At 24.9% G+C, this 123,756-nt stretch overlaps 10 protein-coding genes across 14 annotated transcripts; 3 read left to right on the top strand and 7 right to left on the bottom strand.

Annotated features, from left to right (window-relative positions):
* Positions 1–17,032: 17,032 nt before the first annotated feature.
* On the bottom strand, positions 17,033–20,336 carry LOC134833682 (vacuolar protein sorting-associated protein 26B-like). Its single transcript, XM_063848095.1, has 7 exons — positions 20,103–20,336; positions 19,663–19,806; positions 19,533–19,599; positions 19,139–19,469; positions 18,972–19,078; positions 18,394–18,912; positions 17,033–17,564 (listed from the first exon to the last, which is right to left on the bottom strand). Exons 1-7 carry the CDS (start codon positions 20,103–20,105, stop codon positions 17,317–17,319), a joined length of 1,419 nt encoding a protein of 472 aa, XP_063704165.1. The 5' UTR covers positions 20,106–20,336; the 3' UTR covers positions 17,033–17,316.
* A 2,020-nt stretch (positions 20,337–22,356) lies between these two features.
* LOC134836116 (calcium/calmodulin-dependent protein kinase type II alpha chain) lies at positions 22,357–95,697 on the top strand. Of its 5 annotated transcripts, XM_063851326.1 has the most exons (16): positions 22,357–22,503; positions 36,105–36,388; positions 53,009–53,103; positions 54,011–54,070; positions 69,881–69,935; positions 70,152–70,572; positions 71,827–71,949; positions 72,007–72,090; positions 72,205–72,247; positions 72,628–72,720; positions 80,770–80,823; positions 85,170–85,652; positions 91,897–91,972; positions 93,566–93,660; positions 93,973–94,090; positions 95,593–95,697. In XM_063851326.1, the coding sequence occupies exons 2-16, from the start codon at positions 36,324–36,326 to the stop codon at positions 95,690–95,692; spliced, it is 1,965 nt and encodes a 654-aa protein (XP_063707396.1). In that variant the 5' UTR covers positions 22,357–22,503; positions 36,105–36,323; the 3' UTR covers positions 95,693–95,697. The 5 variants fall into 5 exon arrangements, with proteins under 5 accessions (XP_063707396.1, XP_063707397.1, XP_063707398.1 ...); XM_063851327.1 differs by lacking the exon at positions 22,357–22,503 and having other exon boundaries at positions 35,958–36,388; positions 80,773–80,823; XM_063851330.1 differs by lacking the exons at positions 22,357–22,503; positions 85,170–85,652 and adding an exon at positions 90,644–90,700 and having other exon boundaries at positions 35,969–36,388; positions 80,773–80,823.
* LOC134834846 (uncharacterized) lies at positions 33,270–34,245 on the bottom strand. The gene is made up of 2 exons (XM_063849638.1): positions 34,090–34,245; positions 33,270–34,026 (listed from the first exon to the last, which is right to left on the bottom strand). Exons 1-2 carry the CDS (start codon positions 34,184–34,186, stop codon positions 33,500–33,502), a joined length of 624 nt encoding a protein of 207 aa, XP_063705708.1. The 5' UTR covers positions 34,187–34,245; the 3' UTR covers positions 33,270–33,499.
* LOC134836118 (uncharacterized) lies at positions 66,565–68,188 on the bottom strand. The gene is made up of 2 exons (XM_063851331.1): positions 67,377–68,188; positions 66,565–66,756 (listed from the first exon to the last, which is right to left on the bottom strand). The coding sequence occupies exons 1-2, from the start codon at positions 68,154–68,156 to the stop codon at positions 66,730–66,732; spliced, it is 807 nt and encodes a 268-aa protein (XP_063707401.1). The 5' UTR covers positions 68,157–68,188; the 3' UTR covers positions 66,565–66,729.
* Positions 95,698–101,080: 5,383 nt separating the features above from the next.
* Positions 101,081–102,354, bottom strand: LOC134835504 (fatty-acid amide hydrolase 2-A-like). Its single transcript, XM_063850382.1, has 3 exons — positions 102,187–102,354; positions 101,195–102,108; positions 101,081–101,138 (listed from the first exon to the last, which is right to left on the bottom strand). Exons 1-3 carry the CDS (start codon positions 102,352–102,354, stop codon positions 101,081–101,083), a joined length of 1,140 nt encoding a protein of 379 aa, XP_063706452.1.
* Positions 102,355–106,867: 4,513 nt separating this feature from the next.
* Positions 106,868–108,697, bottom strand: LOC134835503 (pickpocket protein 28-like). Its single transcript, XM_063850381.1, has 2 exons — positions 108,516–108,697; positions 106,868–108,458 (listed from the first exon to the last, which is right to left on the bottom strand). Exons 1-2 carry the CDS (start codon positions 108,695–108,697, stop codon positions 106,868–106,870), a joined length of 1,773 nt encoding a protein of 590 aa, XP_063706451.1.
* A 363-nt stretch (positions 108,698–109,060) lies between these two features.
* On the bottom strand, positions 109,061–110,942 carry LOC134834308 (cytochrome P450 4C1-like). The gene is made up of 4 exons (XM_063848930.1): positions 110,319–110,942; positions 110,148–110,217; positions 109,463–110,097; positions 109,061–109,405 (listed from the first exon to the last, which is right to left on the bottom strand). Exons 1-4 carry the CDS (start codon positions 110,875–110,877, stop codon positions 109,152–109,154), a joined length of 1,518 nt encoding a protein of 505 aa, XP_063705000.1. The 5' UTR covers positions 110,878–110,942; the 3' UTR covers positions 109,061–109,151.
* Positions 110,943–111,328: 386 nt separating this feature from the next.
* On the bottom strand, positions 111,329–113,194 carry LOC134835502 (cytochrome P450 4C1-like). Its single transcript, XM_063850380.1, has 4 exons — positions 112,636–113,194; positions 112,436–112,505; positions 111,770–112,386; positions 111,329–111,713 (listed from the first exon to the last, which is right to left on the bottom strand). The coding sequence occupies exons 1-4, from the start codon at positions 113,192–113,194 to the stop codon at positions 111,436–111,438; spliced, it is 1,524 nt and encodes a 507-aa protein (XP_063706450.1). The 3' UTR covers positions 111,329–111,435.
* A 344-nt stretch (positions 113,195–113,538) lies between these two features.
* LOC134835501 (cytochrome P450 4C1-like) lies at positions 113,539–115,298 on the top strand. The gene is made up of 4 exons (XM_063850379.1): positions 113,539–114,097; positions 114,185–114,254; positions 114,313–114,929; positions 114,985–115,298. Exons 1-4 carry the CDS (start codon positions 113,539–113,541, stop codon positions 115,239–115,241), a joined length of 1,503 nt encoding a protein of 500 aa, XP_063706449.1. The 3' UTR covers positions 115,242–115,298.
* A 4,293-nt stretch (positions 115,299–119,591) lies between these two features.
* On the top strand, positions 119,592–120,257 carry LOC134835500 (GDNF-inducible zinc finger protein 1-like). Its single transcript, XM_063850378.1, has one exon. It carries the CDS (start codon positions 119,592–119,594, stop codon positions 120,255–120,257), a length of 666 nt encoding a protein of 221 aa, XP_063706448.1.
* The last annotated feature ends 3,499 nt before the right edge of the window (positions 120,258–123,756 follow it).

Below are 123,756 nucleotides of genomic sequence, written 5' to 3'. Positions count from 1 at the left end.
ACTACAAAAGACTTTTTAAAAGATTTTTGAGGTTAAACTTGAGTTAATGCGTTACAAAGCCTCGATATATGGATTTTTAGTCTAATTTTTTTTATATGGATATCAATAATTTTGAGATATTTATTAATTTTTTCTCATCAACTTAACAAATTGATAGATTTTTGTCGTTAAGCTTTTTATAAAGGACTCATTTGAAACTTTTTAGACTTAATTTAGTCTTCTGTCTTTTTAGTTTTCTTTTGTTTTTTGCCTTGTTTCTTCTTTTTATTCTTTTGAGCTTCCAGTTTTTGCCTCTCGAGCTCTTTTTGCTTTTCTAACTCCTTTTGTTTCTCTTCTTGCAAGATCTTTTGCTTCTTATATTCCTCTTTAAAGTCGACATAAGCATAAGGAACACCTCCAGAAGTTATCACCGAATAATTACTTTTATCTTTTAACTTCTTATTAGCCCAAACTCCCATCCGATTAAACTCCTTTTCAGCACAAACAATTCTAAAAAAATTATTAATTTCGAATCTTAAACAAGTCCATCCCGTAAAATTATTCGCCGGGTTGACAGAATATCGAAAATATTGCGTTACAATTTTCTCACTGCATGGCGCTGTTCTGATTGTCGAATGATCCAAAGCGCGTCGATAAATGCATGGTAATTGAGGATTTGCCCCATAATTCATGATGAACGTGTGATGCCCATTTTCAAATTTGTATCTCTCATTCAAGGTCGTTGTCACAACTTGAACGTAGTTTGCATCATTTTTATCGAGATAATTCAATGGATCGGTTTCGCCAAAGATTTCGCCAGATTTTGAAAATTCTGGATTCAGTGCATAAATTTCGCCAATTTTACCTTCGTGATCTTGAGCGATGTAACCGCCAACCATTCCAGCAAGTTGTGTTCCTTTTCGGTAGCCAACCAGAGTCATTTGCTCGTATTTCATTTTGTATTTATCGTGGAGGGTTTTGACGAAGACGAGAACCATTTCAGCAGCTCTTTCTGTGTGTTTAAAGGGAATTTCGTACCAAGCTTCGGTATCGTACCAAATTACGATGCAAACGTTGGTTTCATGGTGAGTGAGGAATTCTAAAGAAAAAAAATAATTTTTATGAAAATTTGTTTTGAAATTGAAAACTTACCCTCAGCTGTGTGTTTTCTCCATAAATCGTAGTCATACTCATTTTGAGCTATCAAAAAAACTATCGGAAGTGAAGTGTTGATCTTATCTTCAAGAACTGTCGCTTTGTGTTCAAAATCTTTTGTTTCCTTGTCAAAACTTGAAAAATTAAAAAAAATATTTTAAAAAAATTAATTAAATGAGATTAATTAAAAAACAAAAAAAAAAATAATAATAAAAAAAAAATAAAAAAATACAAAAAAAAAATTATAAAAATAATTTTAAAAAATTAAAAAGAATTAAAAATTAACAAAAAATTTAAAAATAAGAATTAAATTTAAAGAAATTAACTAAAAAAAATAATTAAAGAATTTAATTTAAAAATATTAATAAAAATTTAAAAAAAAATAAAAAGTGAAAAAAAATGTAAAAATAAAACTCACCTATTAGAACAACGAAAGACAATCGATTCCTCAATAGGAACAGATTTTTTAGCCAAATATTCGAGCCCAAGTTCTATCGCCTCTTGTACTTTAGCTTTAAGATTCTCAACTGCTGCTTCTGCAGTGTCTTCCATAATCATATCGATCTCTACTGTACATTGTACTTTAACTAAAGTAAAAATTAAGGAAAAAATAATTAACAAAAATTTCGCCATTTTCGAAAAATGACACTCAAGTCAAGATCGAAGCTTAAAAGAAACTAAAAATGAGATAAAAATTGCTAAATTTTATATTGATAAATATTTTTTTGCAAAATAATGTTTTAACAAGTGTTTAGTATTAGATGATATTTTTTTTGTTTTTCTTTTTTTCTTTGAAAAAAAAATGTTTTTAATTTTTTTAAATGTCAATCAAAGAATTATTTTGACAATTGTTTTTTTTATTAATCAAAATAGATCAATTTAATTTATTAATTGAAAAACCGATCAATAAAAAAAATCTTGAAGTCTTTGTTTTAATTTGAAAATGTATACAAAATTTGTAACGCAATAACTCATGGTTTATTTCATGAATCTCGGTCTAGTTTTTTGTATTTTGTCAAGCTAACTTTCAAGAAGGTTTTTGATTAAAATAAAGTAGGTACTTTTAAAGAAATTTTAACAGAAATTTTAATTGAAATAAAAAAAATTCTTCGAAATGCGATAAAAATTAAAAAAATTTAAATTAAATTTGGAAAAAGGCTTAAAAATTTCGAATAAAAATTTTTAAATTTTTTTTTTCTCACTTATTTAAATTAAATTAATTTGATAATAATTTGGTAATAAATTAATTTGATAATAATATTTGGTAATAAATAATAAAATTTAATTATCAAATAATAATTAAATTAATTTTTATAGGTATATTTTAATTTTAATATTTTATTTTAATTTTTTTTTAAATTAATTTTTTATTTTTTTTTATAATTTTTTTTCAATAAGTAGTATAAGCTCAAAATTAATTATTTTTGACAATTTTTTATTTCTTTCACTTCAAAGTAAAAATTAATATTTTTTATTCAAAATTCAAAAGTTGATTTTTTTTATTTTTCTTCTACTTAAATTGACAAAAATAATTAATTTTGAGCTTATACTATTTATTGAAATATTAATAAAAAATTATAAAAAAATAATAAAAAAAATAATTTAAAAAAATAATTAAAAAAAATAATTAAAAAAAATAAATAAATAAATTTAAAATTAACTATTTGAATTAAAAATATATAAAAATTAATTTAATTATTATTATTTTAATTAAATTTTATTATTTATTTTTAAATTAATTATTGAATTAATTATCTTTTTATGTAAAACCGAAAATGTCGAAAAAAAATCTTGAAAATATTTGTAGATAAAAATTTCTCTCGCACAACTTCTCATGCGGATAAACAAGAATTTTGAACAATTTTCGTTGTGTGTGTCATCGTAATTATAATAACAATGATAGAATCCTTCGCTCGTCTTCTCTCGTTTCTCTATAGCTTCATTTATTTACATTCTTTACCCAAGTGGATTGATGTTGTTCTTCGGTGTCGACAATCTTCTTTGTTTGTTACGGGATTTGTGTGTAGAATGGAAATATTAACTCAATTTGATACAATTACGATATGCAAATTTTTTTCTTTTCTGCTATCCCTTTTTTTTGTTGCTGCTGCCTTGTTTTGTGCTTTGTGCAAGTGAGATTTACCTTCTAAATGGCCACTTAAGCTAAACGGTGTGCTATTTATATTTATTTCAAGAGCCTATTAAAAATGCACTGGGGACCGCATGCCAGGCGTCTCCACGTGATGTGTCCCACGTGTCTCTCTAATCCACATGAAACACGGATAAAATCGAAATCGAAGCGATTTTCATTCGAAAAGTCAATCGCCATCATAGAGAAACCCCTGATTATTACATATTTATGAGGAGGAAAATCGGTGAATGAGTTGTAAATAACTTTGTTGTATCTTGTTTCGAAACACAATCTCCAGAAAATTGTCGTCTTTCGAGAGTGTGAGTCTACATGACACGAATATTAATAAAATGTGAGACGATAAGACACATATCCGCATATCTTGCGTGCCATGCCAAGTAACGATGTGTCGAGTAGACAATTTCGGATGAATGGAAGATGCAAGTCGCAACACGTCCTTGAGACAAGATAGAGGCATGTCAAAGGTCATATTTTATTGTGTTTGCATAGTTTTGCATGACGGACAATTGTCGTTAGGCTTTTAATTGAAGTGCAACGTGTCAATTTCTCTTAAGCCTTGTGTGATGACGACGACGACGACGAGGGGAAATATGAGATGATAATGTCATTAATTACGGAAATTTCTTCTTTTATCTTTATTTTTGCAGTTTGAGAAGTGTTTTAATGATATTTACCGAGAAAAGTGTTAAACTTATTCAAATCCTGAAAATAAAAGAAAAATTAAAATATTAAATTTTTTTTTTTTGATAATTTGGAAGAAAAAATGAGAAATATTTAGCTTTAGGTAATTAATTATAAAATCTAAAAAAAATTAATTAATTAAATTTATTTATTTTAAAATTTAATTAATTATTAATATTTATTATTATTAAATTAAATATTTTAAATTAAAATGAATATTAAACATTCAATTATTAAATTTATAAATTTATTAAATTTTTCCATTAATTAATTAGGGATTTAAATAAATAAAATTAAAATTGATTGAAATAAAATAAATAAAATATTAAAACCATTATAAAATTTGTTGGGAAAAATTAATATAAAATAATAAATACAGAAATAAAATAATATAGAATCATTTTATAATTATTTATTTAAATAAATTATTTTATTTTTAATTATTTTATAAAAATTTTCAAAAAACTACAATTTAAAAATAAAATAATTTAATTATTTAATTCAAATTTTAATTTTTCTATTTTTTTATTTATTCATTTTTTTTCAAAATTTTACGAAAATAAAAAAAATTAATTTAATTAAAATCTGAATATAATTTAATTAATATTTTAATTTAATTTATTTTAATTATTATAATTTAATTAATATTTATTTTAAAATAAATTAAATTGTTAATAATAAATTTAAAAAAAATATAAACATTATTTATAATTAATTAACATAAGAATAATAATAATATTTTTAAATAAAAAAAAATAAAACAATTTTTTTTGTTTGCCAAATAAATTTAAAAGGTTCAAAAAATTAATGAAAAATTAAATTAATTAAAATTAAAATAATAAATTTTTATTTTTTATTTTAAAATAAAACCAAATAAAATAAAATAAATAAGAAATAATCTGTCGATTTAAGCAAAAAAAAAAAAAAACATTTTCCTTTACAAAAACTCAAAAATTGTGAAAAAAAATCTTTTCATCATCCACATGGGAATCCATTTCACAAAATTCCGTTAATTGCCGTCTTTTGTATTTATGTTAATTCAAGGCTGAAATTTCTTAATTGTTAGTCTCACAAAATAATTGGACAAAAACCGCCTAATTGGCTTGAGACTAACAAACTTTCCAAAGCAAAAAGTGACAGATCCCAATTTTTTTGCTGCTCAGATCAACATTCATCGAAATTAATTCCGATTCCAAACAGCAAATACCTCAAACTATTATAATTCAATTAAACATCCTCTCGCAAATATCTTCTCTATTATAATATTATTATTTACCGTCACAGAATAATTCTCTGTGTGTCATTAAAACACCGCTATTACCCGTTTTTGTTATGCTAATGTATTTGTCCGAAACAAATAGTCTGCGAATTGCGAATGAACCACGTGCCAATAACCGCGCATGTCCTGAATTTTTCCCCTCAGCAAGGTCGTTGGGGAAATTTTTTGCATGTCTTTCATGAAATTCCATCGTAGAGCGGAATGCAAATTGTCACACGAAGGAGCTCGTAATTTTAGCACACATTTAGAGGATGGTGCTCTCTAATAATATGAATTTAATTTATGATTAAAGTTATTATTGCATTATTGCAAATGCAGTCGGAGTGTTTGAAAATTAATATAAACTTGGGAAATGAATAGGCAATGTGTTACAATGTTACGAATGTGGGTTTAGTCATCGACACATGCATTCTAATGATGGTCGGTATGCCAAAAGGGATTTTCGGTACGAAGCTGAATTCGGAAATTGCTCACTTCATTCAGTCATTCGTTTCCAGAGAGTAAGTAGATTTAGGTTTAAGTTAACAAATGTATACAAGTGTAATTTGTTTGCTTGATAAACATTTCACGCAGCATCGGCATTAATAGTAGCAAGAAGTAGTACCGATTCTGGGTAATGTGTTTGGCATTTGTGGACCAATTGTGGCGACAATGGTGATGAATGTCGATGAAGTGTTACATTATATTATTTAGTAATGGATCTGTTATGGATCGTTGGTTTGAGGATAGATAAAATTTAATTCTTGGAATTGAAGTTTGAGGTCGTTGAGGTCTGAAATAGAAATCTCAAAGGATTGAAAGGAGCTTTAGAAGAAATGTTTGAAGATATGAAGAGCTCAAGGTAAGTTCTTGAGTTAAAATGAATCTTCACTGATTTTAAAAATAAAACAATGCTATATTTAGTTTTTTCTTCAAAACTGTGTCAAAGCCAATTTTGTCAAATTTTGCTCCAAATGGATAAAAATTTGCCAGAGGGCTCTAATTTATCATTTTTAATCATTTTGTAACTCAAAACTGCCAAAAAATTGAAACTGAAAAAATTTTTTTTCTTTGACATAGTTTTGTTTTGAAAACTAAATCAAGAGCAAAAAAACTGTGTCAAAAACTGTGTCAAAGCCAATTTTGTCAAATTTTGCTCCAAATGGATAAAAATTTGCCAGAGAGCTCTAATTTATCATTTTTAATCATTTTTAATCATTTTGAAAACTAAATCAAGAGCAAAAAAACTGTGTCAAAAACTCAAAACTGCTCTATATCATTTTTAATCATTTTGTAACTCAAAACTGCCAAAAAATTGAAACTGAAAAAAATTTTTTTCTTTGACATAGTTTTGTTTTGAAAACTAAATCAAGAGCAAAAAAACTGTGTCAAAGCCAATTTTGTCAAATTTTGCTCCAAATGGATAAAAATTTGCCAGAGAGCTCTAATTTATCATTTTTAATCATTTTGTAACTCAAAACTGCCAAAAAATTGAAACTGAAAAAATTTTTTTTCTTTGACATAGTTTTGTTTTGAAAACTAAATCAAGAGCAAAAAAACTGTGTCAAAAACTGTGTCAAAGCCAATTTTGTCAAATTTTGCTCCAAATGGATAAAAATTTGCCAGAGGGCTCTAATTTATCATTTTTAATCATTTTGTAACTCAAAACTGCCAAAAAATTGAAACTGAAAAAATTTTTTTTCTTTGACATAGTTTTGTTTTGAAAACTAAATCAAGAGCAAAAAAACTGTGTCAAAAACTGTGTCAAAGCCAATTTTGTCAAATTTTGCTCCAAATGGATAAAAATTTGCCAGAGGGCTCTAATTTATCATTTTTAATCATTTTGTAACTCAAAACTGCCAAAAAATTGAAACTGAAAAAATTTTTTTTCTTTGACATAGTTTTGTTTTGAAAACTAAATCAAGAGCAAAAAAACTGTGTCAAAAACTGTGTCAAAGCCAATTTTGTCAAATTTTGCTCCAAATGGATAAAAATTTGCCAGAGGGCTCTAATTTATCATTTTTAATCATTTTATAACTCAAAACTGCCAAAAAATTGAAACCGAAAAAAATTTTTTTCTTTGACATAGTTTTGTTTTGAAAACTAAATCAAGAGCAAAAAAACTGTGTCAAAAACTGTGTCAAAGCCAATTTTGTCAAATTTTGCTCCAAATGGATAAAAATTTGCCAGAGGGCTCTAATTTATCATTTTTAATCATTTTATAACTCAAAACTGCCAAAAAATTGAAACTGAAAAAATTTTTTTTCTTTGACATAGTTTTGTTTTAAAAACTAAATCAAGAGCAAAAAAACTGTGTCAAAAACTGTGTCAAAGCCAATTTTGTCAAATTTTGCTCCAAATGGATAAAAATTTGCCAGAGGGCTCTAATTTATCATTTTTAATCATTTTATAACTCAAAACTGCCAAAAAATTGAAACTGAAAAAATTTTTTTTCTTTGACATAGTTTTGTTTTGAAAACTAAATCAAGAGCAAAAAAACTGTGTCAAAAACTGTGTCAAAGCCAATTTTGTCAAATTTTGCTCCAAATGGATAAAAATTTGCCAGAGGGCTCTAATTTATCATTTTTAATCATTTTATTACTCAAAACGTTCAATGGCTTAAATTATATTCAGCTCAATTTGAGACCCCAAGAGTTGAAATTAAGACCTATGAAAGTATAATTAAAGCCCTCAAAAGTCAAATATGAAACTTCAAGTGCTTGGTTTGAAAGTTTAAAATTTTCGAGGGCTTTTATTACCTTTCAAAGGTCTTAATTTCAACACTTGAGGTCTCAATTCAAGGTCACAAGAAATGAAAAGAACCTATGGTTTTATTTCATGAAGTCTTATGTACTAAAATCAAATGTCAAATGGGTTAAGTTACCTTTTGGAGGTCTTAAGTCAATTTTTGTGGTCTTAAATTAACCTTAAAGATTTAAGAGATAGAGTTCACAAATTGGAATCAACTTCAAGTTTAAGAAGATTAATTAGACTCTTACAACATTAGACTTAAAATCTTCAAGATTTGAATTTAAGACCTCAAAAATTTACTTAAGACCTCCTAAAATCATTTTAAGTCATTTGACGTTTGATTTCAGAGCTTAAGACCTCATGAAATAAACTAAAGGTTCTCTTCATTTCACGAAGTCCTTAATATAAATCTTAAGGGATCAAAATTCAACCATGTTACATAGGATCTTAAAATGAGACCTCAAAAGTTGACATTAAGACCTTTGAAAGTTAATAAAAGCCCCCAAACATTATGATTTTTTCGAACCAAGTACTTGAAGACTCATATTTAACTTTTGAGGGCTTTAATTATCTTTAAGAGGTCTTAATTTCAACTCTTGAGGTCTCAAATTGAACTTCCTTAATCTCATATGTAACATGACTTGTATTTTAATCCCTAATGAGATATATTAAAGATTTAGTGAAAAATATTAAACCTTAAGTTTTGTTTCATGAGGTCTTAAATAAAGTTCTAATAAGATTAGAGCCATGTGAATTTTCATTCAATTCGTGTAATTATTTAAAAAAATTGCGAAAAAATTGTTACTTGAAACCTTTTAGAAATGTATGGAAAAAAAATCCTCGAAAAGAGTTTCTTAAGTGCAATATCAATAAGATATGCAACTTTTAATGGATTTCCACAATTTCCAGTATTAAACTTGATAGTTGAGAAAAAAAATGTTAAAACTTCCATTGTTTCTCTATTGGTGTGACAATTTTCATAAAAGTAGCGTGAAATAACATCAATTATAAGTTTACGATGAACAATTTGTGTGTTCTTATCGACCCATTAAGTTTTAAAACCTCTTTCTCTCTGCCTCACGCCACACGAGACGATAAGAGACGACGTTAAATATTTATTGCTCTCACTATCGAATATCCCCCGTATTCGGTGTCAACACGGTGTTTGAAATGTCTCGCTCGAAAGAATTTGCATGTGGTATGTGAAAGAGAAACTTTTACACTTTATAGTCAGTCGATGATGCTGATGATGATGATGATTCGATATCACTCCGATTTACAAAAAGGTCAATGAAAAGCAATAATTTAATTGAAAGGTGTAAAATGGAAACCGCATGACTGTGCGCTTCTATGATCAAAAGTCAATTTCAATTAAAATGAACATCATGCGAGGATATGATCTTTTATCACATGTAGAAAATTTTTGACTCAATTTGAAGTAAAACTATATTCTTCTGCGTGGGAAAATCGATAAAATTTGCCGCCAATTTGTCTGTTCTGTTATGCTTTTATCGTCACATGTTCCGTCATATACAGTTATTAAACAGAGCAATAGTAAAAAAAACTGTAGTTCATTGTCATGGGATTTCGCAGTATTTTATGCTTCGATATTTTTATTAATGTTCCATTTTTCAAAAATTTTGTTCCATTTTCCATTTTTTTAAATTTTTATTAAACCTTAAACTTTAAAACATTTTTTTTCGTCTAAAAAATATGTTTAATTGATACAAAACATAATTTTCGAATTTTAAATGAAAAAAATGTTAAAATTTAAATTGTTTCATTTTCCATAGGTCACGTGGTTTAATTTATTTTATTCATTAATTAGAAATATTGGATTAAAAATTCATTGAAGCCTTAAGAACCAAACGTAATTTGATTTTTTTTCAATTTAAGTTTCATTTTCCTGTCATTTAAATTATTATTTCATTTTCCATTCCATTTTCAATTGTTGAAATTTTTCAAATATTGAACAAAAAATCAATTAAAATTTGTTAAAAATTTATTTAATTTAACAATTTTAATTAATTTAATCAAAAATCATTAAAAAATTTTTGTTCCGTTTTCAGTTTCATTTTCAAGTTTTTTAATAGACAGACTTACAATCTATCAAAAAGTCATAATTTTTGTTCGAAACATCAACAATTGAAGATGAAATGAAGATCTTTCGTTCACATCTCCTTTTTCTTTCATCTCCAAACTTTTCTTATTTATTGTTATTAGTTCTCTTATACGTTCATTTTGGCATAAAATCGACTTCGTTTCTTTTGCTGACGATGGCGACGACTAACGATGCTCTTGACCTTGGTAATTATTCGATTGTTAAGTCACTTTTCATTTCCGTTTCTCATTGTTATTTCATCTGGGAGTGAAAGATTATTTTATTTTATTTCCATTTCATCATTTATTCAAGGCACAATCGTTTACTTATTAATTGGATTTCCCTAAAAAAAACGTATTCCTTGGTTTTTTTCCTTCGACGTGCCCAATTAATATCTCGCGGAGATTGAATTTATGCATCAGTGCTCGAATTACCTGGCAAATTCCACACCACTTAACAATTAATTTCGAAGGAAAAAAAAGTTGAATCGCGAAGAGTTTGTGAAAAGTTCGAGGAAAATAATAATAACAGAACAAAAGTATATTTGCTTGCATTTCAAATGGTTGGCACACATAAATACATTTCCCGAGGAATAATTATTCGCTCATCAACGAGAGTTGAGTCACCTAATGAACTGAAAAACTTTCCCATCGTGTCTATTCAAATTCAAATACTCGGAATTCCATTACTTTACACATAGCACTTTTGTCGTTGCTTTCAATCTGCATAAAATTTCACTCAACACAGGCCCGTGTAGAAGGAAAACTTTTTTTTTCTTTGTGCGAGAGAAATATTTTCTATGCATTTAAAGTAAGAAGAGGCATGAAGAGAAATCAAGTAAACCAACCATTAAATTAAAACAATCACAATCAATCTCAGGAAGTTTTTGAATTGCAAAATACATAAGCTGCTACGGCTTTTAATAAGTAAGTGCCAATGTATCTATGTCGGAATGGAGCAAATGACGGAATGATAGAAAGCCAGCAACAGCAGACAAACTTAGTTTTTCCTCAACTATGTAAATGTATAAACAAAGTTTGCGAGTGTCTCTCTCTCTCTCCTCTTTCTGTGTAAAATAGTGTAAAGCTCGATGTTTTTTTGTTGTGTTTTGTTCCAGATAACTTGCAAGAAATTTATGCACCTGCATCTTTTTAACTCAATTGTAAAAAGTTTATGTTTCGAAATTAAAAATTTTTCGCGAGAGTGAATTTAAAACAAATTTTAAAAAATTTTTTTTTTCTTTTTTAGGTTAACCACGAAAATTAAGAAACGAAAGAAAATCTACGAAGACTATAGGAAGGATTTTTAAAATTATTAAGAGTCAGCTTTAAGTTATGGAACACAATCTTCAGGTATGAATTAAAATCTGAACAGGATGACAACATTATTATTAGACAAATTGTCGAAACATCGAGAAAAAAATAAGAAGTCCCATGGCTGAGAGATAAAAACAAGATATATTTGAAACAAAAATGCAACATTTTTTTATTTAAAAGATACTTAGCGTTAAATCATAAGCATAAATTATTTCATTTAAATTATTAAAAAAGAAGCTTGTAAAAAAAATAAGAGAACTGTTGCCGTGAACCAACTTAGGATTACAGGTACGCACAAAAAGGAAAATTCTTAAAGAATCTATCGAACAATTAATCAAAAATTAAAAACGGAAAAACGAAAAGCCTAAAAATATTTAAATGACAATATAAACTAATCCCGTAAAATGGTCTGTCAAACGTAAATGAACCTTAACATCGAGAAAATCGTCGAAAGTCAAAGATATCATGGTCCAACGAACCACTCACTACCTTGAAATTTTGATATATGTACAAAGGAATGACACTTGGATAACATGTTCAAGGTACAACCGAAAAAAACTAACAAACGAAGCGGTTCTAATTTTGTACTCAATGCTAAACAACAAGTCGATAAAGAATATCAAAATCAAGTTATAACTTTTAAAAGTCTTCACGCTGGACAAGTAATAGAATTAATGTTATGAAAACTTTTACTAAAAGCTCATTAAGCATATCAGGACGTTGAGATAAAAGTGTCATGGCTTACATGATGTTAAGCTTAAAGAGATCGAAGACCGTATCAATCCTGAGCTTTAAAAAAGGCTTAAAGTTTCAAAATAAGCTCATCTGTATGAACCTGAATAAGCCTCAATCCATTTAAACTGAAGACTTTAAATATTTTGAATAATTAAAAGTCGTCATCGAACTTAAATACAGGAAAATTTTGAATCTACAGTCCTCGAGTTGCGAAACACAAGTTCTTCACAATTTCCTTTTACGCAGAAATGCATCGTATAAATCAAATACATACTATGCTCAAAGAAACTTTTTTTCTTTCTCGAAGGAAAAATTCCGGTCCAAAAACATCTTTGCCACACAAACGTACATCGCGTAACGATACCGACGACAAAATCACTGATGAAGAAGATAAAAGCAAGCAACAAGGAATCCTATCTAAATATTTGAACAAATTTAAAATGCCACAACTCTTTACAAAGTAGGCACATTGCTTCGTCGTCGTCGTCTCTCTAAGCTTCGCATTAATTAGTGGCCTAACCAATCTTAATTTGGAAATTTGATATTCACAAAAGTTTGTCTGTGCTACCGGTAAATGTTGAATCATTTACAGCGAAACGAGCGCAAACAAGCATTTGGATCTAAATACAAATGAGGTGATTTGTGTAGTTTTTTTTTTGTATTTGGCAGTGAATTAAATTTGTTCGCAGCATTTCGAGCGCCATTTGAGTGGAAACAACAGCTGCAAAGTCTGCTTAAAAATACATTTAAATTAGCAATGCAATTCCGGCTGATGAATGAACACAACAAAAGCATCAGCGGAAGTCGCTTTTGTTCCAATTTTTTTATGATTTTCAATTAAAACTGACTATCAATAATATTTTTTTTTCTCTGCAAACAATAAATTTTGGCAACGAGTGAAAATCTCCAAGTTCATTCTAACTATCGAAAAAAAATGGATCGTTCGTAACTTGACCTTGTCACGATTGAATTTATGAGAAATTAATGGGAAAAATGTGGAATTCAGATTTCAATTTATGGCGTTCGACACCTGACATTTTGCAAAGCATGCCGGTAGTAGAGAGAGGAGGCAAGGAGTATAGGCAAATTTAATTTTCTTGTCATCATCATTTTGAAATTAAATTTCAAACGCACCTGTTGGCTGGAAATCAATGCGGTGCAATTACAAAATTAAATTGCTGCTTCAAATGTGTCTCATGAGAATAAGAAAAGATGCAGAAGGTATAATTTTTTGTCAATTTAATTGTGTAATAATTAGTTTTGGTAAAAAATTTACATTTTTAAATTTAATTTAAGCTAATTATAGAAAAAACAATTTGAACCACGATTTTTTTTGCAAATTTAAACTTAAATTAAAAAAAAAAAATAAAAAAAAATTAAAAATTAATAAAAAAAAATTAAAAAAATAAATTTAATAAAAAAATTAAATGAAAAAATATTTAAATTATCAAAAAAATAAAACTAAATAAATTTAATAAAAAAAAATTAAAATAAAAAAAAAATAAAATTAAATAAAAAAAAAATTAAATGAAAAAAAATTGAATAAAAAAAATAAATTTTTTTCAGAAAATTTCATTAAGTAAAAAAGATAAAAAAAAATAAAATTTAAAAAATATTTAAATTAACAAAAAAAAACTAAAATTAAATAAAAATAATTAAAATAAATAAATTTAACAAAAAAAAAAATTAATAATATAATATTAATAAAAAAATTTAAATTAAAAAAATTGAAAAAAAAACTAAATAAAAATAATTAAAATAAATAAATTTAATAAAAATTAAAATAAAAAAAATTAAATTAACAAAAAAAAACTAAAATTAAATAAAAATAATTAAAATAAATAAATTTAATTTAAAAAAATATAATTAATAAAAAAAAAATTAAATGGAAAAAATAATTTTATTTTTAATTTAATTAATTCTTCAATTCAAAATGAAAAATATTTTTTTATGCGAAAAACTTTTTTCAAAAAGAGCAAAATTTTGAAAAATTTCTTAAATTTCAAAGAAAAACCGATTAAAAAATTCTCAGTAATCTTCAATGAAAATCCATCAATTCAAATGGAACATTTTTACCTAACAGCAAACGATAGTCGAAAACCATGTCAATCTGTAAATTTTAATTTACATTTCTGTTTCAATCCCGCCGTTTAACCAAATGAAGGATGACTGATGTTTTGCAACACGTTTCAACACTTTTCACTGGAACGAAATCCATAACAAAGCAAAACTTTCCAATTTTTTTTTTTTCTCAAATGTAATTACAAAATCTGACAAGAGGATGCCACGCTCAACAACCTTTTAATTGAAAAATTGTCAATTTTTTACACAGCGAGAGGTACAAGTTTCTCTTAACTAACTACCCCAGACCAATAACAACATTTAATAAAAATAAATTTTACTGGCGCGTCGATACTCACGTAGATAACACCAATCATGGCCAGCAAGTGCATAACCAATATTATCCCGATTATCTCTGGGTGTATTAAAAAAAAGTTTTTTTTTTGTACGAAAAATTTCCGCTGCAAACATTTTTCAATAGACTACGGGATAATAGTTTTTCTCCAATTTGGCGTTCTGCACAGATAAATTGCCAATAAATACGAATAATAAAAAAAGTAGCGTTAAATTAAATAAATTTTTATGCCGCATTACAGGGAATAAATCGGATCTTGCATTTTTTTTTGTATTTTTGCGCGGCAAGTTCTATTTTTGTGCCACGAAATTAATGTTGCTTCAGGAAATGAGAAAATTTTAAAAGTTTCTTTTTTTTAAATAAAATGTGAGGCGTGTTTAAAACAATTTTCAAAGAGAATTTTTTTTTCACTTTTTTTATGTCTCAACATTTTATTGTTTCTCGCTGAAGCAATTTTGCCTTTTTTGACAGTCATTCACTTTTATTGCGACAAATTTATTTGCTCAATGAACCAATGATGATATTTGATGCAAAAATAGCTTTAAAATATTATTGCCGTTTTTATTTTTGTTTCGTCGTCTATTGAATGATATGATCGTTCAAAGGTAAGTGAGCGAATAAATTATGGTGAAAAGTTCAAAAAAAGCACTCGGATGCGATTAATCTTTTGTGATATAATCTATTCAAAAAGGCACAAAAGGCTTTTATATCGGAAGATTTTTTTTTACTTTTTTTTATATTTTGAGATTTTGAATACGTAATGGGATGTTGGTGAATTAATACACGAAATTATTAAATAATAACGTTAAAAAATTGAAATATTTTTTTTAAATTTTAAAAAATTCAGTTGATTAAAAATTAAAAAAAAAAAAATTAAAACAATTTTATTTAAAGAAAAATATCCAGAAAATTTATATTTTTTTTAATATTTTGTGAAAAATAATTTTATTATAAATTTTTATCAAATTCACCAACAGAAGCCAAAATAAATATTTTTTAATTAAAAAAATATCAAAAAAATATTTCTGGAGCTTTAAATAATTTTAAAAATATGTACATTAAAATAAATTTAATTAATCAAATTAAAAAAAAAATGTTAAAATTTAAATTAATTAATCTAATTTATTTTTAAAAAATTTGATTAATTTAATTTTTAAAATTTAATTTAATTAAATTAATTTTAATTATTTTTTTAAATTAACATTTTTAAAATTATTCAAATCTCTATTAATTAAATTTTAATTTTAATTGATTAAATCGAGTAAAATTAAATTAATTTAATTAATTAAAAAGTATTTATTAATTTTAATTTTATTTAATTAAAAAAAATTAAAAATTTTAAATTAAATTAAATGAATTTAATTAATTAAAAAAATTAATTTAATTTAATTAATTTAGCTAAATATAATTTTAATTTTATATTAATCAAATTAAATTAATAAAATTTTTAATTTAAAAAAATATATATTAAATTAATATTGATGACAAAAAATTCATGAAAATCAACTTCATATTATTAATAATTATTTTTTATTTGTTCATTTATTTTACGGATCAATTTATACAATTTTGTTACTTTTTGTGAATTTTATCTTCTTCATTTTTTATTTACTTTCATATAATTATAATAATAATAACATTACTTTTTTCGTATAGGTATTTTTTTTTTTGACAAATATAATTTTTATCTACACATTTTTTCTTTCTTTTTGACTAAATTTCGAGTTAATTTAAATTAAAACCAAAAAATAAGAATTTATTTTCCCAAAAATATTGCTTTGCCTAAAAAATTTTTTTTTTTTTTAAATTAAAATTATGGAATTATTTTTTTGTAAGGCGTTTGATTGATTTTTCATTTTAAAACGAATTGAACTTAATTTATTTAATAATGGATTTACTGTATTTTCATCTCATGAGACTTTTTTTTATAGATAGATAAAGACGAAGAATAAAGAAGTTTCTTTATAAGAATTTATTTTTTTCTTTAATTTATCTAATTTTTTGTGTTTTCTATCAATAATAATAATAATGATGAAAAATATAATGAAATATATAGAATATATAATATAATAAAGGTTAGTATACAAAATTACTATTTTACAATTTTTTTATATTTAATATTTTTTTTTTAATTTTATGTTCATGTCCAAATGCATGTTGAATTGTTTTCTTTTTTTTGCCTTCTATCAAACTTGTTATTTTATATTTTTAGTGAGTTTTATCCTAATTCTGACTTGATACATCTCGTATTTATTTTAATTTTATTTTTTTTAATAAAATTTTTTTTATATCTTTTTTTTTAATTTTCATTTTTGGATGAATCTTTAGAATATTTTAGGCAAAAAATGAAAATTTTTTAAATAAAAAAATAATTTTAAAAAACTTTAAAGCGAAACTTTAACAAAAAATGACAAAAATAATTTTTAAAAATTCAAAAAATTAAATTTTTATCAAATTTTAGTTATTTTCAGTCAATTTTTGTTAAAATATATCCTTAAAAAATTTTTTAAAATTAAATTTTAAATCATCTTCACTGTCAAAATTATTCTGCAGACTCAAGTCCCAAATTTTTGCTGTATCAAAATACATTTATAACTTTTCTAAATATTTTTTCAGTTCTCAAGCACTTTTCATTCACTGTCACTTTTTTTTATATTTTCCGTTTCATGCATTTTTTACACTTTTTTCCGATTGTTAATATATTTTTTTTTATTTTTTGTTTAATTGCGTTGTTGTCAGTTATGTGTGTTTTTGTGTTGTAGGAAACTATTATTAGTCTTGTGATTCGGGATCTGAGTCTAGTGTCAATGGCGGTGCCGAGTTAATGGGTTGTTCCGTGTCTTCTGGCGGCGTTTCGAGGTCTGGATTGAGATGACTTGTGTTGAGGGGCGTTGTTGGTTTGGGAGCTGTCGTTGCAAAGAGCTTTGGCGAGTCCTCTTCGGGCCCATTGGAGACATTTGGTGCGCCATCGCCTGCCTCACGTTCCACAGAGCTGCTATTTTGGAGCACGGGATTCGATTCTACGGAGAAAAAAAAAGTTTTATTAATGAAATTTTAAGAATTGGAGAAGTATGAGTTGAAAAAATTATCTCACATTATTTTAGAAAAATAATTTTAAAAAAATATTAATTTTCAACTTTTTAGTAAATTTGATCATTTTTCATTATTTTAAAAAATTTAAAATTTTTTAAATAAAAATTTAATATTTTTCTTTAAATTTAATATTTTTTTGTGATTAAAATTTAATTCTTAAGTAGTTTTCAAATTAAAAACTTTTTAATAATATTTTTAAAAAATAAAAATTTTCAAAATTAAAGACAAAAAAATCAATGTTCATGAGTAAAATATCTTAAAAATTATTTTTAAAAAATTAAAAAATATTTTAATTTAAAATTAATTAAAAATTCCATTAAAATTTACGATTTTAGAGAAATTAAATAAAATTTGAAAAAAAAAATAAATTAATTAATTAATCTAAAATTTTACATAAAAAAAATAGTTTAAATTTGAAAGAATTTTATTTTTTAGTTGAAAAATTTAATTCTTTAAATAATTAATAATTTTCTTTTAAATTTTAAACTGTATAAAAAAATGTAAAATTTAGTATAAGAAATTTTTAATTTTTTTTTTAATTATATTTTTTTTTTTTTTAAATTTTTTTTTTTTAATTTTTTTTTTTAATAGAAAAATAAAAAAAAATAATTAAAATATTAATTTTTTTAAAAAATCATTAAAAAAATTTTCAAATTATTAATTCAAAAAAAATGATAATTTAAAAAAATTGAACTGTGAAACATTTTTTCAAAAAAAAAAAAAAAAAAAAAATCCCAAAAAAAATCAAAAACTCACCTTGTTGCGGGCTCTCCTCTGTAAACAGCCCAACTGTCGGATCAAACGCTCCCGTTGGCGACGACAAATTGCTAGCTGCGCCCGTTACCTGCTTGTGTGCCGCTTCCATTGCCGCCTTTTCCGCATCCGTTTTCGGAATCAAATTGCCGTCTTGCCCCACGAGATTCGAGGGAGCTGCCAAACTGCGATTTCCATTGGCGCCGCCCGCTGCTCCTCCGCTGCCGGGCACTTGATTGACCGACGACGACGTTTGACTCGTTGTGAGCGATTTGCGCGCCTTATCGGACTTGCGCCACAAAATTATCTCCTGCTGCTTGAAGTAACGCCGATCTTCCGTGTCCATGAGCACGAGATTCAGAAAGTATCGCACACTGAATTTCTTGTTGATGTCGCGCATGGTTGGCGTCAAGTCGTAACCGGCGAGAAAAACGCGAATTGGGATGCTTTCGCCTTTGACCGGAGCGCCATCCATAATTTCGTACTTTGCTATTGTCTCGTTTTCCGTGAAAACGTGCGGACCTAAAAGGAGATTTCATGAAAAATGGTCGGAAAATGCGAAAAAATGGGAAAAATCTTACCCGAACCTGTCGTTTCTCGCTTAATAATCGCAATTTCCATGTGTTTTATCTTGATACGAACCAATAGGAAGTAAATTTTTCCTACTATCACATCTTTTAAATGATATCTGGAACAAAAATTAACATTAAAATCCCTCATTTCGCATGAAAAACCTCAAAAAACTCACTTTGATTTATTGTATTCAAATTCTATGTGTAAACAGTCTTCAATGCCAACTTCCATCTTAATTGGACTATTCATCTCCGGATAGCTACACAGCGTGTGCACCGCAATATCGACTTCTTTGATGATATCGCTGAGCCTTTTGCCGATCGTCACACGCAAAAAGTACCTTAGACGCACATTGGAGCCCACATAAACCTCGTACGGCTTCTCAACATTCGCAAATTCGAAGGGATAACTCGTATTTTGCAACAAATCCCCGGGTCTCGCGAGTTCCTTCAAAAATGCCACAAACTCATGATGATTCCCGCGATCATAATACAGCTCTATTTGACCTAAAATCCCACAAAAAAACATTAAAACCCGAAAAAATCACTTTTTTACGAAGAAATTCTCACCGATAAGCTCAATTTTGATTCCCTGATGTTCCATTTTGCTGCCCGGCTTTTTCAGAGTCACATTTACCTACAAAGAAAAATTAAAATTTATGCAAATTACGTAACTTGCAATATGTTGCGGGGCACAAACCTTCCCGGAGACAGCTTCGCCATCGTAATAAAGGAGATATTTCTCTTTTTTGCCGTCGTCAGTCTTGACTTCGGCCAATTTACGGTTTTCTGCGCCATCGAAAATGATGTCAACCTCCGCCGATTGTCCGAATCCGAGGAAATTCTACGAAAAAAATTGTCAAAAATTGCCAAATTAATCATCAATTCAGTCGCAAGTGGTTTTTTTTTCGGAATGCAGACTTATCAGTCGTTCGTATGAGTGTTGTGTGTAGCACCAAAAAAAAAAGTTCTATGGAAATCTGCCCCACATACTTTTTTTTTGCATGCTGATAATTTTTGAGACTCATTTTTCAAAAAAAAAAACTTTTTTTGTTGAATTCGATTTTTCGGGTTTCATGCGATATTTGAGAATTTTTGGTTAAATGATGCAAAAATCCGTGAAATGACGACAACACATACCATTTTAATGCTGGTCCTTCAAAAAAAGTTGGAATCAAATAAAAAAAAGATGTTTCGGTTACGTCGCCAATTGGGGCTTAATTAGTCGAAATTTCAACACAAACGGGTGATGGTCGTTTTCCTCTAGACTTGCTCTCGTGTTTTGGCAGAAAAAATGGGCATTTCTGCGTTAATTGGCAGCTCAAATTAACTTTAAATTGGATTGAAATGAACTTTTGTTTTTGCTGTTCGACGTGTCCCGGTGCGTATTGCGGCGAGAATTATGCCCAATGTGAATTTAAAATTTTTTGAGGGAAATTCAGTCACGAGCCTCTTTGAATTAGTGTGAGGCATTTCCGGAAATTTTGTATCCGGGTCAGCGCCGCCATTACGGAAGTGCGGGTTTTTATCACTTTCGTTCGTCTCAAATTTAAAAATTATTTAAATTAATTTTTTTGTAAATTTTAGCGGAGATTATTTATTTAATTTATTAATTAATTCAATAAAAAATAGTATTTAATTTTAAAGATTTTTTTTTTAATTTTTGAACCATGAAAATTTGCTTGAAATAGGTTAAAATTGAAAAAAATACTTTGAGGAGTACTAAATTGTGAAATTTGTATTTTTTTCTCATAAAATTTTCAAAAAACGCTTTTCTTTTTGATTTTTGAAAAATATACAAAAATTAAATAAATTAAAGAAATTTTTTTCAAAAGTACTGAAATGCTCTTTGTGTTTAAAAAAATTCTAAATATTCTAATAAATAATTATGAATAAAAATTAAGAGGAGTATTAATTTGTGAAATTTGTATATTTTTTTTAAATTATTTCTTTAATATCGATTCAAAAAAAATCAATCAAAATCAATATCCTTAGTTAATTAAAGTTTTTTTTTTAATTTTTGAATAAATTTTAATTTAACCTTAAAAAATTTCATATTTTTTGGAAAATTTAATGAAAAATTTTTGAGGAGTATTAAAATGCGATTTTTTTTTTTTTGAAAATATGTGAATTATTTCAATTTAAATTAATTTTTTGCCAAAAAAAAAATTTTATTAAAAAATCATTTTTGTCACGAAATAAACTTTGTTCGTCGTGCTTCAAAATGATAATTTTTTTAAATTTTTTTTAATAATTTAAAGAAATTCAATATTCAAAAGAATATTCTAAAAATTCTAAAAATGAATCTTGATTATCAAAGATATTAAACTACTTTAATGAATTTTATAAAATTAGGGGTACAAAAATGTGAAATTTAATTAATTTATTTTTTTTTTTAATTTTAAAATACCTAATTTAATTTTAATTTAAAAAAATTAATTTAAATTTTTAAAAAAAAAATTAATATTAAATTAAAAAAAAATAATTAAAAAAAATTACAAAAAATTTTACAAAAAAAATAAAAAATTTTTGAAGAATTGAAAATGTGAAATTTTTGACCTATTTTTTTGAAATATTAATTTTTTTTTAAATTGAATAAAAAAAAATTCCAAAAAAATCTAAAAAATCATTGATTTTCAAAAAAATTTAAAAAAATTAATAAATCTCGAAGTTTTAAGAAAATTTTTTGAGGAGTATAAAAATGTGAAATTTTTGTTTTTCTATTAATTTAAAATAAAAAAAAAAAAAAAAAAATTTTAAAATTTAAAAAAATAATTCGACCTTTCCTTTTAAATTTTTATTTTTTATTTTAATTTTAGCTAAAAAAAAAATCAAAGAAAATAATTCAAATTAAATCCTTTTCAAACCTTAAAAATATTTTTAATTTCTTAAAAAAATTAAAAATCACTGTGAGGAGTACAAAAATGTAAAATTTGTAAAATGTGTTTTTTTTTAAATTTTTCTTCAACAAAAATTCCTTTTTTTAACAAAAAAAAATCATTCAATGCACAAATCATCATTCTAACTTGCAAAAAAGTGGGTCAAACATCACACACATAAACACACGCGTCACGCATCAAAGTCTTTCTCTCTCTCCTTTTCTGTCAATATTGATGCACATTTATTGCACTTTGCGTACCGTTCGCTCTGTGTTTGGCAAAACCACTTCCGTTTACCATATTTCACGAAAGACCGAAAGAAATTTCACCATTTGGAAAAACTCACCACTTGCCGCACACAATAAAACTCCGTTGATGCCGCTGCCGCCGCTACACGTGTCGTTCAGACCATTTTCCGCCCTCTTCGTCGCACAACTGTACTACAAGCAACATTTCCATTTCACAAAATCCTCAGTTATCGAGTTGCGCTTACTGGTTAAAGACGAAAAGTCGTAAAATTCCTTGGAGTCAAAAGAGAAAAAAAATATTTTGTCTGTAAAATACTGGCAGAGAATGCATCACGTGCAAATTTAGTGCAAATTATTGTCAAGTTGTGTCACTAAAAGTCGTTTTTCGGTGATATTTTCCGGAAATTCGCAGAGGTTTGTGCGAAAAATTCACTTTTTTTTCCTGAATTTCCCCGTGTACCGTACACGATAATTGAATTGATGAAAAAATTCCTTTGCTTTTTCCACGTACGAGACGCACATACAGACATACAGAGCTCCGGTACGGAAGTTTTTCCGAGTATGGCTTTTGATAGACATGCGCACTGAGGACATGTGATTAAAAATGACAGAACTTTGTGTGTCTGTATGAACGTTTCCTTCGACGATGAAAATATTTTGTGTTACAAATTTCAAAAATTGACAATTTTACTGAAAAAAATTTCGAATTTCATCAATTTTTGAGGAAATTTCGCAATTTTTCCGCAAAAAAGTGACAAATTTCAAAAAAAAAATTTTAAAAATTAAAATTCAACAACAACTTTTCACCTGATGGCACACAAGGGAAGTAGCAGCGCACAGCAACAACAACAAACCGGATTAATGGTGAGCAATTTTCGTTTTTCATCCAATTTATTTCACGTGAAATGTGATATTTTGCTCGAATAATCGCAAAAGTGAAAATTTTGTGGTAACCTAAAAAAAAAAAGAAAAATTGTGTTAGTGAAATTTTCATAAAATGTAACAAAATATAGAGCATTTTTATGACATATGCGATAAAATATGTCCCACAAAATTTTTTTTTGTCCATTTTTGTGACAAATGAGTCCCCGGAGACCCATGTCCCAAAAAAAAACGGATGGAAGAGTCCAATTAGTTACATACGGAATGGGAGAAAAAATAAAAATTTTGATGAAATGAGACAAAAGAGGAAAAAATGATATGCAACAAAGTGAATTTTTGTGCATTTAACATACACACATACACAGAAAATGTACTTTTTACGCCATTTTTCCTATTTAACTCCTCGCGGAGTAGCGGTACATGTGTGTTTGTGTTGGTTTGTCCTAATAACTTTGGGTTTTATGTGTTTGTTAATCATTTAAAAAAATCTAAAAATAAAAAAAAATAATTTAAAACAATTAATATATTTTTTTTTAATTTAAAAAATTTAAATATTAAAAAAAAATTAATTTTTATTTAAAAAATTGCAAAAAAAAATTAAATTTCACCTGATTTTCTTCAAAAAAAAAAATTTTTTTTAGCCCTTCCAGCTATAGTCATGCACATGCGCGTTTTCATCCTTTTTGCTACAGAAACGTCTAATTTTCCGTACAAGACCAAAAATCAACTGCTGATACCTAAAAAAAAACATACAAGTAGCTATATGACAAAAAAAAAATATAAAAAGCAGGCAGAAGCAGCAGTAACATAGGTCAAAATAAAATATTCAACAACCACGTTCGCTGTCTCTTCTCTGTGTGTGTTTCTCATAGTAGTAATTTTTTTTTTGCAACTTGCTGTTGACTGTTGTTTCTCGTTTTCTTCTTTTTCCTCCGCCAGAGCATACTGCGGATTTTTTTAAAATTATTTTTTTTATATGTGCAGCAAAGCATGTTTGTTTGGGGTTTGTTAAATTACTGCTCAAGCAAGAAATTTATTTTAGGTATATTCGTCGACATTTTGCAGCTTCAGGTGATGCAGATGCTCTGAGAAGTATGAGGCGTCTCCATTGAAGTTATTTTTTTTTAATTTTTTCCAAAATTTTTTATGAGCTCGAATTATTAAGTTTTGTGAAGACTATTTGGATATAAAAATTTACTATCCGGAGCCTTGAAATTTTTTTGAGGTTAGAATTTTAAAGATTCTTTAAAACATTAAAGTTCGTTTCAAACCTTGATCTGATTTTCAATCTGATAGAATTGAAAATATTTGAAACCTATGTAATAGAAATATAAATTGAAATTGTGGTTCTTGGAATAATTTGATTGCTTGTCTGCTTTGAGAAACATTTTACTTCTGTAGAAATTTTAAAATATTACTTTAATATATTTGATACCTTTTTCTCGTATATTATTTCTGTTAAAAGGAAAATATTTGTCCTGAACTTGTAAATAGTATCAATAAAATTGATTGAATTTGGTTTTGAAATGCATTCCAAAATTTTTGAACGATCAGCAGCTCCGGATAGTCAATGTTGGTATCCTAATGGTCCTTAACAGATTTTTAAAATAATTTTAGGTTAAATATTAAAATTGTTGATTTTGAATGAATTTATCTTTGAATTTAGTTTACAGCAGCAAAAATATTTAAATTTATTCAAAAAAATTTACAAAAAAATATTTTTTTTTACAAATTTTAATGGTTTTTATATGATCTTAAATTCTAACCTCAATTTTTTTTACAATCGGAAATATGAAGATTATTTAAAAAAAATATTCTTATTTTTTTTTATTTCAATAGTTTTGCTAAACTTATTAATTTTTGAGCTTGAAAAAAATTAAACAAAATTTTGTATTAGTTTTTCACAAATTTTGCTAAGATCAATAAAGCTTAATAATTTTGTAAAAAAAAAATATTAATTTTTGAACATACGAAAAATTTCGCAAAAAAAATTTTTTTTCACAAATTTTATAAATTAATTTCAATAGATATGATTTGTAATTCTAACCTAAAATTTTTTAATAAATATTTTTTTTAAATTTAGTTTTGCCAAAAATATTAATTTTAAATCGATTTTAAAATATATAATTTTTCGTTTTCAAGAAATCGTTTAAATTATAATTTAAAATAAAAAATTATAAAAAGAAATTTTTAAATTTAAAAAAAAAAATAATTTCTTTAAATTTTTGGTTTCTCTGAAAAATTTTTTTTTTTATTTTTTTAAAAAAATATTTTTTTCAATTTTATTAATTTTTTTTTATTTTTTTAAGAAATTTTAAAATCCATTAACAATTTTTATTTTTAAATAATTTTTTATTTTTTTAATTGAAATAAATTTTATTTTATAAAATTAGAAAAAAATAAAATTTTTATTTAAAAAAAATTTAAAATTATTTAAAAATAAAAAAAAAATAAATTTAAAAAAATAATTCTTTTTTTTTAATAAAAATAATTTTTATCTTTTTTCATGAAAAAAATAATCAACAAAAGCTTCTTCATTAAAATTTATCTAGCGAAAATTGCCTCTAACCTCGCAAGAAGAAAAACAATTTTAATCCAATAAAAAAAAATTTCACAGAAAAAACATGCATTTAATTACGTTTTAAAATGAAACGGGGATGAATGTAATAAAACACTCACGTAAACTACGCGCATTATTAAATTAATTTTGTTTGCTCCACAATATTATTATTTTATGTATTTCCAGTTTTCCTTAACTTTACGCTGTGGATATAATTTTATTTTATTAAAAAACTTTCGTTGTGAACAACTTCGTCTCACATGATTCCCGCAACTCTTTTTTTTTGTCTGTATGGATGCATTTTCCTGGATACCGAAAATAAATAATTATCATTAAAAAGTTTACAGCAAAAAAAAATACTACGCTCTCCATTTTGTGTGATTTACTCTCCGTAGTGACTAAAAATCGCGCTCTACATGCAAAAAACTCTCAAAAAATCGTACGAATCGTAGCTTTATGCATACTCGCTGTGCTTACTTACCTAAAAATTATTTAGCTAAATATTTCTAGGGTTTAGTAAGCAACGCGCGCACATGCCACAAAGCTGTATTCGTTACAATGTCGCGGCAAATCGTGTCTTATTTCGGATTTTGCAGAAGCACCAAAGTAAATAAAGAAATTCTTTAAATGAGGAAAAAAAATCCGTGAAGAGAGAGATAATTTGGCACGGGGAAAAGACACAAAAAGCGCAAAAAATTGTAAATTAAAGGTGTCAGACGTGTTTAAAAGCATTAATGTGATTAATCTAATACATAATAATAATGTGAATACGACAGCGACGACGACGACGACGATGACGATGAGGTATGCGAGACAGAACAGAGGCGTATATTGTATCCAATGAATGAGAAAAAAATTATAAAAAATGTGTACAGCAATGAATGAACTTTTTTTCTGCTGTTTTTGTTTATATTTATACAAAAGTGTGGGTAAACAAAAAATTAAACGTTAGATAAAGTGAGAGTGATAATGCTGTTGACTCTGCTGTTTTTTAGTTACCGAAAAAAAATGTCATTACACATGTCATTGATTTTGCGTCGAGTTTTTGAAGGGTTCTTTATTTGACAACGGCGATAAGCAACAAAGTTGATCCGCAAAAATTTTATCAACATGACAAATTTTAGCGGGAACTAAATAAAAAAAATTCAGAGCTAAAATATCAAACATGGGAAAAAAGTTGCACGCCATTAAATTTTCACGCCGATTTGAGCAAGACTAGATTTTTAGTGCATTTTGGAGAAAAAAAAGTGATTTTTTTAATGAAAAAAGTGTCAGTCTGGAAGAAAAGTTTTTAAAAAATATTATTAAATATTAATTAAAACTATCAGAAATTTGGGAAAAATTCTAAAAAAAATTTTTTTTAATTTAAATATATTTAAATAAAATTAAAAAAAAAATTAAAAACAAGTTAAAAGTAAAAAAAAAAATAAAAAAAACCGAAAGATAACGTTTTCATAAAAAATTAAAAAATTATAATAATTTTTATAAAATTTTTAAAAAAGTTTAAGCAAAATTTTAATTTTTTTTTATTTTTCAGGAATTTAAATTTTTATTTTTTAAACAAATTCAATTAAAATTTTTAATTTAAAAAAAAATAATTTTAATAAATTAATTTAAAAATTAATTAAATATTTTAATTATTTCAAAAAATTTAAAACTTTTCTAATTAAAAAGTTAATATTATTTAAAAAAAAATTTATGTAATTTTTCCAATTTTTTAAGGAATTTTAAATTTAAATATTCGCTGCAATATTAAATTTTAATTATTTTTTTTTTCATTTATAGATGAATGTTTTTTTTATTTTTTAAATTTTTTAAATAATTTTAATTTTGCATTTTATTATAAAATTTATTTTTTTTTTTTTTTTTAAAATTTTATAATTTAAATTGATTTTTTTTGTTATTAAAATTTTATTTTTTTTTAAATTGATTAAAATTAAAATTTTTTAAAAATTATAATTTAAATTATTTTTATTTTATTTTTTTTTGAAAAATAAATTAAATTTCCTGAAAAATAAAAAAATCATAAAATTTTACTTAAACTAATTTTTAATAATTTTAAAATTTTATGAAAATTATTAAAATTTCTTACAATTTTATAAAAACTCATGATTTTTGAAAATATCACAATAAAATATTAAAAACTTTTAAAAATTCATCATTAACGAAAAGCGCTCAAGTAAATTTTCGCCACAAACCAACTTCACTTTTTTCTACATTTATCAAACTCTCAGTACCGACTATTTTTTTTATCATTACAATCCATTAATAACCTGCTTATCTCATATTTATGTTGTGCCTGTTCAATTTGGCATGTGACATTATTCAATTTGGATTTATCGACCAACCAACCGACCGAAACAAGTTCGAACTCAACAAAAAAAAATACTCTATTGGAGACAGTTATTAAGTAATTGTCGTGTCTGTTTAAACAGGTGAGCTCCATACATTGATGCGACCAGAATTTCAGATAAATATTAAAACTCGTTTATTTTTAAATCTCTTGTTCTTACGTCACATTTTCTGCAGAGATATGACCTAATCTGTATTATTTGTGTGGATGGCAAAAAAATGATTCATCGCGGAACTTTCGATAAAATTCTCGTCAAAGGTCAATTTTTTTTTCGTGATTGATGCACAATTGATTACCAAAACCATCATAAACTAGAAAACGAAAAAAAAAACCGATCGAGAGCAATTAGTTGGATTGTTTGCCGAAAAGTTGTTGTTGTTGTTGTTGCAACGACGACGACGAAACCAGTTCTTTTGCAATTATCTTGCATGCACATAGCGACTTGCATTGCTGTGTCATGTCTCGTAGTTCATATATCGTAGCAAAACAAGCGTTAAACATAATAAATATCAACATAATGAGAAAAATGCGTTTACGTTGCCCGACACTACACAAAAATGCAGCATGCAGTTTCTTGCAAGTTTGCTCCATTAATCATCATAATTGAGTGACCATTAATAATAACGATTTTTTGAATTATTAGCATGGAATTATTTTGTTGCAATGTAATTTTTTGGCTAAATAATTTCAAAGTTGATGAACCAGTTTTCATTTTTTTTTTCATTCGAACCAATTTTCGAATCAATCATATTTTTATTTCCTAAATTGCACCAATAAAATTTTAAATCTCTATTATTAAATAAAAGTCATTATTTCTACGTTAAAAAATGCCAAAGAGCGTGTGTGTGCGGATATTTTTTGATCGATCCAATTTGGAAAACTCATTCGATTTATTTCTTGATGCCTTTTGTGTGTGAGTTCAATTCTCTGTTAGCTCTTTTTTTTATCAACGAGAAGAGGTTTTTGTGGTTAGTGGCAAATATTTAATTCCAATTGGTAAGCGCTTTTTATGACATTTGGTGGTTGAAAAATTTTAATTGTTATTGATGCGAAGCCTGAGGCTTGGAAATTATGAAAACAAAAATGTTAAAGGTTTTAATTTCACGTTGTGTGAAAAAGAATATGTTGAAATTGAGATGGAAGCCTTAAATGATTTCAATGTACTTTTAAATAACTATTGAGTTTATTAAGTTTTTAATACTTATACGGAAAAAATAGTTTAAATTCGTTCAATTCAAGTTAAACCCTCAAAGCTTAACATTAAGCTGTAAGAGTTTAATGTTAAACTCTGAGAGTTTAATTTTGAATTGAACGAATTTAATTTTTTTCCGTATACTTAGATGACATTAGGTTCACTGAAGACTTGGATTTGGTCGAGCTTGAGATACAGTTCATACTATGCTTGTCTTTTGAGAAGCTTTACAAAGGTCTGTCTCTCATTTGTATCTTAAGCTCGACCAAATCCAAGTCTTTGGCCTATAATGTCATCTAAGTTAGTTAGAAAGTATTAAAGACTTCAACAAAGCTCCATGGTTTTTTTAATCATTTATTATTGCTTCTTGTTATTCAGCGTGAAGCACGAAGTTATTGAATTCGTCAATAAAAATTATCAAAAAAATCCAATTAAAAATTGATAATTCATCACATTTAGGCCTTTTTTGTCACGAAAAATTATTTTTTATAAATTGAAAATTTAAATTTGAATCAAATAGGAAAGTTTACAGACAATTTTTCAGTGAAAATATTGTATTTCAGAAATTGCAAATTAAAACTAAAAATGTCAATAGACAACTTTGTTGTTAGTTCAGAATTTTAAAATTTATTAATTTAACTGAATTTTTTCCTAAATAATTATCACAAAACCGAAAAAATTCAAAAAATCTCATGAGATTTTTTTCGTTTTCAAAAAATTAAAATTATCTATGTTAGTCAAAAAATCAATTAAATTTTAATTCAAATACATATAGGGCGATAATACACGAAAACGATCACTTTCTTCGATGCATCTTAATTTGACCAATTTCTTAAATTTTTCAATAGGAAAGTTTACGACCTCTTCTGTCAAATCATTGTACTCCGTCAGATGATCGCAAAGTAATCCAAATGGGTTGTCAATGTGATATTTATGTTGTTACTATTTAAAGTCAGTCAATCTCAAACCATCAAAAAATCTCTTAACTGCCCATGTCTGAATCAGGTTATGTGAAGAGTTAGAAGTCTTGGAAACTAAACGATTTGTTTTGACAGAAGATGTTTAAAGAGTCAGAGTTTGAAGTATCGTCTTCTGAAGTTCTCGATCTTCAATTTGAGATCCAAAATTGATCTAAGGACTTTTATCCCAAAGGAAGATTTTAAAGAAAATTAGACCCATTAACTTCCTCATGAGGATTCTTTTGATGATAAGGTTAGAAAAAATTTTGACTTTTACGGAAAACTTTTTAACTCATTAGAGTTTAACTTGAGTCTTGAGGCAAAAAATCTTAAATGAGTTTCATAAAGTGTTTGAGCTCCAAAGAAGAATCTGTTTGCTAATGTGATATGGCGTTTGATCTCTGAAGTGGTATCTCCATCAACATGTATCAATGCTCCTAAGTATATGAATTTCTTTGCTTCTATTTTCAATTCATTTTTTGTAACCTGAAAATATCATTAGAAAAATTATTATTTGTACAAAAAAGTAACTACTTACTCACAAGAGTTTCCTATGTTTACTCTCTTCATTGCTCCTTTGTAAAAATTCAATTTCAAATATAATCCTTTTGAGTGACTTTTCTCAAATGTTGACCATTAACTCCCTTTTTAACGATCAACTTTTTTTTCTTCCTTCGTTTCTTTGACGGAAACACAAATAACTATAAAAATAATAACGATGATGATGATGATGAAAAAACTTTCATCCTTCAAATAATGATTTCTTTTTTGTTATGTGATGATCCTTATAAATTTTCCGTGTGCTTTTCCTTTATATTTCGTCCATTTATAGTTCACTTTAATCGGACAAATTTTATTGATTTCTTGTGTGTGTGTGTGTCTTTTCCTTTCTTCCTTCCTCACTACAATTACTTTGCAGCGGAAAAAAAGAGTGGAAAGAATATTTAACCAGAGCATACATAATTGAAGATAACAGACAACCTTTTTAGCTGTTTTCACAAAGCAAAACAGAGGGGGTTGGGTACAACTTTATTGATTTGAACAGAAATTTTTAATGGACTTTCCTTGTGCGCTACCGCGCAAAAAAGTAATAAAAATTACATAAATATTATGACATGCATTTTGTTGTCGTCGTCGTCGTTACTCTGAAAAAAATTTAAGACTTGTGGGAATATTCGATCGATTGATTGATTGGAGCAAGATTAAATGCTAAGAATGTCAAAAAAAAATCTTGTTTGAAAAATATAAAATGTTTCACATTAAAAATTCATTTAATTGTGCAAGTGCATGTCGTAAAAAAAACAACAAGAGCGAGCGAGTAATTAACTCAAAGCATGGCACCTCTCTTGTTCGCGTTGTTTTGTTCTGTACATAAATCAGTTTTATTATCGCAGAGTCGCGACGTTGTCGTTGCAGTACTTCTCTACAAGAAACGCAAGGTAAATATTTACACTTTTACTGCGTTTGAAATTGGAAAAAAAATTATGGAAAAAATGTCTATCCGTTTAAAATTCTATATAATTTTTTTTAAATTTAAATTAATTTTTTTAAATTATTTTAAATATTTTAATTTATTTTTAATTATTTATTTTATTTTATTTAGAAATTAAATTTAATTATTTTATAAAAATATTTTTAAAAATTATTTATTTTTTTTAATTATTATTTTTTTTTTAAATTTTTTAAATTTTTTTTATTATTATTTTATTTTATTTAAAATTAAATTTAATTATTTTAAAAATTTTTAAAAATTATTTTCAAATTAATTTTTTTAAAAATTTTTTAAATTATTAAAAATTATTTAAAAATTAAATTTTTTAAAAATTATTAATTGAAAAATTAATTTAAAAATTTAAAAATTTAAAATTAAAAAAATTATAAATTATATTTATTTTTTTTAATTATTTAAAATTAAATTAAATTTTTATTATTCAAAAATTAAATATATTTTTTATTTAAAAATTATTTCAAAGCACTTTAAAAAATTTTTATTTACTTTTCTTTAATAAAAAAAAAATTAATAGAAATTTAAAAAATATTAAGTTTTTTAATAAAAAAATATTTTTTTTTGGAAAAAAAATTTCAAAAATACACTCAAATCATAAATTGCAGCAAAAATTTTCAAATCTCTTGCTTTTTTCGCATGTGTAATAATGCACCAAAGATGGAAGCAAGAGATTAATTTGTACGGACAAGTAAGGCACCAACACTTTTAAACAGGTCCCGCATGAAACCATAAAGTTAAAAAAAATGTTATAAAAAATGCATACAATAAATGTCCAACTTTTCTGATTGGATTTGAACCAAAGTCGAAACTATTCTCAGAAAAAAAAAGTTTCGATCAATAAAATGGTCAATTTAGGTAATAATAATCATCATGTGAGTTGTAGTGCTGCACTTTTAAATGTAAACTTCTGTGTACTTTGTATTGGTATTAATTTCCCATGAGATCTCTCCATTGGATCGTTTTTCAACAAAATACACACAAAGAGCAAAAAAAGTCTATGGAATAAATCAAATTTATTTTATATTGCCAATAAAAAGCATTTTAAGTGCAGACAATGATATATTTTTAATGGCAGTGATTACGATCAACGTGCATAACTTTATGACGTGAACTCGACATAATCAGTGAGCTTTTGATTCTGAGCTTTAAAATTACTTTTGGTGAATGAAAATTGAATTTTTATGCGAGAAATTGTATTTGTGAGGTTCAGAAATTGATGAAAATATTGAAAGCGTCCTGATTCTAACCTCAAATTCAAACCTAACCTCAATTTTAAGATTTTGAGAGAGACTTTTAGCTTGGATTGTTAAAATATTTGAGAGTTTAGAGAAAATAATACAAAAAATACGATCTAAATTCTAACCTCAAACTTAACTTAACCTCAATTTTTGTCATTTTTTGAAGCTTTTGAACTCAAATTGTAAATTTTTGTTATTGAAGTCTTAAAATTATCAAATTTAGATTTAAAAGTTGAAAATCAATCAAAACGCGTCTAAATTCTAACCTCAAATTTGAACTTAACCTCAATTTTCATATTTTTTGTGAAGCTTTTTGCTCTTCATTGTGAAAATTTTTCCAATTTTTTTGTTATACAAGTCTTAAATTCATTAATTTTAAATTTGAAAGTTAAAAAAGATCACGACGCGTCATAATTCTAACCTCAAAATAAAACCTAACCTCAATTTCTGTCATTTTATGAAGATTTTTCCAAAAAATCAAAAATCATTTAAAAATTTTTGTGAAAAATCTTCATAAAATTTGAATTTCTTAAGTTTTTAACCTAAAAAGCTTGAAATATCTTAAATTTTCTTGTCAATTCCTCTTTTTAATCATATTTTCTCTCATTTTTAGTCATAACTTGTACAAAAGTTCTCTCAACTTTACTTAAAAACTAATAATTTTAAATAATTTCCTTAAAAAAAAAATCTCGAGTTCAAATATTTTCTCTGAAAAAATCTCATAAATCCGACTCCAATACTCCCAATTGGGCTCGCGGAACATCTTTTCCTTCATTTTCTGGCGAAATCTCATCACTTTTGTGCTTCGCCAGGTAATTCTGGATCTGCATCTGCCTGCGTTTCGTACCCAAAATGCGATCTTTCGTCTTTGTCCAAATCGTTCGTTTCTGCGTCAAGCTATGAATTCCCGGAATCTCCTTCTGACGCGTCACTTTCGGCATTTCCGAGACAAAAACAATCGTACCACGATCGCCGCCACGCCGAAATCGCTGAACATTCTCGGGCGTATCGATGGGCGCACTCAGCGGTTGATAAATTCGCGGCAAATCAATGTCAGTCCATTTCTGAATCTCCTCCTCGCTACCGGATTTGGACCAAGTTGTTGCCTGACTCGAATTGGAACTCAAAATTGCTGCGATGCGAGTTGATGATGTCGAGGACGGCGGGTTTTCGGTAGTTGTGCTCGATGGAATGTAGAAGCTGCTTTGTTGCGGGATGCCCAGTTTGGAGATTTCTTGTTGAGGAACTGAAAAAAAGGAAGAAAAATTGATTTTTTTGAGGGTTTGAGAATTGCTGGTGAGATATTTACCTCCTTTTTCGACGTCAAAGTCGCTTTTTGCGGTGCGACAACACATTCGGTCCACGAGTTGATGACAACAGTCAGTCACACTGAAGGAATTTCCCATTTTTTTCGCTTAAAATGAGCAAAAATCCATAAAAAGCTGCTTTTGGGTCACAACAAAGACGATCGACAACAATGAACTGGGCTGCCAATGCGTGATGAGTCGAGTTGCCAATTATTGATGGGCTAAATTTTGTACAAGAAATGGAGCTAAGTTTGAATTTTGTGTTGAAAATCAAAAATTTTGGTCAGAGACGTAAGTTTTTGGAGGAAAAAAATTTTTTTGATCCAAAATTTCCTGAAATTGACTCGTTTATGAGATGAAAAATGGTGAAAATTCTTTCCTGAAATCATTTTTTTTTAAATTTTTTAAAATTTTTTTTTTTAAAAATTTTTTTGAAATTTTTTTAAAATTTAAAAAAAAAAATTTTTCTGAAAGAGAAAATGAACTCAAAGAAAAATTTCCAAAATCCAATTTTTTTAATATTTTTTAGAATAAAAAATTTTTAAATTTGTTCTCAATCAAAAATTTGGCAAAATGATTTTTTGTAAGCCAAAAATCTAAGAAAAATTACCTTCTTTTGTCTTTCTAATCCAAATTCTGAGATGAAAAATGATGAAAATTCCTTCCTGAAACCATTTTTTTTAATTTTAAAGAAAAAATTTTTTTTTTTTAAATTTTTTCCTGAAAGAGAAAATCATCGAAAATATTATTTTTAGAAGAAAAACATACAAAAAATATTTTTTTTTATTAAAAAAAAATTCTAAAATCCAAATTTTTTAATATTTTCAGAAGAAAAAAATTTAAAATTCCTCTATAAAAGACAAAATTTACCAAAAAAAATTTTTTCAAGCTAAAAATCCAAGAAAAATTACCTTTTTAATCCTTTTTGAGCAAAAATTCTTCCAAAAATTTTGTCAATTTTGTTGCACCGTTCTCGCTCACTCCCAAAAATTATTTTTAATTGTCTCTCATCTGTTACCACTACTCGTGTACTGCATCCGAGCGCCTCAGTAGTGCGTTGACTATCGCCGTCTCCGGTTCAATAATAAAATTTGTTTATTGAACGGCCATGTGTTTGTGAATTAATTGTCCAAAATAAAAAAAAATCATTTATTAGAAATTTTATGTCTCAAGATTAAATGCGAAAAAAAAACATTTTATTAAAAACTGAAGAAAAAAAAATCATCAAAAAAAAATTTTTTAGTGAAAAAAACGAAGAAACCTTGCTAAGAAAAGTAATAAATACCATAAAACGCGCATTTCTATAAATAACATTTTTCGGTGTGTGTGAAAAATTACTTTTTTTTTCTCCTCTCTAAACACGAGAATCTGTCTACAAGTGGCGCGGCGTCGACTGAACCGTGTCTGTGTGTGTACAATAACAAATGTGAGATAACATGTTGTTGTTAGTGCTTTCTACCTTTATTATTTCCTTCTAGCTGTCCCGCTAAATGGCGACGCGCGAGTGCTGAATGCAGTAAAAAAGTGCATAAATTTTCTGTATAAATAGGATGATAAAATATGATCGCCCATTAAAAAATATTTGTGTGCCATTGTTTTATCCGACGTTCTTTCGCTATAAATATACGAGCAAAATATCACACGCGACACAAAAAATAAGAAAAAAAAAATTTTTTTTTACATAAAAAACTTACGTTTTTTTTTTAAATCTATTTTTAGTGCTGTCGAGATGAAGATTGTTATCAGAAATTCTTAATTAATTGAATGGATTAAAAATTAAAAAAAAATAAAATATTGAGAGAACAAAGAAATTACCTTCAAGGTGAAAAAGTCACGAAAAACGAATGCAGAAAAATTGTGTGAAAAGTTGTTGTTCATCGCAGAAAAATGATATAATTGAATCTGAAAAAGAAAAAAAAATAAATAAATAATAAAATTAAATAATTTTTTAAATTTATAATTTTTTGTTAAATTAAATTAAAAAATTATTTAATAAAAATTTAAATATTTTTTTCAGAAAATAATTTAAATAAATAATAAAAAAAAACAAAACAAGTGAAAAAGAGATCACATGATTTAACAAAAAAAAAATAAATAAATAAAAATAAAAATTGTGTCAAAAAAAATAAATAATAGAAATAGAAAAATATTTGAAAGGCAGAAAAAATAAAAGTGCGCCAAAAATTCTTCAACAGTGTTCAATTCAAACTTAAAAATTTTCCTAATCTGCAATACAATGGCTGCACAGGCAGCTTGTACTCGTTTTTCTGACAACTACGAAATTAAAGAGGAGCTCGGCAAGTAAGTATTGTGATTTTTTTTTAATTTTTAAGATATTAAATAATTTTTTACTTTTAAAAAATGACAGATTTTTTCGATTAAATATTAATTTTTTTAAAAATAAAATTAAATAATAATTAAAAAATATTTAATTAATTTAAATTTTTTAATTAATTTTTTTTTATTCATTTATTTATTTTATTTATTTATTTAAAAAAAAATTAAAATTAATAAATAAATTAGTAGATTAATATTAATAATTTTAAAAATTAATTTTAATTTTAATAAATTAATTTTAATAATTAAATTAAATATTTTAATTTTTTTTTAATTTAAAAAAATTTTTTTTGAAAAAAATTAAATTAATAAATTAATTTTAAATTAATTTAAATAATTTTTAGCATTTTTAAAACCAAGTTTTTGATAAGTTAAAAAAAATAATTAAAATAAAAAAAATTGTTAGATACCTATTAATTTTTTAAAATTATTAAAATTTAATTTAAAAAAACATTAAAATTTTTGAAACCAAAATTTTGATAAATTTTAAAAAATTAAATATAATAAAAAAAAATCATTAGATAATTTTTTAACATTATTAAAAATAATTTAAATAATTTCTTTAAAGTTTTAAAAACCGTAATTTTTATTAAAAAAAAAATATTAAATTTAAAATAATTTTTTTCAAAATTAATTGCATTAAAATTTTATTATTTAATTAAATATTTTTTTAAAAAATTCATTTAATTTTAAAAACTTTTGAAATCTGTCATTTTTTTTGAAAAAAAAAAAATCTTATCAAGACGTCTCCATGTTCAATCAAAAAAGTGTACGGAAATTGAAAGTATGCGATCTCAAAAAATATTATAATAACTCTACAACAGCGCAAACCTCGTGACTGCGAGTCTATTTTTAATTTTTGGTCAATCTAAAAATATGTACAAAATTCATTCTGTCCACATAAATATCGCATACGTTGCCGGCATACACAGCGCGCAAAAGTGCAAAAGTGTTTCAATTTCAAAATAAATTGAAGAATTGAAGGTTCCCATCAAATATTTTTTGTCTGTTTTTTTTTATTTACATTGAAATGTGTATCAAATGACGCAATAATTAAAATAGTAGATTTTTATGTGTTTTTTTTTTCGCTCAATTATTTATAGAAAGGAAATATTTATGTCGTGTGTCGTTACTTGGACGTCATTCATCGACATTTGTTAGAAAAATAAAAAAAACTGAAGAATTCATCGACATCATCATCAACAAAAACGACTTTTTACAAGGTTTGATGACTTTTCTCAAGGTGCGCGCGCTGCTACTCACACGAGATTTCTATAAATAATTAAAGTATAAATATAGAAGACTTGGAAAAATATTTTTGAGTGCTTAATAAGGTTGCGTTTGCCACACTTTTTGCGTGTGTGATAAATTAAGTCAAAAATTAAAAGTGACAAGATTTTCTCTCACTCGACTCGCGATACGGTGATAAATAGAACAAATGATGATGATACGCAATTTTCATGCATTATTTATGAAATTTTCCTTCTTCGTGAGAGATTTTGTCTTGTTTCTCGTTCGTATTTAAAACATTCGTAATTTTGTGGCTTACCAAGTGTGTGGTTAGAAAAGATCTTCAGACGTGAAATGTGATAATTTAAAGATAAATTTTCAGAAATTGTCAAGAAATATTTAGTCGGAGGCGTGGTTTTTAAAGAAAATTAGTAAAAATTATGAAATTTTCATTTAAAATGCATTTTTGAATATTTAAATGACAAAAATAATTTTTTTTAAATATCTAAAAATATTTGAAAATTTTAAAATCATAAATTTTTTTTAATTTAATTTAAATTTTTAAAATTTAATAACAAAAATAAATTTGTTTGATTAAAATAATTTAAAAATTTTTGAAAAAATTAAATCTTTTAGTGAAATAAAAATTTTAATTTATTATAAATATATATATAAATTAAAATTCAAAAAATTTTTTTGTCAAAATTATTATTATTATTTTTTTTTTGATGAAAAAGATAAAAAAAATCACTCCAAATTAGTGAAAAATATTTAAATATATTTTTTAAAATTTTTTTCAATTAATATATTTTTTGAATTAACTAAATATTTCGAAAAAATAATTTAACAATAAAGATAAATAAATTAATAATAAAAATTTAATTAAAAGAATTTAACAATTTTGAAAAAAAATATTTTTTTTAGTAAAATAAAAAATTTAATTTATTATGAATAGATATAAAAATTTAAAACTTAAACTTTTTTTTGTCAAATTTTTTTTTTTATGTTGAAATGAATAATTATATATTTTTTAAAACTTTTTTGTAAAATTTGAATCTAAAAAATCACTCAAAATTAGTTAAAAATTATTTTTTAATTATTTTTTGATCTAAAGTTGATCTTAAATGTCAATACAAATGGCGCGAAATTCATATCTGTCAAAATATTTAATTTACAGGGTTGCCAATAAATAAATAAATTTTTATTATTTTTTGCTCAAAATAAATATTTAAGTAATAAAAATTAAAAATAAATAAAATATAATTTAAAAAAATACTTTTAGATAAAAATAATTAATAATAAAGCTTCAACTAATAGAAAATTTAATAAAAATGAACTTACCCTTTTTAAAAATTGATTAATAAACAAATTTTTGACAGTCATCAATTCCAAAAAATTGAATGTCATTTGAGCAAAAACATTTCAATTTAACCACAAAATCAATCCTTTTATCAAAAATCGCGATTTTTTCCATATCACTGCAAACATTTACAAATATTCAAACAATAAGTCGGCACATATACGTGAAAAAGCAGGACAATCCACTATACGGTACACACACATTATTGATTTTTCACCATACAGCAACATCGACCGACATCGTCTTTCTCCTTCTCTCTCTCCCTCTAACAAGCAACGCGCCACGAGACAAAAGAAAAATCTGTGTTTGGTGCTGTTACCTGTTGAATTTACCGTAGTTGAGATAATTTTATGAGAATTTTAACAAAAATAATTTAAAATTTTGATAAAATTTATATTTTTCTTGAAATTTTGCTGAAAAATTATTTAAAAAAAAATCAAAAATTAATTAAATTTTTTTTAAATAAATTTTTACTAAAATAAAAAATTTTGTACCGAAAAAAATTTTAACGGTACGGAGTTACGGTATTCACTTCATGATAGAAAAAAATGCAAAAAATGACAAAATTTCAAAACTTTTTGTGGTCTCAAACTTTTTGTCGAGTTGTCGATGATTTATTAACTCAAAATTTTATTTATTTTATTATTATGACGATTATGTGTCTCTTGCATACCATAGCAGCAGTTGTATTGCGGTACGGGAACCTTCGTACAGTTCGTGCAAAAAAAAAACACGAAAATGTACGAAAAACGATAAAAGGTGCGCAGTACGACAACGAGCAACGTGTATTCGCCATATTTTCACAATTTACATTGATGATGAGTGCAAAAGAAAAGAAGTCGGGTTCCGAACAAAAAAAAAGACACAAAAATCTTTCTGTTTGCTCATAATTCAATTGATAGAAACTTTTAAAACTTTTTTTTTTTCGAAGAAATGACAAACGCTTTTAGCGTCTCCATTATTGAGTTACAACAAAGTCTCTTTACGGCAACTTTAAATTTAATAAAATAAAATAAAAATGATGCACTTTTCCTCGTCGTCGTACTTACATCATGCATTACTTAACAGATGATGTCCCACTTTGTTAAAAGTACGACATGAGGAAAAGTTTTTAAAAATTCAAAAGATTAATTTAATTTTTGAATGGAAAATCTGACAAAGTATCTAATGCAACTTTCTCACATGGATTTAATATTCATGGAATTTTCGTCGAAGGTTATTTTAAAATAAATTTAACTTTTACGGTTGGTTAAATTATTTAAAATTTTCCATTTATTGAACTTTAATAGCTTTAAAATTTATTTAGGTCAACTATTTTTTTTTTTTTTTTGATAAAATTTATTCGAAATTTTTTTTATTTAATTTTTTTAATTTGTTAGTTTTTTTTATTAATTAATTAAAAATAAATGTTTGAAAAATATTTAAAAAAAAAAGTAAAAAATAAATAATTTTTTTTGAATTAAAATAAAATAATAATAATAATTAAAAATAAATTAATTTATTTTTATCATTATTATGTTTAATGATATAGATAATGATTCTTATAGAATATTTTTTTAAATAAAATAAAAATTATTTAAATTAATGAAAAAAAAATTTTTTTAAATAATTTAAAATTTTTTTTTTCAGAAAAAAATTCTTGCTGAAATTAACAAATTTTGATTTAAAAAAAATTAATTTAATCAAAAATAAATAAAATTAACTAAAAATTAATATTTTTGAAAAAATTTGAAATAATTGTCTATATAATTTTTTTCTATGGGCAACCCGTGATACATTTTTTAAATAAATTTATAAAATATTTATAAAATCTATAAAAAAATTCATAAAATAATTTGTTTTAAAAATTTTTTAAAAATTATTAAAAAAATATTAAAAAATTTTTATTAATTATTAATATTTTTTTGTATTTTTGGCAACCCTTCATGTCATATTAAATTTTAAAAAATAAAATAAAATAAAAAATAAATTTATATTAAAATTTGAAAATTATTTTTAATTTTTTTTTTCTAAAAATAAAAAAAATATTAAAATATTATTTATTAAATTTTATTATAAATTTTATTAATTTTTTTCAATTCGAATATCAGAAAGGCATGAAAATTTTTCATATATTGCTCGAGCCTAATCAAACAGAAAATATCCAGTCAATATCCGTCAATGCATCCGCACAAAAGGAATTTGATTTGTTTTTTACTCGATTTTTAATACATCTCGGGATCGACGAAAACAAAGTTATTTCGTTATTATGTTTGATATTAAACGATATTTATCCAAAAGGAAAGCAAAGAAAAAAATTATTGGATTAGCTACGACCGACGAAACGAATGGAAAAGATACCAATTCCTTGATAGGAAAACAAATAAAATAAAATGAGACCTTTTTTTGTGCTGCTAGGCTGCTGCCGCCGCTGCTGGCTTTGTTTGTTATAGTCGTGTATCTCTCGTTAATCTCGCATTATTACGTAACTAGGGTCGGATCGAATTTGCTCGCAACAAATAAAAGTAGTTTGTAAAAGCGGAGAAGAAGAGGCGAGTCGTCAAGGAAATAAATGATATTAGAATTTTTTTTCTTCTTGTTTTTTTTTTTCGTGCAGTTTATGGCAACAACATGCAAAGTGAAGCGAATGGAGGAAAAATATATTCATTTTCAGATAATAATATGATTTCCCATGTTGTTACATACATGATATACGAATCCGAGAAGGAAACAAGAAAATGATGATTTCCCTTATCAATACATATTTTATTTACATTTTTACCGCATTTCCAGGAATTTAGTTTGCTAAAAATAAATGTCTGTCATGGATGTTATCGGATGTTATTGAAGTTTGATAAATGATGAAAAACATGTAGGCAATAAAAATTTTATTTAAATAAAAATATTCTACAATTTTTTTTAATAAATAAAAAAATAAAAAATAAATAAAAAAAAAAATAATAAATAATAATTAAATTAATTTAAATTATTTTTTATAAAATTATTTTTTTTATTTAATTTTTTTAAAATAAATTGATTAAATTATTTTATTTGTTTTTACTATTTATTTTAATAATTATTAATAATTAAATAGAAATTAATTAATTTGTTAAAAAATTTATTTCAATTATTTTAATTTTAAAACGTGCTTAGTTGAAATACATATATATTTAATTAATAATTAATTTAAAAGATTTAATTTCAATTTTTATATAAAATACATATGAAATTAGAATATTAAAAAAATTATTAAAATTTGTTATTTAAATTTATACATTTAAATTTAACTATTTAAATTATTTTTTAAAAAATATATAAATATCAACTATTTTTATTTGTAATATTTTTTTAAAAATTTATTCATTAAAAATAATTAAAAATTGAAAAAAATAATATTAAAAAATGTATTTTATGAAGTTTTCAACTAAAAAAAATTAAAAAATAAACAAACTATAAAGTATCAAACAAGTAAAATCCGATGAGAGTTAAAATAAACAAACTATAAAGCATGAAACAAGTTCTTTATGAGAGGGAGAATCATATCATAAAAATTCTCGTTGAGCTTTTACCAAACTGACCAAATAATAATTTTTTATTAAATAAAAAAAAAAAAAAATTAAAATTCTATCAAAAAATTTTTTTAAAATATAAAAATAATTTTAATAAATTTAAATTAAATAAAAAAAAATAATTAATTGAAATAAAATTAATAATAAATAAATTAAAATAAATATTAAAATTAATTCTACTTAATTTTTTTTACAGAAAAATATTAAAATAAAAAAATACGCTCAAGTCGCTCACTCGATTAAAGCTTTTTTTATCAACTTCATTTTTGTTTTCGTTGTTTTTTTTTTTGCCGTTAAGCTTTCACGCGTGTGAAAAAAGATGCAAAGTAGGGAAGGAGGGTTCTCTCTTTTGTTTTATTTCCACGCCACTCTTGCTATACACAAACTGTTGCTTGCCATTGCCGGGTCTTATCTCTAAAACGGCATACGCTGCAACATTGTTTGGCGGCACATAAAAGTCACATAAAAACCGCCATTTATCTCATTACACAAGCCAGCGTTGCGTGCGCAAAAGCCTAATTCTCATTATGCAAGGACAAATAAGCAGAATTTATTGTAAACTGATGATGTTGATGATGATGACTAAGTCAATACGAGACATACATAACACGAAGCTCGAAGTCGGCTCAACAAACAAACAAAGTCATGCAAATGAAAATAAATGTGCGAGGATTATTTTGCTGTTTTTTCTGTAGAAAAAGTAATTCTAATACTACCGCGCGAGCTGACGAGTGACAGAAATTTGTTATTTTTCGGGTGAAATTAACTTTTTTTTTGCTATCCTTGCTTTTAATGAATTCATTTCCCTTTTGAGCGTGCCTGCATGTTGGACACCGTGATGATGTCGGAAATTTGTTTTTACATGTTTCGTAATGAAGTTTTAATACAATTGACAGAAAACTCTTGTTTTGTGTGTTTGTAATTTAGTTTAACAGAACAATGGAGAAAAGGAGGTTAAGGACACGTGACATGAGGTTATCAATGGATCATATCAAGATCTTGTTAATTTTATTAAATAGTTGACTTTATTGACATTTTCTGACAATTTTATAGATTTTTAGTTTTAAAGACATGTTTCCATCAACAAATGTAAAAAAAAAAATTATTTTATTTTCCTCAATTTTTATACATATATTACTAAAATTCAAAATTTGGCGCCAAAAATAAGATTGCTTTGAAAACAAATATTTTTAAGAAAAATTTTTATAATATGATGAATTTTTAGTAATATACCTAAATAAAAAATCTACTTTATTCTAAAATTATTGAAAAATAATCAAATTATTTCAAGATATTACAAAACTTAAAATTTTGGCGCCAAAATGAAAGTTGCTTTATAAAACAAACAATTTTAAGGAATATTTTTATAATATGATGAATTTTTAGTAATATATACTCAAAAAATCTTATTTTATTCCAAAATTATAAACAAATAATCAAATTATTTCAAATATTTCTTTAAATTATTTGTGATCTAATTTTTGGCGCGAAAATAAAATATGGCGCCATTTTTTAAATTTTAATAATATTCAACAAAAATATTATTTTGGGTTTTTAGTTTCAGCATAATGACTTCAAATATTTTTTGAATCTAAATTGTCGTCAAAATCATAAAATTATAAAAGTAAAAAAAACTTAAAATTTGAAAATTTACTAAAAAATAAGTTTTCTATCAAAATATTTAAAAATAAAATTAAATTAAATTAATTAAGTATTATAATATAATTAATTAAAAAAAATAAAAGTAAAAATTATTCGAAAATTCATAAAAATTTGAAAAAAAATGCAAACTTTACAAATCTTTACAAAAAAAAAATAAATATTTAAAAAATCGTAAAATACGAAATTTTGAACCTAAATAATTTTTTAAAATATTTAAAAAAAAAATCCAATACAAAAATTAAACAAAAAAAGTGATAATAGCTCAATTGTCTTAAATTATAGTGAAAATTACACCCAACCTCTAAAAATTCTTGCAAAAAAAATCAATAATCAACACATTTTGCTTTGAAATACTGAAAAACAACAAAAATTCTCAAACGAGACTGAATAAAACAAATTTTCGTGAGTTATCTCCATCATCAATATGACACCTTCCCATCCTTCATGTCTCTCGTCGTCACTCGCAAAGTAAGTCAATGTTGCTCCACAATAAAAATAATGAAAAAGCCCAAAAAAGAAAAAAAAAATGCCTTGATGTATAATTTTTCCATTTAACCTAATCTACATAGTACCACCTTTCGCTGGTACTGAATCCTCATTATGATTATTGTTATTAGAGCGTATGTGAGTTACGATGATGAACAGCCGTTTAGGTGCTTATTTCACTTTTATTCCGACACATTGTGTTTGCTTAGGATGTCAAAGTCCATTTTTGTCGTTTGGCGCGTAAAATGCCGAGCAAAAGGTTCAAACCCCGAAAACTGAGGGGATAATGAGACGCAGCCACAGAGTCGAAATTGTAACAATAATAATCATTCTGTGCGGCAAAATGGCACGTACCTTATTTTATTGCTGGGGTTATTTCGACTCTTTTTTCGTGCACGAAACTCTACACTTTAAATTATCGGCGTGTTACTGTTTTTTATGAGGGTTAAAAGGAAAATATTGTAACAACATTGTTTATGAAAGCAGCCTTGACATCACTTGAAACTTTTACACACGTGAAGTGCTTGCCTCAAGGTGCAACGACGGAATTTTCGTGAGTGATGACATTAAATGACAATTCCCCATTTAATTAACTGCCTATTACTTTATGCAAATTACGTTGGGTGAAAATTTTCGTGTAGAGAGGGAAATTTTCCGTAATTTTCACGCATTTTGACCTGCATTAAGGTGTTGTTGCTTTTGATGCGGCATTCAATGCTAAAGGTGATGCAGTACTTTTTTCGCAAGATTTATGAGGTTAATTTCTTTTTATGGCAATTTACTGCACAAATACCGAGCATTTTGAGGAATTTGCGGTTAAAATGTGTTTTATGGGATTTTGAGTGTCTGTAACGATTTATTGAGTCCATTAAATTTTTTGATAAAAATATATTTAAAAAAAAATTTAAAAGTTAAATAAATATTTAAAAAATAAAAAAAAAATATTTACCAAATATTTTTGAATTATAAAAAAAATAAATTTTTTTAAAATTTATAAAAACATAAGGCCATTAAATTTGATTATTTCACTTTATGTCGCCCCCCCTCCGATTTTGCCGAAAAAATTCAGGGGGAAAAATAAAAATAATAATTCAAGGAAGCTTTTTGACATTTTTTTTAAACTTTTTGATTAAAATTATTTTAAATTATTTTTTTTTTCATATATTTCTTTAAAAATGATTATCTATCAAAAAAAAAAATTTTTAAAAAAAATTTGACCAAAAATTATTTTTGAAATTTTTTAAAGTTTTACTAAAAAATAAAATATTTAAAAGTAAAAATTATTTTAATGTGTTTTAAACGATTAACGTTCAAAAATTAGTAAAAATAATTATTTTTTTTTAATTTTTTTTCTCATTTTCATAGAAAATTGTTAAAAATATATTTTTTTGCTACAAAATTGTCTAAATTTTTCTAAAAAAAATATAAATAAAAATTTGAGAGTTTAATTAAATATTTTTTCAAAATTATTGGAAATTTAATTTAAAAAATTAATTCTATATTTAATTAATTTGATAATTTTTATTAAACATTTATTTAAAAAAATTTTTTTATTCTTATTAAAATTGTAATAAAAAAAATTATTTGCATAAAATTTAAACTTTTAATCTTTTAAAATTATGAAAAATTAATTGAAAAAAAATTAAATAAAATTTAAAAAAATTAAATAAAATTAAAAATAACTAAATTAAAGAAATTTAATTTAAAAAAAATAAAATTTAAATTTTCTTAATTCGCAGCTTTATGAGAAATATAAAAAAAATAATAGTAAAATAAAAAAAAAATTAAAAATAAGTAAGAAATTAAATATATAAATAAATAAAAATTAAATTAATTAAAAATTAAAATAAAATTAATTAAAAAAATAAATTAAATTTAATAAAAATTCAAAAATAATATTTAAAAATAAATTTTTATAAAAATTCACCAAAAAAGGCGATTTCACATAGTATCTCCCATCACCTAAATCTCAATGCAACAAACACAAACATGTGCGAACGACACCAAAGCACCTCTAATAAACACAAAATGCATCACACAACACATTGTTGGCTCGTATTATAATATAATAAAAGCCACATAACTTTTAACTTTCTTCTGTATTTTACGAGCTGGATGTGTCTTAACACTGCTGCTCTTGTTATTCTAACAAACTGCTATTTATTGCGTTTTTCTACCTATTTTCATCTTTTGTACGAGAAAAAAAATGGAATCGTCCCAGGTACTATTTAGATTTTTTTTTTATTTTGGCAACCTTGACTTCTGTGGGATTATTCCTATACTTAATGCTCTTTTTGTTGTCGAGATAAATAATTTTTTGTTGTTTAATTAAAATGTCGTCCATTTTTCCCGATAACGAAAAAAAAAATAATTTTATTGATGTTCGATGTATTTTTCTGGTCCTGTACATTTCCCTAATCCTATTAAACGTTTTTTTTTTGCCAATTTATTTTTAAATAATAATAATAGGATTATTTGTTACTTTATCAAAGTGTGGCTTAGTTTTTTTGTCGTTAACCGGATTGACCTGGAAATGACGAAAAAAAAAATGTTTAGAATTTTTTTAATGATCGAAAAAATTAAAAGTTTCGCACTGAAAGACGACGACGTCGACGAAACGACGACTCCACGCATATGCAAATAAAAATAACTCTGCAATGCGATATCAAGTCGTATCTATTTCAGTGCAACGTACGTTCGTAGTCGTTGTCGCTTTCGTGAAAAAAAAGAACCTGTTACTTTTTGGAGTTTACAAACTTTGCATGCTTTACACTTTTCTTTTGGCGCGCTACGACGATGACGGAGGAAAAATATTTTATGTTCGCTCTGCATGCAATAAAACTTTATTTTTTGTGTCTTGCCTACGACTCGGTGCTAAAATTTATTTATTATTTATTTATATCCATGAGACATCCATAAGAGACATAAATTCCGTGCTGTACGAAAAAAAAAATATTTTATGTTAAAATAGTCGCAAAAAAAAAATAATCAAATACGGTCGTGATGAAAAATTCATAAAAAAATGATGTTTGTCACTCAAATCAATTTTTTTTGCAGCTCCTTTTCATATTTATGGAAATTGCAAATTCAAATTATTCAAATTCAGGCAATGATCAACGAGTTTCATGAAAAAAAAAAAAAAAATATTTTACGAAAAAAAATCTGTCCCTTTTAATCATCGTCATCATCTAATTGCAGTTTCATCACTCAGTTTCAGTGACGAGAACGATTTGCGTGATAGCGAAGGAAGTTGGAAAAAAATGGGAAAAACTTGTCATCATCATTATTTCTTCTTTGACTGAATGACTTTGAATTGTTGCAATTATTTTCCGTTTTTTTTTTGCCATTTCATGACATTTTATGCGTGCAAGAAAAAAATTTTTAAAGAATTTTTTTTAGAGGATGGTTTGAATTTTTTTTTATTCTTTTAAATTGTTTTTTTTAGATAAAGATAGAAAAAGATAAAAAAATACTTTTATATAAATAAAAAAATAAGTTTGAATTAGCGAAAAAGGCGAGTTTCAAATTTTTAACTATCATTCTTTTTTGAATTGACATTTACGAATTTAATTTCATTATAATTAATTTTTTATTTTTTTTTGAAAAATTTATGAAAAATTATTTTTTAAGCTTTATGAAATTAAGAATAATTATTTTTAAATTAATTTTTTAAAAAATAATAAAAAAAACAGGCTTTCTTAGATTTTTCATTTAAATTTAAAAAAATTTATGGTTTTGTGTTAAATTTTGGAAAAAAATTCAAATTTGATCAATTTTTCATAAAAAAAAAAAAATATTAAAAAAATTAATTTAAAATTTTTTACGGTTACTTTTTGAATTATTTTTCTGTTAAAATAAAACGTTTATTTAAAAAGCAACCGTTAAAAATTTAAAATTAATTTTTTTTAATATATATTTTTTTATTTTTATGAAAAATTAATCAAATTTTATTTTTTTTTTAAATTTAGAAAAAAAAATAAATTTTAAATTTAAATGAAAAATCTAAAAGAGTAAAAAAAAGTGTCTTGTTTTTCTTTAAAATAAAATTAAATTCGTAAATGTCAATTCAAAAAAAAAATGACAGTTAGAAAATTTGAAATTCGCCTTTTTGCTAATTCAAACTTATTTTTTTTTCACAAAATGAAACTTTTTTCCTACTTGTATCAACCTTAAGACATTTTCCATCATTTTTTTTTATTTTAAAAAAAAATTTTACAGAAAAAAGTGTTTATCATCTCTAAATTGTCCTATGATGGTTTTGACTACGAAAAAAAAACTTTTTGACTGTCTCCCACACAAAAATAAAAGAAAAAGTTGAAAAAAAACTTACACGTGACCCATGTGTAAAAAATTCCTCAAAAGTTATTTTTATGATATTTATTATTACGTTAGCATACTTTTTTTTTCGTTCAACATTCGTCGTTGTTGTTGTTGTTCTAAATGAAAATTTTTCAAATATTTTACATATTTATTTATTCTTGAGGCGATTTTCATCATCAACAACAACGTTTGTATACATTTTAAATGAAAATATTTAGCTTTACTTTCGTTCAGAGCCGAAGAATATTTTTTTTTTGTTCGAAGAAATCCCCTTTTCATTAACAATTCGGAACAATTCGATTCTTGGAAAGACGGAAAATCCTTCAAGTATGAGTAACTCGTGTCGTGAATTTCGAAGAGCGAAAAAATAAATTATAAATTCAAATTAATACTGTTTTTTTAAAAAGTTTCCATGTTTACACAAGCAAGTTGAACTGATGAAATTTTGTGGAGTGACAGGTGATTTGTATTTATTTCGACAATTTTATGTACCTCTATGACGAGTAATCGGATTAAGGTAATATACATCAATATCATGGTACAATAATGGATATTGTGTTGAAACCAATTCAATTCGATAGGATCTGAGCAGTTGAGATGATTCAACAATCTGATACAAAATAGATGAGAAGCTTATGAATCATCAATGGGAGTTTACGTTGATGCTTCAAAAGAGATTTAAACAGAATTTCGAAAATTTGTAATTTCAAATTACGAGTTTCGAAAATGATTTTCGAATTTTTTCGAAGTTATCAGCAAGATTTTTTAAGATTATTTGCGACTTTCAAAAGTTATTGGCGACTTTCATGCTTTCGAATGTTCGAAAGTCGCCAATAACCTTTAAAAGTTCGAAAGTCGCAGATAATCTTAGATTTTCGAAAATGATCCTTAAGATCCTTTTAATTAGTTCAATTTGGAGGCTTTCGAACTTTCTATTGGCGACTTTCAAATTTTTCGAAATTGAACAAATTTGTAAATAACTTCGAAAAGAAATTGGACAAATTTAAGAGTCGTAAATAACTTCGAAAAGATCTGAAGTCGCCAAAAGCTTTGAAAAATTTGAAAGTCGCCTATAACTTCGAAAAGTTTGAAAGTCGCCTATAACTTCGAAAGCTTTGAAATTCGAAATTGATGATTCTCGAAGATTGTCGAAGATTATCAAACTCTTCAAGGTTATTGACGTTTTTCGATCTCTCTGATCATAAAAATAATTGAAATCCATTAACATCGTTCCTCATTACTCGTAAAGCTCATTTTAAAGCCCTAAATGATGATTTAAGGCTTTTCGCCGTGCCAAATTCCCTTTCATACATGTCAATTTCCTTTTAAGAAATTTTTCTTCCACATATTCACGTAATATCAAGGCAATAACAATCTACGAAAAAAAAAATATTAATAAAACTCTTGTCATCTCATCTAAATACACTTCTCGTTCAGCCTTATTGTTATCATTACGTACTTATATCCTGCATTAACGTTGATGCTACTTCCAATCTTTTGTGTGTGGCGACAATCATGCGATGCGACGATGATACGACTTTTCAACACACGCCTCGAAGGTTGTTCCGAAGCAAAATCAATAATTGAATACTAATTTCCTAACATGTCGCAAACGAATTTTCATCTATATGCGACGACAACGACGAGACAAGAGAGACCGGCAGCATATTCAGTTAGAACAATAACGCTCTATTTTATTATTTATTCAATTAAGAGGCTTAATATCGGAGTTTCAAAGCGATCGATTGTTCGGTACATTTAAAAGCGTTCGCGATAATAATTCACGACAAACGGTAAATTATTGATATCGCTGTAGCGCGCGCCAAAAGGAAAGTCATAAATTGAGGTTAATTGATGAACAAAGTAAATATTGATGATGTTGCTATAATATTTATAACGATATCGATAACGTTCGTTGTTTGCATAAAAAAATATCCGGGAAAAGTTTTAGCATGATTTTTTTTTGTCGTTCTTTGTCGGAGTTTGCTTGAAATGCCTCGAGGACATGAAAATATTAATTATGACTCGAGTTGATGAAGATTTTTGTTTGAAAAAAGGGTTTTAAGCTTGGGTATTACTTGTGTTAAAATAGAGCCCAGCGATTTAAGAGAAGGTTAAATTTTTTCTTCTAAAGCCTTAAATTTATATCCTGAGGTCTTAAAGTTACTTTGAGACCCTTAAAGTTTTCTTTCAGACCTTGTAACGTTTCTTTAAAACCTTAAAAAGTTAACCTTAAAAGGTTTCAAGGCGATTTAAGAGAAGGTTAAATTTGTTCTTCTAAAACCTTAAATTTATATCCTGAGGTCTTAAAGTTACTTTGAGACCCCTTAAAGTTTTCTTTGAGACCTTGTAACGTTTCTTTAAAACCTTAAAAAGGTTAACTTCTAAAACCTTAAATTTATATCCTGAGGTCTTAAAACTTTGAGTTTTCTTTGAGACCTTGTAACGTTTCTTTAAAACCTTAAAAAGTTAACCTAAAAAGGTCTCAAAGCAATTAAAGAGAAGGTTATTTTTTTTCTTCTAAAACCTTAATTTATATCCTGAGGTCTTAAGGTTACTTTGAGACCCTTAAAGTTTTCTTTCAGACCTTCTAAGAGAAGGTTAAATTTTTTCTTCTAAAACCTTAAATTTATATCCTGAGGTCTTAAAGTTACTTTGAGACCCCTTAAATTTTTCTTTCAGACCTTGTAACGTTTCTTTAAAACCTTAAAAAGTTAACCTTAAAAGGTCTCAAAGAAAACTTAATGAGGTCTTAAATTAACTTCAAGAATTCTCAAAGTAACTTTTAACCTCTTTTTATTAATTTTAAGGATACTCTATGAGGTCTTAACAGGGTCTTAAAGTTGTATTAAAACACTTTAAGGTCAAATTTTACTTTTCTGAGTTTCTTCTGAATTAAAAAGCTTAAACTTGACTCCTAAAGATCTAAAAATTGCTCAATTTCAAGTAAACGGAAAGCTAATTCGCCTTATCTACCTCCGTTAATCGAACTTTTACCCCTTTTTAGCCTCACCTCACATTCGACAAAAATCTTAATGAATATTCGTTTAATAAAATAACAATTAGGATGATAAGATTAAGAAGCGAAATAGCTCGCAGTAGAATTGATCGATTTTTTCCTTCCAATAAATAACGGCACCCTCACTTTCCTCACTTGGGTGATGATGACGATAATAAATGTTGCCCCGCATTCAAAAATTCCTTCGACAAACGACTTTTGTATAAATATTTCAAGTGGATTTTGTTTTCTCTCTTTCTGTGTTGGCATGGCACAAATATTGCAGATTATAATCTTTTTCTTTTTCATTTGCTTATTTACTGTGCGAGGAGACGACGACATAAGGAAAAATTGTCTCCCTTTCTCTCTCTCGTTCTATGGAGCAAAATAAAGCATAAAAAAACTTTTCACATAAGTATAGATTTTATTGGCTCTAATTCCAGGCCAAGACACACACTTACACAATATTGTTTGAAAATCTGCCGTAATGGCTTTGGATTATTATTGTTTGGTTTAAGTGGAAAAGTATTGGGAGATTTCGAGAGAGGGGTTTTGCCAGAGCAATTTGCAAGTGTAGAGATAAAAATCGTAAAAATTTGTGCTTGGACTATTAAGTTTTACGATTTTTCCCAATTTATCCCCAAGAACAAAATCCATCCAGGAAATTTTCTTTTATTAAGTTAATTGAGTTGAAATTCAACCCAAAAATACGAAATTTACGCTTCATATAAAAAAATAGCTCTCTTCCGTTTTGCTTTTGCAAAATCAATCGTTTGTCAATTACCTCGCACATTGACTTCCAGCTGTGAGTGATAGCCAATCAATGGTTGTTACTAACTAAACCACGTGATTGTATTAAAGGCTATTACGAGTAATTAAGCAACTACCTGTTAGTTAACGCGTTGATGGAGACGCCTTGTTGTGCACTAATAAATAAAGTAATAAATTCTAACCAATTTTTTTTTTCTTTTTCTTTTTAGGGGAGCATTTTCAGTTGTCAAAAGATGCGTACAAAAGTCAACCAGTCTGGAATTTGCAGCCAAAATTATCAACACAAAGAAATTAACGTCTAGAGGTGAGTTTTTTTTTGTACCGCTGTTACTATGCAAAAAGTCATCAAAAAGTGAGATTGAATTTACTTAGCAATTGATGAGCTTCCAAAAGTAAAGAAATCGTCAAGGACAACCGAGTAAATTCAATCTTCTTTAATCTGTGAAACCGTAACGAAATTTTCGTAAATAGAGGTACAGGGAGTTCGATTTATGATTTTCGAAATATGACTGTAGTTTTGAGTTTTCAGTTTTTTTTCAAAACACGTTTTAAAATCTTATCCGAATGCACATTTTGAAAATTTTCTCCAATGCACATTCTGAATAATTTTCCCGAGGCATATTTTAAAATTTGATCCCAATGCACATTCTGAAAATTTTTCCCAAGGCACTTTTTAAAATCTGATCCCAAGGCACATTCTGAAAATTCGACCAATGTACATTCTTAAAATTTTTCCCAAGGCACATTTTAAAAAATTGCCCCAATGCAAATTCGATTTTTTTTGTTTCTTTCTAATTTTATGTCTCTTAGATAAATTGGCTTACAATTCATGAATTTTTTGATCTAATAATACCTGAAAAATTTTGAAAAATATTTTATTCTAACCCAAACAGAACTCCCTGTACTTGTATTTTCGGCATACTTACCAACAAAACGTCAAGGAAATTAAAAAAGTTTTGAGCCCTTTTCACAAACAAATTTCTCCTTTTTATATTACTTCGTCTTACCACTGTCCTTGTTGTCTTCTCGTCTTGCTTTTTTTTATACCTACAGACATACTTTTTTTTATGATTATTATGTTTCGTCCATTCATCGATCATCTTGTGTTTTGACATATCTCACCCACATTTTATTGATTTGGGAGGAGGGATATTGTTTACACAAACAAATATTTATTAACAAACAACTTTTACCCCTTTTTCCTTTTGCAGATTTTCAAAAGTTAGAACGCGAGGCTAGAATTTGTAGGAAATTACAGCACCCCAATATCGGTAAGTTCAACCAACTTATTTGTCAAAGAAACAAAAAAAATTCAAGTGAGTGTTTTATATTTATCGAGTTTGTTCAGAGAAGTGGATTTGCAGTACTTTCTACTGCTTCGAAAAAGTGAATGAATCGAGAAAAATATTAAATAAAACAATAAAAATTTTATTTATTAACGTACAGCTGAGTAAATAAACAAAAAATGTAATAAAATTGTAGTATCGAGTAAAGTAGTCTCGGTTGAGAGTGAAGCAAATGCTTAATAAAAAATATTTTTTTATATTTATTAATAAATATAAAGTAAGCAATTATAATCTTCTTTATAGTTATCCGATCACGTATTTTTATTATTATTAAATTTGTAATTTTTATTGAGTTTTTTTTGTCATTATTTGACAGAAGATTAAAATTTTATACGCTAGATGTTTTTAATGTTCAAGTTTTAAAAAAATTCTTAAAATTTTAAATTTTTTTCTTATTTTTTACATTTTAGTGCTTAAAAAATCACTTCAAATTAATGATGAAAAATAATTGTAAAAAATTACATTTTTTTTATATCCAAGAGGTTAATAAAACTCGCATCACATTTGATCAAATTAAATGAAGCGTGAAACATAAAAAGGTGCATCCATAATTTTTAATTGATGCATTTGACGTGCTCTCGTGAATTTTAAACTAATGTAAATTAAATTATGTATTTTTCAACATTAATTGATGTTCCGTTCGTTTGATTTGCAATTGACAGAAATTAATTGATATTTTGTTGTTGATTGCATTTCAATGACATTCATGGAATTTATTCACCTTGTGTAAGTTTAAATGTAATAATAACAATAATAAAACGAAATAAAAAAAAGCAAAGACGAGACTCGACGAGAAGATTTGTCGTCTATTAACGTACTTTTAGTACTTTTGGCAACGATTCAACAAATAAATGCACACCTCGCTCTTTTGCTTTCGCTCACTCGACTTTTGTGTGTTTGTTTGGTTGGTATGTTGCCCGATGCAAGTAACAATGGCATTGTCTCAATATAATAATATTTATTTACACTTGACTCAATTTTCGACAATCGACATATTTTGTTGTAATTTGCAGAAATTTTTGGTTTTGCTTAGAAGGAATGTCTGCCAAAACGAAGTCTGTAAATTCAAGGATGAATTTGGTTGAAGCCAAGTTTTTCCAAAGTCAATTTAGGATTTCAATTCTGCTGACAAGAATTTCGGGGAAAAATGAAGAAGAAAATATTATTTATTGATTCTGGCGAGAAAGTGGTTTCAACCAACTTGCAACGAAATAATAGGCCCTGTGAACTAAAAAGAGGTAAATTTACTTTCTTCGAGGAGAAAATTTTTAAGCAAAGTTATTTAAGAACCAATACGTAAGATTTTAAACAAACCTTTCACTTTCGCAAGCGGTTTGAGTCGTTTTGAGCCAACTTAGTTTTGTTCATCAATTTCTTCTTATTAAGAGGGGTTTGAGTTATAAATGATCAGAAATGATGTATGAAGTATCTGCATAAAAATTTTTCAGCTATCGAGGACACAGGCGGTTTGTTCGATTTGAGCCGTTTTGAGCCAATCGAAAGCTTAAAAATTTTTATAAAGATCACTTATACTTCATTTCTCCTTCAAACCACTTAAATTTGATGAAAAAACTAAGTTGGCTTAAAACGACTCAAACCGCTTGTGAAAATTTTGCGCAAAAACGTCTGCTGAATGGGCCCCACAAATCCTCTGTGTGGCATAAAGGATTGAATTATTTTAACAAAATGACTGTGATATTAAAGACTATGATAGTTTGGAGATTTTTAAAGTTAAGGCAAAACAATATGTGATAAACGAAATAAGTATATGAAAAAGTGATATTAAACGAACTAGCCAAAAAACCGTCGCAATATCATCGTAAATGATGGAAAGAAATACAACAACAACAACAAAGATGTAAGCTTTCGATAACATGTCAAATGAAATTCAAGACGATTTTTTCACTTCGTTAAAAAGGAAAACATCTCAAAAGAAAATCTGATAGTATCTTGTCAACACATCTGATAAGATTTCGAAAGATTCACAATGATTTTACGAGGAATGATGAAACTTTACAAAAAGCTTTAAATCTACATGATCTTTAATCTGAATGGAAATTACTTCATGACAAAAATTTTTACATCGTCCTATAGAATTGAATTCAGAGAATGAGAATCATATACTGAAGTGGCACGGCTGACACAATGATGCCATTGCTGAAACCCAAAGCTAAAACTATCCCGATAAGTATGTGAACCAAATCAATGAACGATTAATAAAAAAATAACTATTTAAAAAAAATGAGTTACCAAACTCCGTACTCGAGATGTTGACTGATCAGATTTTTACATTTTCATGCAGTTAATCACTCTTAATACTACCAATAACTTTTTAACTTATGAAATTTTCTAAAAATATTAAATTAAAATTAATCCTTTAAAAATTCAAGTCACTGAATTAACAATTTTAAAATTACCTCTTGAACCGATAGATTCACCCAATTTTAACCCACAGTGCACTCGTCGTCATATAAAGTGCAAACAACAAAATTTCACATTAAAATTTCATATTTAAACGGGCCCGGCAATTCACGACGCCGAAACGCAAGTATCTATTTTGGTGTCGACCTTTTTTTGTACCATTATTATTATTATTATTCTATTAAAAATGTATCGTGAATTTGAACGGCGGCGGCGGCGATGGCGATGGGGTAATGAATAGACAACAACTCAATGGTGCAAAGAACCCGCGCGCCATGAAACAAAGCATGAACACAAAAAAAAACGAAAATAAGGAATAATGATGTGACAATAAAAAAAATAATAATGTTTTGATGCCAAAAATAAAATGTTTTCGGCATGAATGTGTATGCGTACAAATAATAATAATAATAATAATGATGAACAATTTTTCGTGGGTTTCTTTTCACACACAAACTCATTTCAATATACATAGCGTAACTATTAAACAATGATATACGGAAGCATTTTCACGCGTGCGACGTTGACGACGATTGATAGTGAGTGATGTAATTTTCATGTGTGAGTGTGAGAAAGTAATGGAAAGACAACTGAAATTTGTTGGATTTCAAATTATTGCGTTGTCGGTCATTTTTCTCTGTCACACACAGCGAAAATTGCACGAAGTAAAAATGGAATAGTCTGAATTGGACGTGAATGTAGCTTAAATGTGGCAACTTGTAAATGATTATTATAATAAATTTGTACGTTTTAATTTTCCCTTCGCCCATTTTCGTCGTCGTTAGGTTGCTACCGCCTCGCTTGTTTGTCTCTAAATAAAACAAAAATTCAGTCAATACCAAATTAAAAGCAAGAAAGTCGATACCTTAATTGGACATAATCCTCTTTAATCGGATTTTTTCTTGCTACAGGATATAAAAAAGTAAATTCGCAATGAAAAAAATATTATTAATTAGTGAAAGGAAGCTTTAAATAAATAATGAATGAGAGAATGTTTAATCTCATGGGATTGCGGTTACATTTTGTTTTATGGAAAACCACACGTTTTTTTAAAAGCTTTTTTTTTGCTTTTGGGTTTCTTAATTAAACTGTCGCCTTAAAAAGTTTTTTTTTTTAATTTTTTTTTAATGAATAAAAAAATCCAAACATATCGAAGGTTAAAAAAATTATTTACCTTGAAAATATTTCTCCCAAAGTTTTCCTTTGACTTACAAACTTCCAAGAACTTTTGGCAATACCGAGAATCTCGATAACAAATATTTTAATCTTTTGTAGGGAATTGATAAATAGAACATTTATTTGCTCAGGGCAACGAATACGTATTTATTATTGTTTCACGAACTCAATCAATTTTAATAAACAAGAAAATTTCTGGGAAAATGTTGAAAATGTGATCAACAAATAGCGTCCTTTGTCGTTTTTTTAATTCTATGGGATAAAAAAAAGAAAAAAAAAATCAATTTTGAGTACTTTTTTATGTTTTGAAAATAAATTCGTGAGCCAGATAATATTTTGTTCATCATCATCCATCTGACATTAAATTCAGTTACAGAAGTGAAGCGTGTGACACATTTTTTAATCCTTTTAGTTTTAACTTTTTTGTTAAAAAAAATTAAAAAAAAATTTTTTTTTGCTCTTCATTGTCTGTCTGAATGAATTTTATTGAAAAAAAATAAATAAATAAATTATAAAAAGTATTTAAAAAATTAAATTTTAAATTAAATTTTAATCAAATAAAAATAATTAATTTAATTAAAAATTTAAAAAAAATAATTAAAATAAAAAAATTATTTAATTAAATTCATTTTTTATTTTAATAAATTTTTTTTTTAAATAAAAAAAATTAAAAAATAATAAAATTTAAAAATAATTATTAATTTTATAAATTTAAAAAATTTTAAAATTAAATTTAATTTATTTTAAAAAAAAAAATTAAAAGCGATTTTTAAAATTAATTATTTTTTTTTAATATATTATTTTTGTCTGTCTGAATGAATTTTATTTTAAAAAAAATAAAAATTAAATTAAAAATTAGATTAAAAAAAAAATTATAAATTGAATTATAAAGCGATTTTCAAATTTTTTAACGGTAATTTTTTTGAATTGACATTTACGATTTTTTTTTATTATTCACAGAATTAAATGTTTAATATAAAATTTTTAATTCAATTTTACTCAAATATTTATTTAAATTTTTTTTGAATTAATTTAATAAATTAATAAAATTAAATTAAATAAAATCAATAAATAAATTTTTAAATTAAATAATTAATTTTTAAAATTAAAAAAAAATGCGCTTAAATAATTCATTTAGTGACAAATTTTAACATTACATCAGTTTCGCATAAAATGTGTTACAACAAATATTTTCTGCATTTGAAAGAGCAAAAAAAGTCCCATTTCCATCAAATAATCGCTCTGTCATGCATATCAACTGACTAAATACTCTCTTTCTCTCTCGCATGAGCGTACAAAATATTTTATTATTTATTGTAATTGAAATGAAATTGAAACGTGACACAGTCGTTATTTACAGAATTATTTCAATGCGTCAGTTTTTTGCATCCATACAAAAAAAAACTACAAGTAATCAATAAATTTTTAATGGACTTACTATCAACATTGCAGCTGTTTTTATGACACTTTGTAACGATATCGAAACTCATTTTCATCCGAGAAAACCCTTTTTTGCTCATATCAAGTCGTCATGCGAAATTCAAGAGACACAACATCCATCAACGTGGCAGCAAGACGCGCCTCCGAGCGAAAGATGAGAAGAAGAAGAAGAAAATTGACGTAAAATGTGGTAAATGTCAGTTTGGTAGATGAACGGGAGGCAATCTACTCCTCATGCATATTTCATGCTTGAAATGTTGTGTATGTTCACATCATCATCAATAATGTAATAAAAATGAGAACATGTTATTGATCGTGTCTTGTGTTCTAACGATGCGCTCGAAAAGAAACCCCGTAAAATTTTTGAAGAGTCATTGTCTTATAATAATAAAATAATAACATGTTAAGAAGACCAAGAGACATGATAATCAATTTTTTTTCTGTTGGTTTAGAGAGAGAGAAGGAGATATGATGAGCACTGTTGAGTTGGGAGATAAGAAAATTGCTGAAATTTACAGCGGTTCGAGCTGAAATTTTGCCACGCAATCATAAATTTTCGTATAATGTGTCTTGGCGCGAATTTTTATTGGTTTTTTATGGCACATATGGTTGAATTTTTACATTACATTGACTTGAAGTTTTCCGAAAAATTCTGAAAAAAAATATTTAATAATTTTTTTTTTAATTAAAAATAATAAAAAATTAAAATTAAATTAAAATTAAATAAATTTTAATAAACAAATTTTAAATGAATTTTAATTTATTTTAATTTAATTTTAATTTTTTTTTATTTTTTTTTTAATTTTTAAAAAAAAAATTATTAAATATTTTTTTTAAATTAATATTAAATTAAAATAAAAATTAATTTTTTAAATTAAATTAAAATTAAATTAAAATTTAAATTATAATTTAAATTAAAATTAAACTAAATTAAATAAAAATTAAAATTAAATTAAATTAAAATTTAAATTTAAATTAAATTTAAATTAAAATTAAATTAAATTAAATAAAAATTAAATTATAATTAAATAAAATAAAATTAAAATTAAATAGTCGATTAAATAAAAAAATTAAAAAATAGATTTTTTTATTTCTAATTTTTTTAAATGAAGATTAGACATAAGTTATGAATTTTTCATTAAAAATAATTAATAAATAAAATAAAATAAATTCAATAAAAAATTAAAGAAATTAATTAAAAATGAAATTTAAAATTGAATTATATAAAAGTTTAAAAATAAAAAAAAATCATTCAAAAAAAATTTTTTTATTATTTGTTGAATTTTTATCCTGATCGATAATTATCGTTAATTATCTTGAAAAATTAGAATTTTATAAAAAAAAATTAATAAAACTAAAATTTCTTTAATTCTAATTTATGAAGGAATTTACGGAAAAAATCAAAATAATTATAAAATAATTAAAAATAAAATAATTATTAAAAAATTCTTGATAAATCTCATAAAATTTTGCCTTTACCTGCCAACTTGAAGGTCGAAGAAAAAAAATCTTAAAAATACCCATCAGACGCCCTCAACTGTTGCTTATTATACCCAAAAATTATCTCTAATCTCCGTGGGATCGGATTTTATTGTATTTTAATCCCGTTATTTTAATGTCATTGAGTTTAATTTGACGAAAAAAAAAGAGACAGTATCTTGTTAACTGTCGTTGTCCGTCAAAAAGTCCTTTTTTTCACGTACAAATCCACACAAAACACGCACGAAATAGCACAAAAGTATCAAATGATAAACCGAAAAAAGGTCAATATTATCGTTAAAGAATTTTTATTTGTCTGGCGGTGACAGATTTCAAGCGAAATAAATTTAATTACTTTTTTCCTCCCGTCGAAAGTGTGTGAGCTGTGAGGCAAAAAGATACGAGGAGTGGATAAGACACTTTTTGTGTGATCAAAAGGCGGCGTCTCCACATTCAACAAGCGAAGCCTGGCAAGATAAAGTTATTAAACAAATTTCCTGTTTTTGATTAGAAATTCATTACTTTTGGCGAGCACACGAGCACGCACGTACGCACAAAAGGGCAATGAATGTGTTTGACATGACGGCGCGCGCGTTGTTATGAAAAGATAACACGGTCCCGTTCCCGCTGCCAATAACCATATTTTTTTTTATTTTTTTTGTGAAAAGAGATGATGATGGTGCACATCATAGCGAAAAATATGAGGCATGAAGGGGTAACAGATGTGTCGAACGATGTAAGGACGATGAGTGCGGTGAACGCAGACATTTGTTTGGAAAACGTGATGAGGTCAATTTTCAAGTCGACGCCATTTCTCACGCGTTTCATTTGGTTTTTGTGAGACATTTTAGTGGAAAATTTGAAGTTTTTCTCATTTGGTTGAATTTTACTCAAAAACTTCGATTGATGTCTACAAAAAAATAAGTTTAAAAAAAATAAATTAGCAGAAAGCGATTTTCAAATTTTTAACGGTCATTTTTTGAATTGACATTTATCGACATTTACAAATTTCATATTTATTTTTTTTATTTAATTCTTATGAAATATTTTTTTCAAAATATCTTGAAGAAATTTTAATTAATAATAATAATTTCTTTTATAAATCTTATTTAAAATTTAATTTTAGTTTTTGATTTATAAATTTTTTAAAAAAAATTTAATTATTTTAAATTTAATTAAAAATTCAAACAAATTTTTAAAAATAAAACCAATTTTTTTATTAATTTTTTTTAAATTTTTTTTTTAGAAAATTATTAAAAAATATTTTAATAATTATTACTTAATTAATAATTTTTTTTAATAATTATTTAAAAAAATAAATAAAAACTATAAAATTTAATAATTATTAAAAAAATAATTAAATTAAAAAAAAATTAAAAAAAATTGAAAAAAAAATTAAAATTTAAAAAATATTTGTAAATTATTTAAAAATAAATTTTAAAAGTTCATGATAAACTTATGATTTTTTTAAATTTTTATTTATTTTAATTTTTTTTTATTTTTAAATTTTCATAAAATTTTTAAAAAATAACTCTTAAATAAGAATTTATTTAAAATTAATTTTTTTAATAAATAAATTAAATTAAATTTTTTAAATAGACAAAAACTTTTAAACTTACTCTTCAACAAGTCGAAACGCGCTCAAATTTCAAATCCCACAAAAACTTTAAAATTTCTTCGTAATGTTGTTAAAAAGGGTTCTTATTTATGAATAATGGCAAATCACTACAAGTGAATTCGCTTTTATTAGCATTTTCCTCTTACACAAAATAATTTTAGGGAATTCAACACAAAAGACGACAACGACGAGAAAAGGCAAGAAAAATTATCCCAAAAGTTTTGTGCCAGCTTTTAATTAACTGAGACAGCGCACCTCTTCGTACTTTCCTTCTCTCTTCATCATTTTCGGTTTGCAGTCTCATCTGGTTCCATTACTGCGATTTCCCTCGTTCCTCCGGAGAAAAAATAATCAAAATTTAATTCCACGATGATTATTAAAATTTTCCATTAATTTTCACGGAAATTTTTGTCCTGAATTTCAATAGCTGAGCAAACACAGCAAATTAGCATAATTGGATCTATCTCATTATTTCATTGTCTTTATTTTATTGCTGTTTGTCGCGACTGACACAGATTCGAGCCAAAATTTGAAAACAAAAAAAAAACTTTTACAATAAAATTATTATTTTTGTGCATCTGAGCTACAAAAAAAAAAGAGAAATAAAGTGGCAAGTTCCAAATTTAATGCACAATTAAACGTCTGGTCTCGATGGCACCTTACTTAATTTATGAATAAATTTGACATTTTCTCTCGACGACGACGACGACGCATCAACTTCGCACGAGTCACGTTTTTCATAAATATTTCACGAAGTTGCAAAAAAAAATTCGAGATGAAACGAGGCACAAAAATAGCATTTTAAGAAGTTTATCGTGTAGTTTTTCGGCTGAATCTTCATGCATGTAATAATTTCATTATATTCAGAAGTTTCGAGAGAGAGAGAAAGAGAAAACTTTTCCGCATCACTTTTGATTGTTTGTTAACTATTTGGGAGGAAATTTTATTAGTTGTTCGTGAGTTTTATTTCAGAAAATGCATTTGGGAAAAAAAAAATTACTTTTTTGAGGGAAATTATGTTAAGAATATGAAATTAGTTACAGATTTTTTTTTTTAATTTTAACCAACATTTTTGGATTTGAAGAAGAATTTAAAGAAAACCACAACATCTGTGCTAAAATGTTTGTGTCTTCATCAAATTCTCTTCATGGACAGGATCGGTTAGTTTGTGGCACAAATGGTATGTTTTAAGTTTAAAAAGTTTTTTTTTTTAAATAATTTAAATGTGAAGTTATGGTTTTAACTCAAGAGCTTAAAGGTGTTAAATTTAAATTTTTAAGAGACCTTTATTGATGATTTTTGAAAAAAACTGTTTGAACAGAGACCTTTGTTGAGCATTTTTTGACTTGAAATGTTTTAACAGAGACCTCTGTTGAGCTTTTTTGACTTAAAATGTTTTAACAGGGACCTCTGTTGAGCATTTTTGTCTTGAAATGTTTTAACAGCGACCTCTATTGAGCATTTTTGACTTAAAATGTTTTAACAGCGACCTCTGTTGAGTATTTTTGACTTGAAATGTTTTAACTGGGACCCCTATTGAGCATTTTTGACTTGAAATGTTTTAACAGCGACCTCTGTTGAGTATTTTTGACTTGAAATGTTTTAACAGGGACCTCTATTGAGCATTTTTGTCTTGAAATGTTTTAACAGCGACCTCTAATTAGCATTTTTGACTCAAAATGTTTTAACAGCGACCTCTATTGAGCATTTTTGACTCAAAATGTTTTAACAGAGACCCCTATTGAGCATTTTTGACTTAAAATGTTTTAACAGAGACCTCTGTTGAGTATTTTTGACTTGAAATTTTTTAACAGAGACCCCTATTGAGCATTTTTGACTTAAAATGTTTTAACAGAGACCCCTATTGAGCATTTTTGACTTAAAATGTTTTAACAGCGACCTCTATTGAGCATTTTTGATTCAAAATGTTTGAACAGCGACCTCCTCTGTTTTAACAGAGACCTCTATTGAGTATTTTTGAGTTAAAAAGTTTAACAGAGACCTCTATTGAGTATTTTAAACCCCATGAGAGGTTGAAAAAAATTCAAATTGACTCATGAAAGCAATTTTAACCATCATATAAACTTTCAATTTACGAGAAAAACATTTTTTTTGTATAAAAAAACGAAGCAAATGTATTCACTTTCAAGTGTTCCTTTATGATGTTGATGATAAATAGCAAAGAAACCACAACTACAGCAGTAATTAGTCACAATTTCTCTTCTTCGTTACCTCATCTATTAAAAAAAAAGTAAAAAAAAGTTCAAAGGGAAACTTCTTTGTTAAATTCACGTCATTTTGCATTTTTATTGCCGCACAAAAGCCATTAAATGTCATATCGATGCCTAACTCGCAACAATCACATGCATTTTTTATCCTTTTTTATTCTTCGTAATTAAGTAAAGTGCCACTGAAATGAGCATAACTCTCGCATGTTGTGCTCGTATTAACATTTTTACTCTTTTTTTTATTTTATTTTATTTTATCTCTATCTATCAGTCAGTCTGCCTCATTATTTCGAATGAGTATTGTAGCACGTAATATGCGATAAAAATGAAAGGATTTTCCAACTTACACGATACGCTCTTTCATGCACGAACAAACAGCTCGAGGATAGAAAAATGTGTCGATTCGCTCTGTGTGTGTCGAAGAAGAGCCCTCAGGGGATCGACGAACACGAAAGACGAAGAAGAAGAACAACAAATAAATACATAAAAAAAGGAAAATAATTTGTTTGAGTAAATCAGTCTGAAAAAATTCGTTTAGTGCCTTTTTTTTCTCTTTTTGACTTGATTGAATGAAAATGTAATTGTCGAGCTCCCAAATGGCTCGTTTTTTACAAAATAATAATAGTAATAATTTTTTGAAAATTTATCAGCGCGTGGTGCGAATGATAAGAAATGATTGAATCAATTAATCTGATGACGAGCGATAATGAAGAAATTGTTGTCGTCATTGTGGAAAAAAGTTTCGATATGAAAAAAAATCGAGATAAGATAAGAAAAAAATTGAAAAGGTTTCTTTTTCATCCTTTTTCTTATCTTGAACCGTTTTTTTTGTAAATACTTTGATGAACAATTGAATTATTTATCCACGATTTGATGATAAAAAAAAAGTTTTTCTGAGAAAATGTTAATATTGTTGAATTTTGATTTTAATGACTTTTGGGAAAAGGATTTGCTCAAAATATAAAATAAATGAAGAATATTTTGATTAATTTTTAATAAAAAAAAATATTACCTATTTAATAAAAATAATTAAGAAAAAAATAAATTTAAATAAAAATAAAATATTAAATAATAAAATATTAAATAATAAAATAATAAATTAAAAATTAAATTATAAAAATTTAAAAATAATATAAAATAATTCTATTAATTTATAGAATGATATTTTATTAAAAATAATTTTAAAAAAATTGATAATAATTTAATTTAAATTTTTTTTGTTTAATTATTTTTTAATAAAATAAAAAAAAAATATTAAAAATTATTTTAATGAAATTTTTTAAATTCTAGTAAATTTTGATAATGATTTTTAAAAAATAAATAAAAAATAATTTTTTTTATTATATTTTATTAAATTAAAATTTTAATTATTTATTTAAAAATTTATTTAATATTTTTAAAATTTTATTTAATTTATTAGAATAATAAAAAAAATATTAAATAATGAATTAATAATAAATTAAATAATATTTTAAAAATATAAATTATTAAATAATTTTACTAAATTTACTAAAGTAAAAAAAATAATTATTGAATTATTTCATTAATTAATTCAATTATTTAAAAAATAATAAATTAAATAAATCCAAATTTATTATTATTTTTTTTTTGTTATTTGAATTAAATAAAAATAATTAAAAATTTGATTTAATAAAAATAATATTTTTTTTTTATTATTTTATCAAAATTAATTAAAATTGGTAAATTTTCTCGCAAATTCATGTAATTAATTATACCAAAATTTATTCGTTGATAAATGATACAAAAGAAAAAAAACGAAACCAACCAACTTTTCGTGCACGCTTTCCTGCCTGCTCTTCAAAAAACAAACTTCTAATAATTTAATAACAATAATTGTGTAAAAAAAGCCAAACAGGTGTTGATTTTCCGTGCTTTTTATTCCAAAAATAGCTGTTCACCAACAAGACATGCAATTGTTATTGTCATTTCGTCGGTCGCTTGCTCGCTTCTTGTTGTATTTTCCTCCTTTTTTTCGTCGAACAATTACTTGATTCATAAATATATCGAGTTGTATCGATTAAGTCGATTGTATTGTTGTAGAAATTCCACAAACAATTACATTTATTATTTTAATAATAAATAAAAAAAGCGGTACAAAAATAGAATGGTGAAATTGAAGTCAGGTCGGCAAGGCATCAGGTGTGAGGTTAGGCGAGGTGTGTTCGATCAATATCCGATAAAAATAGAAAATTGGATTGGCATTAAACAACGATGCAATCGTGTGGAATCTAAAAAAAAAATTGTTGATAAAAAAATACTTTAAAAAGCTTTTGAAATAGCAAATTTTAAACCACGTGACCTATTTTACGAATTTTAATCAAAATTAGATGAAAAAGTTAAACAATTTTGTAGAAATTTTATAAATTTTGTTTAAAATGAATATTTAACACAAACAATTTCGAAATTGAAATAGTTTTTATCCAATTTCGATGAAAATTCGTAATAATTGGTCACGTGGTTTGAAATTTGAAAATGTATTTTGTAATAAAATAGGATGTTTAAGGGTTAAAAAGTTTTAAATGTGTTATGAGAAGCAATTTTAAATGAAAATTTGAATTAAAATTCGTATTTGGATTGAAATTAGAAAAGGTCACGTGGTTAAATAATTCAAAAATTACTTTAAAATATTAATTTAAAACTCTTTAATGAATTGAAAAGTTTAAAATATGATTAGAAATGCAAATAAAAAAAATTTTAATAAGAGAAAAATTGAAAATTTTGTGTTAAGATAGAAATTTATAAAGTCACGTGATCAAAAAGTCACGTGGTTAAAATTTAAAAAAAGCGGTTTTATGTAATTTTTTTCACTAAAAAGGTTTTTCTTCGCATTTGATTGACAAAAACTCACCGTCAAGTCGGAAACATCATCCTTGCGATCGATTTCTTCGTAGCCCTTGAACGTCAGCGCATAGCTATTAAGTACCCGTGCAAACGGATAATTAATTTTGAATGATATTTCGACGCGTGACAGCTCATTATCCGTCTGATCGATGAAATATTTGGCATCCAAACTGCTATCCGGACAAATGTTCCGTTTCGCATGTTCCAGCAGCGACTCATAAACCGGTTCCTCTTCATCGCAGTAATCCGCAACGGTATGTTTCGTCAAAATCGAGCCATTTTCCGAGCTTTTTACGTAAACCTTGCAATGTCCCAATGGCGTGACTTCAAAACAGTCCGAAAGTGCGTTCGAGTCGACATTTTTTCGCATTTCGCTCAGCCTGTAACGACTTTCGGGCAGCAGCAAGTACGCAACAGTGCGCGCAAAATTCGTGTCAGTGTCAGCTGCCGCATAGATTTTCATACATTGTCCTTCCGCGCCCAATTTCAAGCCATACAACGACGACGGCGACGACGGATAATTAACATTATTGCTTCCATTTGTGCGCCACAACACGTTCGCGAATTTGACTAACAAATTGTATTGATTTTCGGGCGGTTGTCTTGCAGCAAGAACGGCAATTTTCACGTCGAATGTCACGTTAGGGCGTTCGTTGTGTCGCTGTTCCTCGTAGCGCCACACACTGTAATGATGTGATTTTAGTTTTGTCGCTGTCGTAAGCAGTGCGATTAGTGATGAGAGGACAAAAAAGTGTGCAACAAAGGTTTTTCGCACGAATTGGGTCATGACTGTACTTGTAATAATAATTCGCACAAAATTCCGACAATGGAAGGTAAAGTGTTTGAATTGCACTTGAAATGCAATAACGTACTGAAAATTGATTGTGACACAAAAAACATGACTTGTCTTTGCTTTTGAAGCAATTTTTGTTTGTTCTCTTCAAAGAATAAAAGAGAGCATGGAGTGAGTGAAAAAACTTAAAAAAAGAGCAATTTTAAATTAAAGAGTGTCAAATTATAGCAAACAAAATAAAAAACAAAAAAAAATAAATTTTAAAAGTTGTCGTGAAATAAATTATTTGAGCGTATTTCTAAATATTTTATGATTTTCTAATTTTTTCCTAAATTTATTTTAATTAATTTAAAATTTTTAATAAATTATTTATTAATTTTAATTTAATAAATTTTTTAATTATTTTTTTAAATTAAATAAAAAATTTTTAATATAAAATTTATTAAAAAAATATTTAATATATTTTTTAAATAAAATAATTTAATATTTTAAATAAAATTTAATTAAAATATAATATAAATTTTTCTTTAAGAAATGAATATTTTATAAAATTTAATTAATTAAATAATTAAATAAATAATAAATTAATTTAAATTAAATTAAAAATTATTTAATTTACTTAAAAAGCAATTTTAAATTTTTTTAATTCAAATTTACAAAATAAAAAAAAATTAAAAAAATTTTTTTTTTTAATTTAGTTATTTGAAATAAATAATTTTGACAAAATTTAAATTTTTTTTTTTAAATATTTTTAATTTTTTTTAAATTATTTTAAATTATTAATTATAAATTTTTTTTAATTTAAAATTTATTTTAATTAATTTAGATTTTATAAATTATTTATTAATTTTAATTTAATAAAATTTTCAATTATTTTTATAAATTTAAAAAAAATTTAATTAAAAAAAAAAATATTTAAAAAATTTATAAAAATATAATATTTTATATTATTTAATTAAATTTAAAATAATTTTTTATAATTAAAAAAAATATGAATTAAATTTTTAATAAAAAAATTAATGAAATTTAAATTTCTTTAAATATTAAATTAATTTTTTTTTTAAATAAATAATTCTAAAATCAAAAAAAAAAATTAAACAAAAATTTATTTTTTTTTTCTTTAAGAAATATTATTTAAAATTAAATTATTTTATTAAGTTAAATTTTAATTAATTTTAAATAATTAAAAAATATTCTAATTAATTTTTTAAATTAATTCATTTTAAATTATGAATTATTATGATTATTTTGAAATTAAATTAATATTTTTAAATTTAAAAAAAATAAAATTATAAATTAAAAATTATTTTTAATTTTATTAAAAAAATTAAAACAAAAAGTTATTTATTTTTTGTTTTTTAAGAAATTTTTAGTTTTATATTAATTAATAAAAAAAAATAAAAAAATATTTTTTTTTAAATAAAAATTAGGAAAAATAAATTTTTTATTAATTTATTTTTTTTCAAATTAAATAAATTTTTTAAAGAAAATTTATTTTAAAATTCTCAGACTGACGTTAAAACTTCAAAAAACAAATTAAATAAAAAAAATCTTGAAATGCAGTAAAAAAAAGTAGCAACATCAGCTAATTATATATTTTTGTGTGTCACTAATGAACAACTCGACGAATATAACGAATGAAATGTTTGAGAGCTCTGCTCATTAAAAAAAATAAAGTTTCATCAAATTAAACTTTTTTCTCTCTTTTTTCATTGCAGTACGACTACATGACAGTATACAAGAAGAAAATTATCACTACCTCGTATTCGACTTGTAAGTACTTTGTTTTCCCAATTTTATCGATTTTTTGTAAAAATTAATTTTTTTCGTATCGAGAAAAAAATCTAAGGTTTGTTGCGATGTTTTTTTATTACTACTTTTCTCTTTTTTTCCATTTCTCTTTTTGTCAAAAAAAAATTTTCTTAAAAAAAAAATCTGCATCCATGCCTAAAAAATGCGCAAAATCACACGCCAAACAAAAATATACAGAGTAACCGGCGGCGAGCTCTTCGAAGACATTGTCGCGCGTGAATTTTACTCGGAAGCCGATGCGTCACACTGCATTCAACAGATACTCGAGTCTGTGCACCACTGTCACTCCAATGGCGTGGTGCATCGAGACTTGAAACCGGAAAACTTGCTGTTGGCCAGTAAAGTTAAGGGTGCTGCTGTCAAATTGGCCGATTTTGGCTTAGCTATTGAGGTACAAGGTGATCAGCAAGCATGGTTTGGCTTTGCTGGCACTCCAGGCTACTTGTCGCCGGAAGTGTTGAAAAAGGAGCCGTATGGCAAGGCCGTCGACATTTGGGCATGTGGCGTTATTCTGTATATCCTACTTGTCGGTTATCCACCCTTTTGGGACGAAGACCAACACAGATTGTACGCACAAATCAAGGCGGGCACCTATGACGTAAGTAACATTTTTTTTTTTTGGATCGTTGTCGCTTCCCGATGCTTTTCGGTTTTTCCGCTTTTTGTCAATGCATCGGCGACCATTGACAAAAAGTCGAAAAACTATAAAATTTTTTCCTCATAAATATAAATTTCTATTAAGCAATGGAATGCTCGCTTGTCTCGAAAAAGCTTTTTGCTTTTTTTCTCTTCTTCTCCCTACTTTTTTTCTTCCATTTTTTTATACCAAAAATCAATTATTTTTTTTCTTCGAAATTTTCAACCAAATATTTTTTTACAATTTTTACGAATATTTTAAAATTTAATTCAATTTATCTTTGATTAAAAAATTTTGAAATTAAAATTAATTTAAAAAAAAGTTAAAATTGAACATTTTTTAAAAACAATTTTAAAATTTTAGGACTAAATTTAAACTGATTTAATTTAATTTAAACTGATTAAAACTAATTTAAACTAATTAAATTATAAAAAAATAATTTTCGATAAAATTAAATAAAAATAAAAACTTAAAAAAATAATTTAAAAAAAAATTAAAAATTCATTAAAATTTGTGCTTGGTTTGAATTAATTGAAATATTTTATAAATTTTCAATGAAATATTTTTTTTGAATTATTTTAAATTTAATAATATTAATTTTTTTATTTATTATTTTAATTGAATTAAAATTTAAAATATTTTAATTTAAAAAAAGATTTAAAAATAATAAAAATATATTTTTTTAAATGATAAAAAAAATTAATTTGTAAAAAATAAAATAATAAAAATTAATTTAATTTTTTTTTTAAATTTTGAATTAAATATTTTTTTTTTAATTTATTTTAATTTTATCTTTTATTAATTAAAATTGGAAAAATAATAAAATTTTATAATAATTTAAAAATTAATATTTTTTTAAAGAAAGAAAAAAAATTTAGTTTCAAAATATCAAGAAAAAAAAAAAAAATAAAATAAAATAATGACAGCGGTAAGCCTTATTAATTCTAAAAAAATCATAAATTTTTAGCTTGGTTTGAATTAATTAAAATAAATTTAAAAAAATTTTTTGTTATGTCGAAGTCCTTGACTTAAACTGTCAAAATAACTCCTTAAATTAATTCAACTCAAGTTTCAATATTTTTTTCTTTTCTCTGAGAGAAAACTAAACAAGAGAGTATTCTATTGCAAATCCCTCCCCCTCTCTCATATCCCCCCCGTAGTAGAAAAAGTGTTCCGGGATGTATCAAAAAAACTTCTTTTTCTCTCCGTAATTAGTATCCATCACCTGAATGGGACACCGTTACTCCTGAGGCTAAAAATCTGATCAATCAAATGTTAACTGTTAATCCGTATAAGAGAATCACAGCGTCTGATGCCTTGAAGCATCCATGGATTTGTGTAAGTAACTTCTTCTTTTTTCCGTAAACGAAGAAACTAATTAGGCATCTTTTGCAGCAAAGAGAACGTGTTGCTTCGGTCGTACACAGACAAGAAACCGTGGACTGCCTCAAGAAATTCAATGCACGTCGTAAGCTTAAGGTACGTGTTTCGATTTTTTTTTTGTTCATTTTTGCTCATATATGAAGTTGTATCTATTTAATGGGGCTACAATTCAATTAATTTCCATTTTTCTCTCTTTTTTTGCGCATTTAGGGTGCTATTTTAACAACGATGCTGGCAACAAGAAATTTCTCAAGTAAGTTTGACCTTTTTTTTTCCTTTCTCACTCTCTCGATGTCTGCCAAAAACAGACAAATTTCTGAGTAAATCTCGAGATTTCCATCTCTTTCGGATTTATTTACGTCTGTTGAGGAAAAAAAGGAAATAAGATGGACATAGATGAAAATTGACATGAGTTGTGTGAATGAAAAAAGTGCCTTTTTGTTTATTGTAAAAAAAAAGTATAAATTTCAGTGAATAACTTACCCATCAGATAAATAGCATGAGAACAACGGAGCATGTCAATGATCACCTGTGCCCTGCCTTTGTTCAATGTTAACTGTCTAATTTTCTCCTGTCGAACATAAATTCCTCCCTTTTTGCATCTCTACATGTAAACTTTTTATCTCCCGCCAGGTAAAAGTATGATAGCTAAAAAGGGTGACGGATCTCAAGTTAAAGAGTCAACCGATTCTAGCACAACAATTGAGGACGATGATGTTTGTAAAGGTGAGTGTCCTTCCATAATAATTTTTTTCCGGCATTTTTCTTCTTTTAATTTTTTTTAACGGCTTCTACTTTATTACTTGAAATAATAATAATAATAAATATATCATCACGAACGCATCCGTCCATAAATCACAAAATAATTTACAATAAATAACAAGCGTTAAATAAATAAAAAAAAATCTTCCGTTACGAAAAAAAAAAATTATTTCATATATATCAATTCAATCTCTTGCTGTATTTTATTATACTTTTTTTCCATTTCAATATATTTCACTTTTTATTAAATAAAAAAAAATCTATCTATTTATATATTTATAAATATATTTAATAAAACTTTTTTTTATTTATTTTTAAATTTATGATGAAAACCCTTCATTTTCACATTTCCCTTCAAAAATCATCAATTTTTTTCTTATGATTTATTTTCCTCTTCATCCTTCCAAATCATCAAAAATTCATCATTCCATTTTTAATTTTATTTTAAATTATTTATTTATTTTATAAATCACGTAAAATATGCACAAAAAATCATCAAATCGCATCTTTCTTCACAAAAGCTTTTTATATTACGTGTCGTGACAAATTATCATTTATTTTTTTTTTAATGGAATTCACATGTGAAAGTTACTTGCACAATTTTTCAAAAAAAATTTTTTCTTTAATTTATTTGTTATTTATTATGTTTTAGAGAATTTTTTAAATTTCATGAATGGATGACGTTGAATGCTCTTCTTACTGTGTGTGTGTTTGTGTGACGTCCTGTTTTGTCATTTTTTATAAATTATATAGAAATTGTCATGTTCATTATAATTTAGTAATATTATTAAATTATTATTGTGTTCGTCGAAAAGTTTATAATTTTTTAAAAGTTTTAGTTCCTAAAAAAAATATATTAAATTATTAGCTGCACGAATGTCAAGTTTTATAAAATACTTAAAAAAATTAACATTGCGAGTGTATTAGTAAAATTTTTTCATTATAAAGAAAATTCATCGATTTTTTTATAAATTAATTTTTATGAAAATAATTTTGACAGTTTAAAAAATAAACATATAAAATAATTCAGAAATATATAAAAAAAAAAATTTCTTGATAAATAAATTGACATTTAATTTTTGTAATAAAATTTAAAAAAATAATTTAATTTTTAATTAATTAGTAAATTAATTATTTTTTAATAAAATAAACATTTTATTTTATATTTGAATAAATTTCAAATTAAAATAAATAATAAAAAATTAAATTTTTAATTAAAATAATATTTAATGTTAAAATTATTTTTTTTTAAATTAAAGTTTACATTATTTTTTTTACATTTTACAATTAAATTAGAAAAAAATATTTAACATTTAAATTTATTTTAATTAAAAATTTATTTTTTTAAAATTTTTTAAATTTAATTTAATTTTTAATTAATTCAATACATGGTTAATTAATTATTTATTTTTTAATAAAAAAATATTATATTTAATATTTAAATAATTTTTCATTAAAATAAATTTAAATGTTGAAATTAACTTTTTTTTTTAAATTAAATTTACGTTAATTTTTTTTACATTTTAAAATTTAATTTAAAAAATTAATAATTTTAATTTATTTTAATTAAAAATTTAATTTTATTTTAAAAATTATTTAAATATAAAATAAAAAAAATTATTATTAAAATTTAAAATATATATTAAAATATTATTAAGTTAATTCTATATAATAAAATATTTATTAAAAATTATTTTAATATTTTCATAATAATTTTAAAAAAATATATTAAAGAAAAATTCAAAGTTTAATATATTCATCAAAAAAAAATATAAATTTTATTAAAAAAAGAAAATTAAATGTCAAAAATTTCCCGCTGTCAAAATTATAACAAAAACTTACCTGTAAGAAATTTTCTAAAAAAAATATCCTGAAAGCCGCAAAACAATTATTACACCATGTTACTTCTCCTCGTTTCATCTTGTCGCATAAAATGTAACACATAAAAAAATAACACGAAACTTAATTTACTTTTTTTTCTTCTTCTACTGCGCGTTACTTTGTCTGCATCTTCCACAAGGAGAGTTTATTTTTTTTTTGTGTCATTATGTTGCGAAGAAAAAAACGACACTTTGTCTAGCTAATATTATTACATAACACAAGAAAAGTAATATTATTTTTGAAAAGAAAAAAAAAATATTTAAGGTGACAAAATATCACATCCAAGTTATTTGGCATTCTGAGTTAGTAGTCATGAACATTTAGATTTTTTGGGTTTATCTTTTAACATTTTATTAGCATTTCTCTTGCTGATGCTCACAACTATGCTATGATAAAAAGATACGCAAGACAAGTAAAATATAATTGTTGTTCCCTTTGTTATTATATAAGGTTTTTACACCATTTCCACACACATTCAAAGACACAAACTCACACAAACATAGTTTGCGTAAATTTAGATTTGACTAGAGGAGGAATGTTTGTATGTTTTCTGTGGAATGTTACTTTAAATGCAGGTACACGTCCTCGCACAGTTTGTTTGTGCCCTGAATAACAAATTACCATTCATGCAGAACGTTTCAAAAAAAAAAAATGAAAAATAACGAAAGTTAAGGGTTTTAGTTTGGAGTGTGGTTTTTTTTGTGAAAATTGATAAAAAAAAAAGTTAGATAATTGAATCTTATGGTCTTACGTAAAAAATGGAGTGAGATGTGGAAAATATGATTGTGTATTAATTGATCAAAATAAGCTCATTATACTTAATAATATTTCCATATGTTACAATTGTGTATACAAAAGCCGCCACCTGTCACAAAATATAATCCATTTTAATTATTATGGAGCCTTTTACAAATGATATAATTATGATATACAAAACACTTGGTAGACTAGCACGTTTTCACAAACGCAGTGAATTCCAATTGGCTATCAGGCATAAAGTATACATTAAATATTAACCGAGTAATGATAGATGATTATGTAAGCTAATTTCATGTATTAATGCGCTTTTGTATCCGGTTTATGGAACAATATCACGTGTCCTTTGGTTCAAAAAGGGGATGAGTTTTACTCGTTTTTGATAATTGGGTTAAAACTGATGTCATATGGTTAACATATGGTCGAATTTTGTGTAAGTTTATATCACAAAACTTTTTTTTAAAATTTAATTTTAACTTTTATCAAATTTTGTTTAATTAAAAAAATTAATACTTTTGATTTTAAAAGCTTTACAGATTTATCAAGGACCTTCAAGGTCAAGAAAGGAAGGAAGAATTTATTTAATTCATTTATATATCAAGGAAGGATTCAAATCGAGCTCATTTAGAAATTTTTAAGTTTCTAAAAATCAAGCAAGAACCCTATAAGAGTTGAATTAAAACTTAAAAGTGACAAAAACCAACTTAATGAGTCATTTAGTCAAGGACCGAAGCAAAACATGGGACAAGGCAAAGATCAAATCTTATTTTCACGAACCAATTACTTTCAACAATAGACAAGATTTTGTATCGATGGCTTTTTCACCCCAAACACTATGTATATGAGACTTGCCAAGGGCTTTCGCATGTTGTGCGTTGAATAAAATTTTTGTCGAACAAGATCCCAGCCATTCCTGCCAGATATTGCCATCGTTTGAATTTGCTGAATATGCTTACTTTACGTGATCCTCAAATTATGTTTTGCTGTTATTTTGTCCATTGATCGTAATATTGACTCTGTCGCTATATCCAGCCAATTTTCCTATCGTATGCGATGGAAAGCGTTCATGAGGTTGGTGAACTCGTCATCGCACACTCGTTACTCAATACATATCACCGTTCATGCGTTAATTAATAATTTAAAACAGTTTAAGTTAGTTCCTTCAAAGACCTTCAGTCATTGGAACAACATTTTTGTTATTAATTAAAATTGTAAATTTATTTCTGCTCAAAACGTGTCTTTCAAGAATCTATCAAAACGCAGACTTACAAGTCCATAGAATTCAATAGATTTCTTATCTGTTTTGGAGAAATTTGTTCTTTACAATCCTCAGGACTTATTTTCATAAAGTTTTTTTTTTAATTTTTTAATCAAATTAATATTTCCAAAACCCTTAATTTTGGTTTGAATTTTCAAGATCATTTCAAGGTCATCTGAAAAAATTTGCAAAGAAAATTCAACTTATCTTACCTTCAACTAAAAAATTACTTTCAAATCCTTGGGGTAAAATTTCTTACCTTTTTTGAACCACAGGGCACCATTTCAACTGATACAAGAAGACATTGTTTATGTATAATTTAGTAAATTATGTGATGAATATGTAGGTCAGTTGCACTTAAATTGTCCATTGATGTGTTCCGTTACATTCTATCATCAACTTTCAACGTTTCACTTAGTCCTTAGTCTCCTGTAAAATAAATTATTAGATGTAAAAGTTATCGATCTGTTTTTGATTTCTTCATTATATAAAATGTATAATATAATAATATACACAAAGTCGTAACAAAGTAAAACTTTTTGAAAGAATAGTTTCTGTTTTGATTACTTTCCCAACCCATCCTTGCAGTAACTCGAGAAAATGTTAACCAGACGTGCTTCATTATTCCGAAGCAATATAAATTTTTGATAGAATATTAAATTTAATGTAAATTTTATCATAAATAATAATTAATATTGTTATTATATAATACATTATACATGTGCTTATGTAATGTACATAATGATAATAAGAGAGCAGGATAGGTAAAAGTTGTGGTAAATGCAATTAATTTCCATCGTTACACAAATTTTGATGTAATTAAAAAAGTTTTTTGTTCGCTCGTTTCTAATGGAGACATTCATATTTAAACTTTAAACAATTCCTCTCTGTTTTTGATCGGTTATTAAAAAAAATACCACTTGACCTCCTTCGTTATCCACTCGTTGCTTATTATTTAGTATTCTTTAAAAAAAAATAAAAAGTTTTTCCTTGTTAGTTACAGATAAAATAATTGTCAATTCATTTCCATTCGTATTATTTGTAGCGAAAAGGATGCAAAGTAAATATTTGTTTTGCGTTCCTTGCGATCCAATCAACTTCTTCTTCATCAAAGCAAATATATTCAAATATAAACACAAATAGGAGCAAGACTTTAAATTGAAACAAAATTAAAGAGTGACCTCATTTATTTAGCATTATGTTATTATTACATAACATTAGAGGGTTTTCTCTCTCATTTTCTCGTTCATCATCAACACCACAAACCTAAAATAAAATAATAATAATAAAAGAAAAAAGTTATATATTCATGATAATAATAATAATAACAACTGAAGAAAGTACTAAAGAGGAATTAACATAACAATGAAATGCATTTACATTGCATCCATCGTTGTTCCCTCATTTGCATTTTGTTTATTTTAAGTTTTCATGTGCTTTTATAAGCTTGTTACTATACTATTACGGAGCTTGTTGTTATTATTATTGTTGTCGAACATTTTTTTTTTAGCTTAGTACTTTATTTTTATTGCCTATACTATACTTTGAGTTTGTATAAAAAATGAGTTACAACCATTGAATGGCGTGATTATGTCACAATTATGTTTATGCTTTGCTTGTGGAGACGCCTGGTTAACATTTAATATTTTCTTATAACATATATTATAATGAAAAATATTAATTTATACATAAAATATATGTTAATAATTATTACAATTTTTATTTTTTATTATAAAATAATAAAATTATATTAAATATAATTAATTAAATATAAATCACAATTAAGTTTTTTTTAAATTAGTTAATTTAATTTAATATTTTTTCGAATTTTATTAATAATTATTAATTTTTTCTTTTAAAATTTTAATATATTTAATAAATTAAAACATTTTTTTTTAAAATAAATAAAATTATTTTTTTTTATTAATAAAATTTTATTTTATTCTTATTATAATTTATTATTAAAAAATAAATTAAATTTGAAAAAAAATTAAATTATTTTTTTTTTATTTTTTATTATTTTTTAAAAAAATAAATTTTTAAAAAAAAAATAAAAAAAAATAAATTAATAAATAATTAATTAATATAAATTTATAAATTTTATTATATTAATAATAATTTGTAAAAAATAAATTAAATTAAAAAAAAATAATTAATTATTATTAATTAAATTTTAAAATACTTTAAAATTTGAAAAAAAATTAACATTCATTTTTTTAATCAATATATTTTTTTTAATTTAAAACTTTTTTTATTATTTTATTTAAATAAAAAAAATAATATTTTAAAAAAAATAAATTTGTAAAAAATTTAATATTTTTTATTAAACTAAATAAAAATATAAAAAAAACTTTTATATCGAATCAATTTAAAAATTACTTTTCTGTGTCCCCTTTTGTATTATTTCTGTTACACTAAAAAGGATGAAAGTGTCACATGTATGTGTGTGATGAGCAAAACATACATTATTTGTTATATGCTTCACTGTTATCTCTAAACACAATCATTTATATAGTTATATATACGAAGTAGAGATGCTTTTTCTCTTATATTTTTTGTGATGATGTGCAACAACTGGATTGAATTAAAGTAATTTCCTCTACTTTTTTTTTTGTTATTAAAGTTTTTCGTTTAATAAATTTTCATTATATTATAAAATAAAGTGTGCTTTTATATACTTTGCAATATAATTAGGAACTATTAATTAGCAGGAAATGGCACACGTAATTAATTGCTTGCATTCATTCGCATCATTTTACCCCATCTGCGCCGTCACAAACATCTATTACACACAAACCATCCTTCTACTTCTACTCTATTCTCTATACATTCTTACCTGCGGAAATTTTATTACTTTTTTTTCTGTATTTAATTTTTACGAGACAATAGAAATTTATTAAATTATATTGAATAGGGGATAAATCGTGCATCTAATAATTAAATATTTTAAAAAAATATATATATTTTTAATTAAAAATAAATAATTATTGTTTATTTATTAAAATAATTATTTTTAATTAAATAAAATAATTTTTTTATTAAATATAATTAATTAATTATAAATAAATTAATTAATAATTAATAAAATAAAATTTTAAAAAATATTAATTATTATAATTATTAATTTTTTTAATTTAAAATTTTATTTTCAATTAAAAAAATAATTAAATTAATAAAAAAATTAAAAATTACTGAAAATCAAAAAAAAAAATAAATAAATAAAAATAAAAATTTTTTTTTATTTATTTATAATTTCGCTTCATCCATAAATTTTTATTTAAACTTCTCTCCTTTTCTATCTCATTCGCATTAAAAAAAATATTTTTTTTTATTTATTTATTTTTTTTTAAAATAATTAATTTACCTACAAAAAATCACAGAATTCATGCACTAAACTCCTTGCTATCCTATCAACTCAAACCACAACTCGAATGAATGTCTTTTGAATAAAAGTAGAACTCAATCAACTTCTTGTCTCCTTTTCTAATAAATTATTTAAAAAAAAAAGTAAGAAACGTAGCAATCACCATCACCAACCAATCAACCAACCAGTCGACACCAATTTTGCGCATTTTTATGATTTCTCTATTCAAATCACCTCCGTAACATTATTTTATTATATTTTTTTTTCTTTATATCAAGAATCAATAAAAAAAATTCAATTCCAATAATATTTATTTAAAATTGAAAATAAATATGAATAATAAAGTACGAATATAAAAAAATATTTATAATGGAAAATCTTGTAAGATTTCCTTTAATTTTTTTTTCTCTTTTATTATATTGAGGAAATATGTCACGAAATCAATTTTCGTTTATTATTTGATTTTTTATCGAAAAAAAAAAATTTTTTTTTTGTAATTTATCAATATTGGCAAAATTCATTCATAAATTGTTTCCTCTCTTCTTCATATCTCTTTTTCTATATATCAATCGTCCTATTCTGCTACTTGATCTACTCGATGTGTCTACAACTCGTCTATTACCTACTTCTACTAAAAAAAAAAACAAAATTATCCAATTAATCAATGACAACCAAAAATTTTTCAAAAATTAATTGCCCGCACCCCAAAAAAAAAATTACAAAACACAAAATCTCGAAATAAACGTTAACATAGAAGGCAAAGGAGTTGTTGATCGGAGTTCAACTGTAATTGCTAAAGATCCGGAAGGTAAACACTTTTATAATAAATAACAATCTTTTCTATATAAAATGAATTATTTTCTGTTCATGTAAAAAAAATATGTTTTTTTTTCGCATTCCGAGAAATTTTTGCAGAAAATAATTCATGAAAAAAAAATCTCTTTTGAGTCCAGTCCCCCCAACTTTTTCTGAACCCCTGAACTTTCAAACCCCCCACATTTAATAAAAACCCTAAATAAACACAAACTTTTTTTTTTTATTAAACACATTTTTTTTATCCCCGTGTAATTTTTTGTAAAATTTTTTTCGTACATCCCGCACACAAGACACTGAAAAAATACACAAAAAAACACAGAAAAAAATTAAATTGCTTGAAATTTTCGTAGAAATCGCTCCAAATGTTTACAAATTTTTTTTACATACATACAATAAAAAAACAAGCTTTGTCCATTTCAACAAAACAAAATAAAAATTTAGGCTTTTTTTGCTTTAGAAAATTTTTAATTATTTTTTTTTTTTCATTTTTTTTATTTTTTTGATGCACAAACATCTGTTTTGCGATAAATAATTTATTTTTCACAAAAAAACTGATTTTGTGCGAAAAATAAAAACAGATGTCATATCGGATGCAAAATTTCTGCAAAAATAAATACAAAATTTATTAATTTTCGTGTAAACAACATTTTATTTACTCACTGCGATGGAAAATTATTACAAAATTATAATTTCAAAATTTATTCACAACAACAACAAATCCTTGAGAAAAAACAATTTTTTCCATTAACAAAAACATAAATTTATACCTACCTTACATCATTATTATTATACATTTAGACAACACAATAAATTCGTGCCTGCCATTTTCCTGCTTCAAATCATGTACATAAGAAAAATTTTAACGAAAAATAGGAAACAAGCGTAAAATAAAAATATAAGAAAAAAATAAATTGTGAAACAAATCATCCTAAATCCGACAAAATATACATCGCACACACATCATCATCATCATCGACTCTCGCGCCGCGCTCGACATCATGAAGAGGCATTTATTACGGCTCATTACTTGATGATGTTTGTATGAACATATCTATATATATTAAATTTGTTATACAAGATCATGTAGAAGGAAAAAAGTTCGACGTTCTTCTTCTTTTTATTTTTTTTTTAAGTTAAAGTGACTTTTCAATATAAAAATTTGTTTTTTTTTTATATGAAAGGTGAATAAAAAATATATAAAAATGAATAAAAATTATTAAAAATATACAAAAAAATGTATTATTGTTTTACAATTATTACAAACAAAAAAATTTAATGAAAATAAGTTTTAAAGTATTTTTTGGCAGATAAAAATTAATTTTCAAAAATTTAATTTATTTAAATTAATTAAAAATTTAAATTGAATACATTTAATTTATATTAAACAAATAAATTTAAAATTATAAAAAAAATATTAAATAAATTATTATGAAATTAATTTAATTTTTATTTGATAAATTCATTTTTTTTTTAATTTTTTATATTTCAAAAATAAAATAAAATTATTTTTTTAATTAAAAGAAATTTTTAAATTCAGATAATAATATTTAAATTTTTTATTAAAATTCGAAATTAATAAAATTATTTTTTATTTAATATTTTTTTTACAAAACACAAAAAATTTTTCAAATCAAATCAATTTATAAATAAATTATTGTTCAAAAAAATTAAATTTATTTTTAAAAAATTTATTTTTATTTTTTAATTAATTATAATGAAAATTAATGATTAGTTAGCTAAAAAAAATTCACTAAAATATTTAAAAAAAAAATAATTAATTAAATACTTTTATTTTTTTTTTAAATATTTTAATGAAAAAAAAATTTTAATTAACTAATCATAAAATTTTCATTAAATATTTTTTTTAATTTAATATTTTTGAAAAAAAAATTATTTTTAATTTTTTGTTAATAAATAATTAATTTTTAATAATTTATTGATTTAAAAAAATTGATTTGAAAAACTAAATTTAATAAAAAAAATTAAAACATTAAAAAAATGCAAAAATTATTTTTTTTAATTAAAATTTAAATTAAATTATTAAAAAAAAAATTCTACTGTCAAAAATATTTTATCAACTTATTTAAAAAAAAAAAAAAAAAAATGTAAATAATGTCTTGTAAATTTTAATGTTAAATGTTCAATTCTCGAATTCAAAAGCACCTCTTTAACATATAGATTTATTTTTATTTTTCATTAAAAACGAATCAAAAATTCGTTATTTTTATCCTTATCATGCGAAAAATTGTCTGATTTACTGATTGCTCATGTGAAAAATAACGTGATATCATATTAGTTCCCATTTATATTTTCTATTTGACTGATTTTTCATACATTTTTATGTGTAACTGGAATGTGTAACTCATCATCGCCACAACAACAACATGTCAAATGTGTGTTTTTGTACGCAAAACTAATCATATGCTTCATTTTTTCTTCCCTACATTTTTTTTTTGCTCAGTTGTCAGTAAAATACATTTATATAAACTCGCATTCGGACAAAAACAAAACATTCTGTCATCCAGAATGTCAAAAAGAGACGAGTTTGTAATCGACATGAAGTCTCGTAAGGAGCACGTTTATGAGCCGTGTGTCGGTTTTTTTTAATATTTATTATTTTTTCGTTATAAATACATTTGAAAAGGATAGAGAGCGAGAGAGAAGGATGAAAAATATGTCACACAATAATAATCATGGGTCCTTGAAAAAAAAAGACAAAGAATGTGCTTTCATGTGGAAGAAAAAAAATTACATGTTGGTGGTCTGGATCATGTAACATTTTTCTCATCAAATTTTTTTTTTTTAGAGATGATTAAAATTTTTTTCGTAATATTTTTTTAATGTTTATTTTTTACTTGTCTGGCAGCTTTTTACCGTTTTGATTCCGTGCCCGAATTTTATATTTAACTAAAACTCAAATTAACAGAACACGTTCGTACGTCAAGTGAGTGAATGAGTTTTATTTTATAGAATTTTAGAGGAAACAAAAGAAAAATAGGCGTTGAGTGTTAGAAATAATTAATAAATTGATTAGAAACTTTAGAAAATAAATTAAAAAAGTTATGAGTTAACATATCAATGGGTGAAAGGTTCATTTTTCGCTCATTAAATAAAATACCTGTCAATCATGTGTTATTTACATATTTACTAAATTTTAAGGTATCTAACAAAAGTAAAATTAAATTAAAGTTCATAGAAAATTTTTGATAAATATTTTTTTTTGTAAATTATTATTAAAGTTTATTATTTTTTAATTAATAAAAAAATAATTTAAAAAAATTATTTTAATTAATATTATTTATTAAAATTAATTATTTTATTTTTTTTTATTTTAATTATTTTAAATATTAATTATTTTAATTAAATTATATTAATTATTATTTAATATTTTAATTAATTTAATTTATAATAATTATTTTAATTTAATTTTAATAATAATTTATATTAATAATTATTTAATTTATTGGAAAAAATAAAAATTAATTTAATATTATTTATCATAAGTAATGATAAAATTTTAGTTTTCAACGAAAAAATTTAAAAATTAAAAAATTTAATGGAAATTTTAATTTTGTTGGAGTTAAAAAAAATTTAAAATTACTTTATTTATCAAAATAAATAAAAAATTAAATTAAATTAAAAAAAAATAATTTTAAATTTAAAATAAAATTAATCAAATTAATTAGTTTAAAACATAAATAAAAATATTTTTTTAAATAAAAAAAATATTAATAAATTAATGATAATTATTTTTTATTTTAGCAAATTTATAAAAAATAAAAATTAATTCAAAAACTAATAACAAAAATAAATTAAATATTTTTGATAAATAATTAAAAATAAAATAAAAATTAAATTTTGCACAAAAATTAATTTTAAATTAAATTATTTATAAATTAAATTAAATTATAATTAAATTAAATTAAACAATAATTTGAAAAATTAAAATTTAAATAAATTTTTTTAATCCATCAAAAATTTTCTATGAATTTTTATATAGGTAAAAAAAAATATTTTTATTAAAAATTGGTTTTATTATTTTTTTTTAATTTCACGATTTAAAAAAAAATCAAAAATAACTGGTTGCTGTATATAATTTGTGTGTCTGCTGTTGCTGCTGCTGCTGTTGCTCCAAAAAACAAACAAAAATTTTTAACAAAAAAATTTCTCTTTGCACCTTCATCACTTTTCTTCGATTTCTTTCCACACGAAAAAAAAACACAAAATGTCGATGTCGCTGAACGATGCTTTCTTGGCTGCTTTTCTCTCTGTTCCTGTCCCGCCTGTGTCTACCGTGTCATGAAACATTTTGTCGTGCGTCGGCCGAAACTTTTGCAGCTCAAACGAACACAACGGCAATTCCAAATAACTCGACGCCCCCGATGTCGCCCATGGGACCCAATAATGGGGGCGGGGGCGGCAGCGGCACCGGAACATCAAGCGTTACGGGAGCACTCTCCATGTTATCGGCAGCTGCTGCCTTAACTGCTAGCAAAATGAGCACGCAACTTCATGCCGCTGCCGCAGCAGCTGCAGCCTCATCGCCAACATCGTCATCCAGTCCCACAAATAATAATACCAATAACAATAATAATAACAACAACAACAACAATAACATAGGTAGCAATGCGAATAACAGTAATTCTAGTACTAGTTTGAACATTAGTAGTAGTGTGTCGTCGATACTAGCGAATGCATTTAGCAGTAAATCACAAAACACAATTGTCAATACAGGCATCGTCACAACCACAAATACCGTTACGTCGCAACCGACACAGCAACAGCAGCAAACTGGGGCCTCGTTGTTACAGAGTGTTCAAGGTTAGAGAAAAAAAATGTTTTTTTCTTTTGTTTTATTTTTTTACTTTTTTTTTTGTTTGTTGAGTTCCTAATTAAAAAAAATAATTAATTAAAAAATTGATGCTGCGAGCGTGTGTTTGAGTGTAATTTTTTTTTTACAACTAATGTTCGTTGTTTGTTCTGCGTTAAATGCATTTTAATTAAAAAAAATGTATTTTTTTTTGTATAGGGCTGAAAAATGTTTCATTTTTAATTAATATTTTACTTGAATTAGCAAAAATGCGATTTTCAAATTTTTTAACGGTCATTTTTTGAATTGACATTTAATTTTTAAAAAAAATTTCTTAAATAAATTTTATTAAATTAAATTAATAATTTAAAATTAAATTACATTTTTTAAATTTATTATTTAAAGTAAAAATTAAAACTTAAAAAAAATAAAAAAAAAATAAATTTTAAAATAAAAAAAATAATTTTTTAAATTTAATTTTTTTTTAAATAATTTAATGAAAATTAATAAAAATTAAATTAATTTGATTATTTAAAATTTAATTAATCAAATTATTTTAATATAATTTTGAATTATTTAAAAAATAATTAATAAAATTTTAAAAGATTAAATTAATTTAATTTTTAAATAATTCAAAATTATATTAAATTAATTATTTAATTCAATTTTATTAAGTTAAATTAAATTATTTAATTAATTTTAATTCAAATAAAATTAATTTGATTTTAAATTAATAATTAATTAATTTAAATAAAATTAAATTAAATTAAAAATTAATTTATTTAATTTTAAATTATTAATCAATTAAAAACATACATTTGATTAATTATTTATTATTAAAAAATTACAAAAATTAAATAAAATTAAAAAAAAATAAAAAATTGAAGCATTTCAGTATCACCCTAAAATCCCATAAATAATTTTAATTTTTCGTTAATAAATAATATTTTTAAAAATATATGAATTATTTTTCATCAATAAACGTTACTAATTAACCGAACAATAAAATAAAATAAATAATAAATTTAATACACAATAAAATTAAATGTTAATTGAAGCAAAATTTGGTAGGTACGAAAAATAACCGAAAATCCAATATACAAAAATAAACTTTGACCCAAATACGAGAACATAATTCAATTTATTTAATCCTGCAAAGCTTAACAATTTTTACGTGCAACGCATCGAGCTCATATTTTATATTAAAAAAAAAATATAAAAAAATTATTATTTATTAGAATTAAATGGCTAGACACGAAAAATTAAATCCCGATAAAAAAAATTAAAGTTCATCAATTTTTTTTTATTTTTATTTTTTTTTTACTTTTTTTTCATTTCAAATGATTTTGTAATTATTCACGATTATTTCGACTGACAATACGACATTCGTCACTCGTGCGAAATCATGCAAACGATAATAAATGATATAAAAGACAAAAGTTACGAGGCATTCCGCAAGGCAATTGGCTCGGTAGATCATGATTTTGGTACGAGTCTCGTAAGCAGTTTCATTGAAAATTCGCCAAAAACCAACGAGAATAAAATGACCATCAAGAAAAACTCGACGCAAAGTTTTCCGAGTGTCGAGAGTTTGCATACTGGTAAGAAAAAAAAATTTAAATATTTTTTTTAAAAAAATATCAGTATTGCTAGATTTTTTTTAAATTTTATTAAAAAAAATAATAAAATGTTGGTTTTTTGAATTTTAAGCTCAAAAAAATGCAAAAAAAAAATTTCCCTCGAAAGCTTTAAAGGTCCTTAAATATTTGCCCACAAAACCCATCAACCAAAAAAATATTATTATTTGCGTAATTCGAACACTGGTGTTTGTCCTGTTTGTTTGTTTGTTTATCTACAACTGCAAACTATCCCCATATATCCGTACATTGTGTACGTGTAATTGTGTCAAATTGAAATCAAAATAAACACAAATATTGTCATCATGTCACAAAATAATTTATATATTAAACCAATCAAACAGAAAAGCACCACAAAAATATCATTTTTCTCTTCATATTTTTTTATGAAAAAACTTAAAAAAAATAAAAATTAAAAAAATACAGAGGATTCTGATGCTGGACCAGTCTACAAGCAAATTGAAGATTGGGCTGATTTTAGTGAACTACAACCGGATGGTGAGTTTTTTCAAGTTTATCTCTAAATAAAAAAGAAAAAAGTAAAGTCCAGTTTGTAGTTTTTGTGGCTAGTCCATGCTTTTGAAAAAAAAAATAAAATATTTGTAAGCACCTTTTTAGTAAAAAAAAATTATCCTCTATTTATCTCTGTATGAGTAATTTTAATGGGCCTTAAATTTTGACACATTTATTATTCATGACGAAAAACTTCGAAACAAAAAAAAAATATTAAAAATTTAATAAAATTTAAATAAAATTAAATTTTAATTAAAAACCACGTGGTTTAAAATTTTTAAATTTATTTCTGAGTCGTCATTTTATACAAAATAAGTTCATTTGATGAATGTTGGCTGCTTTTACTAAACTTCATCCTAAAAATTTGGAAATTTAAAAAAAAATTGAAGCTATGATGTAAAAAATGTAAATTATAACCACGTGGTTAAAGTTTTAATTATATTTTTATGAGTTGTCATTTTAATCAAAGCAAATCTATTTATTGATTTTTTTGTTATTTTTGCAAAATTTAATATGTTGAAAATTAAAAAAAAATGGAAAATCGAAGTTATGTTGTGAAATATACAAAAAATAACCACGTGGTTAACAATTTTCTAATTAATTATATTTATATCAGAATTATGCTTCATATGATAAAAAAATAATATGTTGTTATTTAGAAGCAAAAGTTTTGATTTGACAAAATAAAAATTTATGCCTAAAGAAAATTTTTGAATATTTAAAAAAAATTGACCACGTGGTTTAAAATTTTTTAAAGTTAATTTTTGAGCCATCATTTTATACAAAATAAGTTCATTTAATGAATTTTGGCTGGTTTTACTAAACTTCATCCTAAAATTTGGAAAAATTTTAAAAAAATTGAAGCTATAGTGAACAAATTTAAATTGTAACCACGTGGTTAACAATTTCTTTATTTGTGTCTATTATATCAAAAAAAAATATATTTAATGGGTTTTATATCCAAATAATTTTTAAAAAATAATTCCCTTGAATTTTTTTTATCACATTTTTTTGAAAAATCAAATTTTGTTTCCAAATATACAATGATAGGTCACGTGGTTAGATTCAAAATTATAATTTTTTAAACTATTTGAAGGGATATAAAATTCCAAAGTTCAAAAAATAAGGTCTAAAAAATTCACAGAATCACTCTAAAAAACTAAATGAAATACGAGATTTATTAAACATTAAAATAAAATAAAAATTATATCATTAAATTACTTTAAAACAAAAGTCATGTCGACTAAAAACATACAAAACTTTAAATAAAATAAAATATCTCGATTTTCTACATGAAAAAATAATCCAACAATGGGTTACTCTCTGGTCAACATGAAAAAAAATATAATAAAAAAAAACTTTTTGAACATGTATAACATAAACATAAAGTTTTCTCATATTATTCGTAATATACATATATTTTACCCAGAAAAGTTAATGGCATATCCATTATCAAGTTATATTTTACACCTGTACTTTTTTTTCCATAAACGTACAAAATACTTGTTCAACATTTTTCTGGTCAGTCAGTTTTTTACTCATTTTTTAAAGGTTGGAAAACTCTTTAAATGGCAAAAAAAATCTCGAATAACATAATAATAATAATTTAAACATTTATATAATATTTATGAAGGAAATAAGACGCGTAAAATCTTTTTTTTTATCATAAGCCTAAGCACTTGTTTGAGTATAAAATTGCTGCCATGAAAGCAGATTTCTCGGAAAAAGTACTTTTTATTATATATGTTGTACAAAGTATACTTGAAACTTGTGTAAATTTATGACGAGATAACGCGAATCATCATCTTTATCAACAATTGTGGCAAATATGTTTTCACAAAAAAAAAAAAAAATCTTAAGACAAATACAAGTGTGCAATTTTCTTTCTTTGTAATTGAAAGACAAAAAAAAATGAAGAAAAAATTTTTTCACAAGCCGAAACATGATAAAGATAAAATTATGTATATTTTATAAAAGAAAAAAATTTAACGGTAATTTTATAAACAATTTAAGGAAAATGAGAAATGTTTTCTTTGCTTGACAACCAAGTAAAAAAAATATATATTTTTCTCAAGATGACAAGTAATTTCATAAACCTTGAGAAAATACATTTTTTTTTTTTTATATATTTTATAAAAAAATAAATAGAATAAAATATCACATTTAAAAAAAAATATATAAAAGTTGACATAAAGTTGAGAATTTATTATTATCGCAGTCGTTGCGTGAAATTAGAGTTAATTGGTGTTAAATATAAAATAAATATTAAAGTTACTTTTTTTTATATAAATTATTATTATTTTGTATCATTTTACTTCCATTTATTATTTTTTCCGTGTCAAGATGTTACGAAAAAGATAAAGAAGAAGCGATTCATTAATTATTACAAACATTATTTTTTTTTTTATTAATATTAAAGGAAATATGACTCTCTGTTCTTTGTCAGAGTCTCCTATATAATTTTTCTTTGCTATATATTCACTAATTGATTACGCCTTACATATCAAAGGAAAAATTACGTCGTCGTTAGCGATAAGAAAATGCTAATTTATAATGTACTTTGATCTCTAACTTACGTTTTATATAAGAAATTTAACACAAACACATTTTTTTTACACAAACAACACACAACAAACGTCTTATTCTAAAAGGAAGTTGTCTCGAAATCCCCCCTTGCACTAAAAAAAATTAAATTAATAAAAAAAAAACATATTTTTTTAATAAAAAAAAAATTATTTTAATACACAATCCAAATAAATATTTTTTTTTTAACTTTTATGTATATTATATTATATATAAAAAAAATGTCTTGCGTAAAAAAAAATATCACACAAAAAAAAATACAAAATTAGACATAAGGATTGTCTGTCCGCCATCTAAGCAATGTTCAACAAACTCACAAAACTCAGGTATGTATTAAACAGACAATGCGAACATATATAATTATATACAAAATATATATATATATATAATATATTAAAATAACATGAATGATAAAGTAATACCTAAACAAATACAAACGAACCCGCACCCAAAAAAAAAATTACGGCGATTCCCAAATGAATCCCAATTATCTGTCACGTGAATGCCGTAAAAAATATAATGACACCTTTTGATGATATTTCTTATATTATTTAATACAAAGTTGTGTTATGTGTAAAAATAAATATAATAATTAGATATACCGCAATGTATGTCGTCCCTATTGTTAAATAAAAAAAAATAAAAAAAAATATTTTTTTTTTTTGTAAAATAAAAATTATTTAATTTTTGTGTATTTTTTTTAAATTTTTTTTTTAACATAAATCATTTTTTTTTTGATTGAATCCTTGAATGTGAGTGTTTTTGCATGAAATTTTTTAACATATATATTTTTTTGCATGAATTTTTTTTTTAATGAATGTTGTCTTTTTTTGCATGCCACTTGCTTGTTAACTTTAAGAAGAAAGAACATTATCTTCCGCGAGAGTGTTAAAAATCACAATAAAAACGAGTTAACGACTTCCCAGCGTAGCGAAAAACGACTTTTAAAGTCAATTACGGGAAATAGAACAATAATAATGTGCACATTAACAATGAAAAAGTGTATGTTTTAACGCTTTAGAGAGTGCTCTAGTTAGCTATTATACAGTGCTTGCTTCCCTCTCTCTCTCGTGAGTTTTAGAAAAACGAAAGAAAGAAAAAGGAAGACTATAACTTGTTAAGTTTTATTATATTATATTATATAAAAAAAAGCAGAAATAATGAAAAAGTAGAATAGATGGATGCAATTATTTAATTAAGTTATATAAAATAAAATAAAATTATGTTTATATAATATAATAGAGTAACTTTAGCACAAAATACAAATGCAATAATTACTAGGTTTTTAATTATCCGGTCAGTTTACTTCAAAAAAATAAAAAACAAGACAGAATGTCCTTTGTTATATATATTTTTTTGTTTTGAAGTTAAAAAAAAAAGTAAAAATGTATTTTGCTACATACAAGTATACAAGTTATATAAATAAAATAGAATTATATATTGTCCACTAATTGAAATTTTATTGAGACAATAATTTTTAATTGTTTTCTTTTTATTTTTTCTTTTCTTCTTTCTGACACAGCACGCCGCCAGGAGATCATAAAAATGACTGAAAACGTGATTGAGGCAATCAATAATGGGGACTTTGATGCATACACGTAAGTTGTTGTCTTTTTTTCTTTTATTATATATTTAAAAATTTAGTTTAGAAAAAATAATAAATTTAATTATTTTTTTATTAATTTAAAATTTATTAAATTATAAAATTATTATTATTATCTATTCAATTAAAAAAAAAATTAAAAATCTTAATTAACTTTAAAAAAATTACATTAATCTTGCTTATGAAAAGAAAAAAATATAATTTTATTTAAATAAATTTAATTAATTTAAATTTAAATTTTTAAATAATTTTTATTTATTCTACTCAAATTTAAATTTTAAAATAAATTTATTAAAAATAATTGAAATTATTTTCAGAAATTATAAGAATAAAAAATAATAATTAATATGAATTTAAATTAATTAAAATATTTATTTTCTAAAATTATGGAAAATTATGGAGTTAAACTTTAATGATTCAAATAATTTGAAAATTTTATTATTTATTAAAATTTATTATTTATTTTATTATTTATTATTATTTATTTTATTATTTATTTTATTATTTATTATTATTTATTAATAATTAATTTTAAATTAATTAAAAATAATAAGGTTTCTAATTTCTAAATAAATTTATTAATTTTTACAAAATTTTGAATAAATATTATAATTTTAATAAAAACAATAGCAAACATTTATATTAAAATATTAAAAAAAAATAAAATTATTAAATTTTTAAATTAATTAATTATTGAAAATTATAAATAATTAAAAAATATTATAAATAAATTATGTTTAATATTTAAAAAATTATTTTTTAAAAATTAATTATTTAATATAAAAATTAAAAAAAAATAATTTTCAAACTTGTATATAAAAGTATCAATTTTAAAGAAATAATTTTATTTTTCTAATCATTTTCAAATGTAATATTAATATTAAATTAATTAATATTACTATGAATATTAAAAGATTATTTCTATACTTTTTAACATTATTTTAGTCTAAAAACCTACTGATAGTTAAAATATAATTTTATATAATATAAGTGCAAAATTTAAAAAAAAATACTTAAAAAATTTTCTTTAGTAAATAATTAATATTAAAATAATTCATTAATATTATTAATTAAACACAATCTTATTTAATTTAAAAAAAATAATTAAAAAAAAAATATGTTTAAAAATATATTTATTTTTACCATGAACTTGTTTTCAAACGCAAAATCAAATAAAAAATAAAACAAAAGAAAACTCCCCGTATCTATAACTTTTTTTTCCAACTCCCACAACAACTGAAAAAAAAAGTTATCTCATTATAAATTTTTAAAGTGATATAAATTTAAAACTACGATAAAAATGCATTTTATCCATTGGAGACACGATATCAATCTTTATTGATGCAATATTTATTTTAGAACGAAGAAAAAAAGTTTTAACAGGATGGTTTTTTTTTGTTAAATAAAACAGCTGTAATAGTAATAGATATTTTTCGTTCTACTATCTCCTTTTTCGTTGTCGTCCCGGATAAAAAAAAATTTTTTTTTCGCAATAAATTCCCCTATCTACAATCCATTTTATTTGATTTTCGTTAGTTTTTCCTTCATTTGAGTCAATATTAACAGTGAAATTTTTTCTCTTTTTCAGTAAACTTGTTGATCCCCATTTGACTGCATTCGAGCCGGAAGCATTGGGTAATTTAGTAGAAGGAATGGATTTCCATAAATTTTACTTTGAAAATTGTAAGTAGTTGTTGCACAAGTGCACGCCATCTCCCACCCATGACATCTAACTCACACACATAAAATGACACAAATTTGCAATATTAATAAAAAAAATTCTCCATTATTAGCTTTTTTCCTTTTTTCTCATATCAGCGACCACAACATAATATAGTGTATGTACAAATTAAAATTAAGAAAAAAAAAACGTAAATAAATTTAAAGAAAGCTATCGAGAGAACATTTATTGCAATTTTTATGTGTGCGATCCCAATACTAACTTTTTTTCCTCTATTTTTCACCCGAATGAATTTATTTATTTTTCGACAACAGCTGTGCTCGGAAAGAACTGCAAGGCGATCAACACGACAATATTGAATCCACACGTTCATTTACTCGGTGACGATGCTGCCTGTATCGCCTACGTGCGACTAACACAATACATTGATAAGTAAGTTACACATTTTTTTGAAACTTTTTTTTTTTTTTGGCTCTTTGATTGATTGATGAGATCGTAGTTCACGCGCGCGCTGATTGATTGATTTTGCACGCTTGATTAGTCGGATTTGCCAGAAAATTTCGCTCTTTGAAGAAAATTTCGAGTCCCTTGAAAGCAAATAAACATCATCTTTGCTCGACGTCGTTTTTTGCAAAGTAAACAACAATAAAAGTAAACCTAAATACTGACAGAGACATACGAAGCATGATAATAATAATCACGACATGAATAAAGATGATGACAATGGGAGAAAAATAACAACAACGAAAAATAAGAAGAGGAAATGTGATAAAAAAAAAAGTTGTCGTGAAAAGGAATTTTTAGCGGATTTTTATTTTTTCTCAAATTTTTTTTAATCTTTTTGAATTTAAAAAAAAATATTTTTAATTTTTTAAAGGTTTGAAATGTTTTTCTGAAATTTTCTTAATTTTTTCGATTTTTCCAGAATTAATTTTTTTTAAATTTTTTTAAAGCTTCGAGATTTTTTTAAATTAAAAATTAATAAAAAAATTTTTTTTTTCGAGATTTTTTTTAATTGAAAATATTTTTAAAAAAAAATATAAATAAAAAAAATAAAATTTTACGAATTTTCCTGAATTTTTTCTAATTTTTTCGAAGACCCGAGATTTTTTTTCTTTTAAAATTAAACAAAAATAAAAAAATTATTCATAAATAAATAAAAATAAAATTTTCCGAGTTTTCCCAAAATTTTCTTTCTAATTTTTCAAAGGTTGAGATGATTTTCTATATTTTTTTTGAATTAAAAAATTTTTTTTCTGAATTTTTTTGAATTTTTTTCTAATTTTTGTGAAATTTTTTGAATTTAAATAAAATTTTCATAATTTTTCCGAGTTTTCCCAAGATTTTTCTTCAATATGAAATTCTGTAGAAAATTTTCTATTTGATTTTTTTTTAAATTATCAAATTTTATTAAGTCATTCATATTTTTTTTTTTTAATAAAATAATTCAAAAATTTCCAGATTTCCCAAATTTTCCACAAATTTTACAACTTTTCTAAGATTTCCTGAATTTTTCAAAAATTCTAAATTTTCCAAGATTTACAAAATATTTAATTTTATGAAAGATTTTTTAAAATATTTTCCGAAAAATATTCAACCCAAAAGGAAAAAAATATTTTTCTTACCGCATTTCGAAGTAAAAATGTGGTTTTATTCTCAGTTTTATTCTAAAATAATAAAAAAAATTTATACTTAAAAAAAATTAAAATTAAATATTTTAAACTAATTTTCAATTTTAAAATACAAAAAATTTATACAGACTCTGTTTTCCGCATAAAACCGCATTTTTTTCCACTAAATGCGGTAAGAAAAAAAATAACTTCTCCTTCTGTTAAAGATTTCCTTTGGGATCATTTTCCTCCGCTGTTATATTTGTATTATTTTCGCATAAAAAAAATACATTCTTACTTACTTTGTTTTCTTCTTTTTTTTAGACAAGGCCAAGCTCATACCGAACAACGAGAGGAAACTCGTGTGTGGCACAAACGAGACAGCAAATGGCAGCTGGTACATCTTCATCGAAGCGCCAAGTAAGAGAAGCGGAAACACATTTAAAACAAAAGAAATATTTTATTATCATAATTATAAATATATATATTCTTAAATTTAAAACGAAAAAAAAATTAAATAATATTTATCATCAAATTTAAAGAAAGAAAAAAATGAAGAAAAATAAAATTTTTAGCTGATGAAATTAAATTTAAATGAAAAAAAACAAAAATAATAACACAGTGTCATTTTACCCTCCAATCTACTTAAGGTTTTATCAACGACCATTTATTAGTTGTTTAACATAAACTTATTACGCTCTCTCTTATAGACGAAACTGCATAAAAATATCGAAATCTATAGAAAATCTCTCAAATAAAAAGATCTTATTCCCGTCAACTTTTAACACAGACAAAATATCTAATAGAACTTCATTCGTCACTTTTACTAAATTGCAGCTAGACAATTTCCTACGATAATTTTTTTTCTCTTGACTGCCGAAAAAAGGATGATAAATTCTCTAGATTATACGTCTCTTACCTACTACTACCGAAGAACCCATTTTTTATTGTTAGACTAGCTAAATACATACCTAAAATAAATAAAAAAAAATATTGATAAAGAAATAAATAAATAAAAAAAAATTAAAACAAAAAATATTAAATAATTTTTAAAAATTCACGAGAGAATGTTTTCTTTTTTGTTTTAATTGTTTGTTAATAAAAAAAAATAATTTTGTTTTTTTTTTAATATTATTATAAATAAATAAATAAAATAATATTAATAATTTAAATAAATTGAAAAATTATTATTTTGTATACTTTGTTTTATTTTTTTAATTTTTTATATTTTTTTTTTAATTATTTAAAGGTAAGTTAATTATTTATTATTTTTTTTATTTTATTTTTTAAACAAAATACCAACAAGGAAAAACACGTTAACTTAAAAAATATAAAAAAAAATAATAATAATATGCTAAAATTAAAACCTTTAGTAATCATAGAGTGAACTTAAAATGTAAAGAAAAAAAAATTAATTATTATTAGTTGGGACTGCTTATAATAAAAAAAAACAGACTTTAACATACATTTATATAAGTTTAAAAAACATAAGCGACTTTAAAAAAAAATAAAAGCCAGGCGTCCCCACCATTTGAAACTAAAAAGAATTAATATAAACTAATAATAACAAATAGAACAAAAAAAATGATGAACACGTAGATAGGTCGAATTCTTATTATTAATAAAAAAAAATAATAATTATTTATTACATAATAAAAAATATAAATTGATAATAATTTTAAGTTAAAGACTTTTGTTAATGTTTTAATTGGATTTTTTTGTATAATTTAATTTTTCACGCAATTCGACAATGTTAATGATTTGTAGGTAGGGTAGCTGAATTGGTTCGATGTTGTTTAGCAAAAAAAAAAAGTTGTGTGGGAAAGATAAGGGGACCATTGCATAAAATTGGCCTTAAACATGTAGTAGAGGTGTCGTCGTTTTGCTTTTTTTTATTAATTCAATTTAATAATATTAATTTTTTTATTTATTTTTTTTATTAAAAATCCCCAATTTCTTTAAATAATTTCTTAGAATGGCCTAAAATTAATTAAATACCAATATGAATTATTAATTAAAGTCTTTAATGTTAATTATTATCAAAAAATTTTCAAAAACAATTTTTTCATATAAAATAAATTTGAAATATTTATAAATGTGTATAAACTATATATTGAATGAATTGAAGTAAAATTGTTTATATATGAAGAAAAAAATGAAGTATTTAAGATAAGATGTGTATTGATAAAGTTTTTATTATTAGTTTTTACTTTTAATGAAAAAAAAACGTATATAAATAATTTTTGTATAACATACATATTTATAAATATATATGATGGTAAATAAATCATCAATCATTTAATAAGATACATTAGAAAAAAATAAGATACTTAGAAATACTTACGGATAAAATTTTTATTGTTTTTTTTAAACTTCTTTCACAATTCATTAATTAATTATTTATCATTGTATGCATTAACCAAAGTATAAAAAAATCATAGTTTTTAATAAAAATGATAAATATAAAACATTACATTCGAATCAACTCTCTAAATGTTGCATATATAAATAAAAATATATATAAAATAATTAACAAAGTTGTATTGACAAAAAAAAAATTGTGTACTAATTGGAAAAATTAGTTATTTTTTAATTAATTAAATTGGAACAAACTGAAAAAGTTTGATGTTAATTTTTTTGTATTATCTGATGTTTAAAAAAAATTAATTAATTAATTAAAATAAATATAATATATATGATGTAACATAATTAAGTACATTTTTTATCATCATTAATATAAATAAATAAATTAATTGATTAAAAATTAAATTTTCAAAAAAAAAACACAACCTGTTAAATTAAATTTATAAATTAGATATATTTCATATTCTACAAGAAAAAAAAAATAATTGTAAAAATATATAGTATGTAATAATAATAAAATCTCTATCATCTACTTTTAACGAACAAAATAAATAAATAAAAAAAGAGATTTTACGTCATATTTAAAAAAAATAAAAGCTTTATTAACAACTTTATATTTGACTCAGCTTTATTGTGCTTGATAAATAAATAAATATAATACATTTAAAAAAATAAACAACAGAAAGCCAAATAATAATCTCATTTTCTTCAAAACAAAAAAAAAATAAAATTCTAAGCACATAAAAAAAATATTTTGTTCGTTCCCTTATTCATTCATTCTTCGAAACGCGAAAATAATATTAAAAATAAATAAAATGTTAATCGTTCATCATTGCAAATACTTGTTAAATACTTTCATAACTTTCCTCCCATAAAACATATATTTATTACATAACATCCCTTAACTATTTAATAAACAAAAAAAAATCTTTATATATAAAAATATATAAAATTAGATAAATATAAAGTTTGGAAAAAATAAAAAAAAAATCGTGAAAAACTCATTTTTAATAAAAGAGCTTCTAGTATTTACTTATAAAAAATTATTATTATTATTACATATATTATATACATATATTTAATTCTAAATAAAATATACATACTATAATTATATTGACATATGTTAAGATTAAAATTACCATAAATTAATTAATTAATGAAAGATGGAAAAAAAATGTAATCCTTAAAAAAAAAATATTATGATAAAAAAAACATGCGCAACACAATATTATTATTATTATATATAATTGTTAGAACATACACACCAGAAAAATTTGTATTTTTTAAGCAGAAGTACTTCACTTTTTTGCTTGAAATTTACTCAAATGCCGGAAATGTCAAATCATCCCCCGTAAATAACCCGTAAAATAAAAGTATAATTTATCAAAACAAAATATATATGAAAAAGATCAATAAAAAAACGATATGAAATAAATAATAATGCAAAGATACTATTCAATGATTACTATAAATAAATAAAAATACATTAAATTATAATAATATAAAATTATAAAAAAATTATTATGTTTGTCTAAATAATGTGAATAAAGAAATAATAGCTATTTCATTTGAAAAAAAGTTGTTTTAATTTTATTAATTTATATTTATATTTATATTTATATTTATATTTATATTTATATTTATATTTATATTTATATTTATATTTATATTTATATTTATATTTATATTTATATTTATATTTATATTTATATTTATATTTATATTTATATTTATATTTATATTTATATTTATATTTATATTTATATTTATATTTATATTTATATTTATATTTATATTTATATTTATATTTATATTTATATTTATATTTATATTTATATTTATATTTATATTTATATTTATATTTATATTTATATTTATATTTATATTTATATTTATATTTATATTTATATTTATATTTATATTTATATTTATATTTATATTTATATTTATATTTATATTTATATTTATATTTATATTTATATTTATATTTATATTTATATTTATATTTATATTTATATTTATATTTATATTTATATTTATATTTATATTATTTATATTTATATTTATATTTATATTATATTTATATTTATATTTATATTTATATTTATATTTATATTTATATTTATATTTATATTTATATTTATATTTATATTTATATTTATATTTATATTTATATTTATATTTATATTTATATTTATATTTATATTTATATTTATATTTATATTTATATTTATATTTATATTTATATTTATATTTATATTTATATTTATATTTATATTTATATTTATATTTATATTTATATTTATATTTATATTTATATTTATATTTATATTTATATTTATATTTATATTTATATTTATATTTATATTTATATTTATATTTATATTTATATTTATATTTATATTTATATTTATATTTATATTTATATTTATATTTATATTTATATTTATATTTATATTTATATTTATATTTATATTTATATTTATATTTATATTTATATTTATATTTATATTTATATTTATATTTATATTTATATTTATATTTATATTTATATTTTCATTTCTCGTTCAAATCTTATCGAAAAAAATAATTTTGCGCATCAGGTTTGTATTGATAAATTTAATTTGTGTTCTGGGAAGAAAAATTTCAAAAATTTTTTGCCGTTATCTTGAATTAACAGGCGATTTTCTGAAGTTCAACGACTGGAAGTTTATTATTTTTTTATATTTATATTTATATTTAAATATTTTAATTAAAAAATATATGTTTTATTTTTCAAATCTTATCGAAAAAAAATAATTTTGCGCATCAGGTGTGAATTGATAAATTTAATTTGTGTTCTGGGAAGAAAAATTTCAAAAATTTTTTGTCGTTATTTCGAATTAACAGGCGATTTTCTGAAGTTCAACGACTGGTAATTTGTTTATTTTCTCCAAATATTGATTAAAAAATTATTTTTCAAGCAATTTTTTAAAAAAATTATTATTGAAAATCATTAAAAATAATTAAATCACTTTAAATTCAGTACAAAAAAATTTATTCCGTAGGAAATCTCCATCCCCCAAATTTCTTTTCGAGTTCTTCAGCTATTCCGATACACAAATGATCATTATGAGGACCTGCTACAATTTGCACTCCAACGGGAATCTTACGTTTTTTATGAAGTCCTGTCGGAATATGAATCGCAGGCAGTCCAAACATGTTCGCCATAAATAAATAAGGAGATCCTGATGCATTATGGACCAATTCATAATGAACCATTGCGGGTTTATGGAATGTTGGGCATAGAATTACGCTGTTTTCATCAAGTAAGTTCTACAAAAAATGAAAATTTAATAAAAAAAAAAATTAAAAAATATCAAATTTACTCACAAGAATGTCCTTTTCCATTTTTATCCGCATTTCGGTGAATTTTTTAATTTGTGATTTAAAAAGTCCCCCATTAATTTTACGAAGAAACTCGAATTGTAACATCCCGATGCTGTGATTTGAGCATCCAAGTACCGCTTTTATGCATTCCAACCATAAATTTCGAGTTTTTCCTTCGTATTCGAAGACTCGCGAGTCAGCATAGCTCGTCAAAGCTGCTGTGGCAATTTCTAAAATGACTTCCAAGTTCTCCAAATAATTTTCTAGTTTATAAATTTGAGCTCCCATGTCACTCAGGGCTTTTGTGGCGCCTCTCACAGCTTCAATTATGTCCTTATCGACGGGATTTACGAGGAACGACTTACAAAAAGTCTCAGAAACGAAGACTTTCATCGATTTAAAGTCAATTTCCTTGTCCAAAGTGAGTTTTTCGACATTTTCTCCTAAAATAACTTTCAAAACGGGCTTCAAATCCTTCGCATATCGCGTCATATATCCGATCGAAAAGAGTTTTTCCAACATGGGATCCGGTATAACAGGCCAATATCCTTCATAATCGATCAAATTTGGTGTCGGTTTATGTCCAAAGACCCCACAATTTAACGCTGGTTGTCGAATTGAGCCGCCAATGTCGCCGCCGATGCCAAAAATCGACGCTCCAGCCCCAAGTAAGGCTGCTTCTCCGCCCGTACTGCCTCCCGGAGTGCGTCTCGTGTCATACGGATTCAACGTTCGCCCATTGACGTGATTGTAACACTCGAGATTCATGCTGTACTCGGGCGTATTTGACACGCAAAGCGGAATTGCGCCTGCTTTGATGAGTAATTCGACGGAAGGACCACTTTTCGGGCAAAGAACACCCCGGCGCCAAATCATTCCTGCCGAATACGAAAGTCCGGCAAGTCCCACGTTTTCTTTGACAGTAAAAGGAACGCCAAGAAACGGTCGAGAAATGGAAAAATCCTCATCAGACACGGAAATTAACTCGTCCGCAGCTTCGGCTTCTTTTAACGCATCCGCATAACGATCATCCACAACGGCATTTATCACGGAATTCACTTTTTTGATACGGTCAATGTATTTTTGGACAACCTGTTTCGACGTTATCTAAAAAAAAATTAGAACCGGTAAAGAAATATTTGCGAATTTTTAAGAAATAAAAATCGAAGGTCACACGAAACTCACTTCACGCTTTCTGATTTTTTCAGCAATATCCACAGCTGGGAGCAAAAGTAGGGGATCTTCAGTTCCTTCGACCTTTTTTCGTTTCCAAAAGAGAATCCACAGGAGAGGATTTATGATGCAAAATCCAAGAATTCTTAATAAAAGTATCAAAATGCGGTTTATTAGCATCTTTTCATCAAAAGTCGTTCAAAAAATAAAAATGTTTGAAAAATTTAATAAATAAACAAACGAATTGTACCACGGTCGAATGTTTACTGATGGCTTACCGGCGATACAGGTTGTGTGTCATTGCCTAATTTTGGATAAAAAAAACTACTTGTGAATGAATGAGCTACGATACGGAACCGATTTAACAAGTTTTGGGTTTTGTTTATGTTGTTTAACACTGAAGCGCAAAATTTTTTGAAAATAAAATTTTTAATTTATTTTAAAAATGTTTATTTATTTTTTATCAAAGTAAAAAATCTTTTGAAATTTTTAATTTAAAAACAACAAAAATTTGTTAAAACTTATATTTTTTATTTTTATTTAAAAAAAAACTGCCAAAAAATTGAAACTGAAAAAAAATTTTTCCTTTGACATAGTTTTGTTTTAAAAACTAAATCAAGAGCAAAAAAACTGTGTCAAAGCCAATTTTGTCAAATTTTGCTCCAAATGGATAAAAATTTGTCAGAGGGCTCTAATTTATCATTTTTAATCATTTTATAACTCAAAACTGCTAAAAAATTGAAACTGAAAAATTTTTTTTTCTTTGACATAGTTTTGTTTTGAAAACTAAATCAAGAGCAAAAAAACTGTGTCAAAAACTGTGTCAAAGCCAATTTTGTCAAATTTTGCTCCAAATGGATAAAAATTTGTCAGAGGGCTCTAATTTATCATTTTTAATCATTTTTTAACTCAAAACTGCCAAAAAATTGAAACTGAAAAAAAATTTTTTCTTTGACATAGTTTTGTTTTAAAAACTAAATCAAGAGCAAAAAAACTGTGTCAAAAACTATGTCAAAAACTGTGTCAAAAACTGTGTCAAAGCCAATTTTGTCAAATTTTGCTCCAAATGGATAAAAATTTGTCAGAGGGCTCTAATTTATCATTTTTAATCATTTTATAACTCAAAACTGCTAAAAAATTGAAACTGAAAAAATTTTTTTTTTCTTTGACATAGTTTTGTTTTGAAAACTAAATCAAGAGGCAAAAAAACTGTGTCAAAAACTGTGTCAAAGCCAATTTTGTCAAATTTTGCTCCAAATGGATAAAAATTTGTCAGAGGGCTCTAATTTATCATTTTTAATCATTTTTTAACTCAAAACTGCCAAAAAATTGAAACTGAAAAAATTTTTTTTTCTTTGACATAGTTTTGTTTTAAAAACTAAATCAAGAGCAAAAAAACTGTGTCAAAAACTGTGTCAAAGCCAATTTTGTCAAATTTTGCTCCAAATGGATAAAAATTTGTCAGAGGGCTCTAATTTATCATTTTTAATCATTTTATAACTCAAAACTGCTAAAAAATTGAAACTGAAAAAATTTTTTTTCTTTGACATAGTTTTGTTTTGAAAACTAAATCAAGAGAAAAAAAAACTGTGTCAAAGCCAATTTTGTCAAATTTTGCTCCAAATGGATAAAAATTTGTCAGAGGGCTCTAATTTATCATTTTTAATCATTTTATAACTCAAAACTGCCTAAAAATTGAAACTGAAAAAATTTTTTTTCTTTGACATAGTTTTGTTTTAAAAACTAAATCAAGAGCAAAAAAACTGTGTCAAAAACTGTGTCAAAGCCAATTTTGTCAAATTTTGCTCCAAATGGATAAAAATTTATCAGAGAGGCTCTAATTTATCATTTTTAATCATTTTATAAGTCAAAACTGCCAAAAAATTGAAACTGAAAAAAAAAATTGCTGCCAAAAAATTGAAACTGAAAAAATTTTTTTTCTTTGACATAGTTTTGTTTTGAAAACTAAATCAAGAGCAAAAAAACTGTGTCAAAAACTGTGTCAAAGCCAGTTTTGTCAAATCTTTTGTTTCATAGTTTTTTTTTGAAAACTAAATCAAGAGCAAAAAAACTGTGTCAAAAACTGTGTCAAAGCCAATTTTGTCAAATTTTGCTCCAAATGGATAAAAATTTGTCAGAGGGCTCTAATTTATCATTTTTAATCATTTTATAACTCAAAACTGCTAAAAAATTGAAACTGAAAAAAATTTTTTTCTTTGACATAGTTTTGTTTTGAAAACTAAATCAAGAGCAAAAAAACTGTGTCAAAAACTGTGTCAAAGCCAATTTTGTCAAATTTTGCTCCAAATGGATAAAAATTTGTCAGAGGGCTCTAATTTATCATGTTTAATCATTTTTCAACTCTAAACTGCCAAAAAATTGAAACTGAAAAAAAATTTTTCCTTTGACATAGTTTTGTTTTGAAAACTAAATCAAGAGCAAAAAAACTGTGTCAAAAACTGTGTCAAAGCCAATTTTGTCAAATTTTGCTCCAAATGGATAAAAATTTGTCAGAGGGCTCTAATTTATCATTTTTAATCATTTTGTAACTCAAAACTGCCAAAAAATTGAAACTGAAAATTTTTTTTTCCTTTGACATAGTTTTGTTTTGAAAACTAAATCAAGAGCAAAAAAAACTGTGTCAAAGCCAATTTTGTCAAATTTTGCTCCAAATGGATAAAAATTTGTCAGAGGGCTCTAATTTATCATTTTTAATCATTTTATAACTCAAAACTGCTAAAAAATTGAAACTGAAAAAATTTTTTTCCTTTGACATAGTTTTGTTTTGAAAACTAAATCAAGAGCAAAAAAACTGTGTCAAAAACTGTGTCAAAAACTGTGTCAAAGCAATTTTTGTCAAATTTTGCTCCAAATGGATAAAAATTTGTCAGAGGGATCTAATTTATCATTTTTAATCATTTTATAACTCAAAACTGCCAAAAAATTGAAACTGAAAAATTTTTTTTTCTTTGACATAGTTTTGTTTTAAAAACTAAATCAAGAGCAAAAAAACTGTGTCAAAAACTGTGTCAAAGCCAATTTTGTCAAATTTTGCTCCAAATGGATAAAAATTTGTCAGAGGGCTCTAATTTATCATTTTTAATCATTTTGTAACTCAAAACTGCCAAAAAATTGAAACTGAAAAAATTTTTTTTTCTTTGACATAGTTTTGTTTTAAAAACTAAATCAAGAGCAAAAACACTGTGTCAAAAACTGTGTCAAAGCAATTTTTGTCAAATTTTGCTCCAAATGGATAAAAATTTGTCAGAGGGCTCTAATTTATCATTTTTAATCATTTTATAACTCAAAACTGCCAAAAAATTGAAATTGAAAAAATTTTTTTCCTTTGACATAGTTTTGTTTTAAAAACTAAATCAAGAGCAAAAAAACTATGTCAAAAACTGTGTCAAAGCCAATTTTGTCAAATTTTGCTCCAAATGGATAAAAATTTGTCAGAGGGCTCTAATTTATCATTTTTAATCATTTTGTAACTCAAAACTGCCAAAAAATTGAAACTGAAAAAATTTTTTTTCTTTGACATAGTTTTGTTTTGAAAACTAAATCAAGAGCAAAAAAACTGTGTCAAAAACTGTGTCAAAGCCAATTTTGTCAAATTTTGCTCCAAATGGATAAAAATTTGTCAGAGGGCTCTAATTTATCATTTTTAATCATTTTTAACTCAAAACTGCCAAAAAATTGAAACTGAAAAAATTTTTTTTCTTTGACATAGTTTTGTTTTGAAAACTAAATCAAGAGCAAAAAAACTGTGTCAAAAACTGTGTCAAAGCCAATTTTGTCAAATTTTGCTCCAAATGGATAAAAATTTGTCAGAGGGCTCTAATTTATCATTTTTAATCATTTTATAACTCAAAACTGACAAAAAATTGAAACTGAAAAAAAATTTTTTCTTTGACACAGTTTTGTTTTGAAAACTAAATCAAGAGCAAAAAAACTGTGTCAAAAACTGTGTCAAAGCCAATTTTGTCAAATTTTGCTCCAAATGGATAAAAATTTGTCAGAGGGCTCTAATTTATCATTTTTAATCATTTTGTAACTCAAAACTGCCAAAAAATTGAAACTGAAAAAATTTTTTTTCTTTGACATAGTTTTGTTTTGAAAACTAAATCAAGAGCAAAAAAAAAAAACTGTGTCAAAGCCAATTTTGTCAAATTTTGCTCCAAATGGATAAAAATTTGTCAGATGGGCTCTTATTTATCATAAAAAAATATATTATAATTTTTTTTGTGTTTTTTTTTGGAAAAAAAAATTAAATGAAAAATTTTATAAATTAATAAATTTAATAATAATTTATTATAAAAAATTAATTAAAGTAAAAAATTAAATTAAAAATTTTAAATAAAATAATTAATAAATTAACAAAAAAAAAATAAAAAAAACTAAAATTAATAAAAAAATAAATAATAATATAAAAATTTTTAAAAATAATACTTAATTTTAAAACAAAAAAAAAATTTATTAAAATACTCAAACAAAAACTCGTTTTGACCCAAAAACATGCGCTCCAGTGTACCGTTACTAGTCGAGCAACTCTCTTCATTGACTAACTTTATTTCTACTCATATTGTACACACATGAACTCATTAATTATAACTTACCATTTATTACAAACCGTTTTCGTTTTTTTACGAGTTACAAAATTACTCACAAAAAAATAACTCGACTTTGACCAAAGTTACGACTGAAACTCATCTTGAATCACATCAATGGGCGTCAATTTTCGCTTTTCCAAAAACCGTATCGTGCAAAAGTAAAAGATTTCAACAAAACTCAGGAACGAGAAACCCATAATGCCGCCAAAAATACCTCCCCATTGAGCAATAAAGTCCGCAAAAGTGTACGTTGTGAATCGCTTCATCGGCAAAAATTGCGTTTTGGAGTAATAAATATGCAAAAAAGACGCGTTCCAGCTCAGGGGTTCAAATTTAACGTGTTTCCGAAATTCTGAATAATTTGCGAGAAATTCGTCTTGAAAATGCGTTTCACTTAAATCATGAGGAATGTCATCCGGATCCGTCTTCATGAGGTAAATTTTCTCAATAATTTCAGATTTTCGCGTTTCTGACAAAAAATTTTCTTCATTTTCGGAATTTTGTAGATTTTCGGTTGAACGACGTCGAGTATGGTGAACATCGGAGAGACGAACTTGAAATTCCAGCGAATTGCAGTCGTTTAAGCAGTTACAGTCGCCATCTCGTTTTTCGCTTTCAAAGGACCAAATGCTTTGTAAAAGTCTCAAAGTCTGTGATAAATTGCATTTTTTCGTGTTTTTCGTCTGTGGCATGAATTCCGGTAAGCAATCGTATTTCCGTTCAGTTGCGTTGATGTAACACTCGAATTCGCAATTATTTTTCGTGTATTCCAGGAAATACTTGAGCTGACGTTCATCGGGAAAGTAACAATCGCGTACCTGAGGCAAATAACGTCGCAATGCGTCATCCGTTATCACGACATCCGGTTCGACGGCGACAAAAAGTTCCCGTTGCTCACTCAGTTGCATGCGAAATCGATTAGTTTGGTCCCACGGAAGCTCAAAGGGACTATGAACGTAAAAAATAAAATCCGGTTGACATATTTCCTGCTCGAATTCCGCATGGGAATGCATTTCCAACTGAAAAATTTGATGAGTTTGGTTGACTCGGTGCAAATTTTCCGATTTTTGGTCGTTTTCGAAGTACGTGATGTTAGGAGGAACGAAATTAGGCCTCAAACCGAGTGGATATTCAACTTCAGGTCGCAGAATTTTCTCCTTTGGCAACATATTGAAAGAGTAACAAAGCCCAACATCAAGTAAATGACGATGGAGCTCCGTATCGCACATCCAATCGCTGTTCCGCTTCACTCCTTGACACTTGTACAACGAAAAACTCGAGGGCAAGAGGAAATTTTCATTAAAAATGTTCTCATCAATATCCGGAATGTCATTAGGAAACCTGTCACTAGCTTTTGATAACTCAGCTAAACGAGATCCAAGTTGACTGAAACACGTTTGAGTCATTAACTTGAACAATTGCAACTTTTCACGTGACATTGAGCCAAATCCATCATCAGAAGCCTTTGAAAGCACATCAGAAAAGTTAAATAGCTCGTTATGAGGCATTTGAAGGGGACAAATAGTGATTGCGGGAAACGGAAAATCCCGAATTGGAATGAATTTTTGCTCGAAATCCATCTCGATTGGGTTATTGCGCCATTTTTCGACAATAGGAACTGCGAGAACGATGGCTAGAATGACAAATCCAATGACGAGGGTGATCCAAAAAAGACTGAAAATGAAAAAATAATTAAAAATTTAATGATTTTTGTTAAATTTCAGTATTTACCGATCAAACCGCTTTCGAATTCCGATGTATTGTACCCCGTGAATCGATGTGCAGCTACAAAAGTCGAGAAAAGTTTCTTTTAGAGCGGTTCTTGTGTCGATTTTGGGTTTTTTCTTCTTTTTTAGCTTCATGGATAAAGGTCCCATTTGAGCAAATTCGACAGATGGAACGGTTGAATCCATTGTTGGTGAGTAACTGAAGTAAAAACTGCCCAGAAAATATTTTTATTGCAGTTTTAGAGGAAGTTCTGATATGAAATTCATTTCCTTTGAGATAATTTGATTAAAAATTTATCAAAAAAAAAATTTTTTTTAAATTAAAATTGTTACTTTTCTAAAATATTTTTTAATTTTTTTTAAATTTATTTTTAATTATTTTTTAAATTTTTTTTTTTTAATTTTATTTTTTAATTTTTTTTTAAATTATTTTTTTTTTAAATTTTTATTAATTATTTAATTTAATTTTTATTTATTAAATTTTTTTTAATACAAATTTTTTTTTTATTAAAAATTATTTTTTATTTTTTTTTTTTTTTTATTAATTTTAATTCAACCCACGTAAGTCCCTAAAATACTTTTTTGACCCTTAAACCAACTTTAAATACCAAAATTTTCTTTTTTTTTAGCTAAAAATGAATCAACGTGTCTCTAAAATCAATTGAACTCCATAAATGGGACGCGCCACGATCTCCTGAATGACTTTCATATCCTTAAGAGGTACCGGCGACTTGATCTTATAATTTCTGATCATCGTGGAAAGCATAACTTTCTCTTCGAGTTGTGCAAATTTTTGTCCAATGCAGTTTCGTAATCCAGCACTGAAGGGAATGAAAGCGTATGGATGCAAGTTTTTCTTGTTTTCGGGCAAAAAGCGATCAGGATCGAATTTTTCTGTGAAAAAAATTAAATTTTCATCAAAAAATTCGTTTTGAATTGAAATTTTCTTACCTGGATCTGGAAAATATCTTTCATCACGACTACATCCATAGATCCCAATAGAAACGCCCGCTCCAACAGGAATTTTATAGCCAGCGACTTCAAATTCTTCGGTTACTGTACGTCCTACATTCGCTACTGTCGGTAAAACTCTCAAACATTCCTTCATAACCATATCCATGTACTTCATTTCTGACAAATTCTTGTAAGTCGGAAGCTCTTTGGAGTCTCCAAAAATATCAAGTTGTTCTTGGTAAAGTTTTTCTTGCACTTCTGGATGTAATCCGATCAAATAGAGCGCGAAAGCAGCAGAAACTGTCGTTGTGTCATGCCCACCGAACATAAAAGTGTCAACTTCTTCCCGGATATCTTTGTCCGTGAAAAATTGTCCCTTATCCGTTTCATCGAGAACGAGATCTAAAAATGCTTTACGTTTGCGTTTCATTCCAAAATCATCATCATTGACGTCAATTTTTGGAATAGAAAGTCGCTTTCGAAGTGCCTTGCGCTCCTGAATAATTTTATCGGTAAAGTCATGAAGAGTTTTTAATGCTTTTCGACTTCTGGTTCCTAAATTCGTTAAGGAGAAAATCCATTCGTTGGTCAAAAGAGGTGTCAACAATCGTTTCGTGTTAATAGTGCAAATCCTGAAAAAAAGAAAATTTTAGAAAAATCCAAACTAAAAAGATGCTCTTACTCTTTAACCGCTTCAGTGTAATCACATTTGCCGGTCTCTTGCGTATTCATCTGTATGCCCATTGCCGTTTCTAAAAAAGAGACAAATTGAGAGAATGACTCGCACTTTTATGTGAATCCCGTTAATTGTGTCATCTTATCAGTTTACATATTTTTGCAGCTGTTTACTCACCGCAGATGATATCCAGAGCACAAAAATTCAAATAGTCAAAAATATCTACGGGTTTTCCCGTATCAGCCACATCTCTCAACTTTTCAACCAGAATTTGACATTTTTCAGCAAAAACATCACAAAATCCCTCCAAGATGCTAAAATGAAAGGTTGGAGTCAAAAATTTACGATGTGTATGCCATTTTTCGCCAGTTCCTGTTACGAGCCCATCTCCAAGCCACTTTCTAAACTCCAGATCGTAAAAGGGACCCTTTTTGATGTTCGAAGTAGATTTGAGAACTTTTTCCACGTATTCTGGGCGTTCCAAGTTGATTTGAGCGAAACCCATGAACCAAAGACGATAAATAGGTCCATAGGTTGCACTTCGCTTTTTCATGATGTCGAAAATTTCATCACGATTCGCTCGCATTGTATCCCACAAAGTCCCGATAATGGGATAAGCTTTTGGTCCGGGAAGACGATTGACGGTGTTGACAAAACGGCGCCATTTCAGAAACTTGTCGATAGCGTAAATTATTAAAATTGCAGTAAGAACGTAGATTACTAATGAGATATCCATAGTTGGTTGAAAAGCTATTAAATCAGATAATTATATCTTGATACAAAAAATTGCACGCTAAAAAGAATTACAACCAGACAATAGCAGAGTAATGAGTAGACTGACTCTGATGCAATTTAATCTAGTTGCATTTTACGTATGAGAAGTTACTCTCAATTTGAGAGAGTTTCTTATGTGCATTAAAGAGAGAATGTCGTATCAAGCTATTAAAAACGATATGAGAATGTAATTCATGAAAACTGACTTGAACATGTGCTTTAAGCCCTATAGACAATGGTTTATGGAGTTCAAAACAACTAGCCTGTTATGTCATTCAAAACAGCTTTGTAGATTCGCAAACTTGCTATTTTTAATTTGTGCAAATTGACAAAATTACTCTGAGCCAAAGAAGGCTTTGAAATCTTTTGAAACTGCTAACCATATATGTTACCAAAAACCTATTCACTTCAGAATGGAATTTCAATTTTATAGCATTTAGTATGGATTGATCAAAGACATAAACATAACCTAATAGATCCAAAGGTTCAAGCTTCATTGTTAACTTTTGAGGTTATATAGTTAGTTAAGACCTTTTGTTGAACTTTGACGTTTCTCCAAAATGATATGAACTCCATTAATTGGTCGAGTTACAATCTCCTGAATGACTTTCATATCCTTAAGAGGTATCGGTGACGTTATTTTAAAGTTTCTGATCATCGTGGAAAGCATAACTTTCTCTTCGAGTTGTGCAAATCTTTGTCCAATGCAGTTTCGTAATCCAGCACTGAAGGGAATAAAAGCATATGGATGCAAGTTTTTCTTGTTTTCGGGCAAAAAGCGATCAGGATCGAATTTTTCTGTGAAAAAAAATTAAATTTTCATCAAAAAAAAATTTTAATGAAACAAATCTTACCTGGATTTGGGAAATATCTCTCATCACGACTACATCCATAGATCCAAAGAGAAACACTCGCACCAACTGGAATCGTATAACCTCCAACTTCAACTTCTTCAGTTACACGACGCGAAACTTTTGGTACAGATGGAAATATTCGCAGGCATTCTTTGATAACCATATCCATGTATTTCATTTCTGATAAATTCTTGTAAGTAGCAAGTTCTGTAGAATCTCCAAAAATATCAAGTTGTTCTTGGTAAAGTTTTTCTTGCACTTCTGGATGTAATCCGATCAAATAAAGCGCGAAAGACATTGCAGCTGTTGTTGTATCATGCCCAGCGAACATAAAGGTGTCAACTTCTTCCCGGATATCTTGATCTGTGAAAAATGGTCGTTTTTCTGTTTCATCCAGCACGAGATCTAAAAACATTTTTCGTTTCTTGCCCGTTTCAGTTTCTCCTGAATTGGAAAGTTCTTTTCGTAACGCTTTTCGTTCCTTTATTACTTTTTCCGTGAAATCATTGAGGGTTTTGAGAGCTTTACGACTTCTTGCTCCATAACTTGTCAAAGCAAAAATCCATTCAAAACGCAATAAAGGTGTCAGAAATCTTTTAGTGTTGATCGTACAAATCCTGAAAGAGAGAAAATAAAGCAAATGTGAGAAACAAGAAATTCTCTTACTCTTTGATAGCTTCTGTATATTCGCTTTTACCGGTCTCTTGCGCATTCATTTGTATGCCCATAGCAGTTTCTACAAAGAAAGAACAACAGAGATAATTTATTACGCATCACAGGTTAAACACAAAACATTGAACGATAAGTCTTCTTATCAATGTTTACATTTTTTTTTTGCAAATTTTTTTGTTCAGCTGATTACTCACCACAGATGATATCAAGAGCACACCGATGTACATAATCAAAAATTTCGACAGTTTCTCCCGTATCTGCGACTTTTTTCAATTTTTCGACCATAATTTGACATTTTTCAGCAAAAACATCACAAAATCCCTCCAATATGCTAAAATGAAAGGTTGGTGTCAAGAATTTACGATGTAAATGCCATTGTTCGCCCGTTGAAGTGATAAGACCATTGCCAAGCCACTTTCTGAACTCATAATCGTAAAATTGACTTTTTCTGATAATTGTCGTTGATTTGAGAATTTTTTCGACATGTTCAGCGCGTTCCAGTTTTATATCCGCAAATCCCATCAACCAATAGCGATAAATTGGGCCATAGAGGGCGCTGTGTTTTTTCTGAATTTCTAATATTTCGTCACGATTTGCTCGCATTGTCTCCCACATTGTACCGATGATGGGATAAGACTTTGGTCCGGGAATGCGATTGACAGTGTTGACAAACTTTCGCCATTTTAGGAACTTGTCGAAAGCGTAAATTATTAAAATTACAATTATTGCAAGGAAAATTTTTGAGATATCCATAATTTTCAAGTAAAAAACTTAAATCTTGTTAAAATTAATTTAAACACAACCGAAGAGTAGAAAGGAAGCTGAGTGAATGATTCAAGTTCAAACGTCAAATTCTATTCAACGTAAAAATTGTATAACGGTTATTTACTGAGATAAGGTTAAGCGGTATTTCTCTCTTCTTCTTATCACAAAAAACTCTCTCTTCTACTTAAGTTATCTCACGTAAAATAGCGTTAGACAATTTTTAACTTGAAATCAGGTTTGATATCTGAATTTACGCTCATTGAATCAGTTATCTTGCTATTGTTCGGTTGTGCTTTAATTAATTCTTATCCAAGTTTTTTACCTTGAATATCATGGATTTCTCCTTAGTCATCTACGGATTTACAGCAATTTTAATAATTTACGCTTTTGACAAGTTCCTAAAATGGCGCCATTTTGTCAATACTGTCAATCGCATTCCCGGACCAAAATCTTATCCCATCATCGGTACAATGTGGGAAACGATGAACGCAAAACGTGATGAGATTTTTGACATTATGAAGAAACGCACCGAAACCTATGGACCAATTCATCGTTTGTGGACCTCGGGATTTGCTGATATCAGAATAGATCGTGCTGAATATGTCGAGAAAGTTCTCAAATCGACGACAAATATCAAAAAAAGTCAATTTTACGATTATGAGTTCAGAAAGTGGCTTGGCAATGGTCTCATTACATCTACAGGCGAACAGTGGCATATGCATCGTAAATTCTTGACGCCAACCTTTCATTTTAGCATATTGGAGGGATTCTGTGATGTCTTTGCTGAAAAATGTCAAATCATGGTCGAAAAACTGAAAAAAGTTGCTGATACGGGAAAAGTTGTAGACATTTTTGACTATGTGAACCTTTGTGCTCTTGATATAATTTGCGGTGAGTAAATAGACTTTATGATAAAAATTAAGTTGTTTAAAATGTGACATAAGGCAAACAATGATAAATTATCTCTCTTGATTGTAGAAACTGCTATGGGCATACAAATGAATGCGCAAGAGACCGGCGAAAGTGAATATACGGATGCTATTAAAGAGTAAGGAGTAAGAGTAAAGAGCAAGAGTAATAATTTCACAATTTTCTTCTTTTTTCAGAATTGCAACTGTCAATGCGTGTAGATATTTTAAACCCCATTTGCGTTACGAATGGATTTTCGCTTTGACAAGTTATGGAGCAAGAAGTCGTAAAGCTCTCAAAACCCTCAATGATTTCACGGAAAAAGTAATAAAAGAACGAAAAGCTTTGAGAAAAGAACTTTCCAATTCAGGAGAAGCTGAAACGGGCAAGAAACGAAAAATGTTTTTAGATCTCGTGCTGGATGAAACAGAAAAGCGTCCTTTTTTCACTGACAAAGATATCCGGGAAGAAGTTGACACCTTTATGTTCGCTGGGCATGACACAACAACAGTTGCCATGTCTTTCGCGCTCTATTTGATCGGATTACATCCAGAAGTGCAAGAAAAACTTTACCAAGAGCAACTTGATATTTTTGGAGACTCCAAAGAGCTTCCGACTTACAAGAATTTGTCAGAAATGAAATACATGGATATGGTTATGAAAGAAAGTTTGAGAGTTCTTCCGACAGTTCCAAGAGTTTCACGTCGAATAACCGAAGAATTCGAAGTTGATGGTTACACAATTCCAGTAGGAGCGAGTGTTTCTATCGGAATTTATGGATGTAGTCGTGATGAGAGATATTTTCCGGATCCAGGTTAGAAAATTTTGTTTTTAAACAAATTTTTTGATAAAATTTAAATTTTTCACAGAAAAATTCGATCCTGATCGCTTTTTGCCGGAAAACAAGAAAAACTTGCATCCATACGCTTTCATTCCCTTCAGTGCTGGGTTACGAAACTGCATTGGACAAAGATTTGCACAACTCGAAGAGAAAGTTATCCTTTCCATGATGATCAGGAATTTTAAGATCACGTCGCCGGTACCTCTTAAGGATATGAAATATATTCAGGAGATCGTTTCACGTCCTATTGATGGCGTTAAATTAATTTTGGAGAAACGTGAATAATTTTGAGAATTTTTTTAAAAGAAATTTTAGTTGAAAATCGAAAAAATTAAGTCAAATCGGAAAATTTTCAAAAATCTTTAAAAAAATCTAAAATTCTTGATTTTTCTACAAAAACATCAAAAAACTTTTAAAAAATAAATTAAAATTAAATAAATTAATTAAAAAATAAATAAAAAAAATTAATAAATTAAAAAAATTAATTAATTAATATTTTTTTTTATTTTTTAATATTTTAAAATTAATTAATTGAATTGATTAAAATTAAAAATAAATTAAAATAAAATTTTTTTTTAATTTTTTAATAATTTTAAAATAATTTCAGTATTAAAAATTTAAAAAATTTGTAAAAATTTTTAAAAAAAATTTTAAATTTTAAACAAATTTTTAATAAAATTTTTAAAAATATTTTTTAAATTTTTAATAAAATTTTTAAATATCACTTTTAAAAAAAATTTCTCAAAAAATAAATAAAAAGAAATAAAATTATTAATTATTAAAATTATTTTTAAATTTTTAATGTATTATTAATTTTTAATGAAAAAATCAACTTTTCGTTAAGTAATAATAATAACTTTAATTCGACTTTAATATTTTTTTTAAATTTCTGCACAGTAAACAATATCTCTCAACTCATGTTTCGGCATCACTTGAGCAATTCTCGGATTTTTCATAAGGAACAACGCCAAACGCCTCCACTTAGCCAACAATCAAATGTCATTAACAGGCCAAGCGGGAGCGAAAACCGGATCCTATTGCTCTATTATCCTCAAATACAGACATTTTGGGAACATGTGATCGAAAAGTTGCCTTTTCCTTCCTGCAGTGCCGTAAACATTCAAAATCTAAAAGAAAAAAATATTTTAAAAATTAATTTTCATGAAATTTCAAAGTAAAAAACCTTCAAACGCGAATAATATTCATTAATAATCGGCTGAATTTCATCTCCAACTCTTTTGCAGCAGCGCATCTCCAACTTTGTGAGTCTCTTAAGCCTCTCGCCGATCATCGTAACAGACTTTTCCGTAATAAAATCATTCATACTGATATCCAAGACCTCGATCGCAGGACAATTTGTTGTGATCGCGTCAATTCCAGCATCAGAAAAGGTACAACGCACGAGATGAAGCTCCTTTAAATTCAACAAATTCATTTTCGCCAGTTGTTCATCCGAGACATTCGGAATTTCCGTGAGATGTAAGCACTCTGAGGGCCTGAAGATTCGAAATTGAGGGGATTCCGCCCGTGATTTGTGAGCAATTTGTCATTTTCAGGTATTTCAAGTCGCGTAAATTGTTTGTAATGGCTTCCATTGAAATATCTGTCAAATTAAAGCCAAAAGCGATCGACAACAGCGTCAAATTCGGAAAAGTTAAGGTGAGTAAACACAATGCTTCGTCATTTATATTCAAATTATCGATTTTTAGCTCTTTTAGGGTCGGATAGGCTTGTCCCGTTAAATTTTCCAAAATCACTTCCGAGGTCAAGGCGCGACAATAACTCAGATCCAACGTTTGAATTGAAGCTAAACGATTGTTAACCATCGCCCGAAAGAGGATTCCGACAATTTCGTTCGTGGCATTTGTGTTGTACATCTTCACGTGTTTCAGTTTCTGCAACTCGTCGCAAATGCATTTCATCATGACTTCATCCAAGTGACTATATTCCGTCAAATCCAGCTCTACAATGGACTCTTTTTGACTTCGAAGGAACTCCAAGATGTTCAAAAGACGGGATTCTTTGACGTAAAATCGAGCCAAATTGAATTTTCCCTGTCCCTCGACCAAAATCCTGTTCAAACTGGCATCATCCAAATAATATTCGAGAATTTTCATGGTTTTTAGTGATTCGCCATGCTCTATAAGGTAATCGATCATCGCATTTTCGAGTTCGTCTTGGATTTGCATGTGAAGAAACTCGAAATGACGCAAGTTTGGCATGATTTTCACCAAATTTTTGAACTCTTCGTCAGTTAGCTGGTCATTAAATTGCAAAGTTAGTTTTTCCAAAGCATCAATTTTGATTTCTTGATCATCTCTTAGTACTCCCAAATTCTCACAACTGTAAATTTCGAGCCTTTTTACGTTCGGCGTGTGTTCCAAAATGTCAAAAATGCTCAGTTCGAACACCGCATTGCAAAAACAAATATTTTCCATGTAAAATCCAAACTTTTCGAAATACGGCAAAAGTTCGTCGTTCACCATCACACCCGAAACAAGCAAATTTTTGTATTCCCGAATGCCCAAAAGGAACTCCTGGATGAAACTTTTGTCGCCCGAAGCCATGTACTTGGCATTTATGTGAAATTTTACGTCGTCGATGAAAAGTGTCGAGATGTCAAACAACGTGGAACATACTTGTCCAAGCATTTGCCGATCAGCGGGATTCAAATATTTGAAAATGTGAATAATCATCTGTAAAAAAAATGAAATTAACACGCGATTAGTTTTTTTTGTGTTTTTTAAGGGAAAGTTGCACGTGAAAAGTGTCTTGCGTGTCTTTCAATGTCAATGGAATTTATTTTATTTTTTGTTTGTTCGGTTGTTAAGGAGATAACTTTCGCTGATATGAAAAATTGAGACGTAAATACGGTTTTTGGGTCTTTAAAAATAATTTTTTAAGGGAAATTTGGGAAAAAATGATGAAAAAAATTAAAAAATTACCTCAGTTGATAAATCCATGAGACTCGTTTGATGATCTTCGGAAGTTGAAGTGCAAGATGAAAGCGAAGTATATTCTTCTTCGAGGTCAATTGATTCCATTTCTTCCATTTTATGATGAATTTTGTTATTTTTAATGGATTTTTATTTTTTTAATTTTTTTAGGTTTTTGCAACTTTTTTTTAAGATGCCTTGAAGGAACAGACTGTTGTATAATAACTGACGGAAAGTAGCTTCAGAATAACTTTCATAAGGTGTCTGTTTGTATTTTGAACGAAATTTAGGACATGCGCTGTTCAAAAGAAGCATTTTCGGATTCAAAATTGGCAGTTATGGAACTTTTGTTTGAAAATTTTCATTAAAAAATGGTAATTTTTGTCATAATTATTATTTTTATTAAATTAAATTTTTTGTTTCTAATGATAATATTAAAAAAATTAAATTAAAAATAATTTTCGAATTAAGAAAAAAAAATTATTTAAAAAAATTTTTTTTTCATTCATAATTCTCAAAAAATTTTTTGAAAAAAACTTATTTTTTGATTAAAAAATTAAATAAAAAAAAATAAAAATTAGAACAAATAAATTTATTTTATTTAAAAATATTTATGAATCTTAAAATAAAATAAAAGGTAAATATTTAATTAATTTTTAAAATATTTTTTTTTCTAAATTTATTGTCAAGCTATATGAAATTATTTAAAATATTTTTATTTAGAGTTACAAAAAATATTAAAATATGCCAAAATATTTAAAAATTATTTTAAAAAATAATTTATTTTATTAGTTTAGTTAAGTCTTGAAAATTTTAAATGTTTTATGAAAAATATAAAAAAATAAAATTTGGAATGATTTTAAAAAAAGTTAAATTTTTATATCAATTACGTCATAATTTTTAGAATTTTCGAAAATTTTTATAATTTAATTAATTTTGCTTTAAATTTTTCTTTAATATTTTTATTTAATTAAAAATATTTTTCGAATGTTGATTTTTGTTAAAAAATTACTTTAAATTTTTTTTTATTATTTTTTTCCTAAACATATTATTTTTTGTTCATATATTAAAAATTAAATAAAAATTTAATATTCAAAATATATTTTTTTAAATATTTACTTATTAAAAAATTTTAAAAATTAAAAAAAAAATAATTTTTTTATTAAAATTTTTTAATTTAGATTTATTTTCTACTAAATAAAAGTAAGTTTTTTTTACTAAAATTAAAAAATAAATAATAAAAAAAATTGAATTAAATTATTTAAAAATTTAAAATTAAAAAAAATTAGTTCATTCAATAGTTTGCAAGGTTTTGAATATAATTTTTTTTTTATAAAATTAAAATTTGAATTAAATTTTAAAAATATATAATAAAAATATATCATTTAGGCCTAATTTTTATTATTATTATTTTTTATTAATTTTATATTTTTTTATTCATTCATATTAAGCGGCATAATTAGATTTATGTTTTTTTTTTTTGTTATATTTTAGGCTCAAAATTTTACGATTCACAATGAAAAAGGATATTTAGTGACTCAAAATGAGCTCCTGAGATACAAAAAGTACTTTTGATGACTCATAAAGTGTCTTTATCATCTAAATTCCTTAATATAAAAAGGTACAAATGAAAAATTTAGTCATTAACGAACAAACAATCAAAGCGAAAACATCAAAAAAATCCAAAAATCATCAAAAAATGAATCCACTTCCAAGTTTATACCAAATCTGTCGTACTTGCACGATGCCCAGCACCATCGTCTATCCAATTTACGGCTCTTACAATCTCGACTACATCCTTAGCACACTCTTCCATATCAACATCACGCCCGAAGACAAGCTCCCAAAAGTTGTTTGTGGTCCCTGTTTCCGCAGCATCGCCAATACCGCCATGCTACAGCAAAAATTCAAGGCAGCTGAATACCATTTGGCGCAAAATTTGGTCTCAACGCCGCAACTTCCTCGTGAAATCGAGCAACAAATTACGATAAAAGTCATCGAGGAACCTCGTCCGATGGATTTGACGAAACAAAAGCGACCTGAGAAGACGGAAAAGCCCCCGAAAGAGTATCAACGAGTGAATAAAAAATACATTTGCAAGCCATGCAAGAAGGGATTTACGGATAAAAAGTTACATTTTCGGCATATGAGACTGTTTCATGCAACGGCGAACTATCCGTGTGACATTTGCGAAGCAGATTTCGATAGCAGACACAAATTGGGGTTACACAAGTCTACAGAGCATTGGAATCATTTTCCCTACAAATGCGAATATTGTTCGTCGGACTTTAAGCAGTTCACGATATTGAAGAGACATATTTTGGAGCAGCATAATAAAGTTATAAATGGTGAAATTGATTTTTAGACCAATAAAATAAAATATATTAATTTTAATTAAATTTGTTATTTTTTTTTAATAATTCCAATCAAAAAATTCACCCAAAATGAGAAATTTAAAAAAAATTAATTAATTAATAATTAATAAAATAATTAATAAATTAATTTATTTAAAAAAAAATTTAAATAATTAATTTTTAAAATTATTTATTTTTTTAAATAAAAAATATTCTATAAAATTATTTTAAAATTAAATTAATAAAATAAATAAATTAATTAAAATTTAGATATTTATTTTTAAATAAAATTTATATAATCAATTAATTTATTTTTTTATATTATTTATTATTATTATTTTTAAATAAATATAATTTTTTAAATATTCAATTTAATTAAAAAAAATAATGAGTCGAAAATTCATATTAAAAAATTAAATAAAAAAAAAAAAAAATTTTTTTTAATAAAAAATAATTAAAATTTCATTAAATATTTTTTAAATTATTTTTTATTTAATTAATTAATTAAAATTATTTTAATAAGATAATTTAATTAAATAATTTATTAAATTATATTAATTTTAAATTAATCTCATTTTCATTTTAAATAAATATAAATTAATTTTTATTTAATTTTTTAAAAATATTATTTTTAAAAATATTATTTTATTTAATTTATTTTTATTTTTTTTTTTAATTTTATTTAATTAAAAAAATAATAAAAATTTGATATTAAATAAAACACAAAAAATTCTTTTTAAATTTATTTTTATTAGATATCTGGTTTTAAAGGCATTCAAAACTATAACAACTATTTCCAATTCATTTGACAATGTTCTTTCTTTTGCAATATATTTTTTTAAATGTAATGTTGTTATTTTTTATTATATCTTTTTTTTATACTATTTTATACAGATATTTATTTATTATTAAAATTCTCGATCTTCGTGTGTCTGTGTATGTGTGTGAATTATTGAAGTGTACTTCATTTTAATATTTTTTTTTTAATTTTTTTTCTCGTCACTATCATAATATTATCTAAAAAGGCGCGCATAAGTGCAATTATCATACATATATATATAAATATTTACTTTCATATATATATTTATATAGTTTGATTTCCTTCATTTTTTTTAAATAAATTTTAATTTTCAAAATTAAATTTGGATTCTGCAAAAATAAATTATTTTTTTTTAAATTAAATAATCTATGGCCGGGTTCGATATAATTTTTTTTTTAATTTTTTATATTTATTATTTTTTTTAATAATTTTCTTGAATCACGACATTAATTTTGAACTGTATACCCTAAAGTCTATAAGTTCTAGACAATTATTGCATCACTATATCTTAATGTTGATAACTTCGTCTTATTTTAATAATTATTATTATTATTATTTAATAAGCAAGTAACATGTTAGATGTCGAAAGAAATCAAAATTGCAGAAAAACATAAAAATTATTAAAAAATATTTTTTTACTGCAAAGCGTTTTTATTTAAATCTATGAACATTGGATTTTTTGTATTTTTGTTTTAAATATATTATTTATATTTTTTTATTTTAAATATAGATGATGAATTTTTATATTCTATATTGAAAATACAAAACAGCGAACGACCGATTCTTTTCTACATAACGTGATATTCTTGCTATTTCAATCCAACTTTTGTTTGTTATTGATGCTTTCAATCATTTATTTATTAGAATTTATTGATTTTATTTATGTTATGTATTTTTAGTGGACTCGTTTTTGTATCGTTTGGGAAAATAAATTAAATTAAAATAATATTCGAGCCAAAATTGATTTTTTTTTCATCAATTCAAATTTATTTAATTTGTGTTGAATATCGATTTATTAATTTTTTGTAATTTTTTTTAATAAATTAAATAAAATACTGATATGAAAATATTTTTTATATATTTTTTTTGTATATTTTGATATGTTTTAATTTAATTAAATTAATTTATATTTTTTTAAATAAAATAATATTTTTAATTTAATTTCATTATTAATTAATTAATTTAATTAATTATAATAAATAATTTTAATATTTTTTTTAAATTTTAAAAAAATATAAGAAAATGGGAAAAAATCCAATTTTTCATAAAAAAAAAAATAAATGCTCAGGCTTATATCATCATCATTCCTTAACTTTATCCAAAAAAACTCGCGTGGTTATCATTACCCTGTTTTTAATTATTTTTTTTTAATATTCATCATATGTATTTTTTTTTATATTTTTTTTTATTAATGCTCAAAGCAGTTCTATTTTTTTTTTTTGTCATAAATATTTATTACAATAGAGAAATGTTATTTTTTTTGTGGATGGGTCACTACAAAAAATTATAATAATTTTTTTTCGCCTGTAACATATAAAAAATCTTGACTTATATTCTATCGTTTTTTTTTATTTTTTTTTTATTATATTGATATTAATTATTATTAATATTAATAATATTATTTATTTTTAATATTATAGCAACAAGTAATTTTTTTTCTTTCTTTCCTACAACTAAGCAACCATTTAATGTATATTTTTTTTATTTCTTTCTTTTTTTATAGGTACTTGATGACATTATACGTGTGAGTTTAATTTAAAAAAAAATTGGAAGAAAAATCTGGTAAATTAAAAAAAAAATTAAAATAAATATTTATTGAATTTTTATTAAACAATCGATAAAAGTGAGACAAAAACATGTGTTTTTTTGTGTAATTTTTTTTTTCATCGCAACCATAATAAAAATAATATATAATGATGATCATGCTCTATTTATAAGGTTGTTTTTGTTTATTTTGCCAAAATAAAATACAAGTTTATAAATCATTGAATCAACAACATACGTGAATTTTGTTGTCATTTTATGCATTTTCTCTATATCATTATGTAGTAGTTAATAATAATATGTATGTTGTTTATGTTTAAATATATATATATAATATTTTATTTTTAGATGAGAATTTTTAAGATTTAACTTTATTATACATGTACGAGCACATTTGTCGCGATTATTATAATAAATATTTTTTGCATGCATTTCGCACGACGACAACGCTTGTCTAGTATTTTTTTTTTAGTAGAAGTAGAGAGAGCATACAACCGAATTCATGTATTTTGGACGCATTCCGTTACTTTACGTGTTTTTGTATAAATAAATAAATTAATGTTTGCCAAATGAACAAAAAAAAATATCGAAGCATCATGATGAGGTTGGCAGTAGATTTTGTGCCAGAGATTTTTTTTTATGGAGGGTCAGATTTAACCTCTGACGATGGTTTTTGGCCTCACTCAATTTCTTCACACATTTTTTTTTAAATTTTATTTTATTTGTTATTGATCGTGTATGAATTTACGAACATGCAAAAAAATTTATTTGCAGAAAAAATAATAAAAATAGAAATTTTTTAAAGAGCATTCGGGCTGGCTGAGAATTGTTATTTATTTATAGATTTTACAATGATAATAATAATTTATTATTTGCTCGGCAGTCTATTTTTTCATATATATTATTATAATTATTTCATTAATACA

This window comes from Culicoides brevitarsis, chromosome 3 (assembly GCF_036172545.1).
Source record: "Culicoides brevitarsis isolate CSIRO-B50_1 chromosome 3, AGI_CSIRO_Cbre_v1, whole genome shotgun sequence".
NCBI classification, from domain to species: Eukaryota; Metazoa; Arthropoda; class Insecta; order Diptera; family Ceratopogonidae; genus Culicoides; species Culicoides brevitarsis.
Note: the sequence above shows the minus strand (reverse complement) of the source record. Positions and strands in the feature narration are given on the sequence as shown.

Excerpts from the sequence above, each read along its gene's own strand:
- LOC134835502 (XM_063850380.1), bottom strand. The coding sequence starts at position 113,194 with ATGGATATCTCAAAAATTTTCCTTGCAATAATTGTAATTTTAATAATT. Across the intron at positions 112,506-112,635 it reads TGCTCTTGATATCATCTGTG|AAACTGCTATGGGCATACAA; the intron begins GTGAGTAATCAG and ends CTTTCTTTGTAG. Across the intron at positions 111,714-111,769 it reads GAGATATTTCCCAAATCCAG|AAAAATTCGATCCTGATCGC; the intron begins GTAAGATTTGTT and ends TTTTTTTCACAG.
- LOC134836118 (XM_063851331.1), bottom strand. The coding sequence starts at position 68,156 with ATGACCCAATTCGTGCGAAAAACCTTTGTTGCACACTTTTTTGTCCTC. Across the intron at positions 66,757-67,376 it reads ATGATGTTTCCGACTTGACG|ATTCCACACGATTGCATCGT; the intron begins GTGAGTTTTTGT and ends TTTTTTTTTTAG.
- LOC134835501 (XM_063850379.1), top strand. The coding sequence starts at position 113,539 with ATGGATTTCTCCTTAGTCATCTACGGATTTACAGCAATTTTAATAATT. Across the intron at positions 114,098-114,184 it reads TGCTCTTGATATAATTTGCG|AAACTGCTATGGGCATACAA; the intron begins GTGAGTAAATAG and ends TCTTGATTGTAG. Across the intron at positions 114,930-114,984 it reads GAGATATTTTCCGGATCCAG|AAAAATTCGATCCTGATCGC; the intron begins GTTAGAAAATTT and ends AATTTTTCACAG.
- LOC134833682 (XM_063848095.1), bottom strand. Across the intron at positions 19,600-19,662 it reads GCGAAGCTGTCTCCGGGAAG|GTAAATGTGACTCTGAAAAA; the intron begins GTTTGTGCCCCG and ends TTTTCTTTGTAG. Across the intron at positions 18,913-18,971 it reads GCGAGAAACGACAGGTTCGG|GTCCGCACGTTTTCACGGAA; the intron begins GTAAGATTTTTC and ends ATCTCCTTTTAG.
- LOC134835500 (XM_063850378.1), top strand. The coding sequence starts at position 119,592 with ATGAATCCACTTCCAAGTTTATACCAAATCTGTCGTACTTGCACGATG.
- LOC134835503 (XM_063850381.1), bottom strand. The coding sequence starts at position 108,697 with ATGGATTCAACCGTTCCATCTGTCGAATTTGCTCAAATGGGACCTTTA. Across the intron at positions 108,459-108,515 it reads ATTCGAAAGCGGTTTGATCG|TCTTTTTTGGATCACCCTCG; the intron begins GTAAATACTGAA and ends TTTCATTTTCAG.
- LOC134834846 (XM_063849638.1), bottom strand. The coding sequence starts at position 34,186 with ATGGGAAATTCCTTCAGTGTGACTGACTGTTGTCATCAACTCGTGGAC. Across the intron at positions 34,027-34,089 it reads CTTTGACGTCGAAAAAGGAG|TTCCTCAACAAGAAATCTCC; the intron begins GTAAATATCTCA and ends CCTTTTTTTCAG.
- LOC134834308 (XM_063848930.1), bottom strand. The coding sequence starts at position 110,877 with ATGGATATCTCATTAGTAATCTACGTTCTTACTGCAATTTTAATAATT. Across the intron at positions 110,218-110,318 it reads TGCTCTGGATATCATCTGCG|AAACGGCAATGGGCATACAG; the intron begins GTGAGTAAACAG and ends TCTCTTTTTTAG. Across the intron at positions 109,406-109,462 it reads AAGATATTTTCCAGATCCAG|AAAAATTCGATCCTGATCGC; the intron begins GTAAGAAAATTT and ends TTTTTTTCACAG.
- LOC134835504 (XM_063850382.1), bottom strand. The coding sequence starts at position 102,354 with ATGCTAATAAACCGCATTTTGATACTTTTATTAAGAATTCTTGGATTT. Across the intron at positions 102,109-102,186 it reads AAAAAATCAGAAAGCGTGAA|ATAACGTCGAAACAGGTTGT; the intron begins GTGAGTTTCGTG and ends ATTTTTTTTTAG. Across the intron at positions 101,139-101,194 it reads TTGACGAGCTATGCTGACTC|CGGTACTTGGATGCTCAAAT; the intron begins GCGAGTCTTCGA and ends AATGCATAAAAG.
- LOC134836116 (XM_063851326.1), top strand. The coding sequence starts at position 36,324 with ATGGCTGCACAGGCAGCTTGTACTCGTTTTTCTGACAACTACGAAATT. Across the intron at positions 72,721-80,769 it reads GGACGATGATGTTTGTAAAG|AAGGCAAAGGAGTTGTTGAT; the intron begins GTGAGTGTCCTT and ends ACGTTAACATAG. Across the intron at positions 91,973-93,565 it reads GGGGACTTTGATGCATACAC|TAAACTTGTTGATCCCCATT; the intron begins GTAAGTTGTTGT and ends TCTCTTTTTCAG.